The following is a 144179-nucleotide window of genomic DNA, read 5'->3' as shown; positions in this document are numbered from 1 at the left end:
AGCCTCACCAGCACCCATCAATTCAGCCTACTGGCGCCCATCAATGCAGCTTCCCCAGTGCTCATCAAATGTAGCCTCACCAGCACCCATCAAATGCAGCCTCACCAACACCAATCAAATGCAGCCTCACCAGCACCCATCAAATGCAGCCTCACCAGCACCAATCAAATGCAGCCTCACCAGCACCCATCAAATTCAGCCTCACCAGCACCCATCAAATGCAGCCTCACCAACACCAATCAAATGCAGCCTCACCAGTGCCCATCAATGCAGCCTCACCAACACACATCAAATGCAGCCTCACCAACACCAATCAAATGCAGCCTCACCAGCACCCATCAAATGCAGCCTCACCAGCACCCATCAAATGCAGCCTCACCAGCACCCATCAAATGCAGCCTCACCAGCACCCATCAAATGCAGCCTCACCAACACCAATCAAATGCAGCCTCACCAGTGCCCATCAATGCAGCCTACCAGCGCCCATCAATGCAGCCTACCAGCGCCCATCAATGCAGCCTCACCAGTGCCCATCAATGCAGCCTCACCAGCGCCCATCAATACAACCTCACCAGCGCCCATCAATGTAGCCTCTGAATTTTTCATTGCCGGCATTCTTTGGTTTACAATACAACTGTTAGAGGGGAAGCCTGCTGACAGCTGAAGAGTCATTGGTTATTAAGAACCTAACTAGCTCAATTGCAACCCGCTTACAAGCAGTGCCTTTTATAATGGGGTTGCCATGATGGCACATAGGCCGACAGAAGAGGGACGTGGGCATAATGAAGCTTGGGAGAGCTTAAAGGCAGCATGGTGCAACCACTCGGTAAACATAAGAAACTCTTGATGTGGCATTGATATTGATATGACATTGATCGACCAATTGTTGCAGATATGGTCTGATGACTAAAAGGGACAAATCTGATGTTAACCTGGATTCACTCAATTCAGCTCTCTATGAGAAAGTCCATTGTGATGAAATGTGTCAGTGGTTGAGCCTAGGCATGTTCGCTGAGGATCAACTCTAATAAAGAGCGGTGCCATACTGAGGCTAAGACCGTGAGAACTGGCGCAACATCTAAAGTAAAACTCCAGTGCTGTGGTTGCCCTCCAAAGTGAGGGAAACCTTGGCTGTCACGAGAACTAGTGACCCTAATAGACAATTTTTCCCATATTCCTTTTCTGGTAACAACCCAAAATTTAGCATTTTCTGACACTTTCACTCTTGGTTATAAGGGTCACCAGGACACATAGAGAGGGGGAATCTCCCCCAACTGGGGACACAGAGAGCAATGAAGACCTGATAGGGGTTCTAATACCTCTATCCAAAACTACAAAAAATGTTTTATATACAGCAGCTTTATTAGTACCAGGATGGACCCCCTTTTGCCTTCATTCTTGGTGGCATAGATACAACAAGGTGTTGGAAACACTCCTCTGAGATTTTGGTCCATAGTGATGTAGCCAAGGGTTTGCTACTATAGTTATTATAGTTTAACAGTTTGTTGTTGTTTCAAATGAGTTTGGCTCCCTCTAGTGGCTGCTGGAATCTGGTAGGATTTTTCCTTACCCTTTGAGAAGGAATGCAGCAAAGTATTGTGGGAGATATAGTTTGCAGCAGGAAGTAACTCTGTTAGCTGGATTAGCTGGATCAGCCCGCCTCTGAGCCCACCCGCCTCTGAGGGATCTGGGAGTACAGCCCTGCTATCCTAGCAAGCGGACCGGCCTGCACTTCATAGTTGCAGCACGGCGTGGCGGCACAATCTTCACGGAGACACCAGTAGGGGATTCAGAATGGAGCCTCACAGCCATTGAGGTCTATTGTGGTGAGAGGGCACCTGCCCATTCCAGTAGAGGATACAGTATTGCTGAGTGAGTTCTTTCTACAGACTGCTGGTGAGACTTGTAGTTTCGCGGAGGTGAATCTACTTCTTCACAGGCATCCTACAGCTTGACTTTGGGGCCTTGTCTTTCTCCCCTGGGCTGTAAGGTCAGTACTGTATTGCACCCACATGTAAAGAGGAATCTACAAGTGGTGCTATTTCTGCAGTTAAAGTGGTTTGGTACCTAAAAATGAAAGTTCATGTTATTAAAATCAACAGATAGCATACTTACCTAAACGAACCCTGAAAAAAAAAATATTATTTACTTACCTTTTATTTCTGATGTTTCAGCTGACTTCCTGGTTGTCCTCCCGTGGGAGTAGGCGTGGCTATCGTCCTCGCAATGGTCCCTGGGAAATTTCCCAAGAATCCATGGGGGACAATGAAAGTTTTTCTTTCCTTGTCACTGCTCTCACTGAGCATGTGCAAGATGGAGCGGAGCATGCTGGGAGCCAGATGTCATCATATACCAGGAAGTAAATGCCTGTGGGCTTCAGACGCCCACAGTTAAAATGGAAAATGCCAGAGCAGGTTTTTATAAGTCATCCTGAGGAAAAGATTCGTCGCGCCGGGGGTCAAATAAACGCCGGACGTGGATGCCAATCGAAGGTAGCACTCGCCCACCAGTGAGACAGGTAAGAAAAAAATAAAAAAAGAGCGGAATCCCGCTTTAAGCCATCATCAGCATATCTTTTGTCCTACAGTCATTTCTTTCCCTTTGTCTCTGTGGATTACAAATACTGCAGTTTAAACATTAGGCTAGCTGAAGATATCCGGAGTTGAAAGAACTTTCACCATCTTCCTCTTTTACCAAGCATTGCTGCTCTACTTATAAGTTGAACTCTGATTTATAGCCTAGGGGGAGCCATTTGTGTATATGTTAGATTTTACACTGTGTTCTTGAATGTAACGATTATATACTGCATTTTGGTCTGTGTGTTGAGGCCTCAGTGGGAAGGTATTTAATATATGTCTTGAAGACATTGAGTACCTATCCCTCTGTGCACCTGTTCACATATACTCCTTAAAGCCTCCTATTGAAATGTATTGTAATTGTACTGTCCCCCTTCATATTGTAAAGTGCTGGGAAAACTGTTGGTGCTATATAAATCCTGTATAATAATATTGATTAACCACCTTCAGACCGGACCATTTTGCTGGTAAATGACCAGAGGTCTTTTTACAACTTGGCACTGCGCTGCTTTAACTGGTAATTGCGCGGTCATGCAATGTTGTACCCAAACAAAATTTGCGTCCTTTTCTTCTCACAAATAGAGCTTTCTTTTGATGGTATTTGATTGCCTCTGCGATTTTTATTTTTTGCGATATAAACGTAAAAAGACCGCAAATTTTGAAAAAAAATGATATTTTCTACTTTTTGTTATTAGAAAAATCCAATAAACTCAATTTTAGTCATACATTTAGGCCAAAATGTATTCAGCCACATGTCTTTGGTAAAAAAAAAGTCAATAACTGTATATTTATTGGTTTGCGCAAAAGTTGTCACATCTACAAACTAAGGTACGTTTTCTGGAATTTACGCAGCTTTTAGTTTACGACTGCCTATCTCATTTCTTGAGGTGCTAAAATGGCAGGGCAGTACAAAACCCCCCCAAATGACCCCATTTTGGAAAGTAGACCCCCTAAGGAAATTGATAAGTGGCATGTTGAGCCCATTGAATATTTTATTTTTTTGCCTCAAGCGATTGAATAATGACAAAAAAAATTATTATTTTTTTTTTTACACAAAGTTGTCACTAAATGATATATTGCTCACACATGCTATGGGCATATGTGAAATGACACCCCAAAATAAATTCTGCTGCTTCTCCTGAGTATGGGGATACCACATATGTGGGACTTTTTGGGAGCCTAGCCGCGTACGGGGCCCCGAAAACCAAGCACCGCCTTCAGGCTTTCTAAGGGCGTAAATTTTTGATTTCACGCCTCACTACCTATTACAGTTTTGAAGGCCATAAAATGCCAAGATGGCACAAAACCCCCACAAATGACCCCATTTTAGAAAGTAGACACCCCAAGCTATTTGCTGAGAGGAATTTTGAGTCCATGGAATATTTTATATTTTGCCACAAGTTGCGGGAAAATTACAAACTTTAATTTTTTTTAATTTTTTTTTCACAAAGTTGTCACTAAATGATATATTGCTCACACATGCTATGGGCATATGTGAAATGACACCCCAAAATAAATTCTGCTGCTTCTCCTGAGTACGGGGATACCACATATGTGGGACTTTTTGGGAGACTAGCCGCGTACGGGGCCCCGAAAGCCAAGCACCGCCTTCAGGTTTTCTAAGGGCGTAAATATTTGACTTCACTCCTCACTACCTATTACAGTTTTGAAGGCCATAAAATGCCAAGATGGCACAAAACCCCCACAAATGACCCCATTTTAGAAAGTAGACACCCCAAGCTATTTGCTGAGAGGCATGTTGAGTCCATGGAATATTTTATATTTTGCCACAAGTTGCGGGAAAATTACAAACTTTTTTTTTTTTTTTTTTTTTCACAAAGTTGTCACTAAATGATATATTGCTCACGCATGCCATGGGCATATGTTAAATGACACCCCAAAATAAATTCTGCTGCTTCTCCTGAGTACGGGGATACCACATATGTGGGACTTTTTGGGAGCCTAGCCGCGTACGGGGCCCCGAAAACCAAGCACCGCCTTCAGGCTTTCTAAGGGCGTTACAGTTTTGAAGGCCATAAAATGCCAAGATGGCACAAACCCCCCCCAAATGACCCCATTTTGGAAAGTAGACACCCCTAAATTTAGGGGTACACTAGTGAGACTAGGTAATAAATGGCAGGGGCCCTGAAACTATAAAAAAATAACTAACCAACCAGCGTCACCTGTAACAGTTATATGGTGATCACTGGTGAAAGGGTTAACTAGGGGGCAATCAGGGGGCTTTATGCGGTAGTATATGGGGGTCCCTGGCGCTATAAAAAGCTGCGGCGAACCTAAATACCTACCTGCCTAACTAGCGTCACCTGTGACACTAATACAGCGATCAGAAAAATGATCGCTTATTAGGCTGGGTTCACACTGGAGCGATGCGGGAACGCCACGAATCCGCGGCGGGTTCCCGCATCGCATGCCTCCCGGCGGCAGTTCACACTGCCCTATGCGAACTGCTGGGAGTGTCAGTGAAATGTTACTGACACCCCCAGATCAGTTTGCATATCGCAGTGCGATCTGCAAACTCGGATCGCATGGTGTGAACACCCATGCGATCCGATTCTGCTGCGGGCCAAAAAAAGGGTCCCGTGCGAATTTGCGGCGGGTGCGGCGGGTGTGGCGGGTGCGGCGAATGGCTGAACTCGAATCGCACAGAGATCGGATGTGATTTGCACTGCAGTGCGGTGCGAATCACATTCGTTCTCATAAACCGCTGCAATGAGAACCCAGCCTTAGTGACACTGGCGACGGGGGGTGATCACGGGGTTAAACCTTTATTGGGGGGGTTAGGGGGCACATTAGAACTAAAGGGGGCTAACCCTAACTGCCCTAACAGTTATTACAGTCACAAATGACACCAATGCAAAAAAAAAAAAAAAAAAGCAATTGGTGTCACTGTGACTGGGGGGGCAGGGGTAATTGGGGGGTGATCGAGGGGTAAAGGGGGGGTGTGAGTGTGCCTGGCATGTTCTACTGTGTGTGTGGTGTGTTGGTGCAACTCACCGATGCTCTCTCCTCGGTGCCGGAACGAAAACTACCGACACGGAGGAGAGAATACATCACTTCCTCTCCTGTGTTTACATTACAGGAGAGGAAGTGATGTCACCGGACAATTTCATTCGCCGGGAGCGATCGCGAGGGGGTGGCCATGAATGAATGGCCGTCCCCTCGTCCGGGATCGCTCCCGAACGAATACCGACCGCCGCAGGCAATGGGCGGGGGCCCGATCGGGCCCCCGACCCGCGGGAGGCAAGGGACGTACATGTAAGCCCTTATGCCTGCCCGTGCCATTCTGCCGACGTACATCGGCGTGCGGCGGTCGGCAAGTGGTTAAACAGAAAATACATAGGCCAGCCAGTCTGCGTGTTGGCAGGTGCAGTTGGCTACTTTGTCACTAGGTGGCTCTGTACCAGAATAGCATCTAGTTACAGCAGGCAGTGTCATCAGGTGCTGGGCCCCTTTAAGGTAGAGCCCCCCTGCAGGGTCAGGGCTGACTCAACACCCATATATACAGTATGTCAGATACAGAGGAACACAGACTTTCTTGGGCAGTGCTGGGTCATCTAGAGCCCAAGGCAAACATGCCAAACTGTACCCCCCCCCTTCCCAAGACCCATGAGCATTATGTGTCAGCAAAATCACCCCCTCCCCCCAAGAAAAATGAGCATAAATTTCCCCTCCCCCCAGTACAAATCCACTGCCTGTTGGAATCCCCCTTCCCAGAACAGATCTTTGCCCCCCCCCCATCACCCAAATTCCCCCAAGAAAATTAGCCCCCCCCCTCACGAAAAAAAAAACACCATTCCTAGCAAAATTCCTCTACTCTAAAATGTCCCCTCCAAGTACACATCCTCTCCCCCCACTCCAAATCCCCCCTTCTAGCACAAATTCAGAAGGCCATTTAGGCCAGGCTGGAGATCTGTGTCTAAGGCTGCTTCCCTGGAGGGTTACCAGGAGAGATCTACCTAGCAAAAAAGATGACTACAAAGGACACAGTCAAGTGAGTATTAAAGCGGAAGTCCACCGGGACTCCGCGTTTTTTTTTTTTTTTTTAAAAGCCAGCAGCTACAAATACTGCAGCTGCTGACTTTTAAAATAGTGACACTTACCTGTCCAGCGCACCCGCGATGTCGGCACCCGAAGCCGATCGCTAGGTCGTCTGTCGGGTCCTGCCGCAGCCATCTTGGGTATGGGAATCAGGAAATGGAGCCTTTCGGCTTCATTTCCCGGTTCCCTACTGCGCATGCGCGAGCCGCGCGGCGCAATCCGGACGGTCCCCGCTGCCTCTAGGAACTGTGTGTTTCCCAGCAGGCAGCGGGGCACTTGCGCAAAGGGGCGGGCAGTTGCGGAAAGGGGCGTAATCTACGCCCCTTTCCGCAGACAGCTATCCCGGAAGTGGGTGCAGTTACCTGGATTATCCAGGTAACTGCACCCCCCTCCCCCCTGAAAGGTGCCAATTTTGGCGCCGGAGGGGGGGGGGGATTCCGGTGAGCGGAGGTCCATTTTAGGGTGGACCTCCGCTTTAATTACCCCGAGTGGAGGAGAGACTGTAAGGGAGATGGCTGCTGAAGTGCGCTGCACATGCTTTCACTTGTGACTCCTGCGGACAATCCACTGAATGTGATTGACTGTGCAGTGTCGTGTCACTCCAGAATGTATGTCCTTGTGATGTGACTGGAATGCCGTTTCCTGAATATCACCAGTGAAGGGCAGTTATGCCGCGTACACACAATCAAATTGTCTGGCGTACTTAGTCCGATGAAACCCATTTCACCGGACAATCCGATCGTGTGTGGGTTTCAGCTGACTTTTCCAGCGTGAAGTCCGGCGGACTACGAAAGTATTTTTGCACTCCAATCTTCCCGTCGGACTTGGGTTTCAGCGGACAATACGTTCGTGAGTATGCTAGTCCGGCGGACTAAGAATGACGCATGCTCAGAAGCAAGTACGAAAAAGGAAGCTATTGGCTACTGGCTATTGAACTTAATTTTTCTAGTCCCGTCGTACGTGCTGTACGTCATCGCGCTAGCAAACCCTGGACTTTCTGTGTGTCCGTGTGTGGCCAAGTCCGTTCGGTAGAAAGTCCGCTGGATTGTTTGCTGGACTTAGTACGCCGGACAATTCGCTCGTGTGTAAGCAGCATAAGACTACTTCTTGTGTGGACATTCCTTCCTTGGGTATACAAAGGCCTATGGCCGGGAATGTCGTGTTGCTCTAGGAATCCCTAGGAACCTCAGGAGGAACTTGGTGGAGAAACACTGATTGCGAAATGTATGGCCAGTTTAAATGACACTAACTTTAGGGGAACTTTGGGCAGGCAGCCATGTAGGTAACGCCAACTACAGAAAATAAGGATTAACACACATATGGAAAGTCAACCTGATGGACCTAAATATCACATTTATTGTATGTTGTTATAACAGAAGCCATGATTGTGGTATCCTCTAACATTAGTGGTCATTGTAGAAGTGCTCTGTTACATTATTGATTCATGGAAAGTTGCCCTCATTTGCGTTGGTGGTCAGTGTAGGTGGTAGTAGATCAATCCACTAATACCCAGTTCTCAACCTCTGGAAGAGCCCTGGTACAGAAACACTGATTGCAAAATATATGGCCAATTTGAATGCCACAAATTTTAGGGCAACTCTGGGCAGGCAGCCATCCATAGAAAAAAAAGAATTCTCATGCACTAGAGAAATGTCAACTCATTTAACCTAAGTGGCACATTTATTATGTGTTGTTATAACAAAAGCCACGATTGTGGTGTTCTCTAACATCAATGTTCATTGTAGAAGTGCGCCTTACATTGGCGATTAATGGAAAGTTGAACCCTTTCATCGGTGGTCAGTGTAGATGATAGATCCATCTACTATTGCTTAGACATGTGTGATTCGTTTTGTACGCATTTCTGGAAATTCGTACATTCGTATGAATCTGAAATATGAATTTTTATGCATGCGAATTCCGTACGAAATACGAAATCTCGTTTACGAATTTCGGATCCAAATTCATAACAAAAATTCATAATTGTTCCGAAAAAATTAACAAACCTAAAAGTTAAAATCCCAGGAAGTCAGCACAGGGATGGTGGGAACCCTATGGGGAATTTCTATGCTCACGAATTTTATACAAAATACGAAATTTCGTTAACGAATTTTGGATACAAATTGGAAGAATTGTGACTGGTATTTTGTTCACCAATAAGAGGAAGTCAGTACAGCACAGGGATGGTGAGAACCCCTCATAATGGGCACAGCGGGTGTACACTCAGACCCGGGAACTCGGCACAGGGATGGTGGGAACCCCTCATAATGGGCACAGCGGGTGTACAGACCCGGGAACTCGGCACAGGGATGGTGGGAACCTCTCATAATGGGCACAGCGGGTGTACAGACCCGGGAACTCAGCACAGGGATGGTGGGAACCCCTCATAATGGGCACAGCGGGTGTACACTCAGACCTGGGAACTCAGCACAGGGATGGTGGGAGCCCCTCATAATGATAAATTCATCGTAACAAACTTTCGTTATTTTAACGAAAAGTTTACGAATCTAGCGAAAATTTGTATTTCGTACGAATCTGAATTGAATTTCGTACACGAATTACGAAATACTATTTTTTTTTCCTACAAAACGAAACGAAATTAAACAAACACATTTTTTGACGGCACCCATGTCTACTATTACTTATTGCCCAAGGAATCCCTAGGAACATCAGGAGGAACTCTGTTGGAGAAACGCTGATTGCAAAATTCATGACCAGTTTGAATGGCACTAACTTTAGGTGAATTCTGGGCAAGTGGCCGTGTACTGTAGGTAAATCCAGCTATGGAAAATGAGGATTAACACATATTTGAGAACAATCAACCTGATGGACATAATATCACATTTATTGTATGTTGTTATAATAGAAGCCATGATTGCGGTATCCTTTAACATTAGTGGTCATTGCAGAAGTGCCCCTTACATTGCCGAGGCGATTAATTGAAAGTTGCTCCTTGTATTGGTGGATAATGTAGGTGGTCGATCAATCCAGCATTTCTCTTTGCTCAAGGAACCCCTGGAAACTTTAGGAGGAACCCTGGTGGAGAAACGCTGATTGCAAAATCTATGACCACTTTAACCACTTCCCGACCAGCGCACGACAATGTACGTCGACAGAATGGCACGGGCAGGCATATTGGCGTTCAGGTACGTCCAATATTCAATGCCGCCCTGCCAGCAGCGCGCTCCCGCGCTGGTCGGGACCCCCGTGAGTCCGGTCGCGGGACCCGCGGACTCGATCGCCGCGGGCATCCCCGCGATCGTCTCACGGAGCGGCCGAATGGAGGAAATGCCGTGTAAACAGCATTTCCTGACAGACTCCATGGCAGCCTACGTGTGGGTTTAGTCCCACCTCCATTACCCTATAGGACGACACTCCCATAAATCTTTGCTCCCTGCCACAGGCCGTGTTCTTTTTTTGTCCTCCTCCATAGGACTTAACATGTGTCTTTTTACCCTGAAGACTTACTTTTTTCTGCGTTACGGACCGGCCGTGCGACTTGGAAGTCGCAAATTTCCAATAAGCTCTAGCTACTAGCGGAGTATGGAAAAGGGGCATATGGAAGAGGCGCTGAAGAGGTGTATGCCTGGTCACTGGCAGGTGAAACCGCGTTTTAAGTCGTGAACCTTGCTACTAGCAGGTGACTGTTCGCCCCCAACCTCCCCCCCTCTCAGAAGTCCGGCATGTGTGGGGTCCTACCTCGGCTGGTGTCCGTCTACTGGAGTGGTGAGCCGTTTTCTTTCCATGGCAGCCTTTATTTGTCTGTTGTCTGCTTTCTTTTTTGTGCAGTGTCCCTCCGTTTTTCATCTCCCCATACAGCGCCGTGCGGTGTATCTGGCTTGATTGGGCAGCTGGTTTCCGTGCGCCCAGTTACTTCCTCGTTCGCCGCTCGGTCGTTCTGCGCATGCGCGAGACCGGAGCGAGGATGAGGCTTGGTTCGCGCATGCGCGATGCGGGCTTCGCGCATGCGCACTAGCGTTTTAGTGACGAAAATCGTGACGTCATTATGGCGGCGAATTTAAAAACGGAAAACAGCTGGTAGTATCCCTGGGATGTTTGTGAAGCCTGCAGCATCATTCCTGAGCTTTGATTCTTCTGTTTTAAGGTATGTGTCTTTATGGGATCAGTTTTTTCTCTGCCGCCTTAGCTGTTTTCTGTATTTAAATTAGGCTGTTTTTTCTCCAGCCCTGATGGATCCTGTGGATGCCTCACCGCCTGCTAGTGGCCAGCCCCCTCGGAGAAGGTACTTCTTTTGGGGTTACCTGCCGGGGGGGGGGGGGAAGCAGTGGAACATTAGGGAATGTTCCACTAACACTGCTGGTTTGTTCTACAGCCCTTCTAGGTCTACTCAACGACGAAGCTCTCACCGAGGAAGTGACTCGTCTAAGTCCCACCGCCGGCATTCCTCTTCCAGGTCCAGACGACATGATTCTCCTGCGAGAACCAGTCTCCGTAGCCGGGAATCTTCCCGCCCTTCAACAGCTCGCCCAAGTCACGGAGCTGAAGGTGTATGCTGGGGGTGCAAGACGCAGGTTCCTGCTGACAAGTCCCTTTGTGATGACTGTTATATCAAAGCGACGGGTGAAAGGAGTGACTCTGACCAACAGCTAAGGTCTATGGTGGAAAGATTGGTTAAGGACAGTCTTAAGAAGTTTGAAGCCCCCCAGTTGTCTCCCATAGAGTCTCCAAGGTCTCCGGGGAGGGATGCTCAGGTCCAGGACACTTGGGATTCCTCGCTGCCTAGCCATCCATCTGCTGTCCTTTCAGAGAGTGAATCTGAGGAGGAAGAGTCTGGTTCAGGTTTTGACTTTGCCCTGCTCCCTCCCTTGGTCAAAGCCATTAAGGAAACACTGAACTGGGAAGAGCCGGTAGTTGCCCCGGCAAAACAAAGAAAATGTTTCAAACAATTGAGGAATGAGCGTATTAGCTTCCCCTTCCTCTCAGAACTGGGAGAAGTGATTTCAGATGAGTGGAGTAAGGTAGAGAAAAAGAATTCTCTTCTATCTAAGATTCAGAGACTTTATCCTTTCAAGGAAGAAGAGGTTAAGAATTTGGAGTCTCCCCCTCTAGTGGACGCAGCGGTAATGCGATTGGGCAGGCATGTGACCCTTCCCCTGGAAGACACAGTCTCTTTTAAGGACGCTTTGGATAGGAGAATTGATTCTGACCTAAAGCGGATCTACCTTACGGCTGGCATGGCCTGTAAGCCGGCTTTGGCCTTAGTGGCTCTGTCTAGAGCATTGGAGGTTTGGTCCAATAATGTTGATGATTCACTCAGGAATGTTTCTGAAGATCTGGCCAGGAGTTCTCCCATTCAGGAAATGAGACTGGCTTCAGCTTTCCTGGGAGAAGCCTCGATCGACATTATCCGTCTGGTGGCTCGAATTATGCTCTCATCTGTAACTGCCAAGCGTGCCCTTTGGCTCCGTCCTTGGTTGGCCGATCCTGCTTCTAAGCAGGTTTGGTGTCGTATTCCTTTTGACGGTTCTTCCCTTTTCGCCAATAAGCTGGATAGTGCCATAACTCGAGCCACTGGGGGAAAGTCGGGGTTTCTTCCCCAGGATAGACGCCTGCAGAGTCAAAGAGGATCGTTCCCTAGGAAGCAGGTTTAAGATCGTGCTAGGGAGGCACGCACTTATAGGCCTGGACGAGAATTTTCCAGATCTTGGAGGTCCAGACAGACATCTCTCAAGAAGTCTGCGAAAAGCAGTTCAATGGGGGAGAAGGAGCCGACTAAGTCCTTTTGAGATCAAGCCCGTCCAGGCGGTCTGGGTAGGAGCACGTTTGTTCCACTTTCGACACGTTTGGGCGGCCTTGATCCAGGATTTTTGGACCGTCAAGACGGTTTCCTCTGGACACACGTGGACGTTCAGCAGTGTACCCAAACTCAAGTGTGTTCCCACATCCATTCCAAAATCGGAAGAAAAAAGACAAATTCTTCTAGCTTACATAAAATCTTTATTGGATCAAGGCACCGCTATTCCTGTTCCAGATGTCCAGCGCGGCAGGGGAATGAATTCACCTCTTTTCCTGGTCCAGAAGAAGAACGGTACATGGAGACCCGTAATAGACCTGACGCATCTAAATCGCTACATAAAAAAGGAAAAGTTCAAAATGGAAACGCTGTCCACGATTCAACAATCAGTGCAGCCAGGGGACTGGCTTGTCTCAATAGACCTCAAAGACGCCTATTTTCACGTCCCAGTGGCCACAGAGTTCCAACAGTTTCTTTGTTTTTCCATTGGCCAGTTCCATTTACAGTTTACTTGCCTTCCTTTCGGTCTGTCAACCTCCCCTCGCACTTTCTCGAAAGTCCTTCTGGCAGTCGTAGCCTTGTTGAGAGTCAGAAAGATCCGGATTCATCATTATCTAGACGATCTGCTTCTTCTCGCTCAGGACAAGGATTGTCTCTTGAGCCACAGGGATCAAGTCATTGCAACCCTCAAAGAATTCGGTTGGCTCCTGAATTTAGAGAAGAGCCAGTTGGTTCCTACACAGTCTCTCGTGTTCCTCGGCGCCCTGTTCAACACGGCAAGAGGTACCATCTCTCTGCCCGAGGAGAAGATTGCAGTAATACGAGACAGGATCCACCTACCTCTCTCCTCATCTCGTCTCAGTGCTCTTCATTGCCTAAAGATCATAGGCACCATGGTGTCTACTATACCGATGGTGAAGTGGGCACAATGGAGGATGCGCCCCTTTCAGGTGGGGTTTCTCCGTCAATGGTCGGGAGAGAAGGCCCAGTCCATCGAAGTTACTCAGACCATGAGAGGTTCCCTCCTTTGGTGGCTTCGTCGGGAGAATCTACTGAATTGTCATTCTCTTCTGCCAATCAAATGGATCTCAGTGATGTCAGATGCCAGCAACAAAGGCTGGGGGGCACATTGTCTTTCGGAAGTGGCTCAGGGCATTTGGGACTTTCCCTCTCGGGGAATAGTGTCGAATGTGTTGGAACTACGAGCAGCCTTCCTAGCGCTGTTGGCGTTTCCACATCTGATAGTGGGTGCATCCGTAGTCCTCAGGCTGGACAATACGACTGCGGTCGCATACGTGAGGAAGCAAGGGGGCACCAGAAGTCGGTCTTTGCTGAAGGAAGTGGATCCAATAATGCGTTGGGCCCAGAGGAACCTGTCCAACATAACAGCAGCCTATGTACCCGGAGTCCTCAATGTCCAGGCGGACTTTCTATCACGAGTCCACTTGGACAACAACGAATGGACCCTTCACGAAGAATTGTTCCAGTGGGTTCTATCCCTGGGGATGTCTCCAGAAGTGGACCTATTCACCTCTCGTTTCAACAAGAAGCTAACAAGGTTCTATTCAAGGTTCAAGGATCAGCAGGCCTACGGGATTGATGCCCTAACAGAGCAATGGCGATTCCACAAGGCATATGCCTTCCCTCCAATGCCAATCATCTTCCAATTCCTGAAGAGACTCAGATGGGAAGGAGTAGAAGTATTGGCAATAATCCCGTACTGGCCCAACAGGCCCTGGTTTCCTCTCCTATCCCTCCTCAGCTTTCGGGACCCGGTTAATCTTCCGTCCAGGCGGGACCTTCTCTCCCAAGGGTCGGTTCTCCATCCATGTCCGGCTCAACTCCGGTTGAAGGTCTGGTTCTTGAGAGGGGAAGGCTGGAAGCTCTAGGGTGTCCTAAGGAAGCCATCCCCACTCTCCTAAGTGCAAGGAGAAGAAGCACTAATAAAGTATATGAACGAATCTGGGCCAAGTTCGTTTATTATGTGTCCTCCAGAACCAGTTCCTATGTTTCACCCACATTTCAAGATGTGTTGGGGTTCCTGCAATCAGGTTTGGACTTACCTCTATCAGTTAGCTCCCTTCGGGTTCAAGTTTCAGCTATTTCTGCTTTTACAGGGGTTCAGTGGGCCAAGCATGCCCTTATTCAGCAGTTTTTTAAGGGTGCAGTAAGATTGAGACCCCAAAGAAAACCCAGATTCCCTAAATGGGATCTACCTCTAGTCCTGGACTTCTTTTCTCTGCTCAGTAAGGATCTCTCCATCCGAGAACTTACCTTGAAAACTGCGTTCCTGGTGGCGGTCACCTCAGCGAAACGAGTTTCGGAAATTCAAGCTCTGGGAGTCAAGGAGCCTTTTCTAACCTTTTTTCCGGACAGAGTGGTCCTAGTTCCAATGTTGGGGTCAAACCCTAAGGTCACTTCGGTCTTCCATGATAATCAGGAAATCTCTCTACCCTTATTCAGATCCTCGGATTCCTCAGAAATTCATCCTCTTGACGTTAGACGCTCTTTAAAGCTCTACTTGGAAGCTACAGCTCCGTTCCGGCAGTCGGACTTCCTGTTCGTTCTGTTCTGTGGAAAGAACAAGGGCACTAGAGCATCAGTCAGGGCAATTGCGGCATGGATAGTTCAAGCGATCCAGTGGGCATACAGAGAAAAGGGCTTGGCTCCGCCTCAGGCGGTGACGGCACATTCGACCAGAAGTCTTTCTACCTCGTGGGCAGCTTCTCGCCATGTGGCTCCAGACGTGATATGCAGGGCAGCCTCGTGGTCTTCCATTCACACCTTTATGTCTCATTATTGTGTTGAGCCGGCGGCTTTATCCTCAGTTGATTTTGGAGTTAAAGTTTTGTCAGTTGACGGTGTCAAATAAATCTTTGTTAAGCAGCATTTTTTGCCCACCCGGGTGTGTCTTGGCGAGTTATTTCCCACACGTAGGCTGCCATGGAGTCTGTCAGGAAAACGGAAAATTTATGTCAAATGCTTACCGTAATTTTCCTTTCCTGATGGACTCCATGGCAGCAGGAGTTCCCTCCCAAATGTCTGGAGTAGGATAGTTACCGAACACGGCCTGTGGCAGGGAGCAAAGATTTATGGGAGTGTCGTCCTATAGGGTAATGGAGGCGGGACTAAACCCACACGTAGGCTGCCATGGAGTCCATCAGGAAAGGAAAATTACGGTAAGTATTTGACATAAATTTTCCGTTTTCTCCATTCTGCCTAGCAACTAGTGACGCTGATCTCTGCTCCATGTGATTGGAGCAGAGATCAGTGTTCACTAAATGAAAGCCCAACCCCCCCACAGTTAGTAACACACCCCTAGGAACACTTAACCCCTACACTGCCACCCACTGGTTAACCCCTTCACTGCCAGTGTCATTTACACAGGAATCACTGCATTTATATAGCAGTGATTACTGTATAAATGACAATTGTCCCAAAAATGTGTCAAAAATGTCCGATGGGTCCCCCACAATGTCGCAGTCATAATTAAAATCGCTGATCGCCGCCATTACTAGTAAAAAAAAAAAAAATAATAAAAAATTATTAATAAAAATGCTATAAAACTATCCCTATTTTGTAAACGCTATAACTTTTGCGCAAACCAATCAATAATCGCTTATTGCGATTTTTTTACCAAAAATATGTAGAAGAATACGTATCGGCCTAAACTGAGGGAAAAAAATGTTTTTTTATATATTTTTGGGGGATATTTATTATAACAAAAAGTAAAAAATAATGCGTTTTTTTCAAAATTGTCGCTCTATTTTTGTTTATAGCGCAAAAAATAAAAACCGCAGGGGTGATCAAATACCACCAAAAGAAAGCTCTATTTATGGGAAAAAAAGGACGTCAATTTTGTTTGGAAGCCACGTCACACGACCGCGCAATTGTCGGTTAAAGCGACGCAGTGCCGAATTGCAAAAAGTGGTCTGGTCTTAAGCCAGCAAAATGGTCCGGTCTGCAAATGGTTAAATACCACTAACTTTAGGGGGATGCTGGGCAAGCAGCAATGTTGGTAACTCCAACTACATAAAATGAGGTTTAATGCACATTTGAGAAGTCAACCTGATGGACTCAGATGTCACATTTATTATGTGTTATTACAGAAGCCATGATTGTGGTATCCTCTAACATTAGCGGTGACAGACCTAGGCGGGACAGGGGCTTTTGGAGGGGACTGAATGCTAGCCTCTTGCTAACGATCATGGGTCCTGGCATTTGGGGGGAACGGTGCTCTTTGTGAGCCATATGCCTGAGGACCCTTGAGGTGGTGTTACTTTGGATTCAGGTCCATATCCCCCCCCAAGACACACAGACTCTAGGAACCCTGTATATGACATATTAGAAATAGTGACTGATTCATACTCCAGCCACCTGTCTGTTGTCTTCTATAATGTAAATGGGTCTAGTCCGGCTTGCCACAGCTTCTAAGAATCTTTCACCCATTGTTGTTTGTGCTAATTAACCCTGCAATTGTATGAAGGAGTTCTGTGTTGAGATGTATGATAATGTGTAGTGTAGTTAGGGAGTCACATCGGCTGTTTTAAGGGATTAGTTAATTAGCTCATGTTAATTAGGTTTCTGGTTACAGGTGTATTGTTAGAGTAATATCAGCAGGAGGGGGGGGGACCTCCTCCTCTTCTACTGTATATAAGAATTGTAGTCTGGTTCTAATAAAGAGTCCATGTTCAGCAACTAAACAAGTATCGTCTTTTTTTGTGCTTGTGAGCGGTTGGAATATCTGATATCTATATGCAGACTGGGAGGAAGTGGTATATGATGAAAGCACTCAAGCGGAGTGTGGGACGTTTCGTTACAGCCCCTTTCATTGGTGATTAATGGAAAGTTGCTCCTTGTATTGGTGAATGATGTAGGTGGTGGGTCAATCCAGCATTTCTCTATAAGAAAAACAGAACTGGAAGGCGCACCTTCCAGTTCTGTTTTTCTTGTAGTTCCTTTCGGATTACCCCTTCTGAGGAAGGCAGCATCCACTCAGTTTTGCATACCATTATATACCTTTCACACCAACATTTTATCTGATATCTGTTACTCCACACCTTGGAAGACCTATTAGCGCTGGAAGTGACTGTGTTTGCAGCATTTCTCTATGCTCAAGAAACCCTTGGGAACTTTCTAGAGGAACCCTGGTGGAGAAACGCTGATTGCTGAATGTATGTCCACTTTGAATACCCCTAACTTTAGAGGAACGATTGGCAAGCAGCAATGTAGGTAACTCCAACTACAGAAAATGAAGATTAACACACATTTGAGAAGTCAACCTGACGAACTCAGTGTCACATTTATTATGTGTTGTTGTCCCTTTGCGTTGGTGGTTATTTTATGTGGTAGATCAATCCACTAATACTCATTGCTCAGTAGGGTTGCCACCTGTTTGGGATTCACCCGGACAGTTTGGGTTTTGAATCATGTGCACCTGAAACCCGGACACAATATTCAGACAGGAATGTGGCTTAGAACAGGGCCCCATAGGAGGGTGAGGGGGGCACTATGCATGCCACATTACTATTCTCTTTGGAGTGCCAAAAGGTGTCCCAGGCCTGTTACAATCCTATAGATCAGGGGTCTCCAAACATTCTAAAGAAAGGGCCAGTTTAATGTCCTTCAGACTTTAGGGTGTCCGGACTGTGCCCAGTGGGAGTAAACAATGCCCGATCTTTGGTATTATGGGCAGAAACAGTTGGTGTCCATGGGAGGAAATGTGCCCAATTTTTGTTGCAGTTAGAAGAAATGAGGCCCAATCGTTGATGTCAGTGGAAGGAATACTGTCCATTGTTGGTGTCAATGGTAGGAATAATGACTCAAGGACCCGATAAAGGCAAGCAAAGGGCCGCAGTTTGGAGACCACTGTTATAGTGTATAAAATATATATTTTTGCTAAAGTGTTCGGGTTTGGCTTGAAGAAAAAGTGGTAACTCTACTGCTCAGCCTCTGGAGGAACCCTGGTAGAGAAACACTGATTGCAAAATGTATGGAGGATTTGAATGCCACAAATTTTAGGGGAACACTGGGCAGGCATCCATGTAAGTAACGCCATCCGCCTAAAAAAATAATTACTATACACTAGAGAAAAGTCAACTCATTTGACCTAAATGTCACATTTATTATGTAATGTTATAACAGAAGCTGTGATCTGTGGTCATTGTAGAAGTGCCCCTTACATTGGCAATTAATGGAAAGTTGCCCCCTTTCATTGGTGGTCAGTGTAGGTGGTAGATCAATCTACCATTGATCATTGCTTTAGGAATCCCTAGGAACCTCAGGAGGAACCCTGGTGGAGAAACGCTGATTGCAACATTTATGACCTCTTTGAATACCACTTACTTTAGAGGAACTCTGGGAAAACGGCCATGTAACCTCCATCCACAGAAAAAAAGAATTTCCATACATTAGAGTAGGGGTCTCCAAACTGCGGCCCTCCATTTGTTAAGGAACTACAATTCCCATCATGCTTAGTCATGTCTGTGAATGTCAGAATCTTACAATGCCTCATGGGATGTGTAGTTCCGTAACAGCTGGAGAACCTTAGTTTGGAGATCCCTGCACTAGAGAAATGTCAACCCAACTGACCTAAATGTCACATTTATTATGTGTTGTTATAATAGAAGTCATGATTGTGGTGTCCTTTAACAGTCGTGGTCATTATAGAAGTGCCCCTTACATTGATGATTAATAGAAAGTTGCCCCCTTGCATTGGTGGTTAGTGTAGGTGGTAGGTGGTAATACTCATTGCTCAAGGAACCCTTAGGAACGTTGATGGAGAAACACTGACTGCATATTTTATGGCCAATTTGAATGCCACTAAACTTAGTGGAACTCTGGGCAAATGGCCATGTAGGTAACTCCAACGACAGAAAAAAAAAAGATCAACAAACACTTCAGAAAAGTCAACCAGACGGACCTAAACATATTACACTTTCTTGATAAAGTGCAGATAAGAACCACATTTATTTATTATAGGAAGTATTGAACAAACATAGGTTGTGCCATTCTAGATAGGAGATTGCCTCAAACTGTTTTCATTTACGGGCAACATTGAAATTGAGGAATCGGTATTCAGTTAATCTCTACCAAAGTGAAAATGTTTATAAGAAACGCTTTAAAAATGATTACATTCAAAGTACTCGTAGCCACGTTGTCCATTAGGAAGACACGAGGAAAACTGCTTTCCAGGAAGACTTGGAAAAGTATTTATAGATCTGTACACTTCAGGCTACTAAGTGTCCTTTTCTTTTCCCGGAGTGCATCATACACCAAGCAAACACACTTGTCAATATCACACTGCAAAAAAAGAACATACAGTATAATTAATGACTAATCCAAAATTGTATATAAATTCTGAGCTCTGAGTCAGGAATTTCATATTTTAATATCTACAGATGAAGGTTTATATAGAAAGTGCCCCCCTAAAATTCTGAGCTCTAAGTCAGGAATTTTGTACTTTAATATCTACAGATGAAGGTTCATATAGAAAGTCCTCCCCTAAAATTCTGAGCTCTAAGTCAGGAATTTTGTACTTTAATATCTACAGATGAAGGTTCATATAGAAAGTCCTCCCCTAAAATTCTGAGCTCTAAGTCAGGAATTTTGTACTTTAATATCTACAGATGAAGGTTTATATACAGTAGAAAGTGTCCCCCTAAAATTCTGAGCTCTAAGTCAGGAATTTTGTATTTTAACATCTACAGATGAAGCTTCATATAGAAAGTGCCCCCCTAAAATTCTGAGCTCTAAGTCAGGAATTTTGTACTTTAATATCTACAGATGAAGGTTCATATAGAAAGTCCTCCCCTAAAATTCTGAGCTCTAAGTCAGGAATTTTGTACTTTAATATCTACAGATGAAGGTTCATATAGAAAGTCCTCCCCTAAAATTCTGAGCTCTAAGTCAGGAATTTTGTACTTTAATATCTACAGATGAAGGTTCATATAGAAAGTCCTCCCCTAAAATTCTGAGCTCTAAGTCAGGAATTTTGTACTTTAATATCTACAGATGAAGGTTTATATAGAAAGTGCCCCCCTAAAATTCTGAGCTCTAAGTCAGGAATTTTGTATTTTAACATCTACAGATGAAGCTTCATATAGAAAGTGCCCCCCTAAAATTCTGAGCTCTAAGTCAGGAATTTTGTATTTTAACATCTACAGATGAAGCTTCATATAGAAAGTGCCCCCCTAAAATTCTGAGCTCTAAGTCAGGAATTTTGTACTTTAATATCTACAGATGAAGGTTCATATTGAAAGTCCTCCCCTAAAATTCTGAGCTCTAAGTCAGGAATTTTGTACTTTAATATCTACAGATGAAGGTTCATATAGAAAGTCCTCCCCTAAAATTCTGAGCTCTAAGTCAGGAATTTTGTACTTTAATATCTACAGATGAAGGTTTATATAGAAAGTGCCCCCCTAAAATTCTGAGCTCTAAGTCAGGAATTTTGTATTTTAACATCTACAGATGAAGCTTCATATAGAAAGTGCCCCCCTAAAATTCTGAGCTCTAAGTCAGGAATTTTGTATTTTAACATCTACAGATGAAGCTTCATATAGAAAGTGCCCCCCTAAAATTCTGAGCTCTAAGTCAGGAATTTTGTACTTTAATATCTACAGATGAAGGTTCATATTGAAAGTGCACCCCCCCCCCCAAATTTGAGCTCTTAATCAGGAATTTCATATTTTAATATCTATAGATGAAGATTTATATACAGTAGAAAGTGTCCCCCTAAAATTCTGAGCTCTAAGTCAGGAATTTTGTATTTTAACATCTACAGATGAAGCTTCATATAGAAAGTGCCCCCTAAAATTCTGAGCTCTAAGTCAGGAATTTTGTACTTTAATATCTACAGATGAAGGTTTATATAGAAAGTCCTCCCCTAAAATTCTGAGCTCTAAGTCAGGAATTTTGTACTTTAATATCTACAGATGAAGGTTTATATACAGTAGAAAGTGTCCCCCTAAAATTCTGAGCTCTAAGTCAGGAATTTTGTATTTTAACATCTACAGATGAAGCTTCATATAGAAAGTGCCCCCCTAAAATTCTGAGCTCTAAGTCAGGAATTTTGTACTTTAATATCTACAGATGAAGGTTCATATTGAAAGTGCACCCCCCCCCCCATATTTTGAGCTCTAAATCAGGAATTTCATATTTTAATATCTATAGATGAAGATTTATATAGAAAATGCGCCCCTAAAATTCTGAGCTCTGAGTCAGGGAATTTCATATTTTAATACCAACAGATGGAGGTTCGTATAGAAAGTGCCCTCCAACAATTCTGAGCCCTAAGTCAGGAAGTTTCTAATTTAATATCTACAGATGAAGTTCATATAGAAAGCGCCCCCCCCCCCCCCAAACATTCGGAGCTCTTACGTCAGGAAGTTTAAACTTCAATATCTACAAATGAAGGTTCAAAGTGCCCCCCCAAAAAAAAAAAAATTCTGAGCCCTAAATTGGGAAGTTCATGCACATCCTTGCCATCAATGGCATTGTGTACATCAAAATGATTTAGTGTATGGTTATTGAAGCAGATTGGAATGGAAATGCCTGACCTCACCGACCCAGGGTTTCAATTAAAGTCCCTAGGGGTGGAAATACATGACCTACCGGCCATGGCTTCCTCAAAGTCCCTAATAACCCCCCCTTTTTTATGATTATACCCTACAGGAGAGGTAAGTACTCCCCAACTATTTTTGACTCAAGCATTTATCAAATGATGCAGAATTATCAGTGGTATAATTGTATATATTAGATTTACATGTGGAGAGAAGATGATGAAGCGAGTACCTTGGACGTCGATGGCTTATTACAAGATGTAGTAATTTTACCGTCCTTGATGCAATTTGTTTGTACCAGCACTAGGGTCAGGTTATAGTTCATCCCAGCAACTACCTATAGAAGTATAAAAATAACATGCAAATTATGTATTACCGTGTTCTAAGGCAGAAGTCTCCACATTTTTCCGTATGAGGGCCGCATAGTATATTTTACAAATATTCCTGGGCCGAAAAAAAAATCCCCTTCAGAGTCACCCTTGTCGAATCCTTCCTTACATCAGTGTCCCCATCAGAGTCCACCCCCCCCCCCCCATCATACATCAGTGTCCCCATCAGAGTCCCTTCTTACATCAGGCCCCTATTAAAGCACCCCTTACATCAGGGTCCCTCCCTTACATCAGGTCCTCATCGGGGTCCCTCCTTACATCGGGTCTTCATTGGAGTCCTCCCTTACATCAGGTCCTCATCAGTGTCCCTCCTTACATCGGGTCTCCATTGGAGTCCTCCCTTACATCAGGTCCTCATCAGTGTCCCTCCTTACATCGGGTCTCCATTGGAGTCCTCCCTTACATCAGGTTCTCATCAGGGTCCCTCCTTACATCAGGTCTCCACTGGAGTCCTCCCTTACATCAGGTCCGCATCATAATCCCTCCTTACATCAGGTCTCCATTGGAGTCCTCCCTTACATCAGGTCCTCATCAGGGTCCCTCCTTACATCGGGTCTCCATTGGAGTCCTCCCTTACATCAGGCCTCCCACCCTTGACTTGAGGCCCACCCTTCGGCGTCCCCGTGGCTCGCCAACTTGACCCCCAGACCTTAAGCAAGCGTGGCGAGGGGAAGATGGTGGGCCTTAGTTTCCCTCCTTACAAAAGGTCTTCATTAGAGTTCCCCTTACATCAGGTCCCCATCACAGTCCCTCCTTACATCGGGTATCCATTGGAGTCCTCCCTTACATCAGGTCCTCATCAGGGTCCCTCCTTACATCGGGTCTCCATTGGAGTCCTCCATTACATCAGGCGGGCCACCCTCGACTTGAGGCCCACCCTCTGGCCTCCCCGTGGCTCGGCAAGTTGACCCATGGACCTTAAGCACGCGTGGCGAGGGGAAGGTGGCGGTCCTTAGTTTCCCTTCTTACAAAAGGTCTTCATTAGAGTTCATCTTACATCAGGTCCCCATTAGTGTCCCTCCTTATATCAGGTCCCCATTAGTGTCCCTCCTTATATCAGGTCCCCATCACAGTCCCTCCTTACATCAGGTCTCCATCACAGTCCCTCCTTACATCAGGTCTCCATTAGAGTTCCCCTTACATCAGGTCCGTATCATAGTCCCTCCTTACCTCAGGTCTCCATTAGAGTCCTCCCTTTCATCAGATCCCCATCAGTGATCCTTCTTATATCAGGTCTCCATTAGAGCACCCTTTACATCAGGTACCCCATTGTAGTCCCTCCTTACATCAGGTCCCTGTTAGAGCCCCCCCTGTGAGGAGGTCTCTTATTATCAGTATCTGTCCACTGCCAGCCTGTGTTTCTCCTGTGTGATTTCGTCCACTCCCACTATGTTACCTGCAGCATAGTGAATGCACTTCCCCACTATGCAAGGGTCTCATACATTTCCTGTGTGCTTCCAGTGTGTTCTCTGTGTCCTACCAGTACTTCTATGAGTCTCTGAGTGCTTCGCCCAGCTACATGTTGCTAGACCTGTGCTCTCCTTGTCCACAAGGTTTAGGAGAGTGTCTATGGGAACGTCTGACCATTCTTCCAGAAGCCCATTTGTGAGGTCAGGCACTGATGTTGGATGAGAAGGCCCGACTCGCAGTCTCCACTCTAATTCATAACAAAGGTGTTCTATCAGGACTCACCCTTTGCAGCTATAACAGCTTCAACTCTTCTGGGAAGGCCGTCCACAAGGTATGGAGGGTGTCTACGGGAATGTCTGACCATACTTCCAGAAGAGCATTTGTGAGGTCAGGCACTAATTCATCCCAAAGGTGTTCTATCGGGTTGAGGTCAGGACTCTGTGCAGGCCAGTCAAGTTCCTCCACCCCAAACTCACTCATCCATGCCTTTATGGACCTTCCTTTGTGCTCTGGTCCAAATCATTTGGTGGAGAGGGGATTATGGTGTGAGGGGTTGTTTTTCAGGGGTTGGGCTTGGCCCCTTAGTTCCAGTGAAGGGAACTCTTAAGGCGTCGGCATACCAAGACATTTTGGACAATTTCATGTTCCCAACTTTGTGGGAACAGTTTGGGGACGGCCCCTTCCTGTTCCGACATGACTGCACACCAGTGCACAAAGCAAGGTCCATAAAGACATGGATGAGCGAGTTTGGGACGGAGGAACTTGACTGGCCTGCACAGAGTCCTGATCTCAACCTGATAGAACACCTTTGGGATGAATTAGTGCCTGACCTCACAAATGCTCTTCTGGAAGAATGGAGAAACATCCCCATAGACACATCTCCTAAACCTTGTGGACGGCCTTCCCAGAAGAGTTGAAGCCGTTATAGCTGCAAAGGGCGGAGCCAACTCAATATTGAACCCTACGGGCTAAGACCGGGATGTCATTGCGCCCATGTGTGTGTAAAGGCAGGGCGTCCCAATACTTTCGGAAATATAGTGTACATATATATATATATATATATATATATATATATATATATATATATATATATATATATATATATATATAATTTAAAGTATTTTATAAAACAGTAGCACTCTATAAAGCTTTGTATTGCTTGTTATCATAAAAAAAAGTTACAAAGTTATTGTTCTATTGTACTTTATATTTATATATGATATATTTATTATATATCTAACTGGATCACGTTTACTATTTTAAAGGGGTTGTAAAGGTTCATTTTTTACATAGGTTCCTTTAAGCTAGTGCATTGTTGGTTCACTTACCTTTTCCTTCAATTTCCCTTCTAAAAATTTTTTTTCTTTGTCTGAATATCTCACTTCCTGTTTCTCCTCAGTAAACTTCACACCATCATCCGAGCCGTGTTTAGTCAGCCAGAACAGTTTACTGAGGAGGAACAGGAAGTGAGAAATTCAGACAAAGAAAAAAAACATTTAGAAGGGAAATCGAAGGAAAAGATAAGTGAACCAACAATGCACTAGCTTAAAGGAACCTATTTAGAAAATAAAAAACGAACCTTTACAACCCCTTTAATGCAGCCCTTTAAAATAAACTTTAAAAAAATTGGATCATTTGACAGAAAACAAACACAAAATATAACAAAATGTAACAATGTATCGCAGGCCTTGATGTCTGTGACCCTTTAGTGGGAAGGACAGTGTACAAGTCTAATTAAAAACTGATAGCGAGATCTGCCAGCGCGGTACAGGCAAGGTACACTTGGTGACCCCCCAAGGGGGAGAGTTGAGTTGCAATATTGACATTTTCAGAAAAGAACAAGTCAAATTTTTTTTTTTTTTTTTTTTAAGTAAAACCTGTTGATTTGTTACAGTTGATACTTGGTATATTTAACAAGTATTGGGAGAGAATGTTTGACTTGTTCTTTTCTGAAAATGTCAATATTGCAACTCAACTCTCCCCCTTGGGGGGGTCACCAAGTGTACCTTGCCTGTACCGTGCTGGCAGATCTCGTTATCAGTTTTTACAGGGCCTCTTAACCTTGAGTACTGCCCCCCCCCCCCATCCCCCAATAATACACTACACAGATATAAAGACCACCGTAGGACAGGATATATTATCACCCATGCCCCACGCACAAGACTGAATGCATACAGTGAGTACAGTTCCCCCCTCCCCCGCTGTTACAAACAGATTACCTGCTGAGAAGCGTCTTCCAGGGAAATCATCTTGGCTAGGTAGTTACCATTGCTCTGCTTGTTGTACTCAGAGACACAGAATTTCGCTATGGCTTGCACATCCTGGCTGTTTTTGTCGGCAGGTCCCCATCCCCCTACTATAACCTGACCGAGAGACAGGGGGGCCCACAGCAAGAAAATGGTAAGAGCTCCAAGACCAGCCATGATGGTTTCCCAGGATCACCACCACTCTCTCCGACAGAGGAGCGGAGGGGAGGAACACGCCCGTATATAAGCCCTGGTCTCCTTCCATTGTCTCTGACCCGGAGCCACTCACGTGCAGTGACACACACGTCACCTTGGCAGGCACTGGAGATCAGGAAGGGAGGTCACTGGAGCTGGCAATCTGAACACAGACACAGTATCTCACAAAAGTAAGTGCACCCCTCACATTCGTGTAAATCTTTTCTTCTATCTTTTCACGTGACAACACCGAAGAAATAAAGAAAAAGTGGCAAACATCTTCCTTGTGACTTCTGAAGCAGTTCCCAGCTGGTTGTCGGTGCAGCGCCCAAACCCTCGAGAGCTTTTCCAGGAACACGTGTGGTGGGAATATAGAGCAACACTGAAGAGATGACACTTGTCTACAATGTAAAGTAGTGAGTGTACAGCTTGTATAACAGTGTAAATTTCCTGTCCCCTCAAAATAACTCAACACACAGCCATTCATGTCTAAACCGCTGGCAACAAAAGTCGGTACACCCCCTAAGTGAAAATGTCCAAATTGGGCCCAAGGTGTCAATATTTTGTGTGGCCGCCATTATTTTCCAGCACTGCCTTAACCCTCTTGGGCATGGAGGTCACCAGAGCTTCACAGGTTGTCACTGGAGTCCTCTTCCCCTCCCCCATGATGACATCACAGAGCTGGTGGATGTTGGAGACCTTGAGCTCCTCCACCTTCCGTCTGAGGATGCCCCACAGATGATCAATAGGGTTTAGGTCTGGAGACATGCTTGGCCAGTCCATCACCTTTACCCTCAGCTTCTTTAGCAAGGCAGTAGTCATCTTGGAGGTGTGTTTGGGGTGGTTATCATGTTGGAATACTGCCCTGCGGCCCAGTCTCTGAAGGGAGGGGATCATGCTCTGCTTCAGTATGTCACAGTACATGTTGGCATTCATGGTTCCCTCAATGATCTGTAGCCCCCCAGTGCCGGCAGCACTCATGCAGCCCCAGACCATGACACCCCCACCACCATGCTTGACTGTAGACAAGACACACTTGTCTTTGTCCTCCTCTCCTGGTTGCCCCCACACACGCTTGTCACCATCTGACACCAAATACGTTTATCTTGGTCTCATCAGACCACAGGACATGGTTCCAGTAATCCATGTCCTTAGTCTGCTTGTCTTCAGCAAACTGTTTCTTGTGCAATATATTTAGAAGAGGCTTCCTTCTGGGATGACAGCCATGCAGACCAATTTGATGCAGTGTGCGGCGTATGGTCTGAGCACTGACAGGCTGACCCCCCACCCCCCCTACAACCTCTACAGCAATACTGGCAGCACTCATACGTCTATTTCCCAAAGACAACCTCTGGATATGACGCTGAGCACGTGACCTCAACTTCTTTGGTGGACCATGGCGAGGCCTGTTCTGAGTGGAACCGGTCCTGTTAAACCGCCATATGGTCTTGGCCACCGTGCTGCAGTTTCAGGGTCTTGGCAATCTTCTTATAGCCTAGGCCAGTGATGGAGAACCTTGGCACCCCTGATGTTTTGGAACTACATTTCCCATGATCCTCCTGCACTCTGCAGTGCAGTTGAGCATCATGGGAAATGTAGTTCCAAAACATCTGGAGTGCCGAGGTTCGCCATCACTGGCCTAGGCCATCTTTATGTAGACCAACAATTCTTTTTTTTTTAATCCTCAGAGAGTTCTTTGCCATGAGGCGCCATGTTGAACTTCCAGTGACCAGTATGAGAGAGTGAGAGCGATAACACCAAATTTAACACACCCGCTCCCCATTCACAGCTGAGACCTTGTAACACTAACGAGTCACATGACACCGGGGAGGGAAAATTGCTAATTGTGCCCAATTTAGAACTGTACACGCTCTACTTTGTAGATTGTAGCAGTGTACATTTCATCAGTGTCGTTCATGAAAAGATATAATAAAATATTTACAAAAATGTGTGTACTTACTTTTGTGAGATGCTTTATGTGTCCCTTAAAGTGAACTGGTATTTTCCCTTTCAGGTGCTGCAGATTTCAAGGTGACATACAGGATTTTATAGACTCCTTGAACTCCTGACTGGCACTCAGAAACGTGGCTTTTCTCAAAGAGCTGGCTACGTTTTGGCGCGGGGTGCCATAAGAGAACACGGCACCAGCTCCATGTGTCCAGGAACACAGACATATGAAGACAAAAAAACTTCATAAAGTCAGATTATTTTAGGCTAAAAGGAACCAAAAAGCCACCACTAAAGTACTGTGGATCTATCATCATGATCAGATTCTATATACTGGCCTGCTGCTTCCTGTTTCCGGCTACATACCAACGATGGTTTCCATAACTTGCATGGATCCTGATAGCTGACATCCAGATACAGTTGTATGGAAGCTGGACATCTGACCATTCCTGGTAATATCTGTGCTATAAATCAGAAGTTGTAGATGAATAAGGTCAGAGAAAACAAAAGAAGCAAAGAACAAAAGGCATAACGACCTTCATTGGTTTGAAAACCATATTATTTATTTCAAGAAGCGACAATATTATATGTATTATAAAACGAAATGCTATTGTTTTGCTGTACAAACAATGAGTCACATTTTCGTAGGCCCACAGGGCGGCGCTACGTGTAAATCTACAGATCCATTTTTAAAGAAATGATAAATAATATTAACAGTGAACTCAAAAACGAATATGCAGTGCCTTGAAAAAGTATTCATACCCCCTGAAATTTTCCCAATTTTGTCATGTTACAGCCAAAAAGGTTAATGTATTTTATTGGGATTTTATGTGATGGCACATAATTGTGAAGTGGAAGGAAAATGATAAATGATACAAATAAATATGTGAAAAGTGTGGGGGGAGGGGCATTTGTATGGCGCCCCCCGGAGTCAATACTTTGTAGAACCCCCTTTCTCTACAAGTCTTTTTGGGGGTGTGAAATGGCTATTTTGATGATAGGCAACTCCTATCCTCATTATGATTAGTGGTTCCAAATTAATAATAACTACTGCAGTAGGGAACAGACACAAAAGATACGCTCAACATCTTTCCAAATAACCGTTCTCCTTTATTATGACGCATTTGAAGGTTTTTATACACATGATAACGTAGGTATCACATTAATATTACAATTGTACGTTTATGGTAACAAGGGGCGTAACATAGGCAGGCTAATTCTAATCAGGACTCGAAAGAATGCAAAACATGTACTGAAAACATTATTAGTGCCGTGTGCACAGTGAGGGCATTGTGCAATACGTATAAAATAGAATACAATTATATACAGAACCTACAAATTTCCATTACAGGGTGTCTCTACCAGCTTTGCACATCTAGAGAGGACATTTCTGCCCATTCTTCTTCTTTGTAAAATATCTCAAGCTCTGTCAGATTGGATGGAGAGCGTCTGTGATCAGCAATTTTCAGGTCTTGCCACAGATTCTCAATGTGATTTAGGTCTGGACTGTGACTGGGCCATTCTAACACATGAATATGCTTTGATCTAAAGCATTCCATTGTAGCTCTGGCTGGATGTTTCGGGTCGTTGTCCTGCTGGAAGGGGAACCTCCGCCCCGGTCTCAAGTCTTTTGCAGACCCTAACAGGTTTTCTTCTAAGATTGCCCTGTATTTGTCTCCATCCATCTTCCCATCATCTCTGACCAGCTTCCCTGTTGCTGCTGAAGAAAACCATCCCCACCACATGATGCTGCCACCACCATGTCTCACGGTGGGGATGGTGTGTTCAGATTGATGTGCAGTGTTAGTTTCCCCCACACATAGCATTTTGTTTTTAGGCCATAAAGTAGAGTTTTGGTCTCCTCTGACCAGATCACCTTCTTCCACATGTTTGCTGCCCCCTCCCCCACATGGCTTCTCACAAACTACAAACAGGACTTCTTATGACTTTCTCTCTCCAATGTCTTTCTTCTTGTCACTCTTCCATAAAGGGCAGATTTGTGGAGAGACGACTAATAGTTGTCCTGTGGACAGATTCTCCCCCCTGAGCTGTGGATCTCTGCAGCTCCTCCAGAGTTACCATGGACCTCTTGGTTCTTCTCTGATGAATGTTCTCCTTGCCCGGCCCGGTCAGTTTATAAGTTTGACATAAGTTTGATTTCTTTTTTTGTTGCAATGTGGGTCTACATAATGAATGAATGAAATATTTGTATAGCGCACAACGCAAACCAACCTCAAGGCGCTGTGAAGAGCTTGATTGTCCATCATCTAGAAGAGGAAGGTCTTGAGTTTTTTCCTAAAAGCCAGGTGATTTTCTTCCAGGCGGATGTTGATTGGTAGAGCATTCCATAGCCGAGGCCCTTGGACAGCGAATCTCCGATCCCCCTTGGATTTATACCGGGCTTCGGGCACGAGGAGGAGGTTTTTGTTGGCTGATGGAAGACTGCGGTTTGGTGTGTAATGATTTATTTTCTCCATTAGGTATTGCGGAGCTTCTCTATGCACGCATTTGTGGGTGAGGCAAAGGGTCTTGAACGTGATCCGATTTTTTACGGTTAGCCAATGTAAGCTCCTCAGTGAAGGAGAGATGGATTCCCAGGGTTTTTTTCCTGTTATCAGCCTTGCCGCCGTGTTTTGGATCAGTTGTAATCGCGCAAGTTGATATTGTGGTAATCCTATGTAAAGCGAGTTTGCGTAGTCCAGTCGTGAATTAATGATTGTTCCAACTACCACTGCTTTGTCATTCTTTGGGATAAAAGGGATGAGTCTGCGAAGCATGCACAGCAGATGGTGAGATCCACTGACTACAGATCCTATTTATGCATCCATTGACATTTGTGCGTCTAAAATGACCCCGAGACTCTTGGCTTTGGTCTTTGGGAGATAGTCTGCCCAAAGTTGGCGGTTGGTGCCCAGGAGGTCTTGGTTAAGGTATTATGGTTTTGGTGTAGGATAAGAAGCTCTGTCTTTGATTCGTTGAGTTTGAGGGAGTTGGTGGTCATCCAGTCTTCTATTAAATGGAGGCAATTTTCTAGTTGTTGGTGGCGATCTCTTTGTCCAGTGATATGGAAATAAAGTTGCGTGTCGTCAGCGTAAGAGTGGAAGCAGAGATCTGAGCATCTGATGATTTGGAGGAGTGGGCGAATGTAAATGTTGAAGAGGACGGGTGACAACGGAGAGCCTTGAGGGACTCCGCAAGCGACTGCCCGGGGTTCAGATTTTTTCAATAAGTCAGATCTTTTTTTTATATACATTTATTATTCTAAATGCAGCAGCAGTGTGGTATAGTCTATTAAATAATTGTTTTTTTAATGATTTTTAGGGGATTATTTTCAGCGCAATAATAATATTCATACTATTGTTTTAGTGTACGAAGGCGCCTTGTTATTTATTTTCTTAAATGTATTTCATGGACCATCCCAGTCCCAATATAGAACTGTTCAGTCAGTGCTTAGGGGAGGACAATAGCAGCTAGCACCAGAGGTCAATGCACCCAATCACACTCAGTGAAATCTATGAATATGGGTACAACGCTCAGAAAACATATGTACACAAAGACCTAAAAATCATGCAATATATGTTCCTAAAGCCTCATACACACGATCGGACTTTGTACAAACTTTCCCGTGGATTTTTGTACAAAGGGCGTCGGCCGTGAACTTGTATTGCATACACACGGCAGGACTTTTTCAGCCAACTTTCACCAAATCACGTGTTTTTTTTCGGCTCTTTACCGCCACCTTTGGTCAACTTCTGTATTGTTGTCTGATCTTTTGCATTGGTTTCTGAGCATGTGTGTTTGTACTTTGTACAAAAGTCCTATGGTTTTCTGTACACACGATCGGACTTTGCTCCATCGGACTTTTGTTGCCGGAAAGTTTGTCCGTTCGCACAGCCAACAAAAGTCAGATGAAACCCGAAAAAGTTTTGTCCGATGGAGCGTACACACAGTCGGATGTTGCTCCAAAACAGCTAATTTGCATGTTTGTTGTCAAAAAGTCCTATCATGTGTATGGGCCTTAAGCGTGTTTAACCTTATCATCTTGGTTTTAGACCAATGTTCTTAACACTCAATATATGTTCCTAAAGCCTCATACACACGATCGGACTTTGTACAAACTTTCCCGTGGATTTTTGTACAAAGGGTGTCAGCCGTGAACTTGTATTGCATACACACGGCAGGACTTTTTCAGCCAACTTTCACCAAATCACGTGTTTTTTTTCGGCTCTTTACCGCCACCTTTGGTTAACTTCTGTATTGTTGTCTGATCTTTTGCATTGGTTTTGCAAATCCTATCACCCCTGCAGGGGTAGCGTGTATGTAGTCCCACTCTGTTTAACTATTTCAGCCAGGTGTCCGCTTTATAGGCTCTAGAGGCATCCCTCGGGCTCCAGGTTAGATGGACGTAAGCATTAGTGTATTCCACATGGAAGAAAGAGATCAGCTCCCATAGTGTAGTATAAAATGTAAAATGTATAAAGAAAATGTATATAAAAAGTCAAACTACATAAAACCAAGCAGCGTATATCTCTTCACAACGCTTCCATATAGCTGTCAGCTAGGCAAAGCACAGACAGGCTGCTGGGGGGGGGATTGCGCTCCACCCTCTGGAGTTCCCGGAAATGACGTAGTGTGCGGGGCTCCTACGTACGCGTTTCGTCACAGATGTCTTCAGTGGCGGTGCCACATTGATACACGCTACGTCGTATATAGGAGAGCATCCATGCCTGTCCAACCCCCAGCGCTGGAACCGACCGATCCAACCTAAGGGGCACGTCAATTACCCAGAGTGTGTATGCAAATACACGACAGCGATCGTTGTCAGCGAGGATATGTCAGATCTGACATATAAAGTGTGTAGCCAATAAAAATGACAGTATTAAAAAGAAAATAGATTGGACGCCATGGCTGCGCTTTCCTACTAAGAGGGACTTTATAAGCATATGCATGTCGAAACCCAGCGCATGGATAGTATATGATTGGGATCTATATGGCATTACTCATGGACTCCCCCTAGGGGCAGAGGGTAAACCTCTGGGTGACCCCAGCTTCCTGTTCTTGGGACGGGGGACACGCACCACATACTAATAACTAGTAGTTTTCCAGTTAGTATCCTCAGTATATATAATTTAACATCACCTCTATTATTGTTTTTCTTTTTATATCAGTATAAATGAGAATGTAGCCCGGTATGTGGATAGATAAAAAAATTGGGATACAAGATTATAGGTGACGCTATCAATATGCGGTGGGTCCCCGGACTAGTTTTACCAGGTAATATCTGGTTCGGTTCATGGAGTGGTTACGCTCCAGGGTTTTTGCCCTCTGCCTCTAGGGGGAGTCCATGAGTAATGCCATATAGATCCCAATCTTATCTTATCCACGCGCTGGGTTTCGACATGCATATGCTTATAAATTCCCTCTTAGTGTAGTTATATATGCGGTATGGGAGAGCGCAGCCATGGTGTCCAATCTATTTTCTTTTCAATACTGTAATTTTTATTGGCGACATACTTTATGTGTCGGATCTGACGTATTCTAGCTGACAACGATCGCTGTAGTGTATTTGCCTACACACTCTGGGTAATTTGACCTGCTCCTTAGGTTGGTTCCAGTGCTGGGGGTTGGACAGGCATGGATGCTCTCCTATATATACGACGTAGCGTGTATCAATGTGGCACCGACCATGAAGACGTCTTTGACGAAACGCGTACGACGGAGCCACGCACACGACGTCTTTTTCTGGGAACTCAAGAGGGTGGAGCGCACGCCCTGCCGCTGTCATCCCCCAGCTCGGGGTTTACACCAGCAGCCTGTCTGTGCTTTGCCTAGCTGACAGCTATATGGAAGCATTTTGAAGATATATATGCTGCTTGGTTTTATGTAGTTTATTTTATATGAAATTTGAATTTTTGGGAGATGGTTATATTCTTTCTATTTTACTCTGTTCTATCTATTCTATTGTTTTTTCTGTTCTATTTTATTCCCCTCTGTTCTATTTGAACTAATTCTATCTGAATTTTGGGAAATGGTTATATATTCTTTCCATTCTATTCTATTGTTTTTTTCTATTCCAATCCTTTTATTTTCTATTCCATTCTATTCTTTTCTAATATATTATTTTCTATTTTATTCCTTTGTTTTCAATTCTATTGTATTCTAGACATGTGCGATTAGTTTCGTACGAATTTCCCAAAATTCGTACGTTCGGGAGGATCCGAAATACAAATTGCCGTGCGTCCGAATTCTGTACGCAATACGAACTTTTGTTTACGAATTTCGGATCAGTTGTCGTCGAATCGACGATGACTCAGTCATTATGCTTATTATGAGGGGCTCCCACCATCCCTGTGCTATGCTGACTTCCTCCTGGGGCTGTACCTCTGCTGTGCTCATTATGAGGGGCTCCCACCATCCCTGTGCTGACTTCCTCCTGGGGCTGCTTATTATGAGGGGCTCCCACCATCCCTGTGCTATGCTGACTTCCTCCTGGGGCTGTACCTCTGCTGTGCATATTATGAGGGGCTCCCACCATCCCTGTGCTGACTTCCTCCTGGGGCTGCTTATTATGAGGGGCTCCCACCATCCCTATGCTATGCTGACTTCCTCCTGGGGCTGTACCTCTGCTGTGCATATTATGAGGGGCTCCCACCATCCCTGTGCTGACTTCCTCCTGGGGCTGCTTATTATGAGGGGCTCCCACCATCCCTGTGCTGTGCTGACTTCCTCCTGGGGCTGTACCTCTGCTGTGCATATTATGAGGGGCTCCCACCATCCCTGTGCTGACTTCCTCCTGGGGCTGCTTATTATGAGGGGCTCCCACCATCCCTGTGCTATGCTGACTTCCTCCTGGGACTGCTTATTATGAGGGACTCCCACCATCCCTGTGCTGTGCTGACTTCCTCCTGGGGCTTCTTATTATGAGGGGCTCCCACCATCCCTGTGCTGTGCTGGCTTCCTCCTGGGGCTGCTTATTATGAGGGGCTCCCACCATCCCTGTGCTGTGCTGACTTCCTCCTGGGGCTGTACCTCTGCTGTGCTTAGTATGTCAGTACAGCACAGGAATGGTGGAAACCCCTCATACTGAGCACAGCAGAGGTACAGCCCCAGGAGGAAGTCAGCACAGCACAGGGATGGTGGGAGCCCCTCAAAATAAGCAGCCCCAGGAGGAAGTCATCACAGCACAGGGAAGGACCATGAACTCTGAAATGCAACATGTATAGTTCCCCATTATTGATATCAATGAGAAGAATAGTGCCCCATCATTTGTGTCAGTGGGAGGAATGGTGCCCCATCATTTGTGTCAGTGGGAGGAATGGTGCCCCATCATTGGTATCAATGGGAGAAATAGTGCCCCATCATTGGTGCCAGTGGGAGGAATAGTGCCCCATCAATGGTGTCAGTGGGAGAAATAGTGTCCCATCATTTGTGTCAGTGGGAGGAATGGCGCCCCATCATTGGTATCAGTGGGAGGAATAGTGCCCCATCATTGGTGTCCATGGAAGGAATAGTGCCCCATCATTGGTGTCAGTGGGGGGGGGGGAATAGTGCCCCATCATTGGTGTCAGTGGGGGGGGAATAGTGCCCCATCATTGGTGTCAGTGGGAAGAATAGTATCTCATCATTGGTGTTAGTGGGAGGAATAGTGCCGCATCACTGGTGTCAGTGGAAGGAATAGTGCCCCATCATTGGTGTCAGTGAGAGGAATAGTGCCCCATCATTGGTATCAGTGGGAGAAATAGTGCCCCATCATTGGTGTCAGTGGGAGGAATGGTGCCCTATCATTGGTATCAGTGGAAGCAATAGTGCCCCATCATTGGTGTCAGTGGGAGGAATAGTGCCCCATCATTCGTATCAGTGGGAGGAATAGTGCCCCATCATTGGTGTCAGTGGGGGGGGGGAATAGTGCCCCATCATTGGTGTCAGTGGGGGGGGGGAATAGTGCCCCATCATTGGTGTCAGTGGGAAGAATAGTATCTCATCATTGGTGTTAGTGGGAGGAATAGTGCCGCATCACTGGTGTCAGTGGAAGGAATAGTGCCCCATCATTGGTGTCAGTGAGAGGAATAGTGCCCCATCATTGGTATCAGTGGGAGAAATAGTGCCCCATCATTGGTGTCAGTGGGAGGAATGGTGCCCTATCATTGGTATTAGTGGAAGCAATAGTGCCCCATCATTGGTGTCAGTGGGAGGAATAGTGCCGCATCACTGGTGTCAGTGGAAGGAATAGTGCCCCATCATTGGTGTCAGTGAGAGGAATAGTGCCCCATCATTGGTATCAGTGGGAGAAATAGTGCCCCATCATTGGTGTCAGTGGGAGGAATGGTGCCCTATCATTGGTATCAGTGGAAGCAATAGTGCCCCATCATTGGTGTCAGTGGGAGGAATAGTGCCCCATCATTCGTATCAGTGGGAGGAATAGTGCCCCATCATTCGTATCAGTGGGAGGAATAGTGCCCTCATCATTGGTATCAGTGGGAGGAATAGTGCCCCATCATTCGTATCAGTGGGAGGAATAGTGCCCTCATCATTGGTATTAGTGGGAGGAATAGTGCTCCATCATTTATATTAGTGGGAGGAATAGTGCCCCATCATTGGTATCAGTGGGAGGAATAGTGCCCCATCATTGATGTCTGTTGGAGGAATAGTGCTCCATCATTGGTATCAGTGGGAGGAATAGTGTCCCATTATTGGTATCAGTGGGAGGAATAGTGCCCCATCATTGGTATAAGTGGGAGGAATAGTGTCCCATCATTGGTATTCGTGGGAGGAATAATGCCCCATCATTGGTATCAGTGGGAGGAATAGTCCCCCATCATTCGTATCAGTGGGAGGAATAGTGCCCTCATCATTGGTATTAGTGGGAGGAATAGTGCCCCATCATTCGTATCAGTGGGAGGGATAGTGCCCCATCATTGGTATAAGTGGGAGGAATAGTGTCCCATCATTGGTATTAGTGGGAGGAATAGTGCCCCATCATTCGAATCAGTGGGAGGAATAGTGCCCCATCATTCGTATCAGTGGGAGGAATAGTGCCCCATCATTCGTATCAGTGGGAGGAATAGTGCCCCATCATTCGTATCAGTGGGAGGAATAGTGCCCCATCATTGGTATTAGTGGGAGGAATAGTGCCCCATCATTCGAATCAGTGGGAGGAATAGTGCCCCATCATTCGTATCAGTGGGAGGAATAGTGCCCCATCATTGGTATCAGTGGGAGGAATAGTGTCCCATCATTGGTAATAGTGGGAGGAATAGTGCCCCATCATTGGTGTCAGTGGGAGGAATAGCGCCCCATCATTGGTGTCAGTGGGAGGAATAGTGCCCCATCATTGGTGTCAGTGGGAGGAATAGTGCCCCATCATTCGTATCAGTGGTAGGAATAGTGCCCCATCATTGGTGTCTGTTGGAGGAATAGTGCCCCATCATTGGTGTCAGTGGGAGGAATAGTGCCCCATCATTGGTGTCAGTGGGAGGAATAGTGCCCCATCATTGGTGTCAGTGGGAGGAATAGTGCCCCATCATTGGTGTCAGTGGGAGGAATAGTGCCCCATCATTGGTGTCAGTGGGAGGAATAGTGCCCCATCTTTGGTGTCTGTTGGAGGAATAGTGCCCCATCATTGGTGTCAGTGGGAGGAATAGTGCCCCATCTTTGGTGTCTGTTGGAGGAATAGTGCCCCATCATTGGTGTCAGTGGGAGGAATAGTGCCCCATCATTGGTGTCAGTGGGAGGAATAGTGCCCCATCATTGGTGTCTGTTGGAGGAATAGTGCCCCATCTTTGGTGTCTGTTGGAGGAATAGTGCCCCATCATTGGTGTCTGTTGGAGGAATAGTGTCCCAAGGGCCAGATAAAGGCAGGCAAGCAGAGGGCCACATCCAGCCCCTGGGCCATAGGTTGAAGTGGGGGGGTTTGAAACCATTTCCAGATAAAAGTTCTGATTTTAAAATGAGCACGAATAATAAAAACCTTTCCCCGGTAGACGAGTGGTTAGGGAATAGGGAATAGTGTTATATGAATGGATATGGATGGTCGGAGGATTGTCTTTTTATTTATTTTGTTACAACTAAATTTGTGATTGAGTTGCAGTCAAAGCTAAAAAATAAAACGTTCTCTAGAACCTTTTTATTCGATTTTAACCACTTGCTTACCGGGCACTTAAACCCCCCTCAGTCCCAGACCAATTTTCAATTTTCAGCGCTGATGCACTTTGAATGACAATTGCGCGATCATACAACACTGTACCCAAATGAAATTTTTATCATTTTTTTTCCCACAAATAGAGCTTTCTTTTGGTGGTATTTGGTTACAGCTCGGAGTTTTATTTTTTGCTAAACAAACAAAAAAAGATGCAAAAAAAAAAATCATGTTTAATAGTTTGTTATAAAATTTTGCAAACAGGTCATTTTTCTCCTTCATTGAAGTGCGCTGATGAGGCTGCACTGATAGGCTGCACTGGTGGGCACTGATAGGCTGCACTGGTGGGCACTGATAGGCTGCACTGGTGGGCACTGATAGGCTGCATTGGTGGGCACTGATAGGCTGCACTGGTGGGCACTGATAGGCTGCACTGGTGGGCACTGATAGGCATAGTTAAGGCGGCACCGATGGGCACAGATAAGGCGGCACTGATGGGCACAGATAAGATGGCACGGATGGGTGGCACTAAGGGGCACTGATGGGTACCACTGATAGATGGGACTGATAGGTGGCACTGCTGGGCACTGATGGGCGGCACTGCTGGGCACTGGTAGATGACACTGATGGGCACGGATATGTGGCACTGGGGTGCAGCACCTTTGTTGAGGCAGATTGTGGGCACTGCTGGGTGGCACTGTGGGCACTGCTGGGTGGCACTATGGGCACTGCTGGGTGGCACTGACGCGGGGCACTTATTTTTTTAATGCTGTTTAGTGATGAGGGGGCAGGTGGGCACTGGCAGGGCTGTCCGTGATCGGGACTGATGTCCCGATCACGGCCGCCGGTGATCGGCTCTTTTTTTTTCTCCTCGCGCTGTCAGCACGAGGAGGAATAATAGCCGATTACCGGCTCCGTTATATCACATGATCAGCTGTCATTGGCTGACAGCTGATCACGTGATAAGGGGTCGGGATCGACCCCTTGCTCGGATCGGTGATCAGGCAAGTCTCATAGACTCGCCGATCACAGAGCGCGCCGCGCTCGCCCCTCAGGGGGCACGCAGGCCGCTCGTGCACGGGACGACGTCAATAGACGTAGTCCCGGCAAAGGAGATCCGCGCTGTAGCCGTCATTCGGCTATAGCGCGGGTCTCAAGTTGGTAATGCCTGTCCCATGGAAATGTACTTTGGTAGAAGAGAATCCTTTTGAGCCGCTGTCGAATTAGCTTTGTCTTCATGCCGTAGATGAGCGGGTTCCAGAAGGGCAGGAATAAGATATAGAAATTGGAGGAGAGGATGTGGACGTTATGAGGGACGGCGTCCTGTCCAAAGCGGTATGTGACGAATGAGAAAATCGCACAGAAATAAGCCACCACGATAATACTGATGTGGGAGCTGCATGTTCCGACTGCTTTCTGCCGGGCGTCCTTGGTGGGCATCCTGAAGATGGCTTGTAGGACCATAGAGTAGGACAGTCCAATGACGAGCAAGTCGCACCCGGTGACACAAAGAGACATCGCCAACCCATAAACACTGTTAACATATTTGCTGCCACACGCTACATTGACCACGGCCATGTGATCGCAGTACGAGTGCAGCACAATGTTCCCACCGCAGTACTGGAGCCGCCCGACCAGAATAGGAATGGGGGCGATGACCGCGATGGCTCTGAGCAGAATGACGAGGGCAATCTTCTGCAGAAGGCTGTAGGTGAGGACGGAACTGTATCTGAGCGGGGAACAGACGGCCACACAGCGGTCGTATGCCATAGCAGCCAGGATCCCCGACTCGATGACCGAAAGGCAATGGACGAAGAACATTTGGGCGAGGCAGCCGGGGGAATCGATAAGACCGCCATTCGCCCAGAAGATCCCCAGAGTCTTTGGCACGGTGGAGCTGCAGAAGGCCAAGTCGTTGAGGGCAAGCATGGAGAGGAAGAAATACATGGGGGTATGGAGGCTCTCCTCGGTTTTGATGATGTACAGAAGGGAGCCGTTGCCCAGGATGGCCAGGATATAGAGGGCACAGAAGACGACTGATATCCACGCCACTCCATTTTCGAAGCCAGGGATTCCGATGAGGAGGAACGTAGATGGCATGTGGAGACTAGTGTTCGGAACAGGGAGCATGGCCAGTTACTGCCAGGAATAAAGGAGCCAATCACTGATAAAAAACAAAACACTTATAATGAGAAAGGAACAAAATAATTACATTAACCTGTCAACACATAGATTTTGCCTATGGAAAAGGCTTGAAAGAAATGTACAGTAAATTTCTTGGCCACTTTTCAGAGAACATGAATGACAACGCAAAAACTTTTCTTTCCCTCATGGTTAGTGTTTGGCTGAAGCCATTTATTATTAATCACCTGTGTTTACTCTTTTTATATCATAATGACAACAGAAACAACTCAAATGACCCTGATCAAAAGTTTTCACACCCCGGTGATTTTGGCCTAATAACATGCACACAAGTTGACACAAAGGAGTTTAAATGGCTATTAAAGGTCACCATCCTCACCTGTGATCTGTTTGCTTGTAATTAGTGTGTGTGTATGAAAGGTCAATGAGTTTCTGGACTCCTTAAAGACCCTTGCATCTTTCATCCAGTGCTGCACTGACCTCTCTGCATTCTGAGTCATGGGGGAAAGCAAAAGAATTGTCAAAGGATCTGCCGGAAAATGTAGTTGAACTGTATAAAACAGGAAAGGGATATAAAAAGATCCAAGGAGTTGAGAATGCCAATCAGCAGTGTTCAAACTCTAATCAACAAGTGGAAAATTAGTTGTTCTGTTGAAACCAAACCACGGTCAGGTAGACCAACTAAAATTTCAGCCACAACTGGCAGGCCACAATTGTTCGGGATGCAAAGAAAAAACCCACAAATAACTTCAGATGAAATACAGGACTCTCTGAAAACATGTGGTGTGGCTGTTTCAAGATGCACAATAAGGAGGCACTTGGAGAAAGATGGGCTGCATGGTCGAGTCGCCAGAAGAAAGTCATTACTACGCAAATGCCACAAAGTATCCTGCTTAAAATACGCCAAACAGCACAGAGACAAGCCTCAGACCTTCTGCCACAAAGTCATTTGGAGTGATGAGACCAAAATATAGCTTTTTGGTCACAACCATAAACACTACATTTGGAGAGAAGTCAACAAGGCCTATGATGAAAAGTCCACCATTCCTACTGTGAAACACGGAGGTGGGTCGCTGATGTTTTGGGGATGTGTGAGCTAAAAAGGCACAGGAAATTTGGTCACAATTGATGGCAAGATGAATGCAGTATGTTATCAAAAAATACCGGAGGAACATTTGCATTCACCAGCCAGGAAGCTGCGCTTGGGACGTACTTGGACATTCCAACATGACAATGACCCAAAACACAAGGCCAAGTCCACCTCTCATTGGCTACAGCAGAATAAAGTGAAGGTTCTGGAGTGGCCATCTCAGTCTCCTGACCTCAATATCAATGAGCAACTCTGGGGAGATCCCAAAACCTGCCGTTCATGCAAGACAGCCCAAGAATTTACAGGCACTGGAGGCTTTTTGCCAAGAGAAATGGGCAGCTTTACCATCTGAGAAGATAAAGAGCCTCGTCCACAAATACCACAAAAGACTACATGCCCTCATTGATGTTAAAGGGGGCAATACACGGTATTAGGAACTCGGGTATGTAAACTTTTGATCAGGGTCATTTGGGTAGTTTCTGTTGCCGTTATGATTTAAAAAGAATAAACATGGTTGATTGATAATAAATGGCTCCAGCCAAACACTGACCATGAGTGAAAGAAAAGTTTTTGTGTTTATCATTCATATCCTCTGAACAAATGGCCAAGAAATCATAAATTCTGCCAGGGTATGTAAACTTATGTGCACAACTCTAACAATAACATGAATGCATTGCATGCTTATACCGAGTGAAGCTAATACAATACGAGTTGAATTGATAGTACATCAATATAATAAAGTGACAATAGATTAAAGTGCATATAGTGATATTTGGTGCAAAACAGTCTTTTCTTCGTGCAGAAAGTTGCTGTAGTGCTCCGTGTCCCCTCTGTGGTAATCCGTCCACCTCCCATTGGTAGTGTAAAGATCCACACTCACCAGAAAGATCCGCACTCACCAGAAAGATCCGCACTCACCAGAAAGATCCGCACTCACCAGATGAATTGGACTCCTCTGCTTTATAGCAAAAAGAGTCTACAGTTCCTATAGGTCATTTAATGGAGACCAATCCCAATGTGATATCCTCTAGTCTCCTCTGGTGACTCCTCTATAATGGATGTCCTCCAAAGCTGACTACGGGGCTCCAGGGATAGACAGTGTGCAGCAGGCAGTGTACAGAAAAGACACATCGATATAATAAAGTGACAATAGTTTAAAGTGCATATAGTGATATTTGGTGCAAAACAGTCTTTTCTTAGTGCAGAAAGTTCTGTAGTGCTCCGTGTCCCCTCGGTGCCATTGCCTCCACCTCCCGTTTGGTAGTGTAAAGATCCACACTCACCAGAAAGATCTGCACTCACAAGAAGGATCTACACTCACCAGAAAGATCCACACTCACGAGAAGGATACACACTCACCAGAAAGATCCACACTCACCAGAAAGATCCGCACTCACCAGAAAGATCCGCACTCACCAGAAAGGTCCGCACTCACCGGAAAGATCCACACTCACCAGAAAGATCCACACTCACCAGAAAGATCCGCACTCACCAGAAGGATCTACACTCACCAGAAAGATCCACACTCACGAGAAGGATACACACTCACCAGAAAGATCCACACTCACCAGAAAGATCCGCACTCACCAGAAAGGTCCGCACTCACCGGAAAGATCCACACTCACCAGAAAGATCCACACTCACCAGAAAGATCCACACTCACCAGAAAGATCCGCACTCACCAGAAAGATCCACACTCACCAGAAAGATCTGCACTCACCAGATAAGTTGGACTCCTCTGCCTTATAGCAAAAAGAGTCTGCCATGCCTGTAGGTCATTTAATGGGGACCAATCCCAATGTGATATCCTCTAGTCTCCTCTGGTGACTCCTCTATAATGGATGTCCTCCAAAGCTGACTCCGGGGCTCCAGGGATAGACAGTGTGCAGCAGGCAGTGTACAGAAAAGACACATCGATATAATAAAGTGACAATAATTTAAAGTTCATATAGTGATATTTGGTGCGAAACAGTCTTTTCTTAGTGCAGAAAGTTCTGTAGTGCTCCGTGTCCCCTCGGTGCCATTGCCTCCACCTCCCGTTTGGTAGTGTAAAGATCCACACTGACCAGAAAGATCCACACTCACCAGAAGGATTCACACTCACCAGAAAGATTCACACTCACCAGAAAGATCCACACTCACCAGAAGGATCCACACTCACCAGAAAGATTCACACTCACCAGAAGGATCCACACTCACCAGAAGGATACACACTCACCAGAAAGATCCACACTCACCAGAAAGATCTGCACTTACCAGATGAGTTGGACTCCTCTGCTTTATAGCAAAAAGAGTCTACAGTTCCTAGAGGTCATTTAATGGGGACCAATCCCAATGTGATATCCTCTAGTCTCCTCTGGTGACTCCTCTATAATGGATGTCCTCCAAAGCTGACTCCGGGGCTCCAGGGATAGACAGTGTGCAGCAGGCAGTGTACAGAAAAGACACATCGATATAATAAAGTGACAATAGTTTAAAGTGCATATAGTGATATTTGGTGCAAAACAGTCTTTTCTTAGTGCAGAAAATTCTGTAGTGCTCCGTGTCCCCTCGGTGCCATTGCCTCCACCTCCCGTTTGGTAGTGTAAAGATCCACACTCACCAGAAAGATCCGCACTCACCAGAAGGATCTACACTCACCAGAAAGATCCACACTCACGAGAAGGATACACACTCACCAGAAAGATCCGCACTCACCAGAAAGGTCCGCACTCACCGGAAAGATCCACACTCACCAGAAAGATCCACACTCACCAGAAAGATCCGCACTCACCAGAAGGATCTACACTCACCAGAAAGATCCACACTCACGAGAAGTATACACACTCACCAGAAAGATCCACACTCACCAGAAAGATCCGCACTCACCAGAAAGGTCCGCACTCACCAGAAAGATCCACACTCACCAGAAAGATCCACACTCACCAGAAAGATCCGCACTCACCAGAAAGATCCACACTCACCAGAAAGATCTGCACTCACCAGATAAGTTGGACTCCTCTGCCTTATAGCAAAAAGAGTCTGCCATGCCTGTAGGTCATTTAATGGGGACCAATCCCAATGTGATATCCTCTAGTCTCCTCTATAATGGATGTCCTCCAAAGCTGACCATGGGGCTCCAGGGATAGACAGTGTGCAGTGGGAAGTGTACAGAAAAGACACATCGATATAATAAAGTGACGATAGTTTAAAGTGCATATAGTGATATTTGGTGCAAAACAGTCTTTTCTTAGTGCAGAAAGTTCTGTAGTGCTCCGTGTCCCCTCGGTGCCATTGCCTCCACCTCCCGTTTGGTAGTGTAAAGATCCACACTGACCAGAAAGATCCACACTCACCAGAAGGATTCACACTCACCAGAAGGATTCACACTCACCAGAAAGATCCACACTCACCAGAAGGATCCACACTCACCAGAAAGATTCACACTCACCAGAAGGATCCACACTCACCAGAAGGATACACACTCACCAGAAAGATCCACACTCACCAGAAAGATTCACACTCACCAGAAAGATCCACACTCACCAGAAGGATCCACACTCACCAGAAAGATTCACACTCACCAGAAGGATCCACACTCACCAGAAGGATACACACTCACCAGAAAGATCCACACTCACCAGAAAGATCCACACTCACCAGAAAGATCTGCACTTACCAGATGAGTTGGACTCCTCTGCTTTATAGCAAAAAGAGTCTACAGTTCCTATAGGTCATTTAATGGGGACCAATCCCAATGTGATATCCTCTAGTCTCCTCTGGTGACTCCTCTATAATGGATGTCCTCCAAAGCTGACTCCGGGGCTCCAGGGATAGACAGTGTGCAGCAGGCAGTGTACAGAAAAGACACATCGATATAATAAAGTGACAATAGTTTAAAGTGCATATAGTGATATTTGGTGCAAAACAGTCTTTTCTTAGTGCAGAAAGTTCTGTAGTGCTCCGTGTCCCCTCGGTGCCATTGCCTCCACCTCCCGTTTGGTAGTGTAAAGATCCACACTCACCAGAAAGATCCGCACTCACCAGAAGGATCTACACTCACCAGAAAGATCCACACTCACGAGAAGGATACACACTCACCAGAAAGATCCACACTCACCAGAAAGATCCGCACTCACCAGAAAGGTCCGCACTCACCGGAAAGATCCACACTCACCAGAAAGATCCACACTCACCAGAAAGATCCGCACTCACCAGAAGGATCTACACTCACCAGAAAGATCCACACTCACGAGAAGGATACACACTCACCAGAAAGATCCACACTCACCAGAAAGATCCTCACTCACCAGAAAGGTCCGCACTCACCAGAAAGATCCACACTCACCAGAAAGATCCACACTCACCAGAAAGATCCGCACTCACCAGAAAGATCCACACTCACCAGAAAGATCTGCACTCACCAGATAAGTTGGACTCCTCTGCCTTATAGCAAAAAGAGTCTGCCATGCCTGTAGGTCATTTAATGGGGACCAATCCCAATGTGATATCCTCTAGTCTCCTCTATAATGGATGTCCTCCAAAGCTGACCATGGGGCTCCAGGGATAGACAGTGTGCAGTGGGAAGTGTACAGAAAAGACACATCGATATAATAAAGTGACGATAGTTTAAAGTGCATATAGTCATATTTGGTGCAAAACAGTCTTTTCTTAGTGCAGAAAGTTCTGTAGTGCTCCGTGTCCCCTCGGTGCCATTGCCTCCACCTCCCGTTTGGTAGTGTAAAGATCCACACTGACCAGAAAGATCCACACTCACCAGAAGGATCCACACTCACCAGAAAGATTCACACTCACCAGAAAGATCCACACTCACCAGAAGGATCCACACTCACCAGAAAGATTCACACTCACCAGAAGGATCCACACTCACCAGAAGGATACACACTCACCAGAAAGATCCACACTCACCAGAAAGATCCACACTCACCAGAAAGATCTGCACTTACCAGATGAGTTGGACTCCTCTGCCTTATAGCAAAAAGAGTCTGCCATGCCTGTAGGTCATTTAATGGGGACCAATCCCAATGTGATATCCTCTAGTCTCCTCTGGTGACTCCTGTATAATAGATGTCCTCCAAAGCTGACTCCGGGGCTCCAGGGATAGACAGTGTGCAGCAGGCAGTGTATGGAAAGAAAAGAACTCCTCATAGAGTAATATCCTCAGGTTTATTTAAAACAGCTTACAAAAGAATTAAAAACTGTCAGTATGACAGAACTGGTGTCATCGTAAGACCATCAGCCCAGCTTGTGTGGAGACATGGTTACTGTTCAGCACATAGCGTGTGTTCCACTCTCCTGGCTGGAAGTGACGTTTGAGAGAGTGAGCTTGACGCGTTTCGTCATAGAGCTGTAACGTTCTCAAAATCAGGAAGCTCTCTTGCGTTCCATTCCCTTTAATAGGCTTGTCACGTCATGTTACACTCCTCCCCCTCCCATCCATCCCTTTCACTGGATACAGGGTAGAGCACCAGGGAGTACACCCCAATTAATGATTGTGCCTTTTATTTCGTGTTACCTCAGCCCAGGGGGAGGCAACCCCCCATTCGTCACTGGTGGAGGATTTTGTGGTGTAATATTCAAAAAAATTTGATTTATGGACATTTACATATTTTGGACATCATTTGATATTGGATTTTTGAATTTGGTTTAATTATATTGAGCGCTACTGTGGAAATATTATTAAATGGGTGATAATTGTGAAAATAAATGAAAATACTTAAAAACTATCTGTGAGAATTACATTTGAGTTTAAAAATAATATAAAAAAAAAAGAAATACAAATAAAAAATAAAACATTAAAATAATAACATTAAAAATTAAATAAATAAACATTATATATATATATATATATATATATATAAATATATTGCTGGGACGATGGTCTTACAGTGATGCCAGTTCTGTCATACTGACCCTTTTTTCATTTTAATCATTTTGTAAGCTGTTTTAAATTAGCGCATGAACGGATCACCGCCTTGTGCTTCACATGAACGGATTACTGCCTTGGAGAACATCCATTATAGAGGAGTCACCAGAGGAGACTAGAGGATATCACATTGGGGTTGGTCCCCATTAAATGACCTACAGGCACGGCAGACCCTTTTTGCTATAAAGCAGAGGAGTCCAACTCATCTGGTGAGTGTGGATCTTTCTGGTGAGTGTGGATCTTTCTGGTGAGTGTGGATCTTTCTGGTGAGTGCGGATCTTTCTGGTGAGTGTGGATCCTTCTGGTGAGTGTGGATCTTTCTGGTGAGTGTGGATCTTTCTGGTGAGTGCGGATCTTTCTGGTGAGTGTGGATCCTTCTGGTGAGTGTGAATCTTTCTGGTGAGTGTGGATCTTTACACTACCAAACGGGAGGTGGAGGCAATGGCACCGAGGGGACACGGAGCACTACAGAACTTTCTGCACTAAGAAAAGACTGTTTCGCACCAAATATCACTATATGAACTTTAAATTATTGTCACTTTATTATATCGATGTGTCTTTTCTGTACACTGCCTGCTGCACACTGTCTATCCCTGGAGCCCCGGAGTCAGCTTTGGAGGACATCCATTATAGAGGAGTCACCAGAGGAGACTAGAGGATATCACATTGGGATTGGTCCCCATTAAATGACCTACAGGCACGGCAGACCCTTTTTGCTATAAAGCAGAGGAGTCCAACTCATCTGGTGAGTGCGGACCTTTCTGGTGAGTGCGGACCTTTCTGGTGAGGGTAGATCTTTCTGGTAAGTGTGGACCTTTCTGGTGAGGGTAGATCTTTCTGGTGAGTGTGGACCTTTCTGGTGAGTGTGGACCTTTCTGGTGAGTGTGGACCTTTCTGGTGAGTGTAGATCTTTCTGGTGAGTGCGGATCTTTCTGGTGAGGGTAGATCTTTCTGGTGAGTGTGGACCTTTCTGGTGAGGGTAGATCTTTCTGGTGAGTGTGGACCTTTCTGGTGAGTGTAGATCTTTCTGGTGAGTGTAGATCTTTCTGGTGAGTGCGGATCTTTCTGGTGAGTGAGGATCTTTCTGGTGAGTGCGGATCTTTACACTACCAAACGGGAGGTGGAGGCAATGGCACCGAGGGGACACGGAGCACTACAGAACTTTCTGCACTAAGAAAAGACTGTTTTGCACCAAATATCACTATATGCACTTTAAACTATTGTCACTTTATTATATCGGTGTACTATCAATTCAACTCGTATTGTATTTGCTTTGCACGGTATAAGCATGCAATGCATTCATGTTATATAGTCACATTCATCATCCAAGGTTATAGAATTCAAAAGAGTGTAGCCATAGAACATATTAACAACTAGGAGGAGCAGGCGCTCTCTATACCCTATTTTATTATTCCTTTATATTGGCTTGTGAAGTTTACAAATGCGGAAACTTAGAAATTGAACGAAAGGTTTAGCATCGGGAAACACGTTTTAAAAGATAAAAAGTGTATTTTATATACAAGCGTATAACCAAGACCAACATGAGGGACAAACGAGGAGGAAAGAGGGACGGGGGGACTTTGTTCCAAACCAGGGAGAGTCCCTCGAAATCCGGGACATTTGTATGGGCACACTGCTGGAGTCCTGGAAATGTTATATGTGACTGGCTCAGTGATCTCAGTACAGCACTGCAGTATATGTCAGAGCTATATAGATGTATAATAATAACAGTGTGTGACTGTGGAGGGGATATTAGAGCGTAAGCTCCTCTGGTACAGAGACTGATGTGACTGGCTCACTGTTCTCTGTACAGCACTGCGGTATATGTCAGAGCTACACTGTATTGTCAAAAGTATTGGGACACATGCCTTTACACGCACATGAACTTTGATGGCATCCCAGTCTTAGTCCGTAGGGTACAGTATTGAGTTGGCCCACCCTTTGCACCTATAACAGCTTCAACTCTTCTGGGAAGGCCGTCCACAAGGTTTAGGAGGGTGTCTATGGGAATGTTCGACCATTCTTCCAGAAAAGCATTTGTGAGGTCAGATACTGATGTTGGATGAGAAGGCCTGGCTCGCAGTTGCTACTTCATCCCAAAGGTGTTCTATCAGGTTGAGATCAGGACTCTGTGCAGGCCAGTCAATTTCCTCCACCCCAAACTCACTCATCCATGTCTTTTATGGATCTTGATTTGTGCACTGGTGCGCAGTCATGTTGGAACAGGAAGGGGCCGTCCCCAAACTGTTCCCATAATGTTGGGAGCATGAAATTGTCCAAAATGTCTTGGTATACTGACACCTTAAAAGTTCCCTTCACTGGAACTAAGGGGCCAAACCCAACCCCTGAAAAACAACCCCCACATCATAATCCCCCTTCCCCCGACACCATAACCCCCTCCCTGCACACCATAATCCCCCCTCCCCCTACACCATAATCCCCTCCTCCACCAAATTATTTGGACCAGTGCACAAAGCAAGGTCCATAAAGACACAGATGAGCGAGTTTGGGGTGGAGAAACTTGACTGGCCTGCACAGCGTCCTGATCCTCAACCCGATAGAACACCTTTGCGATGAATTAGAGTGCAGACTGCGAGCCAGGCCTTCTCGTCCAACATCAGTGTCTGACCTCACAAATGTGTTTGTAGAAGAATGGCCAAACATTCCCATAGACGCCCTCCTAAACCTTGTGGACGGCCTTCCCAGAAGAGTTGAAGCTGTTATAGCGGCAAAGGGGGGGGCAACTCAATACTGAACCCTACGGGCTAAGACTCGGATGCCATTAAAGATCATGTGCGTGTAAAGGCAGGCGTCCCAATACTTTTGGTAATATAGTGTATGTTTTATTAGTAAAAATACCATTGCTATAGTACCTGTATATCCTCACTGTGCACAAGAAGTCTTGTGGAATATGATGGAAATTTAGATCATAATAGTAATATTGATGTGTTTCCCATAGATGCCCCTAACCTATACAAAGATATTGGCACTAACTATTCCAATATATATATATATATATATAAAATAATAATAATAATAATTTATTAGGAAGGAGGTCCAGCCTGGGTGTCGTTATATCGGGTCCGGTACTCACCGCCTCTTTCCTCTGCACACCGGGGATAGGAGATCCAGGAACCCGGCAGACGTATATAAAGATGTCCGCTCACCCAGGTGACCCCCCCCTCCCCCCCCCCCCCCCGATTAATTATGTTTCAGAAGAAATCACAGCACACTCCCGGGAATTTAACAGTCCCATAAGATTAAACCGTCCGGCTGAAATAATACTCTACAATGGGAGAGCTAACTATCCCAATGGGGAAGGCAATTAAAATGAATTAACACAAAATAAAAAGGAAGTGCGAAACCACAATAAATAAAAATAAAAAAGGCAGTGTAAAACCACAATAAATAAAAATAAAAAGGCACTGTAAAACCACAATAATAAAAATAAAAAAGCAGTATAAAACCACAACAATAAAAATAAAAAGGCAGTGTAAACCCACAATAAATAAAAAAAAAAAAGACAGTATAAAACCACAATAAATAAAAATAAAAAGGCAGTATAAAACCACAATAAATAAAAAGGCAGTGTAAAACCACAATAATAAAAATAAAAAGGCAGTATAAAACCACAATAAATAAAAATAAAAAGTCAGCATAAAAACACAATAAATAAAAATAAAAAGTCAGCATAAAACCACAAAAAATAAAAAGACAGTATAAAACCACAATAAATAAAAATAAAAAGACAGTATAAAAACACAATAAATAAAAATAAAAAGGCAGCGTAAAACCACAATAATAAAAATAAAAAAGCAGTGTAAAACCACAATAAATAAAAATAAAAAGGCAGTATAAAACCACAATAAATAAAAAGGCAGTGTAAAACCACAATAATAAAAATAAAAAGGCAGTATAAAACCACAATAAATAAAAATAAAAAAGCAGCTTAAAACCAAAATAAATAAAAATAAAAAAGGCAGTATAAAACCACAATAAATAAAAAGGCAGTATAAAACCATAACAATAAAAATAAAAAGGCAGTGTAAAACACATGAATTGGGTGATGGTAGCTAGCTTCTGCCATAACAATGTCATTCCTCGTCAAAGTGCCGACGTATAACGGCGGAGGGCGGTCCGGAAGTGGTAAAGATAACTAACATATGAACTGCATTTTTTTATCTGATAATGTTTTGCAAAAATGATTCTATTTTTTTATGCAATGCATAGACAAAGAATGTACTAAAACCAAACCAAACAAGAAAACTTTTATCAATGATCATCATTTTAACTGTAAAAAAATTAATTTTGCAAGACAATATCACAAAAAATTATCACATGAACGGATTACTGCCTTGTGCTTCACATGAACAGATTGGCGTGTTGTGATTCACATGAACGGATCGACGTCTTGTGCTTCACATGAACAGATTGGAGTCTTGTGCTTCACATGAACGGATTGGCGTCTTGTGCTTCACATGAACAGATTGGCGTCTTGTGCTTCACATGAACGGATTGGCATCTTGTGCTTCACATGAACAGATCGGCGTCTTGTGCTTCACATGAACGGATCGGCGTCTTGTGCTTCACATGAACGGATCGGCGTCTTGTGCTTCACATGAACGGATCGGCGTCTTGTGCTTCACATGAACGGATCGGCGTCTTGTGCTTCACATGAACGGATCGGCGGCCTGGTGCTTCACATGAACGGATTGCGGCCTGGTGCTTCCCATGAACAGATTGGCGTCTTGTGCTTCACATGAACAGATTGGAGTCTTGTGCTTCATATGAACGGATTGGCGTCTTGTGCTTCACATGAACAGATTGGAGTCTTGTGCTTCACATGAACAGATTGGCGTCTTGTGCTTCACATGAACGGATTGGCGTCTTGTGCTTCACATGAACGGATTGGCATCTTGTGCTTCACATGAACAGATCGGCGTCTTGTGCTTCACATGAACGGATCGGCGTCTTGTGCTTCACATGAACGGATCGGCGTCTTGTGCTTTACATGAACGGATCGGTGTCTTGTGCTTCACATGAACGGATTGGCGTCTTGTGCTTCACATGAACGGATCACCGCCTTGTGCTTCACATGAACAGATTGGTGTCTTGTGCTTCACATGAACAGATTGGTGTCTTGTGCTTCACATGAACGGGTCATCATTTTAACTGTAAAATATAAGTTTTGCAAGACAATATCACAAAAAATTAGCGCATGAACGGATCACCGCCTTGTGCTTCACATGAAGGGATTACTGCCTTGTGCTTCACATGAAGGGATTACTGCCTTGTGCTTCACATGAAGGGATTACTGCCTTGTGCTTCACATGAAGGGATTACTGCCTTGTGCTTCACATGAACGGATTGGCGTCTTGTGCTTCACATGAACGGATTGGCGTCTTGTGCTTCACAGGAACGGATTGGCGTCTTGTGCTTCACAGGAACGGATTGGCGTCTTGTGCTTCACAAGAATGGATTGGCGTCTTGAGCTTCACATGAACGGATTGGCGTCTTGAGCTTCACATGAACGGATTACTGCCTTGTGCTTCACATGAACAGATTGGCGTCTTGAGCTTCACATGAACGGATTACTGCCTTGTGCTTCACATGAACAGATTGGCGTCTTGTGCTTCACATGAACAGATTGGCGTCTTGTGCTTCACATGAACAGATTGGAGTCTTGTGCTTCACATGAACAGATTGGAGTCTTGTGCTTCACATGAACGGATTGGCGTCTTGTGCTTCACATGAACAGATTGGCGTCTTGTGCTTCACATGAACGGATTGGTGTCTTGTGCTTCACATGAACAGATTGGCGTCTTGTGCTTCACATGAACAGATTGGCGTCTTGTGCTTCATATGAACGGATTGGCGTTTTGTGCTTCACATGAACGGATTGCCGCCTTGTGCTTCACATGAACAGATTGGCGTCTTGTGCTTCACATGAACGGATTGGCGTCTTGTGCTTCACATGAACGGATTGGCATCTTGTGCTTCACATGAACAGATCGGCGTCTTGTGCTTCACATGAACGGATCGGCGTCTTGTGCTTCACATGAACGGATCGGCGTCTTGTGCTTTACATGAACGGATCGGTGTCTTGTGCTTCACATGAACGGATTGGCGTCTTGTGCTTCACATGAACGGATCACCGCCTTGTGCTTCACATGAACAGATTGGTGTCTTGTGCTTCACATGAACAAATTGGTGTCTTGTGCTTCACATGAACGGGTCATCATTTTAACTGTAAAATATAAGTTTTGCAAGACAATATCACAAAAAATTAGCGCATGAACGGATCACCGCCTTGTGCTTCACATGAAGGGATTACTGCCTTGTGCTTCACATGAAGGGATTACTGCCTTGTGCTTCACATGAAGGGATTACTGCCTTGTGCTTCACATGAAGGGATTACTGCCTTGTGCTTCACATGAAGGGATTACTGCCTTGTGCTTCACATGAACGGATTGGCGTCTTGTGCTTCACATGAACGGATTACTGCCTTGTGCTTCACATGAACGGATTGGCGTCTTGTGCTTCACATGAACGGATTGGCGTCTTGTGCTTCACAGGAACGGATTGGCGTCTTGTGCTTCACAAGAATGGATTGGCGTCTTGAGCTTCACATGAACGGATTGGCGTCTTGAGCTTCACATGAACGGATTACTGCCTTGTGCTTCACATGAACAGATTGGCGTCTTGTGCTTCACATGAACGGATTGGCGTTTTGTGCTTCACATGAACGGATTGCCGCCTTGTGCTTCACATGAACGGATTGGCGTCTTGTGCTTCACATGAACGGATTGGCGTCTTGTGCTTCACATGAACAGATTGCCGCCTTGTGCTTCACATGAACCAATTTTTTTTTGTACTGTTTTGCCCTGCCCAGGTCAGAGCTCTGCTGTAAAGGGGATGGCAAGAGGCTGATAACAATTTAATGTACAACATGTATCACACATGTATTACACCGCTCACATTATAAAAATGCCAGGCTGCACGTAGAATCTGCCATTATGAGGATGCTGCTGGAAATTGGATTGTTGAGAGCAGATAACATTTTTTCCCCCTAAAGACATTTCCCAGTCCCATAGACTTCGGTTAGACAGTCTCCTGTCCTCTCCGACCTCGGGACAAAGCTTTATAGAAGTCTAGAGGGCTGTAATGTGTGGGAGTGGCCAGGGCAGCGGAGATTTGTGGTGCTAAATATAAACAAACATTGGAACCACGGCAAGCATGGCATTGAGGTGTTTCCATTGGAAGGGAGAGAGTGGGGTGGTTTCGGTCAGGAGAAAGAGGCCAAAAGGGTAATTGCACATAGTGCTGTATGTATACAATACCTGTGGGGCTGCTGCGAAAACAGAACATCACTGTAGTAGTCACTGCTACTACAGTGATCACCGTGATCTTCTAGGTCCCGTGCCAAGCAGCTGTCCTCCTGCGTATATCTATAGGACCACTTCCTTAGCGCTCCTATAGGTATACTTACATTGGTCCAAGGGTGGTCAATTGGTGCGCTTAGAGAACATGACAACAGGCAATGGAGACACACAGAGGAACCTTCTTCATTTATTGAAGACAATTAGAAAATATAAAAAATGCTCAGAACATTCCTGACTTCAGCATCAGAGGCAAGAAAGGGAAATCAGACATATATATACTTCCATATATACTTCCTATAGAGACTTCCATACTGAACTGGAAAACGGAGCCCATATATACTTCCTATAGAGACTTCCATACTGAACTGGAAAACGGAGCCCATATATACTTCCTATAGAGACTTCCATACTGAACTGGAAAAACAGAGCCCATATATACTTCCTATAGAGACTTCCATACTGAACTGGAAAACAGAGCCCATATATACTTCCTATAGAGACTTCCATACTGAACTGGAAAACAGAGCCCATATATACTTCCTATAGAGACTTCCATACTGAACTGGAAAAACAGAGCCCATATATACTTCCTATAGAGACTTCCATACTGAACTGGAAAAACAGAGCCCATATATACTTCCTATAGAGACTTCCATACTGAACTGGAAAAACAGGACCGTATATGCTTCCTATAGAGACTTCCATACTGGGCTGGAAAACAGAGCCCATATATACTTCCTATAGAGACTTCCATACTGAACTGGAAAAACAGGACCCATATATATACTTCCTATAAAGACTTCCATACTGGGCTGGAAAACCAGAGCTCATATATACTTCCTATAGAGACTTCCATACTGAGCTGGAAAACCAAAGCTCATATATACTAAAGAAACTTCCATACTGGACTGGAAAAACAGGACTCCTATATACTATAGTCTTCCTTACTGGACTGGAAAAACAGAGCTCATATATATACTTCCTATGGAGACTTCCATACTGAACTGGAAAAACAGGAGCCATATATATACTTCTTATTGAGATTTCCATACTGAACTGGAAAAATGGCTCATATATACTTCCTATAGAGACTTCCTTACTGGACTGGAAAAACAGAGCCCATAAAAAGTATCTCACAAAAGTAAGTACACCCCTCACATTTTTGTAAATCTTTTCATGTGACAACACTGAAGAAATGACACTTGTCTACAATGTTAAGTAGTGAGTGTACAGCTTGTATAACAGTGTAAATTTCTTGTTCCCTCAAAATAACTCAACACACAGCCATTAATGTCTAAACCGCTGGCAGCAAAAGTGAGTACACCCCTAAGTAAAAATGTCCAAATTGGGCCCAAAGTGTCATTATTTTGTGTGGCCGCCATTATTTTCCAGCACTGCCTTAACCCTCTTGGGCATGGAGGTCACCAGAGCTTCACAGGTTGTCACTGGAGTCCTCTTCCCCTCCTCCATGATGACATCGCAGAGCTGGTGGATGTTGGAGACCTTCCCCTCCTCCACCTTCTGTTTGAGGATGTCCCACAGATGATCAATAGGGTTTAGGTCTGGAGACATGCTTGGCCAGTCCATCACCTTCACCCTCCGCTTTTTTAGCAAGGCAGTGGTGGTGTTGGAGGTGTGTTTGGGGTGGTTATCATGTTGGAATACTGCCCTGCGGTCCAGTCTCTGAAGGGAGGGGCTCATGCTCTGCTTCAGTATGTCACAGTACATGTTGGCATTCATGGTCCCCTCAATGATCTGTAGCCCCCCAGTGCCGGCAGCACTCATGCAGCCCCAGACCATGACACTCCCACCACCATGCCTGACTGTAGACAAGACACACTTGTCTTTGTCCTCCTCACCTGGTTGCCCCCACACACGCTTCTCACCATCTGACACCAAATACCTTTATCTTGGTCTCATCAGAGCACAGGACATGGTTCCAGTAATCCGTGTCCTTAGTCTGCTTGTCTTCAGAAAACTGTTTGTGGGTCTTTCTTGTGCATCATCAGTAGAAGAGGCTTCCTTCTGGGATGACAGCCATGCAGACCAATTTGATGCAGTGTGCGGCGTATGGTCTGAGCACTGACAGGCTGACCCCCCACCCCCCCTACAACCTCTGCAGCAATGCTGGCAGCACTCATACATCTATTTCCCAAAGACAACCTCTGGATATGACGCTGAGCACGTGACCTCAACTTCTTTGGTGGACCATGGTGAGGCCTGTTCTGAGGGGAACCCGTCCTGTTATACCCCTGTATGGTCTTGGCCACCGTGCTGCAACTCAGTTTCAGGGTCTTTGCAATCTTCTTATAGCCTAGGCCATCTTTATGTAGAGCAACAATTCTTTTTTTTTTCAGATCCTCAGAGAGTTCTTTGCCATGAGGTGCCATGTTGTACTTCCAGTGACCAGTATGAGAGAGTGAGAGCGATAAAACCAAATTTAACACACCTGCTCCCCATTCATACCTGAAAAATGGCTAATTGGGCCCAATTTGGACATTTTCACTTAGGGGTGTACTCACTTTTGTTGTCAGCGGTTTAGACATTAATGGCTGTGTGTTGAGTTATTCTGAGGGGACAGGAAATTTACACTGTTATACAAGCTGTACACTCACTACTTTACATTGTAGACAAGTGTCATTTCTTCAGTGTTGTCACATGAAAAGAGAGAAGAAACGATTTACAAAAATGTGAGGGGTGTACTTACTTTTGTGAGATACCGTATACTTCCTTACTGGACTGGAGAAACAGAGCCCATGTATACCTCCTATACAGACCTCCATATTGGACTGGAAAACCGAGCAGGGGTCAGCAGTCTGCGGCACACGGGCCATGGCGGGCATGAGAAGCCATTTTGAGTGGCACTTGGAAGATTGATAGTCATCTGTCTACAAATTTTTTTATTAGGATTTAATTAAAAATGAGTTGTCTAGTTCATAGTATGGTGAGTTTACCAGATGTAAGAATGAAAAGTAACCATACGGCACGCTATGGTACACTTGGCATGCCGGCTGTCTAGTGCCAGTACAGTAAACTGCCACTTGTCATCTATTTATGAAAAAAAATTGCTGGAGGAATATCACAAACATTTGGCCAGTCGCAGAGGCGTAACTAGAACCGTCAGGGCCCCCCGATAAAAGAAAACATGAAGGATCTGAGCCGGGGGCCCTTCCCACTGACCCTGGGGCCCTTTACAGAGTCCCCCCTTACATCAGAGTTCCCAGCACTCTCAGAGACCCCTGAATGAGGGCTTCCACTTTAAGGTGCAGGGGAGGAACTCTGCGGACCCTGATGTAAAGGGGCACTTTGCAGACCCTGAAAGAAAGGGGAATGCTGTGGACTCCGGTGTAAAGGGAAACTCTGATGTAAGAGGACTCCAAAACCCCCGTGATACAAAAAGACGCCACCTGCTGGTGGTAAGTAAGGCTTGTTTTTTTTTTCTCGGTTTATCCTTGGGTTTGTTTGTGACTCCAGAACCCCCCTTTACATGAGAGTTTGCAGAGTTCCTCTTTACCAAAAGATTACTCCTGCACTGTGATATAAGGGGGGAACGCTGGGAACTCTGATGTGGGGGGGAGCTCAGGTTACCAGAGTACCCATTTATATCAGATTTCCCCTTTACACCAGAGTCTGCAGAGTGAATACACTAAAGTAAAGTGGTTCACTGATGTAAGAGGGGACTCTCATTTTGGGGGCCCCCCCACTTACCTTAGGTTCTTCACCCTGCCTTACATCAGGGACCCCCCCCCCCCCACAGAGTGACTGACTGCCCCACAGACTTTGCTCCATCCTGTGTATGGCGCTTGCAGATTTTCTCATAACTTTTAAAGCGAATGCAAGGGGAGGGGAGAGAGGAGGCCTGGGGCCCACTACAGTGGCAAAGCACCAGGGCCCGGTGCCAAGTGAGACCTTTGCAATGCTGGTAGTTCCGCCACTGGCCAGTCATAATGAATTCTGTCTGTATTTTGCTTAATACAGTGATTTCCTGTGATCGCCATCCTCATCTAACAGGCCATAATGGCGCTATTTTTCCTCAATCAGAAAAACATCTCACTGGGGGCCCCTAGATGGAGCTGGCGATCATAGGAAATCACCGCGATAAGCAAAATATGGTCAGAATTTGTGACGACTGAGCAAATTTTTTTACAAGTAGACCCATTCCGCCTCTTTCACATAGGCTTCAAGACCCTTATACCGTGGATGTGTTTTTTTTTCCAGCATCTGTTGACTCCATTCAATTCCATTAGGACACAGGGCTCCATGGACACAGCCATTCCACCTAATGTGATACCCTTTATGGCAATAACAAATAGCTACACTTAGGTGGTGGCGCCCTCTCTCTTTTGATTGATTTGTGGATGAGTGAACCCAAACGCACACTGTGTGTGTCCTAATGACTGGGTTGTCTGCACGTAGCACCTGTAGTCTAGGGGCAGTGATGGCACACCCAGATGTTTTTGGAACTACATTTCCCACGATGCTCAACTACACTGCAGAGTGCATGGTCATTCACTTGGGCGCTGAGGTCCATGTACCATGAAGGCCCTAGACCAGTGATGGCAAACCTTGGCACCCCAGATGATACCCATCACTAAGCCATGGAGGGAAACACATTGGGGGCATGGCCTGGTTGGTGTCCAGCGCTGAGGATGACCACTCCATTCATTGCAATAGGACACCATAGATGTATAACTTCCAGGAGTCACCCTTCCTTCCTTAAGCTCTTGGAACCCCAGATGTTTTGGGGAATGTAGGTCCAAAAAATCTGGGGTGCCAAGAGGTTTGAAGGCTTCCATGCTGGACCCAGGGAAGTGATGGGGAACCTTGGCACCCCAGATGTTTTGGAACTACATTTCCCATGATGGTCAACTACACTGCAGAGTGCATGAGCACCATGGGAAATGTAGTTCCAAAACATCTGGGGTGCCAAGGTTCACCATCACTTCGTTGGGTTTAAGGAAGGAAGGGTGACCCCTGGAAGTCGGACATCTATGGTGTCCTACTGCGATGAATGGAGTGGTCATCCTCAGCGCTGGACACCAACCAGGCCACGCCCCCAATGTGTTTCTCTCCATGGCTTAGTGATGGGTTTCATCTGGGGTGCCAAGGTTTGCCATCACTGGTCTAGGGCCTTCATGGTACATGGGTCTCAGCTGAAGTGAATGAGGTCTTATTGTGAAAAGGGTTGCTGACTCTTGGTCTGAAGGCTTCCATGCTGGACCCAGGGAAGTGATGGTGAACCTCGGCACCCCAGATGTTTTGGAACTACATTTCCCATGATGGTCAACTATACTGCAGAGTGCGTGAGCATCATGGGAAATGTAGTTCCAAAACATCTGGGGTGCCAAGAGTTTAAGGAAGGAAGGGTGACTCCTGTAAGTTATACATCTATGGTGTCCTACTGCGATGAATGGAGTGGTCATCCTCAGCGCTGGACACCAACCAGGCCATGCCCCCAATGTGTTTCCCTCCATGGCTTAGTGATGGGTATCATCTGGGGTGCCAAGGTTTGCCATCACTGGTCTAGGGCCTTCATGGTACATGGGCTTCAGCGCCCAAGTGAATGAGGTCTTATTGTGAAAAGGGTTGCTGATTCTTGGTCTGAAGACTTCCATACTGGACCCAGGGAAGTGATGGCGAACCTTGGCACCCCAGATGTTTTGGAACTACATTTCCCATGATGGGCAGCACAGTGGTGTAGTGGTTAGCACTTTCACCCAGCAGCAATAGGGTTGCTGGTTCAAATCCCGACCACGACACTATCTTCCTGGAGTTTGCATGTTCTCCCTGTGCCTGCGTGGGTTTCCTCCGGGTACTCCGGTTTCCTCCCACACTCCAAAGACATGCTGGTAGGTTAATTAGACCCTGTCCAAAAAAATTGGCCGTATGTGTATGTCAATGTTGTAAGTGTGTCGGGACCCTACAGGTTAAAGGACCGCATAAAAGCTGCAGATGGACACCGTTGGCAAGAAAGCGCCCTGAGGCGATTCAGTTCGCATAGGTAGCGCTATACAAGTCATTCATTCATACCCTGCAGAGTGCATGAGCACCATGGGAAATGCAGTACCAAAACATCTGGGGTGCCAAGAGTTTAAGGAAGGAAGGGTGACCTCTGGAAGTTGGTCATCTATGGTGTCCTACTGCAATGAATGGAGTGGTCATCCTCAGTGCTGGGCACCGACCAGACCATGCCCCCAATGTGTTTCCCTCCGCCCCCTCCAGAGCTTAGTGATGGGTATCATCTGAGGTGCCAAGGTTTGCCATCACTGGTCTAGGGCCTTCATAGTACACGGGCCTCAGTGCCCCAGTGAATGAGGTCTTATTGTGAAAAGGGTTGCTGACTCTTGGTCTGAAGACTTCCATGCTGGACCCAGAGAAGACAGTGGATTTATGCACAGGAGGATGTGGGGGCTCATTCAACACCAGAACACATGGAGAAATACGTTGACCTCTGCTACAGACATTTTTAGAGTCTCCATCCTGATTGGCAAAATGCTGTTTGGCACACCCAGAATGCAGCATGCAGGAGCAGGAACACGCTATATGGAAGAACTATGGATTTTCCCCTGTCCGTTCATTCTTTCTCAGCTGGAAAATACAGGACAACGTGTCCAGAGCGATGGGGCCCCAGGCACCCTCTCAGTCAGGGGTCCTGCAGTGCTATGAGAAGTATGGCAGCTCCTTCCAGTAACCAGAGGGGTGCGCCGTCTCTTAGGTGGACCTCCATATAGTATAAGGGGGAGATGTGACTGGTGGAACCTCCTACCTGCACAGCCAGTATCATATATAGGAAAACATTCCACCTGTATATTATCAGTATTTTCTCATCCGTCTGTAACTGAAAACTGTCAATATGGAATATGAAATAAATCTTTATCTGCTATTCAAGTTACAGTTGAGAACGCCTCTGCTGGGAGGCAGCTCCGGGAAGCACTGATATCTCCAACAACGGGATTGGTTAATGCTTCAAAGCACGCACAGAAGGCTTCTCATGCGGTTTCGTGTCATTAAGGGTGGAGGGGGATAAGTGCTTGCAATGCTCACACCTCCACTTAGATTGTAGAAGCGCAGGGGGAGGGACTTTGCAGTTTTCAGCGGCAGTTTTTGATCTAATACGGCACCACTGGCTGGTAGAGCGATGGCGGAAGCTTGTCGCTCTTGCGTCTGGTGCGCAGCTGTTCGTTCAGCCTGTTGCGCACCTCGCTGTGATCACATTTGCGCAGACTGAAGTGGCGCTCCACGATCGCCATCACGCGCTGCTTGACGTTCAGCGGGATCCCCTTCCTGCCCCGCAAGCCGTCCAGGTTGACGCGGTTCACCCAGCTCTTATAGATGTCGAAGGGGATGAGGGCGCGGAAGACGAGAGCCGCGAACCTGCCCGGCTTCCCGGCGCTGCGGGCCAACAGCGTCCACTCCTTCTCCGTGCTGAGCGGATGCACTGCGATGTTGGGTAGGCGCTCTCCGGTCTGCAGGGAAGCGTACTGGGGGAGTCTGTAAAAGGGAAACTCGGGGGAGGGGCTTGGCTCCGGCTCCTCCTCCTCTCGTTTGATGGTGGTCGTGGGTAACATATCGTCTTCCAGGTCAGGAGAATTCCTGTACAACCAGGAAAGGCGATCGTGTCTCTGATCGGAGACTGTGTCTAGAGGGGATCTGTAGGCACAATGTAAACTGCTCTCCGGGGAGGCCCGGCCCGGTTCTGTACACTGCCGCTCCTCGGGGGTCTGGTTCCACAACGAACAGCGATCCTGGGCCAGAGCAGCGGAGGGCTGCGGAGGGCCGACACTGGACGAAGCATTGGCGGCGCCCATCATTTCCTTCAGCTCCTTCATTTCTTGCATCAGGTGGTCCATCGCGGCTCTCATGCAGTCCCTCTCGTTCTGAGCGCGGGCCGCGCTTTTGCGGCACCGCCTCAACTCCCGCAGTACCTGCTGCTGGATCCGACCCGGCCTTGTGTTCTGCCACCATAAAGAAGAAAAAAAAACAGCAAGAATTAGACTTGAAGGGGCAACATTCAAATGACAACAAGAGAAACTGAAATATAAATATGGTTCAAAAGGAACAAAATTGTTTGGGATTCATTTTTTTCTCTTTAAATGGCCATATTTGCCAGCCATGTTTCTTCAGAACCTATGTAGGATTATCTTCCTTTTAGACTTGCTGATTGGGGGGGCGGGGGGTCTAAAAGAAAACCAATAGATTCCAAACCCGAGCAAATCAATGACCAAAAAACAAATAAACTACAATAAAGATCTTCAATTAATGCTACTGTATAGTAAGAAAAAACAAAAAAACTTTAAAGTACCCTCGTCTTATATATTTGAAGAAAAAAAAATGGATGGCAGAGACTCTAAGGCAACTATGGACTTTCGTGGTACGGCAAGAACTTACATAAACTCTCATATAAAAATATATAAATTTATTAGAAAAATACAAAAACACAATTAATAGAACAACCCTTCAGAACAAGGTATGGACAATACACATAGACAAATCTCCATAAAGGAACTGGAACAGTAAGGCGTATATTTAATCATCCACAATAGGGGAGGACAAAATGACGATCGAACTGATTCAAACTCAACATGTTTCGCGCAGTAACCGCTTCTTCAGGAGTAAAGTTCACAGGAGATTATATGTAGTTGTCTCTATAAAGAATAAACATTCAAATAATTAAGTATACAAATCAAAAAAAAAATTATATAATTTAAATAGAGGTGCTACAAAAGACTGAATACATAATCTAACCCCCTCTTATTCCTCTGCCACAGAGGGGAATATAATAGACAATCTCTATGATGCACACATAATTACATAAGATGGAATTATGAGTCTTCTGCCACTCACAGACAAAGGCCCATGAAGGATAGTAAAAAATAAATAAATCGAGCTTACCATAACAAATCGAACAAAATGTCAATATAGATATATGATAACTTATCAATAATACAGACCTATAATCATTTCATAAAAAAAAAAAAAAATGTATTCAAAAATATGGTGGCGTGGCGGTGGGTGGGTGGCAGATCTCCAAAAGACGATAAAAGGAGCCACAAAGCTGGCTGGCTTTTGTTAATGAAAGTATTATATGTCTGTATTATTGATAATGGGATTTTTATATACAGCTTACCTGTAAAATCCTTTTCTTGAGAGTACATCACGGGACACAGGAGCTTCATTACATAGTGGGTTATATAGGCACCTCTGGTGATTGGACACTGGTTGACCCTAATTAAGGAGAATTCCTCCCCTATATAACCCCTCCCATCTGGGAGGCACCTCAGTTTTGTAGCAAAGCAATAAGAAACCACGTAAAACCCAAGAGGGGCGGGAGCTCTGTGTCCCGTGATGTACTCTCAAGAAAAGGATTTTACAGGTAAGCTGTATATAAAAATCCCATTTTCTTGATCATACATCACGGGACACAGGAGCTTCATTACATAGTGGGATGTCCCATAGCAATGCTCAGATTGAGGGGAGGGAGACACAGATCATAAACATAGACCGCCAGGGACCTGAGGACCTAAACTGCAGCCTGCAGTACACTGCGCCCGAAGGCGATATCCTCTTGCCCTCTGACATTCACCTGATAGAATCTGGTGAATGTGTGGACTGATGACCAAGTCGCAGCCTTACAGATCTGAGCCAGGGAGGCCTGGTGATGCACTGCCCAAGAAGCACTGACAGCCCTAGTAGAGTGCGCTTTCACCTGAAAAGGAGGAATCTTCCCCTTTAAGCCATAGGCCTGAGAAATAACCTGTCTGATCCACCTTGAGAGAGTGGACCCTGACCTGCCTGACCCTTTCTGGGGCCTTCCGGCAGAATAAATAAACAATCAGTTTTCCTTATCTCCGAAGTTGCTTGAAGATAAATACTGATTGCTCTAACCACATCCAAAGTGTGTAAAGACTCTTCCTCTGTGGACTGAGGGTCCGGAAAAAAGGATAGTAGGATTACATCCCGATTCAAATGGAAACCCGAAACCACCTTAGGTAGAAAGGACCTGTTGGGACGCATGACCACCTGGTCCTTATGGATAATTAAATACGGCTCCTTACTGGAAAGAGCTGCCAACTCTGATACTCTTCTAGCCGTGGATATGGCTACTAAGAAGACCAGCTTTTTAGTCAGGAGAGCTAAAGAAGCCAGCTGCAAAGGTTCAAATGGTTGCCCCTGTAAGGCCGAGAGAACCAAATTCAGATCCCATGGGCATACCGGAGGTTTAACTGGCGGTTTTGTCCACATAGCCCCCTGGATAAAAGCCCGTACCAGGGAATGTGATGCAAGCGGTTTTTGAAAAAATACCGACAGGGCCGAAATCTGCACTTTGATAGTGCTTATGGCCAAATTCATTTCTAGGCCTGACTGGAGAAAGGCCAAGATTCTGCTAATGACATACCTTCTAGGATGCCATCTCCTGGGTTCACACCAGGAAACATATGTCCTCCAGATCTTGTAATAAATACGCCTGGAGGCCGGCTTTCTGGCATTGACCAGAGTAGAAAGGACTGGCCCCGAAAGGCCACGGTCTCTCATAATGTGGGTCTCAGCAGCCAAACCGTCAAATTCAGACTGCGTAAAGCAGGATGGTAGATTGGACCCTGTGAGAGCAGATCTGGCCGGAGAGGAAGGATCCATGGCCTGCCTACTGCCAACTTCATGATTTCTGCATACCATGGTCGCCTGGGCCAAGCCGAGGCCACCAAAAGGACCGACTTCGTCTCCCTCTTGACCCTTCCCAGGAACCGCGACAGTAGCGGGCTCGGGGGGAAGGCATAGATCAGATTGTACTGATCCCAGGGAACCGTCAGAGCATCTGACCCCTGAGCAAGTGCATCTCTTGTCCTTGATACAAACTCGTCCAGTTTCCTGTTGAACCTGGATGCAAACAGATCTACGTCTGGAGTGCCCCACTTGTGACATATGTTCTGAAACACGTCGGGGTGCAGAGCCCACTCTCCTGGGCACAATTGCTGGCGGCTGAGAAAATCCGTCTGCCAATTCTCCACTCCTGGGATAAAGACTGCAGAAAGACACGGAACATGCTTTTCTGCCCAGACAAGTATGCGATTCACCTCCTTTTGGGCCACCAGACTTCTGGTACCGCCCTGGTGATTGATATAAGCCACTGCGGTGGCATTGTCGGACTGAACCCGAACCGGGAAACCTCGCAGTCTGTAAGACCACTCTATGAGTGCCATGTAAACTGCCCGAATCTCCAAGATATTTATGGGCAGTAGACTTTCGGTCGCAGACCATTTCCCCTGCGAGCACGTTCCCTCCAATACAGCTCCCCAGCCTGTCAGGCTGGCATCTGTTGTGATAATCTTCCATGAGAGAGGAAGAAAAGTTTTGCCTTTCAGCAAATTCCTGGTTTGTAACCACCAGACAAGACTTTTGCGTGTCCCGGGGGATAAACGCATAGGAAGATCCAGGGATTGGGGCTTCCTGTTCCAAGCCGCAAGGATGCATCTTCGCAGAGGCCTCGAGTGGAACTGGGCGAATGGGACGGCCTCGAAGGAGGCGACCATCTTTCCCAATAGTCTCATGCACAACCGAATGGAGGAAGATCTTCTGCCCAGAATCAGGCGCACCAGATCTCCGATGGCCAAGGCCTTTAGCCTTGGAAGAAACACCCTGCCCTGAGCGGTGTCGATAATCATACCTAGGTATTCCAACCTGGTAGTCGGTTGTAGGGACGACTCTTCTAGGTTTATAATCCAACCTAGGCGTTCTAGATGTTCTAGCGTTTTGGTGACGCTGCGACTTAGGAACGCTGCAGTTCTCTCCATGAGAAGCAAGTCGTCTAGATAAGCCATGACGGCTATACCCTGAACTCTTAAGATTGCTAAGAGAGGGTCCAGAATCTTTGTGAAGACTCGAGGGGCTGTAGCAAGCCCGAACGGCAAGGCCACAAATTAAAAATGGCGCCGCTCTACCGCGAACCTTAGAAATTTCTGGTGTGCGGGAAAAATTGGCACATGGAGATATGCATCCTTGATATCTATTGATGCCATGAATTCTCCCCCATGCAGGGAGGAGACCACAGTGCGGATTGACTGCATTCGGAAGGTCTGGATGTGTAAAAACCGGTTCAGATCCTTCAGATCCAGGATAGGTCTGACACTTCCATTTGGTTTTGGAACGGTGAAGAGATTTGAATAAAACCCTGAACCCTGATCTTTCGGGCTCACTTCTACTATCACACCCTGGGATAGTAACTGATCTAAGGCCAGAAATAGCGGTTTCTGCTTTACTGGATCCTTGGGGATCCTTGACCTTAGGAAACGAGAAGGTGGAATCTCCTGAAACTCTAGCCTGTAGCCCCGAGATACTGAAGAGATCACCCACTTGTCCTGAATCTCTTCCCGCCAGGCGCCTGCAACTGCAGGAGCCTTCCCCCCACTCTGCCGAGCAGGGGCGCCCCTTCACAAGGAGGTTTTGGGGGTCTGCTTGGCAGGCTTTCGCCCCCAAGTCTTTTTCTGTCCCTGGGCTCGGCCTTGAACCTTTCTAGCAGAGGAGGACTGAGAAGGCCGTCGCCACTGTTTAGAGCTTGATGCTCTTAAGAGAGAGAGAGAGAGCACGCCTGAATGAAGGACGTTTGCTCTTTATGACTGGAAGGAGAGTAGACTTACCTCCTGAAATATTTTGGACGAATTTATCTAATTCTTCCCCAAACAAACGCTCCCCTTTAAACGGGAACCCAGTCAAATGCTTTTTGCATGACAGCTCAGCAGCCCAATTCTTTAGCCATAGAGCCCTTCGCATGTGAACCAACATGAGGGATAAACGTGATGCTTGTTGAACAGAATCCAAAATCGCATCAGTTATGAAACACAGGATGTGAGGCAATTCTGCATAATTTTCTACTTCCTCACTGGGAAGGAGTTCAAACATCTGTTTAACTTGTTCCGTGAGAAACTGACACAACCCCACGGCTGCGACTGTAGGTTGCACCACAGCGCCAGCCATGGAAAAGGAGGCTTTTTAATAAGGTTTCCAGCCTTTTATCAGTTGGATCCTTGAATACCTGCGCATTATCCAAAGGACAAGTTAGGTTTTTATTCACACAAGAAACAGCCGCATCGACAGATGGGACCCCCCATTTCTTGGTGAAACTTTCCTCCACAGGATAATGCATAGAAAACCTTTTGGGAGGAGTAAACAGTTTATCGGGATGTCCCCAATCCTCATGCATCAATTTATCCATTAAAGGATGAATTGGGAAGGAACAAGCAGTCTGTGGGGCTTTCCTGACTCCCAGGGAAGAGACAGAGGATGTAGCGACTTCAGAAGCCGGCATTCTGAATGTGGTACGCACCAATTCAGTATAATACTGCACCTGCTTTCTGAGTGCCTGGGAGGAGGGGACTATCTCCTCTTCCTCTGACTCATCCGACTGCTCATGATCCCTTATCCAAAGATAGGGATCCCTCCTCATTTTCAGAACAACTATCTGAGAGAGGGATTTCAGCAGAGGGAGGGGATCTACCCCTTTTCCTGCTATCTTTTAGGGAAGCAGAAATAAAATTCATGATTCTCCCTTCAAAACCCTCCAATGTAGCCCTCAGGGAGTCCTCAGTGACATATACCGGGGCTGCGACATTAGGAGAGGCTGCAAAACCTGAAAGGGGCACCGACTCGTCTTGAGAGGCTGGCTCCAGTCTTGCAGAGGGGGATGGTAATTTACAGGCACTTTTGGAACCCCTGGACCTAGGCGGTGACTTGCCAGTGCTCTTATTACCTCCCCCTGAGACCCTCTTACGAGGAGACATAGTACTAGGCTACAAAGCAGAGGTACTAGTACAAGTGCGATCACTGTTGCGCTAAAAGTCTCACAATAAATCAATATATGCTTAAACTGCACAACCTGATGCTGAGTAGGTGTCTTAAGGTTTGCCTGGATCCAATCCCCACGGATGCTTACAGCCCACAGCTCCTGTGTGTCCAGTTACAGTCCCCTGACGCTCTGGGCTTTTTAAAAACTGCCGCCTGGCGCCTGCGCAGTACAGCGCCGTGCACACTGACATGAACGGCTCGCAACCACACCCCCCCTCCTCCATAAGGCCGGGAGCGCGCCCGGCGCGCGTGCATGCGTCCGCGCGCGTGCACGAGGACCGCGGAATCCAGGGGGGGATGAGAACCCAAAACGGAGCAGCGTGGGACCCCTGAACTGCGTGGGACCCCTGTTTACCTTCATCTGTGGCAGGGACTGTAATGGAGACGTGAGTAGCTGGAGAAACCAGGCTTTCACTGAGCGTGTTTGTATTGAAAGGCATGTAAGTATGCATCAGGCTGCTCTTACTCCCTCTAGTGGTGGAAACCAGGTAAGACATACAACTACTCACAATGAAGAAATCCATTCATATATTTAAATATACAGGATGACTTCCCTTACCTGTCCCCGCCGCAGGAATTGCTGAATCAGACCAATTCCAGCCTTCACCCATCACGGCGGGTATTGTTAGCCAACCTTCAGGTATATCTGGGGTTCTTACGAAAAGATCCTCCCACCTGGGCCATGTAGAAAGCTCTGCCAGAAACTTTCGGGCGCTCTGAGTAAACAGTACCCCAAGTCTGGTTTTCCCAGAGCCCAGTCTTCCAATGGAGAGGACTTACAGGCAAAACCTCGCTTCTTCGGCAGACGAGGCCCGGGTACCATACCATCTTGGGAGTCAAATATCGGCCCGGGGTATGGATCCGGTTTGTTGTAGCCCTTCGGCCCTCGCAGGGACCTGCATAGAGCTAAGTTTTACGTGACCATCACCCAGACACTGGTGAAAAAACTGAGGTGCCTCCCAGGTGGGAGGGGTTATATAGGGGAGGAATTCTCTTTAATTAGGGTCAACCAGTGTCCAATCACCAGAGGTGCCTATATAACCCACTATGTAATGAAGCTCCTGTGTCCCGTGATGTATGATCAAGAAAAGTTATTATCATATCTATTTATATATCTATATTGACATTTTAGTAAATGTTGATTGACATAGATATCAATTTTGTTTCTTTCTGACAGCGAGTATACTTATTTTCCGTTTGTGTATCTTGTCCTGGCACCCACACTCGCCCCGGGAATTTGCACCTTGGGGCTTTTAGACGTCCCCTTGATTTGTTGGATTTGGTTATGGTAAGCTAGATTTTTTTTTTTTTACTATCCTTCATGGGCCTTTGTCTGTGAGTGGTAGAAGACTCATAATTCCATCTTATGTAATTATGTGTGCATCATAGAGATTGTCTATTATATTCCCCTCTGTGGAGTAAGAGGGGGTTAGATTATGTATTCAGTCTTTTCTAGCACCTCTATTTAAATTATATTCACATAATTATTATTTGTTATTTTTTTTGATTTGTATACTTCATTATTTGAATGTTTATTCTTTATAGAGACAACTACATATAATCTCCTGTGAAAATGTACTCCTGAAGAAGCGGTTACTGCGCGAAACATGTTGAGTTTGAATCAGTTCGATCGTCATTTTGTCCTCCCCTATTGTGGATGATTAAATATACACCTTAATGTTCAGTTCCTTTATGGAGATTTGTCTATGTGTATTGTCCATAATTTATACCGTTACATGACCATATCCACTGTCACTACCGAATAAATCCAAATAGTGGCAGTGGGCCCCTCTGAAAGAAATAAGTCCTTATGTCACTCCTCAGAGTCTACAAGGCCGAAGCCGTAGCTAACATATAGTCAGAAAAAAAAGAAAGAAAAGAGACTTTTCCCCTGCTGTTGTGTCCCGCTTTTAACTTGCGTACCAACAGCAGGAAAAAAGAAAAGTAGCTACCTTAGGTTTTGGTGAACACATAGGACATTTGATTAATATCAAAAATATTTTTATTTCTTTCTATACATAAAACAATAAACCTTGATTGAATTGCATCAATCGATCCTAGATGTTTATAGAGACAACTACATATAATCTCCTGTGAACTTTACTCCTGAAGAAGCGGGAACTGCGCGAAACATGTTCAGTTTGAATCAGTTCGATCGTCATTTTGTCCAGTATGGCCTTACTGTTCAGTTCCTTTATGGAGATTTGTCTATGTGTATTGTCCATACCTTGTTCCGAAGGTTGTTCTATTAACCACTTTCAGACCGGACCATTTTGCTGGTAAATGACCAGAGGTCTTTTTACAATTTGGCACTGCGCTGCTTTAACTGGTAATTGCGCGGTCATGCAATGTTGTACCCAAACAAAATTTGCGTCCTTTTCTTCCCACAAATAGAGCTTTCTTTTGATGGTATTTGATTGCCTCTGCGATTTTTATTTTTTGCGATATAAACGTAAAAAGACCGCAAATTTTGAAAAAAAATGATATTTTCTACTTTTTGTTATTAGAAAAATCCAATAAACTCAATTTTAGTCATACATTTAGGACAAAATGTATTCAGCCACATGTCTTTGGTAAAAAAAAAGTCAATAACTGTATATTTATTGGTTTGCGCAAAAGTTGTCACATCTACAAACTAAGGTACGTTTTCTGGAATTTACGCAGCTTTTAGTTTATGACTGCCTATCTCATTTCTTGAGGTGCTAAAATGGCAGGGCAGTACAAAACTCCCCCAAATGACCCCATTTTGGAAAGTAGACACCCTAAGGAAATTGATAAGAGGCATGTTGAGCCCATTGAATACTTTGCTTCTCCTGAGTACGGGGATACCACATATGTGGGACTTTTTGGGAGCCTAGCCGCGTACGGGGCCCCGAAAACCAAGCACCGCCTTCAGGCTTTCTAAGGGCGTAAATTTTTGATTTCACTTCTCACTACCTATTACAGTTTTGAAGGCCATAAAATGCCAAGATGGCACAAAACCCCCACAAATGACCCCATTTTAGAAAGTAGACACCCCAAGCTATTTGCTGAGAGGCATTTTGAGTCCATGGAATATTTTATATTTTGCCACAAGTTGCGGGAAAATTACAAACTTTAATTTTTTTTTTTATTTTTTTTTCACAAAGTTGTCACTAAATGATATATTGCTCACACATGCTATGGGCATATGTGAAATGACACCCCAAAATAAATTCTGCTGCTTCTCCTGAGTACGGGGATACCACATATGTGGGACTTTTTGGGAGCCTAGCCGCGTACGGGGCCCCGAAAATCAAGCACCGCCTTCAGGCTTTCTAAGGGCGTTACAGTTTTGAAGGCCATAAAATGCCAAGATGGCACAAACCCCCCCCCCAAATGACCCCCTTTTGGAAAGTAGACACCCCTAAATTTAGGGGTACACTAGTGAGACTAGGTAATAAATGGCGGGTGCCCTGAAACTATAAAAAAAATAACTAACCAACCAGCGTCACCTGTAACAGTTATATGGTGATCACTGGTGAAAGGGTTAACTAGGGGGCAATCAGGGGGCTTTATGCGGTAGTATATGGGGGTCCCTGGCGCTATAAAAAGCTGCGGCGAACCTAAATACCTACCTGCCTAACTAGCATCACCTGTGACACTAATACAGCGATCAGAAAAACGATCGCTTATTAGGCTGGGTTCACACTGGAGCGATGTGGGAACGCCACGAATCCGCGGCGGGTTCCCGCATCGCATGCCTCCCGGCGGCAGTTCACACTGCCCTATGCGAACTGCTGGGAGTGTCAGTGAAATGTTAATGAATGAATGAATGAATGAAATACTTATATAGCGCACAATGCGAACTGAATCGCCTCTAGGCGCTGTGGCGAGCTTTGATCATCTGCTAAAAGAGGAAGGTCTTGAGTTTTTTCCTAAAAGCCAGGTGATTTTCTTCCAGGCGGATGTTGATTGGTAGAGCATGAATGACACCCCCAGATCAGTTCGCATATCGCAGTGCGATCTGCAAACTCGGATCGCATGGTGTGAACACCCATGCGATCCGATTCTGCTGCGGTCCAAAAAAAGGGTCCCGTGCGAGTTTGCGGCGGGTGCGGCGGGTGCGACGCGAATTCAGCCATACTATCTGTATAGCTGAACTCGAATCGCACAGAGATCGGATGCGATTTGCATTGCAGTGCGGTGTGAATCACATCCGTTCTCATAAACCGCTGCAATGTGAACCCAGCCTTAGTGACACTGGCGACGGGGGGTGATCACGGGGTTAAACCTTTATTGGGGGGGTTAGGGGGGTACCTTAGAACTAAAGGGGGCTAACCCTAACTGCCCTAACAGTTATTACAGTCACAAATGACACCCGCCGGGTGATCAGGGGGTTAAACCTTTATTAGGTAATAAATGGCGGGTGTCCTGAAACTATAAAAAAATAACTAACCAACCAGCGTCACCTGTAACAGTTATATGGTGATCACTGGTGAAAGGGTTAACTAGGGGGCAATCAGGGGGCTTTATGCGGTAGTATATGGGGGTCCCTGGCGCTATAAAAAGCTGCGGCGAACCTAAATACCTACCTGCCTAACTAGCGTCACCTGTGACACTAATACAGCGATCAGAAAAACGATCGCTTATTAGGCTGGGTTCACACTGGAGCGATGCGGGAACGCCAGGAATCCGCGGCGGGTTCCCGCATCGCATGCCTCCCGGCGGCAGTTCACACTGCCCTATGCGAACTGCTGGGAGTGTCAGTGAAATGTTAATGACACCCCCAGATCAGTTCGCATATCGCAGTGCGATCTGCAAACTCGGATCGCATGGTGTGAACACCCATGCGATCCGATTCTGCTGCGGGCCAAAAAAAGGGTCCCGTGCGAATTTGCGGCGGGTGCGACACGAATTCAGCCATACTATCTGTATAGCTGAACTCGAATCGCACAGAGATCGGATGTGATTTGCACTGCAGTGCGGTGCGAATCACATTCGTTCTCATAAACCGCTGCAATGTGAACCCAGCCTTAATGCAAAAAAAAAAAAGCAATTGGTGTCACTGTGACTGGGGGGGCAGGGGTAATTGGGGGGTGATCGGGGGGTAAAGGGGGGGTGTGAGTGTGCCTGGCATGTTCTACTGTATGTGGGGTGTGTTGGTGCAACTCACCGAACCCCTCTCCTCGGTGCCGGAACGAAAAATACCGACACGGAGGAGAGATTACATCACTTCCTCTCCTGTGTTTACATTACAGGAGAGGAAATGATGTCACGGGACATTTTCATTCGTCGGGAGCGATCGCGAGGGGGTGGCCATGAATGAATGGCCGTCCCCTCGTCCGGGATCGCTCCCGAACGAACACCGACCGCCGCAGGCACCGGGCGGGGGCCCGATCGGGCCCCCGACCGGCGGGCAGGCAAGGACGTACATGTAAGCCCTTATGCCTGCCCGTGCCATTCTGTCGATGTACATCGTCGTGCGCCGGTCGGCAAGTGGTTAATTGTGTTTTTGTAGTTTTCTAATAAATTTATATATTTTTATATGAGAGTTTATGTAAGCACTTGCCGTACCACGAAAGCCCATAGTTGCCTTAGATTCTCTGCCATCCATTTTTTTTTCTACAATAAAGAGCTGCGTGTTGTAAAAGTGTAAGAAAACACCTCTGATGTGAAAAAAAAAAGGAACCACACTCTTATATTATAAATTGCATATCATAAATCACTATAGTAAACAAACAAATAAATAAATACATCTTCATTTGAATTATGAAAAATACATAAAAATTGTGAAGTCCATGTATAGATTCCAATAACGTCCTCAGTGAGTATAGGAAAGATTCCTCTCCACCCGCATGCAGACACACTGTGCACTCACCAGACTTCATCGACCCCCTATTACAGGGAGTCAAATTACGCATATGGGAAAATCCAAGACGTCATACATGAGGTCACAGGAATTAATCCAAACCGCTGCCATCATCCATTCAATATATACCCCGTTTCCCCTAAAATAAGACCTAGCGTGATTGTCGGTGTTGGCTGCAATATAAGCCCTACCCCCTCAAATAAGCCCTACCCTGTTTCCCCCGAAAATAAGCCTTACCCTGAAATAAGACCTACTAGGGCTTATTTGGGGGGGTAGGGCTTATATTGCAGCCATCACCGACAATCACGCTAGGTCTTATTTTAGGGGAAACAGGATATATATAAAAAATGACAAAAATTACGTATCTCAAACACCACCCAACGCCGTTTCGTCAGCCTACGTCTGACGTCTTTGGGGTTTACCCCCCCCCCATTCCTATACAATACATGCTGATCCCGGTCTTCTTTGATGTAAGTGCAATACAACCTTCTTTTTTAAATAAATGAATTGAATTACTGCATCATGCGAGTGTTCTTTCCTCTCCCTCTCTATATGGCAAAACTGGAGCCTTCAATTACGCTATCTATATATATATATATAGAATGGATGATGGCAGCGGTTCGGATTCATTCCGGTAACCTCATGTATGACATCTTGGATTTTCCCATATGCGGAATCTGACTCCCTGTAATAAGGGTCAACTGAGTCTGGTGAGTGCATAGTGTGTCTGCATGCGGATGGAGAGGAGCCTTTCCTATACTCACTGAGGGCGTTGTTCACGTTCCGCTGATGGGGGTCTGCCTGATTAAAAACAACAGGCCCTCTGATGATTGGTCGCAAGAAATCATGTGATCTAGGCTGCCTAGGCTAGGTGCTATTTTCCAGCTTGCAATTAATAAATGGACATCCCTTAGCATGATGCTCCATAACATCCCCCTCTGAGAGCTGGCAAGGGATGCTCTGCCATGGTGGCCTTTCAATCCCCACAGCTCTGATCCCCTCTCACAGTTGATCATGTGATCCCTACTGCAGGTAAAATAAGTATTGAACACGTCACCATTTTTCTAGCTAAATCTATTGGTAAAGGTGCTACTGACATGAAATCCCCCCCCCCCCATGTCGGTAACAACCCGTGCAATCCATACATACAAAGACACCAAAACAAATACGTTCAGAAATGAAGTTCTGTGTAATAAAATGGAATGACGCGGGGAATAAGCATTGAACACATGAAGAAAGGGAAGTGTAAAAAGGCATGGAAAGCCAAGACACCGGCTGAAATCTATCAGTAATTAGAAAAATTATCCTGGTTCAGTCTCAACTGATGGCCTATAAAAAGGTGTCTTATTACCAAGGTGTCACAGAACAAACATCTCATGATGGGTAAAAGCAAAGAGCTCTCTCAAGACCTTCGCAACCCTATTGTTGCAAAACATACGGATGGCATTGGTTACAGAAGGATTTCTAAACTTCTGAATCTTCCAGTGAGCACTGTTGGGGCCATAACCTGGAAGTGGAAAGAACATCATTTAACTATAAACCGGCCATGACCAGGTGCTCCTCACAAGGTTCCTAAAGGCCCTGTACACACGATCTGACTTTTTGACAACATGCAAACGAGATGTTTTAAGGCAACATCCAACCGCGTGTACGCTCCACCGGACACACTTTTTCGGGTTTTCATCTGACTTTTGTTGGCTGTGCAAACGGACAAACTTTTTCGACAACATAAGTCCGATGGAGCAAAGTCCGATCGTGTGTATAGAAAACCATCGGACTTTACAAACAGGAATGATCAGAACCAATGCAAAAGATCAGACAACAATACAGAAGTTGACCAAAGGTGGCGGTAAAGAGCAAAAAAAAACAGGTGATTTGGTGACAGTTGGCTGAAAAAGTCCGATCGTGTGTATGCAATACAAGTTCACGGCCAACGCCCTTTGTACAAAAGTCCACGGGAAAGTTTGTATAAAGTCCGATTGTGTGTATGAGGCTTTACAGAGGAATGAAAAGAATCAGAAGAGTTGTCCAAGAGCCAAGGACCACTTGTCGAGAGCTTCATAAAGACCTGGAATTAGCGGGTACACAATAAGTACTGCACTCACCCGCCATGGCCTGTATGCACGCTCACCACCATGCAAGACTCCATTGCTGAAGAAAAATCATTTTGAAGCTCGATTAAAGTTTGCTGCACATCATTTAGACAAGCCTGTGAAATACCGGGAGAATATAGTCTGGTCAGAGGAGACCAAAATGGAACTCTTATGGATGCCATAATACACACCCAGGGGCCACTCGGACAATGCCCGAGGGCCCCCGGGCCACTAGGGGGCGCCATCAGGGTTGCCAGCCTCAGTAAAACCAGGGACAGTATGTAAAAATCTGTGGTGTTTTTTTTACATCTGTCTCTGAAATGTCCCTTACCGACATCATTTTGGTCTAAAAATCCTGAGATTATAGCTGCCCCACCTCTCCAGTACCTTCTCAGCCAATGAAAACATGTCTGTGTATACTGTGTGTACATGTACGTGTATACTGTGTGATTGTATACTGTGTGGCCTGGGGGCCCCATGAGTTGTCAGTCCGACCCTGTACACGCCATGTTTGGAGGTCACATGGCACATCACCCCAAAAACACCCCCCATACCAACAGTGAGGTTTGGAGGTGGGAACATTGTGGTGTGGGCGGGGCTGTTTTTCAGCAGACGGTACCGGCAAACTTCATATCATTGAAGGAAGGATGAATGGAAAAATCGGACCAAGACATTCCTGATATAAAATCTGCTGCCATCAACCAGGATGGTGAAGATGAAACGAGGGGGTGGACATCCCAGGAGGACATCCTAGGAGGACATCCCAGGAGGACATCCCAAGAGGACATCCCAGGTGGACATCCCAGGGGGACATCCCAGGGGGACATCCCAGGAGCACATCCCAGGTGGACATCCCAAGAGGACATCCCAAGAGGACATCCCAGGAGCACATCCCAGGAGCACATCCCAGGAGGACATCCCAGGAGCACATACCAGGAGCACATCCCAGGTGGACATCCCAGGAGGACATCCCAGGGGGACATCCCAGGGGGACATCCCAGGAGCACATCCCAGGTGGACATCCCAGGAGGACATCCCAAGAGGACATCGCAGGAGCACATCCCAGGAGCACATCCCAGGAGGACATCCCAGGAGGACATCCCAGGAGCACATCCCAGGAGCACATCCCAGGAGCACATCCCAGGTAGACATCCCAGGGGGACATCCCAGGTGGACATCCCAGGAGGACATCCCAGGAGGACAATCATCCCAACACACAAAGCCAAGGAAACTCTCAATTGGTTTCAAAGAAAGAAAATAAAGCTGCTAGAATGGCCCAGTCAATCGCCTGACTTGAATCCAATAGACATCCCAGGAGGACATCCCAGGAAGACGTCCCCCATGACATCCCAGGGGGACATCCCAGGGGGACATCCCAGGAGGACATCCCAGGAGGACAATCATCCCAACACACAAAGCCAAGGAAACTCTCAATTGGTTTCAAAGAAAGAAAATAAAGCTGCTAGAATGGCCCAGTCAATCGCCTGACTTGAATCCAATAGACATCCCAGGAGGACATCCCAGGTGGACATCCCAGGAGGACATCCCAGGAAGACATCCCAGGAAGACATCCCAGGGGGACATCCCAGGAGGACATCCCAGGGGGACATCCCAGGGGGACATCCCAGGGGGACATCCCAGGTGGACATCTCCCAGGGGGACATCCCAGGAGCACATCCCAGGAGGACATCCCAGGGGGACATCCCAGGGGGACATCCCAGGAGGACATCCCAGGTGGACATTCCAGGTGGACATTCCAGGTGGACATCCCAGGAGGACATCCCAGGAGCACATCCCAGGAGCACATCCCAGGGGGACATCCCAAGAAGACATCCCAGGAAGACATCCCAGGAGGACATCCCAGGAGGACATCCCAGGTGGACATTCCAAGTGGACATCCCAGGAGGACATCCAAGGAGGACAATCATGCCAACACACAAAGCCAAGGAAACTCTCAATTGGTTTCAAAGAAAGAAAATAAAGCTGCTCGAATGGCCCAGCCAATCGCCTTGAATCCAATAGAAAATCGATGGAAAGAACTAAAGATCAGAGTTCATAGAAGAGGATCACGGGACCTTCAAGATCTGTAGACTGTGTGGAAGAATTGGGCCAAAATCACACCTGGGCAACGCATGCGACTCGTTCCTCCATACAGGAGACGGCGCCTTGAATCCGTCATCACCAACAAAGGATTTCGTACCAAGTATTAAATACATTTCAGTTAGCGGGTTTAATACTTTTTTCTCCCCCGCGTCCTTCCATTTTATTACACAGAACTTCATTTCTGAACGTATTTGTTTTTGGTGTCTTCGTATGTATAGATTGCACTGGTTGTTACCAACATGTGGGGGAAAACTTCATGACAATAGCACCTTTCCCAATAGATTTACCTAGATTTTACCCGCTGTACGTCCGCTGCGACACGCGTAGGGCGGAGGCTTCATTGACAAAACTGAACAATGCCCAACACAAAAAAAAAAAAAAGAGAGAAAATTTCCCCAGGGACTATACAGGTGGGGATCTGAATATATGTACAACGGTAGTACAAAAGTAATACATTTTATTAGAATAGTATACAAATAAACACATTAAAAAAAACAATATATTGCACAATTCATACAGATAAATCTATAGATCATGATATGGAGGGCTCTAGAATATGAGACCATGTACACCGGAGGTGGCCTCACATTCATATTCTCCTTCTCCAGTAAGAAATGAAAGGCTGGGGTCACCTTTTGTAAAAAACAAAAACAAAAACAAATGCACGTTAAAAATGTGCATTTATTACAGTGCCTTGAAAAAGTATTCATACCCCTTGAAATTTTCCACATTTTGTCACGATACAACCAAAAACGTAAATGTATTTTATTGGGATTTTATGTGTTGGACCAACACAAAGTGTCACATAATTGTGACGTGGAAAGAAAATTATAAATGGTTTTCACATTTTTTTTTACTAATAAATATGTGAAAAGTGTGGGGGAGGGGGGCATTTGTATTCAGCCCCCTTTACTCTGATACCCCCTAACTAAAATCTAGCGGGAACCAATTGCCTTCAGAAGTCACCTAATTAGTAAATAGAGTCCACCTGTGTGCAACTAAATCTCAGTATAAATACAGCTGCATCTGTGAAGCCCTCAGAGGTTTGTTAGAGAACCTTAGTGAATAAACAGCATCATGAAGGCCAAGGAACACACCAGGCAGGTCAGGGATGAAGTTGTGGAGAAGTATAAAGCAGGGTTGGGTTATAAAAAAAATATCCCAAGCTTTGAACGTCTCACGGAGCTCTGTTCAATCCATCATCGGAAAATGGAAAGAATATGGAACAACTGCAAACCTACCAAGACATGGCCGTCCACCTAAACTGACCGGGCCGGGCAAGGAGAGCATTCATCAGAGAAGAGCCAAGAGGTCCATGGTAACTCTGGAGGAGCTGCAGAGATCCACAGCTCAGGGGGGAGAATCTGTCCACAGGACAACTATTAGTCGTCTCTCCACAAATCTGCCCTTAAGACCCCTTTCACACTAGAGCCTATCCCCTATTTTGTAGACGCTATAAATTTTGCGCAAACCAATCGATATACGCTTATTGCGGGTTTTTTTTGTTTGTTTTTTTACCAAAAATATGTAAAATAATATGTATCGGCCTAAACTGAGGAAAAAAATATTTTTTTTTTTTAAATGGGGATATTTATTATAGCAAAAAGTAAAAAATATTTTTATTTAAATTGTCGCTCTTCTTTTGTTTATAGCGCAAAAAAATAAAAACCGCAGAGAGGATCAAATACCACCAGAAGAAAGCTCTATTTGTGGGGGGAGGTTAATTTTGTTTGGGTGCCACGTCCTACAACCGAGCAAATTGAAATCAGTTAAAGGGACGCAGTGCCGAATCGCCAAAAAAGTGCTCTGGTCAGGAAAGGGGGGTAAAATCCCCCGGGGCTGCTGAAGTGGTTAAAGGGAACCATCCTCACCTGTGATCTGTTTGCTTGTAATTAGTGTGTGTGTAATAAAAGGTCAATGAGTTTCTGGACTCCTGACAGACCCTTGCATCTTTCATCCAGTGCTGCACTGACGTTTCTGGATTCTGAGTCATGGGGGGAAAGCAAAAGAATTGTCAAAGGATCTGCAGGAAAAGGTAGTTGGACTGTATAAAACAGGAAAAGGGATATAAAAAGATATCCAAGGAATTGAGAATGCCAATCAGCAGTGTTCAAACTCTAATCAAGAAGAGGAAAATGAGGGGTCCTGTTGAAAACCAAAACCACGGTCAGGTAGACCAACTAAAATTCCAGCCGCAACTGCCAGGAAAACGTATGAGCACAACTGTACTGCTAACAACAGAGGAATCAGCACAAGGGACCTATCCTGCTGTCTGGGAGCATACCTCGGTCTGTGTGGCTCGATCGGTAGAGGTAGAAACAGGGGAGTGCAGCTTCTCCACCTTCACCACCTCGCCGGATGCACTGCCCGTACATTCCTGACCTTCCAGCAGGGGGCGATCTTCGTTTTGGGCATCTGCTTTCTGCTCAGCGTCACATCTGAAAGAAAACTATAAAAAAGGAATTGTCATAAACTCTGTGTGTGTTTTTTTTTCTTTTTGACACTTTTTTTGGTGAATGAGTAGGGGTAGAATTTATGTACCCCTACTCATTCACATAGGAGGGGGGGGCAGGATCTGGGGGGGGGGGGGGCTCCTTGTTAAAGAGGAACTGCAGTCGGCTCACATAATTTGTAATAAAAACATCTTTGCCAATCTGAAGCTTCCCTCCAACCACTTTGCATATTATTTTATACAGGGCTCGGCAAACCCCAGGTGCCAGGTCGCCATGGCGACCTAGAAATCGCACCCTGATAAGCGATAAGCAGCCCAATCATTGGCTGGTGTTTGATAGCTGCTGGGTCCCACCCAACCCAGCCGGGTCCCGCCCACCCCGACCGGGTCCCGCCCACCCCCGACATTAAGCTCAATTCTGACAGCTCCCCTCTGTTACTTTTCAGTTTCACACTGAGTGTCCAGTGTGAAACCTGCCACTGCTAATCAGTGCCATCTGCCACCGCCAACCAGGGCCACCTGCCGGTGCCAACCAGTGCCTGCCAGTGCCACCTGCCATCACCAACCAGTGCCACCTACCTGTGCCATCTGCCAGTGACAACCAGTGCCACCTGCCACCGCCAATCAGTGCCACCTGCCACCGCCAATCAGTGCCACGTATCACCGCCAATCAGCGCCACCTGCCATCGCCAACCAGTGCCACCTACCTGTGCCATCTGCCAGTGACAACCAGTGCCACCTGCCACCGCCAATCAGTGCCACCTGCCACCGCCAATCAGTGCCACCAAACAGTGCCACGTGCCTCCGCCAATCAGTGCCACTGCCAATCAGTGCCACCTGCCAGTGCCAATCAGTGCCACCTGCCAGTGCCAACCAATGCCACCTGCCAGTGCCATCTGTCAGCTCCATGTGCCAACCAGTGCCATCTGTCAGTCCCAAACCAGTGCCACCTGCAACTGCTACCTGCCAGTGCCATCTGCCCGTTCCAACCAGTGCCGTCTGCCAGTTTCAACCAGTGCCACCTGCCTAAACCAACCAGTTCCATCTGTTGTCAGCCTTACTCTTTCTGGTCAGCCCATAACCCTGATGTAACAGCTTCACATTGAAGTTATTGACTGGGTGCTCCATTGTGAGTTAGGCGGCGTACACACGCGGGGACTGTCTGCCGAAACTAAGTTCGTCAAACAGTCCGCTCAAACTTTTGAATGAACGAACACGCCCACACACGGCACTTTTTGAGCGGACAAATACGGCAAACTTTGTTCGTCGTACTAAGTCCGCGCAACTTTTGAAATGAACGGACTCGCCCACACACGAGGCAACAGTCCGCTCATTTCGAGCGCGTGTGCAGGTAGGCGGGGCCCGCGACGGAGACGTTGCGGGCTCCGCCGCCTGGAATGTACTTAAAGGGGAACCCCAACGCCGAAAAAAAATCGGCGTGGGGGTCCCCCCAAAGTCCACAACAGACCCTTGTCCGAGCACGCTACCCGGCCGGCCAGGAAAGGGGGGCGAGCGAGCGCGCCCCCCCTCCCGAGCCGTACCAGGCCGCGTGCCCTCAACATGGGGGGTGCCTTGGGGAAGGGGGGGCCGCGCGGCCCCCCCACCCCAAAGCACCTTGTCCCCATGTTGATGAGGACAAGGGCCTCTTCCCGACAACCCTGGCCGTTGGTTGTCGGGGTCTGCAGGCGGGGGGCTTATCGGAATCCGGGAGCCCCCTTTAATAAGGGGGCCCCCGGATACCGGCCCCCCACCCTATGTGAATGAGTATGGGGTACAATGTACCCCTACCCATTCACCTGTAAAATAAAAGTACCCAAAAAAAAAAACACAACACACGAGATAAAATATTTTATTGCACAGCTCCGGGGGTCTTCCGTCTTCGGGGGTCTTCTCGCCGGACTCCTCCGCTATCTTCTTGTAGCTCTTTTGCTAGCGGAGGAGTCCGGCTTTCTTCCTCCCCGCCGCCGGCCTCTTCTCCCGACTTCGGGGGTCTTGTCCCCCTCTTCGGTTCTTCTGCCGGGCCACCGCGCCTTCTTATAGCTCTTTTGCAGGCGGTGGCCCGGTCTTCTGTCGCCGCCGCCTTCCGTTCTTCTTCTTCTTCTTCTTCTTCTCCAGGAGATGTTGACACGTCGCTCTCTCCGGCCGGAATGCCAGAGCCGCGCTGTGCGGCCACTTATATAGTGACAATGGGGCGGTGTCACATGGTATATGTCACATGGGTTGGTCACATGGTGACCCCGCCCCCTTACGATGTCATAGTCCCCATGTGACATCAACCCATGTGACCAACCCATGTGACATATACCATGTGACACCGCCCCATTGTCACTATATAAGTGGCCGCACAGTGCGGCTCGGGCATTCCGGCCGGAGAGAGCGACGTGTCAACATCTCCTGGAGAAGAAGAAGAAGAAGAAGAAGAACGGAAGGCGACAGCCTTCCGTTCTTCTGCCGGGCCACCGCGCCTTCTTATAGCTCTTTTGCAGGCGGTGGCCCGGCAGAAGAACGGAAGGCGGCGGCGACAGAAGACCGGGCCACCGCCTGCAAAAGAGCTATAAGAAGGCGCGGTGGCCCGGCAGAAGAACCGAAGAGGGGGACAAGACCCCCGAAGTCGGGAGAAGAGGCCGGCGGCGGGGAGGAAGAAAGCCGGACTCCTCCGCTAGCAAAAGAGCTACAAGAAGATAGCGGAGGAGTCCGGCGAGAAGACCCCCGAAGACGGAAGACCCCCGGAGCTGTGCAATAAAATATTTTATCTCGTGTGTTGTGTTTTTTTTTTTTGGGTACTCTTATTTTACAGGTGAATGGGTAGGGGTACATTGTACCCCATACTCATTCACATAGGGTGGGGGGCCGGTATCCGGGGGCCCCCTTATTAAAGGGGGCTCCCGGATTCCGATAAGCCCCCCGCCCGCAGACCCCGACAACCAACGGCCAGGGTTGTCGGGAAGAGGCCCTTGTCCTCATCAACATGGGGACAAGGTGCTTTGGGGTGGGGGGGCCGCGCGGCCCCCCCTTCCCCAAGGCACCCCCCATGTTGAGGGCACGCGGCCTGGTACGGCTCGGGAGGGGGGGCGCGCTCGCTCGCCCCCCTTTCCTGGCCGGCCGGGTAGCGTGCTCGGACAAGGGTCTGTTGTGGACTTTGGGGGGACCCCCACGCCGATTTTTTTCGGCGTTGGGGTTCCCCTTTAAGTCCATACCAGGCGGCGGGGCCCGCGACGTCTCCTTCGCGGGCCCCGCCTACCTAGAGACGCGCTCGAAATGAGCAGACTTTCCTCCGAGCGGGAACAGTTTGCTCATTTTGAAAGTGGCCTACACACGGGCGGACTGTCCGCTCAAACCAAGTTTCAGCGGACAGTTTTTCGGAATTTCCGAAAAACTTTGTTCGTCAAACTGTCTGCTGAAACTGTCCGCTGAAGCCCCACACACGAGCGGACTGTCCGCTGAAACACTGTTCAGCGGACAAAGTTGAGCGAACAGTCCGCCCGTGTGTACGCGGCCTTAGGGGGCGAAAATTACTGGCCTTACCCCAGGAGCTGACAATCCATACCACTCTAAAAAAAAATGGCTCCTAACTTTTTTAACTGGCTCCTAGATTCAAAGCAAATTTGTCAAGACCTGATTTTATATATACTGTGATTCTGTACTTGCCAAATATGCTGCAGAAATCTCCCTCCGCTGAGTCTGGCTGCAGCCATTTTGACTGTGGGCAGCTGAAGCTGCTGCCTGTTCACTTCCTGGATTTACACAGAGGCACACCTCCAGCTCTGCAACTTTCATTTGGCCCTCTTATGACTCATCCCCCCTCCCTCCCTGGCAAACTCTCCAGTGAGTGAGAGAGAGCGCTGTGTATGATGTCATAAGCCTAGGATAATGACCAGACAAGAAACAGGAAGTGGGCTGTATAAGGGACTTACTGGCAGAAAAAGATATGTTTTTTTTTTTACATACAGCTGTCAGCGCCAAACCTGCTGACAGCTGATGAGTCGTCCGTTGTTAAGGACGCAGCGCCTGGCTTCCCGGCCTGTTCCTTAGCAACCGGCTCAATGCGATAAATTACCGCATGAATGCGGTAATTACCGCTCAAACACTGCATTTGTTATTTAAACTATAAAGTAAACCCCTCCCCCCCATCGTTTTCAGCCAAGGAAGCCGCCATTGTTTCCTCTGTTTAATCTACAACTGCAATGACGCTGCACATGTGATCAGTTATGACACCGGCCATTGGATGGTTTGACAGTTTTGTTGAGCGCACAACCAATGGGAGTGTCACATTGCCGACACGTGCCGCAAATTAAACTGCTTTATGGATGGCTTTACTTCTGCTTTAAGGCAAAATTCTTAGTGAACGGCACATTCAAAACGGATTTACCGCAAGCGCTATTCTACCACGTTTTATCTGCCGTTAGTGAACTCTTAGGCTCCGTGCACACTGGAGCTCATAAACAACCGTTTTTTGGAATGTGGGTGTTTTTTTTTAACAGCCCATGAACTCCACTCTATGTTATCCTATGTGTCCATGCACATACTCTATGTTATCCTATGTGTCCATGCACGCACTCTATATTATCCTATGTGTCCATGCACATACTCTATGTTATCCTATGTGTCCGTGCACGCACTCTATATTATCCTATGTGTCCATGCACACACACTCTATGTTATCCTGTGTCCATGCACGCACTCTATGTTATCCTATGTGTCCATGCACGCACTCTATATTATCCTATGTGTCCATGCACGCACTCTATATTATCCTATGTGTCCATGCACGTACTCTATGTTATCCTATGTGTCCATGCACGTACTCTAAATTATCCTATGTGTCCATGCACGCACTCTATATTATCCTATGTGTCCATGCACATACTCTATGTTATCCTATGTGTCCATGCACGCACTCTATGTTATCCTATGTGTCCATGCACGCACTCTATGTTATCCTATGTGTCCATGCACGCACTCTATGTTATCCTATGTGTCCATGCACGCACTCTATGTTATCCTATGTGTCCATGCACGCACTCTATATTATCCTATGTGTCCATGCACGTACTCTATGTTATCCTATGTGTCCATGCACGTACTCTATGTTATCCTATGTGTCCACGCACGCACTCTATGTTATCCTATGTGTCCATGCACGCACTCTATATTATCCTATGTGTCCATACACGCACTCTATATTATCCTATGTGTCTATGCACGCACTCTATGTTATCCTATGTGTCCACGCACGCACTCTATATTATCCTATGTGTCCATGCACGCACTCTATGTTATCCTATGTGTCCATGCACGCACTCTATGTTATCCTATGAGTCCATGCACGCACTCTATGTTATCCTATGTGTCCATGCACGCACTCTATATTATCCTATGTGTCCATGCACGCACTCTATATTATCCTATGTGTCCATACACACACACTCTATATTATCCTATGTGTCCATGCACGCACTCTATATTATCCTATGTGTCCCTGCACGCACTCTATGTTATCCTATGTGTCCATGCACGCACTCTATGTTATCCTATGTGTCCACGCACGCACTCTATATTATCCTATGTGTCCACGCGCGGACTCTATATTATCCTATGTGTCCACGCACGCACTCTATGTTATCCTATGTGTCCATGCACGCACTCTATGTTTCCATACACGCACTCTATTTTATCCTATGTGTCCATGCACGTACTCTATATTATCCTATGTGTCCATGCACGTACTCTATATTATCCTATGTGTCCATGCACGCACTCTATGTTTTCCTATGTGTCCATACACACACACTCTATGTTATCCTATGTGTCCATGCACGCACTCTATATTATCCTATGTGTCCATGCACGTACTCTATATTATCCTATGTGTCCATGCACGCACTCTATGTTATCCTATGTGTCCATGCACGCACTCTATGTTATCCTGTGTCCATGCACGCACTCTATATTATCCTATGTGTCCATGCACGCACTCTATATTATCCTATGTGTCCATGCACGCACTCTATATTATCCTATGTGTCCATGCACGCACTCTATATTATCCTATGTGTCCATGCACGCACTCTATGTTTCCATACACGCACTCTATTTTATCCTATGTGTCCATGCACGTACTCTATGTTATCCTATGTGTCTATGCACGCACTCTATATTATCCTATGTGTCCATGCACGCACTCTATATTATCCTATGTGTCCATGCACGCACTCTATATTATCCTATGTGTCCATGCACGCACTCTATATTATCCTATGTGTCCATGCACGCACTCTATGTTTCCATACACGCACTCTATTTTATCCTATGTGTCCATGCACGTACTCTATATTATCCTATGTGTCCATGCACGTACTCTATATTATCCTATGTGTCCATGCACGCACTCTATGTTATCCTATGTGTCCATACACACACACTCTATGTTATCCTATGTGTCCATGCACGCACTCTATATTATCCTATGTGTCCATGCATGTACTCTATATTATCCTATGTGTCCATGCACGTACTCTATGTTATCCTATGTGTCCATGCACGCACTCTATGTTATCCTATGTGTCCATGCACGCACTCTATATTATCCTATGTGTCCATGCACGTACTCTATGTTATCCTATGTGTCCATGCACGTACTCTATGTTATCCTATGTGTCCACGCACGCACTCTATATTATCCTATGTGTCCATGCACGCACTCTATGTTATCCTATGTGTCCATGCACGCACTCTATGTTATCCTATGAGTCCATGCACGCACTCTATGTTATCCTATGTGTCCATGCACGCACTCTATATTATCCTATGTGTCCATGCACGCACTCTATATTATCCTATGTGTCCATACACACACACTCTATATTATCCTATGTGTCCATGCACGCACTCTATATTATCCTATGTGTCCCTGCACGCACTCTATGTTATCCTATGTGTCCATGCACGCACTCTATGTTATCCTATGTGTCCACGCACGCACTCTATATTATCCTATGTGTCCACGCACGGACTCTATATTATCCTATGTGTCCACGCACGCACTCTATGTTATCCTATGTGTCCATGCACGCACTCTATGTTTCCATACACGCACTCTATTTTATCCTATGTGTCAATGCACGTACTCTATATTATCCTATGTGTCCATGCACGTACTCTATATTATCCTATGTGTCCATGCACGCACTCTATGTTTTCCTATGTGTCCATACACACACACTCTATGTTATCCTATGTGTCCATGCACGCACTCTATATTATCCTATGTGTCCATGCACGTACTCTATATTATCCTATGTGTCCATGCACGCACTCTATGTTATCCTATGTGTCCATGCACGCACTCTATGTTATCCTGTGTCCATGCACGCACTCTATATTATCCTATGTGTCCATGCACGCACTCTATGTTTCCATACACGCACTCTATTTTATCCTATGTGTCCATGCACGTACTCTATGTTATCCTATGTGTCCATGCACGCACTCTATATTATCCTATGTGTCCATGCACGCACTCTATATTATCCTATGTGTCCATGCACGCACTCTATATTATCCTATGTGTCCATGCACGCACTCTATATTATCCTATGTGTCCATGCACGCACTCTATGTTTCCATACACGCACTCTATTTTATCCTATGTGTCCATGCACGTACTCTATATTATCCTATGTGTCCATGCACGTACTCTATATTATCCTATGTGTCCATGCACGCACTCTATGTTATCCTATGTGTCCATACACACACACTCTATGTTATCCTATGTGTCCATGCACGCACTCTATATTATCCTATGTGTCCATGCATGTACTCTATATTATCCTATGTGTCCATGCACGTACTCTATGTTATCCTATGTGTCCATGCACGCACTCTATGTTATCCTATGTGTCCATGCACGCACTCTATATTATCCTATGTGTCCATGCACGTACTCTATGTTATCCTATGTGTCCATGCACGTACTCTATGTTATCCTATGTGTCCACGCACGCACTCTATGTTATCCTATGTGTCCATGCACGCACTCTATATTATCCTATGTGTCCATACACGCACTCTATATTATCCTATGTGTCTATGCACGCACTCTATGTTATCCTATGTGTCCACGCACGCACTCTATATTATCCTATGTGTCCATGCACGCACTCTATGTTATCCTATGTGTCCATGCACGCACTCTATGTTATCCTATGAGTCCATGCACGCACTCTATGTTATCCTATGTGTCCATGCACGCACTCTATATTATCCTATGTGTCCATGCACGCACTCTATATTATCCTATGTGTCCATACACACACACTCTATATTATCCTATGTGTCCATGCACGCACTCTATATTATCCTATGTGTCCCTGCACGCACTCTATGTTATCCTATGTGTCCATGCACGCACTCTATGTTATCCTATGTGTCCACGCACGCACTCTATATTATCCTATGTGTCCACGCACGGACTCTATATTATCCTATGTGTCCACGCACGCACTCTATGTTATCCTATGTGTCCATGCACGCACTCTATGTTTCCATACACGCACTCTATTTTATCCTATGTGTCCATGCACGTACTCTATATTATCCTATGTGTCCATGCACGCACTCTATGTTTTCCTATGTGTCCATACACACACACTCTATGTTATCCTATGTGTCCATGCACGCACTCTATATTATCCTATGTGTCCATGCACGTACTCTATATTATCCTATGTGTCCATGCACGCACTCTATGTTATCCTATGTGTCCATGCACGCACTCTATGTTATCCTGTGTCCATGCACGCACTCTATATTATCCTATGTGTCCATGCACGCACTCTATATTATCCTATGTGTCCATGCACGCACTCTATATTATCCTATGTGTCCATGCACGCACTCTATATTATCCTATGTGTCCATGCACGCACTCTATGTTTCCATACACGCACTCTATTTTATCCTATGTGTCCATGCACGTACTCTATGTTATCCTATGTGTCTATGCACGCACTCTATATTATCCTATGTGTCCATGCACGCACTCTATATTATCCTATGTGTCCATGCACGCACTCTATATTATCCTATGTGTCCATGCACGCACTCTATATTATCCTATGTGTCCATGCACGCACTCTATGATTCCATACACGCACTCTATTTTATCCTATGTGTCCATGCACGTACTCTATATTATCCTATGTGTCCATGCACGTACTCTATATTATCCTATGTGTCCATGCACGCACTCTATGTTATCCTATGTGTCCATACACACACACTCTATGTTATCCTATGTGTCCATGCACGCACTCTATATTATCCTATGTGTCCATGCACGTACTCTATATTATCCTATGTGTCCATGCACGTACTCTATGTTATCCTATGTGTCCATGCACGCACTCTATGTTATCCTATGTGTCCATGCACGCACTCTATATTATCCTATGTGTCCATGCACGTACTCTATGTTATCCTATGTGTCCATGCACACACTCTATGTTATCCTGTGTCCATGCACGTACTCTATATTATCCTATGTGTCCATGCACACACTCTATGTTATCCTGTGTCCATGCACGTACTCTATATTATCCTATGTGTCCATGCACGCACTCTATATTATCCTATGTGTCCATGCACGCACTCTATATTATCCTATGTGTCCATGCACACACACTCTATGTTATCCTGTGTCCATACACGCACTCTATATTATCCTATGTGTCCATGCACGTACTCTATGTTATCCTATGTGTCCATGCACACACTCTATATTATCCTATGTGTCCATGCACACACACTCTATGTTATCCTGTGTCCATGCACGCACTCTATATTATCCTATGTGTCCATGCACGTACTCTATGTTATCCTATGTGTCCATGCACGTACTCTATATTATCCTATGTGTCCATGCACGCACTCTATATTATCCTATGTGTCCATGCACGTACACTATGTTATCCTATGTGTCCATGCACGTACTCTATGTTATCCTATGTGTCCATGCACGCACTCTATGTTATCCTATGTGTCCATGCACGCACTCTATGTTATCCTATGTGTCCATGCACGTACTCTATATTATCCTATGTGTCCATGCACGCACTCTATGTTATCCTATGTGTCCATGCACGCACTCAATATTATCCTATGTGTCCATGCACACACACTCTATGTTATCCTGTGTCCATGCACGTACTCTATATTATCCTATGTGTCCATGCACACACACTCTATGTTATCCTGTGTCCATGCACGCACTCTATATTATCCTATGTGTCCATGCACGTACTCTATGTTATCCTATGTGTCCATGCACGTACTCTATATTATCCTATGTGTCCATGCACACACACTCTATGTTATCCTGTGTCCATACACGCACTCTATATTATCCTATGTGTCCATGCACGTACTCTATGTTATCCTATGTGTCCATGCACACACTCTATATTATCCTATGTGTCCATGCACACACACTCTATGTTATCCTGTGTCCATGCACGCACTCTATATTATCCTATGTGTCCATGCACGTACTCTATGTTATCCTATGTGTCCATGCACGTACTCTATATTATCCTATGTGTCCATGCACGCACTCTATATTATCCTATGTGTCCATGCACGTACACTATGTTATCCTATGTGTCCATGCACGTACTCTATGTTATCCTATGTGTCCATGCACGCACTCTATGTTATCCTATGTGTCCATGCACGCACTCTATGTTATCCTATGTGTCCATGCACGTACTCTATATTATCCTATGTGTCCATGCACGCACTCTATGTTATCCTATGTGTCCATGCACGCACTCAATATTATCCTATGTGTCCATGCACACACACTCTATGTTATCCTGTGTCCATGCACGTACTCTATATTATCCTATGTGTCCATGCACACACACTCTATGTTATCCTGTGTCCATGCACGCACTCTATATTATCCTATGTGTCCATGCACGTACTCTATGTTATCCTATGTGTCCATGCACGTACTCTATATTATCCTATGTGTCCATGCACGCACTCTATATTATCCTATGTGTCCATGCACGCACTCTATGTTATCCTATGTGTCCATGCACGTACTCTATGTTATCCTATGTGTCCACGCACGCACTCTATATTATCCTATGTGTCCATGCACGCACTCTATGTTATCCTATGTGTCCATGCACGCACTCTATGTTATCCTATGAGTCCATGCACGCACTCTATGTTATCCTATGTGTCCCTGCACGCACTCTATGTTATCCTATGTGTCCATGCACGCACTCTATGTTATCCTATGTGTCCACGCACGCACTCTATATTATCCTATGTGTCCACGCACGGACTCTATATTATCCTATGTGTCCACGCACGCACTCTATGTTATCCTATGTGTCCATGCACGCACTCTGTGTTATCCTATGTGTCCATGCACGCACTCTATGTTATCCTATGAGTCCATGCACGCACTCTATGTTATCCTATGTGTCCATGCACGCAATCTATATTATCCTATGTGTCCATGCACGCACTCTATGTTATCCTATGTGTCCCTGCACGCACTCTATATTATCCTGTGTGTCCATGCACGCACTCTATGTTATCCTATGTGTCCATGCACGCACTCTATATTATCCTGTGTGTCCATGCACGCACTCTATATTATCCTGTGTGTCCATGCACGCACTCTATATTATCCTGTGTGTCCATGCACGCACTCTATGTTATCCTGTGTGTCCATGCACGCACTCTATGTTATCCTATGTGTCCATGCACGCACTCTATGTTATCCTATGTGTCCATGCACACACTCTATGTTATCCTATGTGTCCCTGCACGCACTCTATATTATCCTGTGTGTCCATGCACGCACTCTATATTATCCTGTGTGTCCATGCACGCACTCTATGTTATCCTGTGTGTCCATGCACGCACTCTATGTTATCCTATTTGTCCATGCACGCACTCTATGTTATCCTAGGTGTCCATGCACGCACTCTATATTATCCTATGTGTCCACGCACACACTCTATGTTATCCTATGTGTCCATGTACACACTCTATATTATCCTATGTGTCCATGTACGCACTCTATATTATCCTATGTGTCCATGCACGCACTCTATATTATCCTATGTGTCCATGCACGCACTCTATGTTATCCTATGTGTCCATGCACGCACTCTATATTATCCTATGTGTCCATGCACGCACTCTATATTATCCTATGTGTCCATGCACGCACTCTATGTTATCCTATGTGTCCATGCACGTACTCCATGTTATCCTATGTGTCCATGCACGCACTCTATGTTATCCTATGTGTCCATGCACGCACTCTATATTATCCTATGTGTCCATGCACGCACTCTATATTATCCTATGTGTCCATGCACGCACTCTATATTATCCTATGTGTCCATGCACGCACTCTATGTTATCCTGTGTCCATGCACGCACTCTATGTTATCCTATGTGTCCATGCACGCACTCTATGTTATCCTATGTGTCCATGCACGCACTCTATATTATCCTATGTATCCATGCACGCACTCTATATTATCCTATGTGTCCATGCACGCACTCTATGTTATCCTATGTGTCCCTGCACGCACGCTATGTTATCCTATGTGTCCATGCACGCACTCTATATTATCCTATGTGTCCATGCACGCACTCTATATTATCCTATGTATCCATGCACGCACTCTATATTATCCTATGTGTCCATGCACGCACTCTATGTTATCCTATGTGTCCCTGCACGCACGCTATGTTATCCTATGTGTCCATGCACGCACTCTATATTATCCTATGTGTCCATGCACGCACTCTATGTTTCCATACACGCACTCTATTTTATCCTGTGTCCATGCACGCACTCTATATTATCCTATGTGTCCATGCACGCACTCTATGTTATCCTATGTGTCCATGCACGCACTCTATATTATCCTATGTGTCCATACACACACACTCTATGTTATCCTATGTGTCCATGCACGCACTCTATGTTATCTTATGTGTCCATGCACGCACTCTATGTTATCCTATGTGTCCATGCACGTACTCTATGTTAGCCTATGTGTCCATGCACGTACTCTATGTTAGCCTATGTGTCCATGCACGCACTCTATATTATCCTATGTGTCCATGCACGCACTCTATATTATCCTATGTGTCCATGCACGTACTCTATGTTAGCCTATGTGTCCATGCACGCACTCTATATTATCCTATGTGTCCATGCACGCACTCTATATTATCCTATGTGTCCATGCACGCACTCTATGTTATCCTATGTGTCCATGCACGCACTCTATATTATCCTATGTGTCCATACACACACACTCTATGTTATCCTATGTGTCCATGCACGCACTCTATTTTATCCTATGTGTCCATGCACGCACTCTATGTTATTCTATGTGTCCATGCACGCACTCTATGTTATCCTGTGTCCATGCACGCACTCTATATTATCCTATGTGTCCATGCACGCACTCTATATTATCCTATGTGTCCATGCACGCACTCTATGTTATCCTATGTGTCCATGCACGCACTCTATGTTTCCATACACGCACTCTATTTTATCCTATGTGTCCATGCACGTACTCTATGTTATCCTATGTGTCTATGCACGCACTCTATATTATCCTATGTGTCCATGCACGCACTCTATATTATCCTATGTGTCCATGCACGCACTCTATATTATCCTATGTGTCCATGCACGCACTCTATATTATCCTATGTGTCCATGCACGTACTCTATGTTAGCTTATGTGTCCATGCACGCACTCTATATTATCCTATGTGTCCATGCACGCACTCTATATTATCCTATGTGTCCATGCACGTACTCTATGTTAGCCTATGTGTCCATGCACGCACTCTATATTATCCTATGTGTCCATGCACGCACTCTATATTATCCTATGTGTCCATGCACGCACTCTATGTTTCCATACACGCACTCTATTTTATCCTATGTGTCCATGCACGCACTCTATATTATCCTATGTGTCCATGCACACACTCTATGTTATCCTATGTGTCCATGCACGCACTCTATGTTTCCATACACGCACTCTATTTTATCCTATGTGTCCATGCACGCACTCTATATTATCCTATGTGTCCATGCACACACTCTATGTTATCCTATGTGTCCATGCACGCACTCTATATTATCCTATGTGTCCATACACACACACTCTATGTTATCCTATGTGTCCATGCACGCACTCTATGTTATCCTATGTGTCCATGCACGCACTCTATGTTATCCTGTGTCCATGCACGCACTCTATATTATCCTATGTGTCCATGCACGCACTCTATATTATCCTATGTGTCCATGCACGCACTCTATATTATCCTATGTGTCCATGCACGCACTCTATGTTTCCATACACGCACTCTATTTTATCCTATGTGTCCATGCACGTACTCTATATTATCCTATGTGTCCATGCACGTACTCTATATTATCCTATGTGTCCATGCACGCACTCTATGTTATCCTATGTGTCCATACACACACACTCTATGTTATCCTGTGTCCATGCACGCACTCTATATTATCCTATGTGTCCATGCACGCACTCTATATTATCCTATGTGTCCATGCACGCACTCTATATTATCCTATGTGTCCATGCACGCACTCTATATTATCCTATGTGTCCATGCACGCACTCTATGTTTCCATACACGCACTCTATTTTATCCTATGTGTCCATGCACGTACTCTATGTTATCCTATGTGTCTATGCACGCACTCTATATTATCCTATGTGTCCATGCACGCACTCTATATTATCCTATGTGTCCATGCACGCACTCTATATTATCCTATGTGTCCATGCACGCACTCTATGTTTCCATACACGCACTCTATTTTATCCTATGTGTCCATGCACGCACTCTATATTATCCTATGTGTCCATGCACACACTCTATGTTATCCTATGTGTCCATGCACGCACTCTATGTTTCCATACACGCACTCTATTTTATCCTATGTGTCCATGCACGCACTCTATATTATCCTATGTGTCCATGCACACACTCTATGTTATCCTATGTGTCCATGCACGCACTCTATATTATCCTATGTGTCCATACACACACACTCTATGTTATCCTATGTGTCCATGCACGCACTCTATGTTATCCTATGTGTCCATGCACGCACTCTATGTTATCCTGTGTCCATGCACGCACTCTATATTATCCTATGTGTCCATGCACGCACTCTATATTATCCTATGTGTCCATGCACGCACTCTATATTATCCTATGTGTCCATGCACGCACTCTATGTTTCCATACACGCACTCTATTTTATCCTATGTGTCCATGCACGTACTCTATATTATCCTATGTGTCCATGCACGTACTCTATATTATCCTATGTGTCCATGCACGCACTCTATGTTATCCTATGTGTCCATACACACACACTCTATGTTATCCTGTGTCCATGCACGCACTCTATATTATCCTATGTGTCCATGCACGTACTCTATATTATCCTATGTGTCCATGCACGCACTCTATGTTATCCTATGTGTCCATGCACGCACTCTATGTTATCCTGTGTCCATGCACGCACTCTATATTATCCTATGTGTCCATGCACGCACTCTATATTATCCTATGTGTCCATGCACGCACTCTATATTATCCTATGTGTCCATGCACGCACTCTATGTTTCCATACACGCACTCTATTTTATCCTATGTGTCCATGCACGTACTCTATGTTATCCTATGTGTCTATGCACGCACTCTATATTATCCTATGTGTCCATGCACGCACTCTATATTATCCTATGTGTCCATGCACGCACTCTATATTATCCTATGTGTCCATGCACGCACTCTATGTTTCCATACACGCACTCTATTTTATCCTATGTGTCCATGCACGTACTCTATATTATCCTATGTGTCCATGCACGTACTCTATATTATCCTATGTGTCCATGCACGCACTCTATGTTATCCTATGTGTCCATACACACACACTCTATGTTATCCTATGTGTCCATGCACGCACTCTATATTATCCTATGTGTCCATGCACGCACTCTATATTATCCTATGTGTCCATACACACACACTCTATATTATCCTATGTGTCCATGCACGCACTCTATATTATCCTATGTGTCCATGCACGCACTCTATGTTTCCATACACGCACTCTATATTATCCTATGTGTCCATGCACGTACTCTATATTATCCTATGTGTCCATGCACACACTCTATGTTATCCTATGTGTCCATGCACGCACTCTTTGTCTCCATGCACACACTCTATGTTATTCTATGTGTCCATACACACATTTTAGCTTTTATCACCAGTGGAGGCTGTTCTCTGAACGCCATAAGATCGCATTCAAAGTGCCGTTTTTCTAACCACCAAAAAAAAAAAAGCTAAAAAAATGCTAAACGCTTATAAACGCGCGTTAACTAGCGTTCGGCGTTCTATTTTTTTTTTCAAAGCATTGCGGGAGTTTGGGAATGCATTGTGGCAGGGGTTGACAAATTTGTTTGGAATCTAGGAGCCAGCTAAAAAAAGTTAGGAGCCAGGTTTTTTTTTTGTTTTTTATTTTCAATATAAAAATGTATTATATAAAAATTATATAAAAATTAGCTTTATTTTCAACATAAAAATGAACCAATGTTTAATTTAACACAGAAAGACAACTAGAACCAAACATTATATATATATAGGCATTTAACTTGTGTAGGTAATGAATATATTCTGATGTGACACCAAGTGTTTAACCACTTGCCGACCGCCGCACGACGATATACGTCGGCAGAATGGCACGGGCAGGCATATGGGCGTATATATAAGTCCCTGCCTGCCCGCGGGTGGGGGGCCCGATCGGGCCCCCCCCCCCGGTGCCTGCGGCGGTCGGCATTCCTTCGAGAGCGATCCGGGATGAGGGGGCGGCCATTCATTCATGGCCACCCCCTCGCGATCGCTCCCGACGAATAGGAATCCCCCGTGACATCACTTCCTCTCCTGTAATGTAAACACAGGAGAGGAAGTGATGTATTCTCTCCTCCGTGTCGGTATTTTTCGTTCCGGCACCGAGGAGAGAGGATCGGTGAGTTGCACCAACACTCTACACACACAGTAGAACATGCCAGGCACACTCACACCCCCCCTTTACCCCCCGATCACCCCCCCAATTACCCCTGCCCCCCAGTCACAGTGACACCAATGTCATTTTTTTTTGCATTGGTGTCATTTGTGACTGTAATAACTGTTAGGGCAGTTAGAGTTAGCCCCCTTTAGTTCTAATGTGCCCCCCTAACCCCCCCAATAAAGGTTTAACCCCGTGATCACCCCCCGTCGCCAGAGTCACTAAGGCTGGGTTCACATTGCAGCGGTTTATGAGAACGAATGTGATTCGCACCGCACTGCAGTGCAAATCACATCCGATCTCTGTGCGATTCGAGTTCAGCCATTCGCCGCACCCGCCACACCCGCCGCAAATTCGCATGGGACCCTTTTTTTGGCCCGCAGCAGAATCGGATCGCATGGGTGTTCACACCATGCGATCCGAGTTTGCAGATCGCACTGCGATATGCGAACTGATCTGGGGGTGTCAGTAACATTTCACTGACACTCCCAGCAGTTCGCATAGGGCAGTGTGAACTGCCGCCGGGAGGCATGCAATGCGGGAACCCGCCGCAGATTCGTGGCGTTCCCGCATCGCTCCAGTGTGAACCCAGCCTAATAAGCGATCGTTTTTCTGATCGCCGTATTAGTGTCACAGGTGACGCTAGTTAGGCAGGTAGGTATTTAGGTTCGCCGCAGCTTTTTATAGCGCCAGGGACCCCCATATACTACCGCATAAAGCCCCCTGATTGCCCCCTAGTTAACCCTTTCACCAGTGATCACCATATAACTGTTACAGGTGACGCTGGTTGGTTAGTTATTTTTTTATAGTTTCAGGGCACCCGCCATTTATTACCTAGTCTCACTAGTGTACCCCTAAATTTAGGGGTGTCTACTTTCCAAAATGGGGTCATTTGGGGGGGGGGTTTGTGCCATCTTGGCATTTTATGGCCTTCAAAACTGTAACGCCCTTAGAAAGCCTGAAGGCGGTGCTTGGTTTTCGGGGCCCCGTACGCGGCTAGGCTCCCAAAAAGTCCCACATATGTGGTATCCCCGTACTCAGGAGAAGCAGCAGAATTTATTTTGGGGTGTCATTTCACATATGCCCATGGCATGCGTGAGCAATATATCATTTAGTGACAACTTTGTGAAAAAAAAAAAAAAAGTTTGTAATTTTCCCGCAACTTGTGGCAAAATATAAAATATTCCATGGACTCAACATGCCTCTCAGCAAATAGCTTGGGGTGTCTACTTTCTAAAATGGGGTCATTTGTGGGGGTTTTGTGCCATCTTGGCATTTTATGGCCTTCAAAACTGTAATAGGTAGTGAGAAGTGAACTCAAAAATTTACGCCCTTAGAAAGCCTGAAGGCAGTGCTTGGTTTTCGGGGCCCCGTACGCGGCTAGGCTCCCAAAAAGTCCCACATATGTGGTATCCCCGTACTCAGGAGAAGCAGCAGGATTTATTTTGGGGTGTCATTTCACATACGCCCATAGCATGTGTGAGCAATATATCATTTAGTGACAACTTTGTGTAAAAAAAAAAAAATATTTTTTTTTTTGTCATTATTCAATCGCTTGAGGCAAAAAAATAAAATATTCAATGGGCTCAACATGCCACTTATCAATTTCCTTAGGGGGTCTACTTTCCAAAATGGGGTCATTTGGGGGGGTTTTGTACTGCCCTGCCATTTTAGCACCTCAAGAAATGAGATAGGCAGTCGTAAACTAAAAGCTGCGTAAATTCCAGAAAACGTACCTTAGTTTGTAGATGTGACAACTTTTGCGCAAACCAATAAATATACAATTATTGACTTTTTTTTTTACCAAAGACATGTGGCTGAATACATTTTGGCCTAAATGTATGACTAAAATTGAGTTTATTGGATTTTTCTAATAACAAAAAGTAGAAAATATCATTTTTTTTCAAAATTTGCGGTCTTTTTACGTTTATATCGCAAAAAATAAAAATCGCAGAGGCAATCAAATACCATCAAAAGAAAGCTCTATTTGTGGGAAGAAAAGGACGCAAATTTTGTTTGGGTACAACATTGCATGACCGCGCAATTACCAGTTAAAGCAGCGCAGTGCCAAAGTGTAAAAAGACCTCTGGTCATTTACCAGCAAAATGGTCCGGTCTGAAAGTGGTTAATGCTGGTTAACTAAAGAATGTGACTGCTTTTATTTCCGCCATATTCCCGCTTATTTACCGCCATACCCCCCACTAAGGGTCCGAACAGGTCCGCCTGAAAAACTGACAGGCGAACCTGATCAGACAGCCAGTGTGAAAGGGGCCAAGCAGGGAGATTACAAATAATACTTTTTTTTTTTTCCTTAATTAAAATTAAAAGTTTTTTTACTTTTAAAAAACAAATAAAAATAAAAGCTATTATGAAAAAAATAAAATAAAATAAAGCTATATGAAGCTATTTAAACCGTACCACACTCACCAGATGATGCCCGCAATCACTTCACTTTCTCCACTTTGGGAAGGAGATGGACGGGCAGTGAAAACAGGCAGGGCTTTGAAGCCCCATTAGCATTGCATTAGCATTTGTTGGATGTGTTTTAATATCAACATCCACCACAAGATGGCGCCAGATTACAGAAGGACTTCAGAAGCTGCGGCCTCAATTACTGGCCTGCGCGGCCCGATGCGATCGCACGGCGGGGGGGTCGGGGTCCACACGGAGGCAGGATACCCCAGCTGCGTCGCCCCAGGACGCAAATTATAGTCGCAAATGCGACCTGGCGCCCGGGGGGTTTATCGAGCCCTGCATTGTGGGATTTTTGGAGTGTATTTTTAGTAAAAACGCTCATAAACGCATTTAAACGCTAGTACAATACGCTGTTAAAAGCACGTTTTTCAGCCAGCGTTTTCTGCCAGCAATCTGGAGTCCAGAAAAAGCTTTTTTGAGCTCCAGTGTGCATGGAGCCTTGGTGAATTGACAATCATTGTCATGTGAATTATGGTGGAGGGTAGAGGTAGTTTTTTATGACCATGAGAGATATATATATATATATATATATATATATATTTATTATTTTTTTTGCATTTTTTTTTTTAGCATTTTTGTATACTGATTTTTTTTTTGTATTAAGCAAAATAAAACTAAGCCATACTGCAAAAGTCCCATTAAAAAAAAACTCTTATGCCGCGTACACACGAGCGGACTTTTCAAGGGACTAGGTCCGACGGTCTCTCTGACGGAGTTCCGACTGACTTTCCGAATGAACGGACTCGGCCACACACAATCACACCAAAGTCTGACGGATTTGAACGTGACGACGTACGACCGGACTAGAATAAGGAAGTTCATAGCCAGTAGCCAATAGCTGCGCTAGCGTCGGTTTTTGTCCGTCGGACTAGCCTACAGACGAACGGATTTCTCGGTCCGGCGGAGTTCCGGTGGAGTTCCGGTGGGAAAATTTAAAACATGCTCTATTTCTAAAGTCCGCCGGATTTTTGGCAAGCAAAGGTCCGAATGGAGCCCACACACGATCGAATTGTCCGGCGGACCAGTTCCATCGGACCTTTGCTGTCAAAAAGTCCGGTCGTGTGTACGCAGCATAAGTCTGGTGCTGGTCCTCTTTTTTTGCTGAGCTTAGTGTCCTCCTGTAGGTGGAATTACACCCACAAGTTAGGAATTCACAATACTGTGCCCCCCTCATTGAACAATGGCTGATGATATATGTGTGGCCAGCATAGTATCCTCCATAGACACTGCTGTAACCTCATGATATAAATACCGTATTTATCAGCGTTTATAACACGCACCCCAAGTTTAGGAGGGAATTTTAAGGAAATAAACTTTTAGGAGGGAAGTTTAAGGAAAAAAAACTTACATTTAAATGCCCATCAATGCAGCCTTATCAGTGTCATTGCAGCCTTGTCATTGTAGCCTTGTGGGTGTCATTCTAGCCTTGTCATTGCAGCCTTGTTATTGTAGCCTTGTCAGTGTCATTGCAGCCTTGTCAGTGTCATTGTAGCCTTGTCATTGCAGCCTTGTTATTGCAGCCTTGTCAGTGTCATTGTAGCCTTGTCAGTGTCATTGTAGCCTTGTGGGTGTCAGTGTAGCCTTGTCATTGCAGCCTTGTTATTGCAGCCTTGTCAGTGTCATTGTAGCCTTGTCATTGTAGTCTTGTGGGTGTCAGTGTAGCCTTGTCATTGCAGCCTTGTCATTGTAGCCTTGTCAGTGTCATTGTAGCCTTGTCATTGCAGCCTTGTTATTGTAGCCTTGTCAGTGTCATTGTAGCCTTGTAATCGCAGCCTTGTTATTGTAGCCTTGTCAGTTTCATTGTAGCCTTGTCAGTGTCATTGTAGCCTTGTCATTGCAGCCTCGTTATTGTAGCCTTGTCAGTGTCATTGTAGCCTTGTCAGTGTCATTGTAGCCTTGTCATTGCAGCCTTGTTATTGTAGCCTTGTCAGTGTCATTGTAGCCTTGTCAGTGTCATTGTAGCCTTTGTCATTGCAGCCGTGTCATTGCAGCCTTGTTATTGTAGCCTTGTCAGTGTCATTGTAGCCTTGTCAGTATCATTGCAGCCTTGTCATTGTAGCCTTGTCAGTGTCATTGTAGCCTTGTCAGTGTCATTGCAGCCTTGTCAGTGTCGCTGTAGCCTTGTCACTGTCATTGCAGTCTTGTCAGTGTCATAGCAGGCTTGTCATTGTAGCCTTGTCATTGCAGCCTGGTCAGTGTCATTGCAGCCTTGTCAGTGTAGCCTTGTCAGTGTCGTTGTAGCCTTGTCAGTGTCACTGTAGCCTTGTCAGTGTCATTGCAGCCTTGTCATTGTAGCCTTGTCATTGCAGCCTTGTCAGTGTCATTGCAGCCTTGTCATTGTAGCCTTGTCATTGCAGCCTTGTCAGTGTCATTGTAGCCTTGTCATTGTAGCCTTGTCAGTGTCATTGTAGCCTTGTCAGTGTCATTGTAGCCGTGTCATTGTAGCCTTGTCAGTGTCATTGCAGCCTTGTCATTGTAGCCTTGTCATTGCAGCCTTGTCAGTGTCATTGTAGCCTTGTCAGTGTCATTGTAGCCTTGTCATTGTCACTGTAGCCTTGTTAGTGTCATTGCAGCCTTGTCAGTGTCATTACAGCCTTGTCAGTTTCACTGTAGCCTTGTCAGTGTCATTGTAGCCTTGTCACTGTCATTGTAGCCTTGCCCCAGTGTCATTTGTAGACTTGTCATTGTAGCCTTGTCATTGCAGCCTTGCCCCAGTGTGATTTGTAGACTTTTCAGTGTAGCCTTGTTCCAGTGTCATTGCCGCTTTCCAGTTTAAAAATGGCACTGCCGAGATACAGAGCCGGATGTCCTGTGTATCTTGGCGTCGCTCTGTGGCTCTCGGCCACTCTCCGCTGATTGTGAGCCACCGAGATCATAGCTGAGTGTACTCGGCTAGACTCGGCTCCGCTCACAGTCACGCCCAGTCCCTGTGTCCATCATAGGGCAGGACTGAGCATGACTGTGAGCGGAGCTGAGTCTAGCCGAGTACACTCGACTATGATCTCAACGGCTCGCTCCTCCGCTCACAATCAGCGGGGATCGGGGTATAACACGCACCCACGATTTTCCCCTGATTTTAAGGGGAAAAAAGTGTGTGTTATACACCAGTAAATACGGTACGTTAAACAAATAATGTTAATAAGAATGCTGACTATAAAGGGGTAATCTCACCTCAATGGCAGGTTCAGGGTGAGGAGGAGTTGGTGGTGTCTCTGTTGGGCACTCTTCAACTTTAGGGTCTCTCTCCATGCAGCTGGTGGTCTCCCTCCACCTGGGGAAGCTCTGCTCCCACCCTGTTCTTAGATTCTCCCCGGAATGTTTCTGCAGGTGGCGCTGCAGCGATTTCTTGCGGATGAAGCGATCCCAGCAGTAGGGACACTGATAGGGGCGCTCCCCGGTGTGACGCCTCACATGGGCCACCAGGTCGGTCTTGCGGCTGAAGCTCTTGGGGCAGCAGGTACAGTGGAAAGGCTTGTGCCCGGCGTGACTCCAGAGGTGAGTGGTCAGGGTGGAGTTCTGCCGGAAACTCTGCCCACACTGGTTGCAGGTGTACGGCCGATCCTCCGTGTGCGTCTTCCTGTGGGCCGCCAGGTGCTGCTTCTTCACAAAGGTCTTGCCACAGATGCTGCAGCGGTGGGGCCGGTCCTGACAGTTTCCCATCTGGTGGGATACGAAGTCGATGAGGTGACTCCAGCTCTCCCCACAATGGGCACAAGCGTGCGTCTTTTCTGCGTTGCCGGACAACTCCTGCCTTTCCTGCTCGACGCGATCCGTCACAGCACGTGTTTTAAGGCTTTCACTACCAGGGCTGAGTCCAGCTCCACCCAGGTCACTTCTCTCCTCGGAGCTGCCATTATGCAAAGTGGCTTCCAGAGTGACCCCGTTATGGGAGGGACTTTCAGGTGATTTCTTTGTAGACGCTTCCTCTTCTCCCGACCTGCTGGCTCTCCTTACCAACCGCAGGGACCTCCTACTGACCCCCCTCGCTGCCGGCCGCTGACTGGCACGCTTCCAATGAGTCCATCTGGTCTGACCTTCTTTAGTGCGTCCATTCACGGCCACGTTATCTGCAGATGACAGGACTGTAAATGATAACAGAACTGCAATGAGCAACACAAGTAAGCATACTGTATACAGTAACGTACAGTGCTTTGAAAAAGTATTCATACCCCTTGAAATGGTCCACATTTTGTCATGTGACAACCAAAAACGTAAATGTATTTTATTGGGATTTTATGTGATGGACCAACACAAAGTGTCACAGACAAAAAACAAGCCCTGGACTGCAGCACTCTTCAGAAGACCACTTTCTTTTATTGGAAAATCACATCACAGCTCAACAAACACAGCGAACAAGGAAAAATTGCTGACGTTTCGCACTAGCTGTAGTGCTTAATCATGCTATGATTAAGCACTACAGCTAGTCGCTTCTATGAGGAGGTGAGTTGCCAGCTAGATAAAGGAAGGCCCGTAGACGTGGTGCATCTAGATAAAGGAAGGCCCGTAGACGTGGTGCATCTAGATAAAGGAAGGCCCGTAGACGTGGTGTATCTGGATAAAGGAAGGCCCGTAGACGTGGTGTATCTGGATAAAGGAAGGCCCGTAGACTTGGTGTATCGAGATAAAGGAAGGCCCGTAGACGTGGTGCATCTAGATAAAGGAAGGCCCGTAGAGGTGGTGCATCTAGATAAAGGAAGGCCTGTAGAGGTGGTGTATCTAGATAAAGGAAGGCCCGTAGAGGTGGTGCATCTAGATAAAGGAAGGCCTGTAGAGGTGGTGCATCTAGATAAAGGAAGGCCCGTAGAGGTGGTGCATCTAGATAAAGGAAGGCCCGTAGACGTGATGTATCTAGATAAAGGAAGGTCCGTAGACATGGTGTATCTAGATAAAGGAAGGCCCGTAGACGTGGTGTATCTAGATAAAGGAAGGCCTGTAGACGTGGTGTATCTAGATAAAGGAAGGCCCATAGACGTGGTGTATCCGGATTTTGCAAAAGCATTTGACACAGTTGCCCATAAACGTTTACTGTACAAAATAAGGTGACCCCACAATATATAAATACCAGACTGGTGACTCCACAATATATAAATACCAGACTGGTGACCCCACAATAGGGAGAAAACGTTTTCACAAAAAAAGGAAAAATTGCTGACGTTTTGCACTAGCTGTAGTGCTTAATCATGCTATGATTAAGCACTACAGCTAGTCGCTTCTATGAGGAGGTGAGTTGCCAGCTAGATAAAGGAAGGCCCGTAGACGTGGTGCATCTAGATAAAGGAAGGCCCGTAGACGTGGTGCATCTAGATAAAGGAAGGCCCGTAGACGTGGTGTATCTGGATAAAGGAAGGCCCGTAGATGTGGTGTATCTGGATAAAGGAAGGCCCGTAGACTTGGTGTATCGAGATAAAGGAAGGCCCGTAGACGTGGTGTATATAGATAAAGGAAGGCCCGTAGAGGTGGTGCATCTAGATAAAGGAAGGCCCGTAGACGTGATGTATCTAGATAAAGGAAGGCCCGTAGACGTGGTGTATCTGGATAAAGGAAGGTCCGTAGACGTGGTGTATCTAGATAAAGGAAGGCCTGTAGACGTGGTGTATCTGGATAAAGGAAGGCCCGTAGACGTGGTGTATCTAGATAAAGGAAGACCCGTAGATGTGGTGTATCTGGATAAAGGAAGGCCCGTAGACGTGGTGTATCTAGATAAAGGAAGGCCCGTAGACATGGTGTATCTAGATAAAGGAAGGCCTGTAGACGTGGTGTATCTAGATAAAGGAAGGCCCGTAGACGTGGTGTATCTGGATAAAGGAAGGCCCGTAGATGTGGTGTATCTAGATAAAGGAAGGCCCGTAGACATGGTGTATCTGGATAAAGGAAGGCCCGTAGACGTGGTGTATCCGGATTTTGCAAAAGCATTTGACATAGTTGCCCATAAACGTTTACTGTACAAAATAAGGTGACCCCACAATATATAAATACCAGACTGGTGACTCCACAATATATAAATACCAGACTAGTGACCCCACAATAGGGAGAAAACTTTTTCACAAAACAGAGTTTAACAAGACACGTGGCCACTCATTCAAATTAGAAGAAAACCTTAAACTTTGTAGAGGGTTCTTTACTGTAAGGGCAGCAAGGATGTGGAATTCCCTCCCACAGGCGGTGGTCTCAGCGGGGGGCATCGATAGTTTCAAAAACTATTAGATAATCACTTGAATGACCGCAACATACAGGGATATACAATGTAATAGTGACATAATCAAACACATAGGTTGGACTTGATGGACTTGTGTCTTTTCTTAACCTCACCTATTATGTAACTATAACATTTTCCTTCCACTTCACAATTATGTGGCACTTTGTTTTGCTCTATCACATAAAATCCCAATAAAATATATTTACGTTTTTGGTTGTAACATAACAACATGTGAAAATTTTTCAAGGGGTATGAATACTTTTTTAAGGCACTGTATATACGTACATATACACACAGTATATGGATATAAATATACAGTATATATCCACTGATCGTTAGGAATACTCTGTCTGGTATCCCGTATACTTCAGAAGAAGTGTCATGGTGGACTCCCAATTATCCACCAATATCCAATAAAGACAAACGAAGGGACACGATCTCCACTGCAAAAATATTTTTCTTTACTGAATGTAATCCAAACAATATGTATATTTAGCAGCTGCTCTATACATGTATTGTATGGATTACATTCAGTAAAGGAAAATATTTTTTCATTGGAGATCGTGTCCCTTCATTTGTCTTTATAAATCTATCTATCTATCTATCTATCTGTCTATCTATCGTCTATCTATCTATCTATCTATCTATCTATCTATCTATCTATCTATCTATCGTCTATCTATCTATCTATCTATCTATCGTCTATCTATCTGTCTGTCTGTCTGTCTGTCTATCTGTCTGTCTTTATCTCTATCTATCTATCTATATATCTCTATCTATCTATCTATCTATCTATCTATATCTCTCTCTATCTATCTATCTATCTATCTATCTATCTATCTATCTATCTATCTATCTATTTATCTATCTATCTATCTATCTATCGTCTATCTATATATATCTCTATCTATCTATCTATCTATCGTCTATCTATCTATCTATCTATCTATCTATCTATCTATCTGTCTGTCTGTCTGTCTGTCTATCTGTCTGTCTATATCTCTATCTATCTATCTATATATCTCTCTCTATCTATCTATCTATCTATCTATCTATCTATCTATCTATCTATATCTCTCTCTATCTATCTATCTATCTATCTATCTATCTATCTATCTATCTATCTATCTATCTATATCTCTCTCTATCTATCTATCTATCTATCTATCTATCTATCTATCTATCTATCGTCTATCTATCTATCTATCTATATATATCTCTATCTATCTATCTATCTATCTATATATCTATCTATCTATCTCTCTATCTATCTATCGTCTATCTATCTATCTATCTATCTATCTATCTATCTATCTATCTATCTATCTATCTATCTATCTGTCTGTCTGTCTGTCTGTCTATCTGTCTGTCTATATCTCTATCTATCTATCTATATATCTCTCTCTATCTATCTATCTATCTATCTATCTATCTATCTATCTATCTATCTATAGCTCTCTCTATCTATCTATCTATCTATCTATCTATCTATCTATCTATCTATCTATCTATATCTCTCTCTATCTATCTATCTATCTATCTATCTATCTATCTATCTATCTATCTATCGTCTATCTATCTATCTATCTATATATATCTCTATCTATCTATCTATCTATCTATATATCTATCTATCTATCTCTCTATCTATATATATCTATCTATAGCCATTTATCTATGTATCTATCTATGTATCTATCTATCTATGTATCTATCTATGTATCTATCTATCCATCTCTCTCTCTATCCATCTATCTATCTATACATACACACAGTGTATGAGGATAGAGATGATACTGTCTCTTTGTCACATGAATAGCATATATATATATTCTGTATATATATATATATATTTATGGCCCAGAGCCCTCTGACCGATACGGATAAGGATGACAAACAAGGTTAACATAAACTCGCTTACTTGAAATGGACCTGAAAGTGTGCCCTGGTCTAACGTACGGTATACCAAAATAAGGGGGCATACCCTAGATAGAGAAATGAGTAATAAATGAAATGAAAATGAAATGGAGTGAAATGAGTACTCACCCGAGGAGTATAATGCTTGAGAAATGCCCTGACAGGGGATGGGTGGGTGGGTATCGCGCACCGGAACCGACGAGGGAGCTAGGCGAACGGGCTGGTTATATACTCCACCGTGCTCCACCCATAATTCCAGGCCACCATACTGGCCTTTCTATTTATGGCCCAGAGCCCTCTGACCGATACGGATAAGGATGACAAACAAGGTTAACATAAACTCGCTTACTTGAAATGGACCTGAAAGTGTGCCCTGGCCTAACGTAGGGTATACCAAAATAAGGGGGCAAAAACATACAGGTAGGGAATGCATTTATTGATTCGAGTTTGTTACTGGGTGAGCTTGACAAAGGCCTGGGCCATCTCTACTTGCGGATTGGGTATGTAACGGGCAAAACAGGTGGACTTCCATCTACCCAACTTTTTGATAACGTGGACTGGGACCCCTTGGCGGGAGGCAGTTGAAGCAGCTCCGATACGAAATGAATGTCCGGAGTAGTGAGCCGGATTGAGGTGAAGGATGCCCAGGAGTATCCTGACATGCTCCATGAACTGGGCTGCATTCAGTGGCTTACCGTGGAATGGCAGAAGCGGGCCAGTTCCTGGTTGATCGGCCAGAAGGGTCAACAAGCGGGTGAGAATGGCGACCGGGCACCAGAGGTTGTTGGTTTTATAAAAATGTATGTCCGTACCTGGGCCAAGCTGCTGCGTCTTGGATACTGCTATATGTAGGATAAAATGGTCTCCGTGCCTGACCAGGTGGTGCTTGCACAGCATGCGAGCTGAGGGGCTACTGGAGGTAAACTCGCCTGGCCGTAAGAAGCCGTAGAAGGCCAGGTGTATGGCTGCTTGTATAATGATACTAGTGTGGAGCCCGAAAGGTGCAGTGGCCAGAATATCAGACATGTTTCTGAAAACGTCTCCTGTGATAGGCAGGCGTTTGGCGGAGGCCGTAGGCTGGCGTTTCTGGATGCCGCGCATGACAGCCCGAATGGCGTGGAAAGTGAACAAGGAGGGTTCGGCAGGGTCCTGGAGGGACGTAAAATGTTGTACCCCGGCCAGGTATAGCCGGATCGTGTTAAAGGATAACACCAAGTCCGAGTGGCAATGGGCAATGAAGGCCAGGACTTGCTTGACCCGGGAGGTCTCTGTGGAGTGAGATGTTAAGAAACGGTTAAAGGCCCTCCAGGCTGTTTGATAGGCCTTGCGGGTATTGTCTGAGAGGGAGTGATCGATGAGTTGAGTTGCGGCTACTAGGTGAGGGGTTAATCCAGGGTCAGTTGAGACCAGTCCGGGATAGCTGCTGACGTTGGTCCGGCTCCGGGCACCTGATCAAAAAAGGAAACTAAGTTAAAGCGGGAGAGGGCGTCCGCTGCCCGATTACATTTACCAGGGATAAAGGCACAATGAACGTTAAATTGAAATAATAACGAGAGCTGGACCAGTCGCCGCAGGAAGGACATAATCTCCAGAGACTTAGACCTGCCTTTGTTAATGATTTCCGCAGTGGCGAGATTGTCCGTTGAAAAGGTCACTGTTTGACCCGACCAACTGCGGCCCCATGTGTGGGCAGCGGCTACGATGGGGTACAACTCGAATAGGGAGGACGTCTCGGTGAAGCCCGGAATTGCCAGTATCTGAGGAGGCCAGGGGGCTGCGAGCCAGAGGTGGCCAAAAATTGCCGCAAAACCCGTGGAGGCCGCTGCGTCGGTCACGACCTGAGGTGAAGAGGAGGACACGGAGGGAATGAACAGGGACACGCCATTCCAGGACGTTAGGAATTCCTCCCACATGGCAAGATCTGCTATAGCTGCGGGGTCCAGGCTGAGGACGTGCTCCGGGTCTTGTGAATGGGACAGTAGGACTAACAGGCACGATACGAATGCGCGACCTTGAGGGATGATGCGCATGGCAAAATTAAGCATACCGAGAAGGGACTGTAGCTGCCTCTTGGTGCAAGTTCTGGTGCGGGTGAAGTCCCTCATGACCGTCCTGATGCGGCTTAGTTTATCCGGGGGGAGGCTGGCCTGCATAGTGCTGGTGTTTAAGCTGACCCCGAGAAAGGTGATTGCCTGCGCTGGGCCCTCCACCTTGTGCTCAGCAATGGGGACGTTAAGGTTATTGAAGACCACCCTTAGTTTATCCAGATCCCCTGGAAGGGAGCCAGGTGACTCGATCAGCAGGAAGTCATCCAAATAGTGTATGACTCCCTGGCACTGGGCTACGTGCAGCAAGATCCATGCGAGAGCCTGCGCAAACGAGTCGAAGAGCCAGGGGCTACTCTTGGACCCGAAGGTTAGCTTAGTGGCAAAATAGTAGAGCTCCCTCCACTTGATGCCATGCCAGCACCAGAGAGATGGATGGATAGGAAGGAGCTTGAAGGCATCTGAGATGTCAGCCTTGGAGAGCCATGTTCCTGTGCCTGACTTGAGAATGGCCTGGATGGCCGTGTCTACTGATGCGTATTTAAGGGAGAACTCCTCAGAGGGAATAAGGGAATTAAGACTGGGGACAGAGGAAGAATAAGGCGCTGACAAATCGTAGACCAACCTGAGTTTATTGGAGAACTTGCCCTTGACAAGCCCAATAGGGCTGACTCGCCAGGTGTTAAATGGGGGCTTCGTGAAAGGGCCTATGACAAAGTCCCGGTCTAGCTCTGCCTGTAATAGCTGGTCGATGGCTTGTACATCCGTGGCTGCTGACCGCAGGTTCTGGCACTCGTGTGTAAGGTGAGGGAGAGAGACAAGTCCTGTATGAAAGCCCTGAGTGAAGCCCTGAACTAGGTAGGCGGCAAGTGAGGGGGTGGGATGATTGGCGAGGTAGACACTGAGCCACAACACGTTGACCCGGCTTAGTCAAGATCTTTTAGCCTGCTTGACCTCGCACATGAGCCTGGGATGAGCTCTATGACATCGTGTGCATACGTGGAGCAGCCTGCACTGACTGAAATTGCACGACCCGCTGTTGTAGTTGTTGCAGATGGCTGCGCCTCCCATGGTCTTGACCGGGCGTCCCAGTTTATCTGTCTGCGGCAGGCGTACCGGCGCCGGTAGGCCCTGGGCAGTACCTGAGGTCGACGGACCGTCTAAGGGCGGGGCTGCCACTGAGCTGGCACACCAAGTCGCGGTGTGAGTAGCCGACTGGCAAATGGCACAAAGGGGAGACCGCAGCCCCGCGAAGTGTCGGCAGAACAGCTCGGTGTCCATGACACTCCAATCAGTAGGTATCTGAAATTGGGAGAGCCTGGCGGCCGCCTTAGCGGAGAAGGAGCGGTGATAGTCATAAAATGAAAAACCGCCGTATTTATACCCCAGGTCGACTACCACGTGGAGGTAACGATCCAGTTCCTCCCTCCTGCCGGGGGAGGCCGAGCAGATGACGTCCCTCAGCATGCCGAAGGCCAAGGTGAACTCGGTGACAGAAAGCTTCCTGTCCAGCCTGGGGTCTTTGGCTTTGAGGACCACCGACACGTCCCCCCAAGTGTAAGCTTTGTTTTCTGCCAGCTCATGAATGGAGATAAGAAGTGAAGCCAGATTGACGTCCTTGCCCTCTAGGATGTCCTTCCTGATGTTGGCTGATATTAAATGAGAAGGGTACACTACTGGTGTACACCCGGGGGTACCTGCGCTGGTGTTATCCACTGCTTGTGAAGCTGGTATTGGAGGAGAAACGGATGGGCGGGTCTCGAGGAGGGCCACCCGACTCTGAACCTCTGACATTGAGGTCGTCAGAGATGACACCAGAGTGTGGAGCTGCGTGATGGAAGCAGCGATAGAGCCCAGGGAGGCCTGCTGGGCACTATCCTCAACCGCGGCTGGGGGAGGAAAGAGGAGCCCGTAAAGTTCGGCCTTTCTGGCTGTAGCTGGAAAGGGTACACCCCTGCGCCTTAACTCGGCTGTTAGCCTGGGAATGGTCCACGCTCTGAAGGACCTTTGGCTGCCACTCTCTGAGACAAGAGAAGGGGACAACGGAGCCGTGTAGTCCTCGCTGCCAGCCTGGGACATGGTGGCAAAATCCAGGCTTGGTGAGCCTATTAATCCCTGGGTCTGGGTTTTCTCCTGTACGGAACCTATGAGGGTGACATGGATTACAAGACTCGTAGGAGACTCCTGAGAAAACATTTTTAAAGAGAAGGATACTACCGCTCGTAAGCGTTTCCCTCCCAGATGACCCTCTCTTACCTACGGAGGCACCGTTCGACCAGGTGCAGGTTGGACCTACTGAGAACTCGACTGATCTGAGGAGATGAAGGTGAAGTTTTGTTTGAGAATCCTACACCTAAAGAGAGATGTCTAGCTAACTAGTGGAGGTGAGACTGGAAATGTGATAAATGACATAAATGAAATGAACGGACAACCGAAATTTGCTCTTTAGAATAACGTACATACGACAACAGAGACGTGACTTGGTTGCGTCGCCGATGCAAAACAAAATTTTCCTTTAATTCTTTTGAGGCAATTCAACAGTGAAATGAGGCTGATGATCAAGGCCCCCCGATAGAAATCCGGCATTGAAGAGTCAACTGGACTAACCGGGAAGCAGTATGTGACCGTGAAATGAGTGGATCCGCCATGACAGAGATCTGAATCGCCATGCCACAAACTTGCGACCGAGCACGAAACGGACTCTGGAGCATGTACTGAAATGAGGCCATTCCTGGGGCACGCCGATACGAATTTAGTACACGGAAGTGACTATTCGTACCGGAACGTGATAAGTGAAATGAAATGAAAACCCATGACAAAGACATGAATCAAAGGACGAGCCCATGAACCCAACAGAAGAATCCTGTCTTTGGAGCATGTACCGAAATGAGGCGTAATAGCTGGGCGCACCGGAACGAATCGGTACATAACCAAATGCAACAGGATTCGAATCGGAGCGTAATAAGTGACTGAAATGACATCCCATGACAGAGACAAGTTTCAACGACTGGACAGATGGTTACCACAAAGAATCCGTCTCTGGAGCATGTACTGAAATGAGGCGTAGCAGCTGGGCGCACCAGAACGAATCGATGCATAAGGAATGCGATGGGATTCGAATTGGAGCGTAATAAGTGACAGAAATGATAAGCCATGACAGAGACAAGATTCAATGACTGGACTGATGGTTTACAATAAAGAACCCGTCTCTGGAGCATGTACTGAAATGAGGCGTAGCAGCTGGGCACACCAGAACGAATCGGTGCATAACGGAATGCGACAGGATTCGCTTTGGTGCGTAATAAGTGACAGAAATGATATGCCATGACAGAGACAAGTTTCAACGACTAGACTGATGGTTGCAACAGAGAAACCGTCTCTGGAGCATGTACCGAAATGAGGCGTAGCAGCTGGGCACGCCAGGACGAATCGGTGCATAGCAGAATGCGACAGGATTCGAATTGGCGCGTAATAAGTGACAGAAATGATATGCCATGACAGAGACAACATTCAACGACTGGACTGATGGTTACAACAAAAGAATCCGTCTCTGGAGCATGTACTGAAATGAGGCGTAGCAGCTGGGCACGCCAGGACGAATCGGTGCATAGCAGCATGCGACAGGATTCGCATTGGCGTGTAATAAGTGACAGAAATGAAAGCCATGACAAAGACTAGAATCAAGGACCGTACTTGAACCTGCGAGTGACTCAGTCTCTGGAGCATGTACAGAAATGAGGCCGAACCCTGGGGCACTTCGAAGCGAATCGGTGCATTGGAGATGCGACGGGATTCGCATCGGAGCGCGGTAAGTGACAGAAATGATGAAATGACTTTAGAAATGGTAGAAATGAAATGATCCGACATAACAGACTGAAATGATTGAAACGACTCGAAATGATTGAAATGACTGAAATGATTGAAATGAAATGAAACGAAATGACAGACATAGTACAAACAGCATGAAATGATTGAAATGCTTAAACTTGTTCGGATTTGAAACGGTCCGACCGTTTCATGATTTTGAACAACATTAGATTGCCATTGGCCGGAGTGCTCAGTTTAACGTGACAAGCAGACGGCTGTAATTTCGAAACGGTTCGATCGATTCGAACATAGAAATGATCGGGGGAGTCGTTCGGTTTAGCAGCGACGTGCTACGAAACGAAGTGCCTGGTGGCAAGAACGACATGTACCGAAAAGTGATAACGGCTTCTTTCGAAGAAGGGGTAGTGACATGAAGTAACGAATACGAGTGCCACAGTTAAGACGTTCGTGCAATCTAGAGTGAGTGGTTCGTGAGTTCAGGAATCTAGTTTACGTGACTTTGTAACACATGAAATGAAATGGGTGCCGAAGCCCTACCTGCGACAGCCGGCCCAGACGTGTTGTACGACAACGGAAAAATTTTGATTTGAGTATAGCGACTCAGACGGCAATCAGACGGACGCTGACGAACGACAAGGCTTTGTCGACACTAAGGCGGACGGAACAGCGTGGAACTCACGAACCCGGCTCACTGAAAGGTCTCGAGGATAGTCGGCCCTTGATTTCTGACGTATCAGATATCGCGCACCGGAACCGACGAGGGAGCTAGGCGAACGGGCTGGTTATATACTCCACCGGGCTCCACCCATAATTCCAGGCCACCATACTGGCCTTTCTATATATAGTATATAGATGTATATATTTGTATGTGATGGTTGTCTTCACAGAGCTATCTATCTATACATCTAGTATGGTGTAGGGTGTAGGAGAAAATTGTGGAGATTCACCACCCCGGTAGCGTAGTGCCTGTGGGGTGTTGGGGTTTCTGAGGAGCAGAATTAGTACTTGATAACATGGATAAGCGTGGCCCTGAACTGACCTGCGGTCTCCTCACCAATGTCCACACAGGGGTCTTCTCCTCTCTCAATCTTCAGCACAATCTCTGGAGGGGATGCTGAGAGTCCTGCAGAGAGACCGCCACACATTACATGCTACATGCGAACGCTTTGGGATTGATTTACTAAAGGCGAATAGACTGTGCACTCTGCAAGTGCGGTTGCTCCAAAGCTTAGTGTGATGGACTCACCCGGGACAGAGGCTTTCGGAGAGGACTGAATGAACCCCCTGCCTACTGACTATGGGCCCTGGATTTTAAGGGAACAACACTCGTTGTGAGGTGTATGCCTGGGGTCCCTTGAAGTAATGTTACTTTGCAGTCAAGTCCATGTCCCCCCCCAAAAAACACAGACTCTGGGAACCCTGTATATGCCATATTATAAATAGTGAGTGCTTCATAATGTTGGGACTCAAAGAAGATGCTGATGTCTTCAACTCCAGCCACCTGTCTGTCCGTTGTCTGTTATAATGTGTTTATTGTAAATAATGCTAGTGAGGGATCTAAGAGTCTTTCACCCATTGTTGTTTGTGTTAATTAACTCTGCTATTGTGTGAAGGAGTTCTGTGTTGATATTTCTGATAATGTGTATTGTAGAGCTGCCACGACGAGTCGACGTAATCGATTACGTCGACTACAAAAATACGTCGATGTCCGTACAGGACGTTGATGCGTCACACTGCTCCATGTCTCCCGCTCTCCTCCGTGCTGCCGTCCCCCTCTCTTCTCCCCCTCCGTGCATCTGTCCCCCTCCGTGCCACCGCCCCCCTCTCTTCTCCTCCTTATTGCTGCCGCCCCCCTCTCTTCTCCCCCTCCGTGCATCTGTCCCCCTCTCTCTTCTCTGAGTCCCCCTTCGTGCATCTGTCCCCCTCTCTCTTCTCTGTGTCCCCCTCTGTGCATCTGTCCCCCTCTCTCTTCTCTGTGTCCCCTTCCGTGCATCTGTCCCCCTCCATGCTGCCGCCCCTCTCTCTTCTCCCCCTCCGTGCATCTGTCCCCCTCTCTCTTCTCTGTGTCCCCCTCCGTGCATCTGTCCCCCTCACTCTTCTCTGTGTCCCCCTCCGTGCCTCTGTCCCCCTCTCTCTTCTGTGTCCCCCTCCGTGCATCTGTCCCCCTCTCCCTTCTCAGTGTCCGCCTCCGTGCATCTGTCCCCCTCTCCCTTCTCAGTGTCCGCCTCCGTGCATCTGTCCCCCTCTCCCTTCTCAGTGTCCGCCTCCATGCCTCTGTCCCCCTCTCTCTTCTCTGTGTCCCCTTCCGTGCATCTGTCCCCCTCCGTGCTGCCGCCCCTCTCTCTTCTCCCCCTCCGTGCATCTGTCCCCCTCTCTCTTCTCTGTGTCCCCCTCCGTGCATCTGTCCCCCTCACTCTTCTCTGTGTCCCCCCTCCGTGCATCTGTCCCCCTCACTCTTCTCTGTGTCCCCCCTCCGTGCATCTGTCCCCCTCCGTGCTGCCGCCCCTCTCTCTTCTCCCCCTCCGTGCATCTGTCCCCCTCTCTCTTCTCTGTGTCCCCCTCCGTGCATCTGTCCCCCTCACTCTTCTCTGTGTCCGCCTCCGTGCCTCTGTCCCCCTCTCTCTTCTCTGTGTCCGCCTGCGTGCATCTGTCCCCCTCCGTGCTGCCGCCCCTCTCTCTTCTCCCCCTCAGTGCATCTGTCCCCCTCTCTCTTTTGTGCCCCCCTCTGTGCATCTGTCCCCCTTCTTCTCCCCCTCTGTGTTGCTGTCCCCCTCTCTCTTCTGTGTCCCCCTCCGTGCATCTGTCCCCCTCTCTCTTCTCCCCCTCCATGCTGCCGCCACCCCCTCGGTATCTCAGGATGGAGAGCGGAGGTAGAAGCCGGTAAACCCGGCTCCTTCGTTTTCAGAATGGACAGAGTCAGTGACCACCGACTCTGTCCATTCACATAACTGAAACATTGTAACCTCCTGTGATTACCATGTCTCAGTTAATGAATGGAGAGAAGCCGCTGTCTTTTCTACATTCATTATCAGTGCAGCAGAGGCTGCAGAGAAAGGGACTGGGGAATCTGTGTCTCCAGTCCCTTTCCCTGTCTCAAATGGGAGATGTCAGAGGTCTGTTAAGACCCCTGATATCTCACCATAGCCCCCCCAACAGGGCTGATAAAAAAACATTGCAATAAATAATAAAAAAAAATTGTAAAAAATAATTTAAAAAAAAACAAAAAAAAAAGAAAACACACTGACACTGTCCCCACACACCCTCCCCCTAAAAAAAAGAAAGCATTGTAAAAAATAAATTATAAACATACATGGACTTCTGAACAGAAAATAAAAAGCTAAGATAAAATAATATATATATATTCTTTTATCTTAACTTTACAAAAAATAAGTACATAAAAAAAGGTAAGATAAAAGAATATAAGTACATACTTATATATAATATATATATATATATATATATATATATATATATATATATATATATATATATATATATATATATGTATGTACTAGTTATATTCTTTTATCTTACCTTTTTTTTTATGTACTTATCATTTTTTGTAAGGTTATCCAAAGGATTAATTAGCTAATAAAAAAAAAAAACCACTAGATTAATAAAAATAAATAAATAATCATATAGTCGATGACTAATCGAAAAAATAATCTATAGATTAGTCGACAAACGAATCTTTAGTTGCAGCTCTAGTGTATTGTATAGTCAGTGTGCTAGGAGACAACAAGGCTGACCTGAAAGGTCATATCTCTGAGTCACCTAGTCTGGTTAGTTAATTAGCTCATGTTAATTAGGTTTCCGGTTACAGTTTGTATTGCCACCCTGGAGTACACATTTGCGTGGGATAGCAAATAAAACAGTTCATGTCCCAGCTTTGTAACTGAGCTAGTCTCATCTGGTCTTTGGTTACAATATTTGCCCGTAATATCTGAAAGGTCCAGATTGGAGGAAGCAGTGTACTAATGTAACGGTAGGGAGGGAGACGCGCTGACGTCGTCGCCGTCTAGGACGGGTGTTTGCAAGCCGGCCGGCGTTCCTCTTATGAGCTTTTATTGGTTTTACTAATGTAAGTGCAATACTTTTTTGCTACAATAAATTGTTTTTATTGATTCGCACAATGGCGCGTTCTCTTTTTTATCCACTGAGATTATGATCGCTGGGTACTGATCTGCCGATCGAGTTTGCGATCTCTTGGCTTGGTCTCGGTGCGCTCACAGTCAGCTCCTGCCATTGTCGGTCTGATGTCCGGATGCTGATCTTACAATACAAGGCTTTTCACTGCTTGCCTTCTGGTAAGCGCATACGTTGTGCGGCGGAGGATCACAGGCATCGGTGTTTTGTCTGCACAGAAGGATTTTATTAAATGTATCATCTTCACATATTTCACTGGACTGAGATACAATCTTCCATCGTCCTCCTATATTTGGGGACTGGCTATTTATCATGGATTATACACTATTATAATATTCATTTATTACGTATTAATATAGTGATTATTTGGTGTAATATTTTTTGGTTTCTAATATGTTTTAGTTTAATTTCATTGCGCAGATTTTTTTTTTTTTTAATATTTTTATGATCATTTTTACGTGTTTGTATATATCTTAGAAGTTGAGCTGCAGCTATATTTCGATTATATTGAATTTTTAGTTTTTAGCGCGGCATTTCACTCTTTTTTTTTTTTTTCTGGTACTAATGTAAGCACCCAAGCGAACTGCGACGGGGATCCGTTACACTTAGTAAACGAGGGGAAGCTCTGCTGGCTTCTATCATCCAATCACGTGCAAGCAAAAATGCTGTTTTTTTTTTTTGTTTTGTTTTTTCCTTGGACGTGATTGGGTTATTCCTCGCAAAGTAAAACTTGAAGGGCGGCACAGTGGTGTAGTGGGCGGCACAGTGGTGTAGTGGGCGGCACAGTGGTTCGTATCCCAACCATGACACTACCTGCCTGGAGTTTGCATGTTCTCCCTGTGCCTGCATGGGTTTCCTCCCACACTACAAAGACATGCAAGGTAGGTTAATTGGCTTCTGTCCAAAAATTGGCCCCAGTATATGAATGTGAGTCGGGAACCTTGGATTGTGGGCTCCTTGAGGGTAGGGACCGATGTGAGTGTGCAATGTACAGGGATAGGGACAATTGTAGACACTCACACTAGATGGACTGGTGTCTTTATTCAACCTTACTAACTATGCAACTATACTGAGCTCTGGATCAACTGTACTTGCAAAGTGCACGGTCTATCTGCCTTTTAATAAATTGCCCCCCCCCCCCATATCCTCCATACTGCACCATGATCCAGGAGGATAATGCAGCTGTATAGAGGCATCACATATATTCAAGAATGGCTCACCCAGGGCGGTCAGGTTCTTGTAGTTGTCCGTCATCACCTGGCAGTACAGATCCTTCTGCTGGTCCTTTAGCCCCTTCCACTCCTCCTCCGAGAAGCACACCGCCACATCATCAAACGTCACCAAAGCCTGCAATACACAAATGCTGGCTGACCCTAGACAATGGAGTGGTATGGGGGGGGAGGGGCGGGGGGGGGGGGGGTAACAAGGGATCCCCTGCCCTGGGAAGACTTTTTCGCACTCCTAAAACTTTTAACTAAATCCATTTTATTTCTTCCGCACCTTCCGGGTATTTTACCTCAAAGCTTCACCTCGGTGTTTCCGTCACTGCGTCCCTTTGCTGCCGGGTAGGAAAAATATGGAAGAAAAGGGACAGAAGTGGGGTAAGTAGGTTATTGGCCCTTAAAAAAAAATGTGTTCTTAGGGTGGGAGCATCAGCTCAAATGTTTTCAGAAGTGATTATTTTTTGAACTCACAAGGTAGTTGAAAGATGCCTTTGGATCAGAGCACCAGCCTTCAGTTGGAGGACACTACCCTGTTTCCCCCGAAAATAAGACCTAGCGTGATTGTCGGTGATGGCTGCAATATAAGCCCTACCCCTCCCCCATAAGCCCTACCCTGAAAATAAGACCTAGCGTAATTGTCAGCGATGGCTGCAATATAAGCCCTACCCCCCAAATAAGCCCTACCCTGAAAATAAGACCTACACTGACTTTTTCTAGGGCTTATTTGGGGGGGGGGGTAGGGCTTATATTGCAGCCATCGCCGACAATCACACTAGGTCTTATTTTCGGGGGAAACAGGGTAGGTACCAAAACAAAAGCACGGCCCAAGCTTCCCCCAACGGATTACTCCAACCCTAATACTAAATAATTATGCCGGACCCAACAAACTATCCTAATACTGAGCATCTCTACCTAACCCAACTGACTTAACTAACCCTTACTGTATATTATGCAAGCCAGCTTAACTTTACTACAACAAGTAAGAGTAACCAAGCCTAACGCAACCAACTACGAGCCTATAACGCAGCAACCAAGTCTAATCCAACTAGCTCCACAGACACTTCTCCAGTGCTGGGGTAATATGGGGAAGAGAGGGTGAGAACTGCCAGGGTTTATTAAATGTCCACCTGTCCATCTTCCCACCGGATCCATCTTCCCACCGGATCCATCTTCCCACCGGATCCATCTTCCCACCGGATCCATCTTCCCACCGGATCCATCTTCCCACCAGATCCATCTTCCCACCAGATCCATCTTCCCGCCGGACCCAGGGCTGCTGATCAGTGCAAGAGTTGATGGTGGAGGTCCCCACCTCAACGCAGGGACTTCTGCAGCTCACATATATAACACACACACACACACCATAACCTATACAGCTTCTTTCCGTCTTGTCTATAGTCTGTCTGTTATATAAGATGAGGGCTGAGCCTACCCAGAGGCTTATTACTACAGAGCAGACCCCCCCCCATCACCGGGCATCTGAGGGCCATGAACAGCAGTCACGTGGCCCTGGAAGCTCTCGTAGGTCACCTGCATGATGGAGGTTCAGAGCAGCTCCTGGTCACTTAGAGGAGACATCATCATCCCGCTTCATCTGTATACGGAGGGAGGAGGGGGCTCTCTGTGTAAAGCACAGTCTACCGTAATGGGGAATCTCTATATAGAAATGGCAAGGTTATGCAGTAAGAGTCACATAGGGCAAAAGGATCTATATGTTATAAAGAGGAGTGTTAAGTATGCAGAGGGGTTCTATATGGTATATGGGAGAGGGTTACATATAGGAAGAAACTCTAAATACTATCTGGAGGGTGGCTATTAATAGCAAGGAGCTCAGTATAGTATATGGCGGGGGTGTATAGAGGAAGAGGCTCTATATATTATAGAGGTGCTATATAGGTGAAGGGGCTCTATATGGTATATGGAGGAGATTATATAGGGGAAGAGGCTCTATATGATATACGGAGGGTGCTATGTAGGGGAAGGGGCTCTATATGGAGAAGATTATATAGGGAAATGGTTCTATATGATATACGGAGGCGGTTATATAGGGTAAATGGTTTTAAATGGTACATGGAGGAGGTTTTATTTTATATATATATAAATGGGAAGGGGCTCTGCATGTTATATGGAGAAGATTATATAGGGAAAATGGCTCTATATGGTATACGGATGTGGTAATATAGAGGAAGGGGCTCTATATGCTACATGAAGGAAGGTTATATAGGGAAAGGGGATCTATATGGTATATGGAGGAGGTTATATAGGGGAAGGACCTCTATGTAATATATAGAGAGAATTATAAAGGGGAAGTGTCTCTATATGGTGTATGAAGGAGGTTATATAGGGGAGGAGGCTCCGTATGGTATATGTAGGAAGGTTATATAGGGGAAGGGGCTCTATATGGTAGGGGTCTATATAGGGGAAGGGGCTCTATATAACATACTATAGAGAGGTTGTATAGGGGAAGAGGCTCTATACTATAGAGGATGATATATATGGGAAGAGGCTCTATATAATATTCTATAGAGGGGGTTATATAGGAGAAGAGGCTCTATATAACATACTATAGAGGGGGTTATATAGGGGAAGAGGCTCTATATAATATACTATAGAGGGGGTTATATAGGGGGAGAGACTATATATAATATACTATAGAGGGTGTTATATAGAGGAAGAGGCTCTATATAATATGCTATAGAGGGGGTTATATGGGAAGGGGCTCTATAGAATATACTATAGAGGGGGTTATATAGAGGAAGAGGCTCTATATAATATACTATAGAGGGGGTTATACAGGGGAAGAAACTCTATATAATATACTATATAAGGGGTTATATAGGGGAAGGGGCTCTATATAATATACTATAGAGGGGTTATATAGGGGAAGGGGCTCTATATAACATACTATAGAGGGGTTATATAGAGGAAGAGGCTCTGTATAATATACTATAGAGGGGGTTATATAGGGGGAGAGACTATATATAATATACTATAGAGGGTGTTATATAGAGGAAGAGGCTCTATATAATATGCTATAGAGGGGGTTATATGGGAAGGGGCTCTATAGAATATACTATAGAGGGGGTTATATAGAGGAAGAGGCTCTATATAATATACTATAGAGGGGGTTATACAGGGGAAGAAACTCTATATAATATACTATATAGGGGGTTATATAGGGTAAGGGGCTCTATATAATATACTATAGAGGGGTTATATAGGGGAAGGGGCTCTATATAACATACTATAGAGGGGATTGTATAGGGGAGGAGGCTCTACATAATATACTGAAGAGGGGGTTATATAGGGGAAGAGAATCTATAAAATATAATATAGAGGGGGTTATATAGGGGAAGAGAATCTAGAAATATATACTATAGAGGGGGTTATATAGGGGAAGAGGATCTATAGAATATACTATAGGGGAAGAGACTCTACATAATATAACATAGAGGGGGTTATATAGGGGAAGAGGCCATATATAATATACTATAGAGGGGGTTATATAGCGTAAGAGACTATATAATATACTATAGAGGGGGTTATATATACTATAGAGGGGGTTATATAGGAGAAGAGGCTCTATATCAGGGATATGCAATTAGCGGACCTCCTCCTGTTGCAAAACTACAAGTCCCAGCTATATAGGAGAAGAGGCTCTATATGGTATATGAAGGAAGGTTATAGATGGATAAGGGCTCTATATGGTATACAGAGGGAGTTATAAAGAGAAATGGGGTTTATAAGGTACACAGAGGGGGAGGGGGGGTTATATAAGGAAACTGGTTCTATATGGAGGAAGGTTATATACAGGAGTGAACTCTATAGAGGGAGGTGATGGATGAGAAGGGACTCTACATTATACATTGAAGGGGTTCTATATAGAGGAAGGAGGTTCATATATGGAAGGATTGTATAATGCATACAGAAACTGTTATATACAGGTGAATGTGGGCTTTATATGGTATATGGAGAAAGGTTATATACAGGAATAGACTCTATATAGTATACGGAGGAGGCTGTATATAGATGGAAGGGGTTCTGTATGGTATGTGAATGAAGATGATATCAGGCATATGTGATACATGGAAGGGGGTATTATAGAGGGGTGTGTATGGTATATAGAAGAAGACTATATCAGGGAGGGAGGTGTATATGGAGGGGATTGTTATAGAAGATAGGTAAGGTATATAGAGGTCAGGGCTTTATATACTCTATGGGGGGGTGTATAGAGGAAGGTTATCTGTATGAAGAGAAGATGTAGAGGAGATATCTGGGTTATATGAGGAAGGAGGACTCCATAGGGGAACGGGCTGTATACAGAGAGGGGTCTGTTGTATATATAGGGGGATGTTATAGAGAGGGGACAGGGTATACATAGAGGGAGGTTACATACAATGGGGGGGGGGGGGGGTCCTGTGTTATATATATATATATATATGGTTATATACAAATTTGGGGGTGGGGGGTCTGTGTATGAAGATAGTATACAGAGGGAGGTTATATACAGGGGGGGGGGTCTGTGTGTGGTATATATAGAAGGAGGTCATATGTTATATATATAATATAGAGGGAGGGTATATACAGGGGGGGGTCTGTGTGTGGTATATATAGAGGGAGGTTATATACAGAGGGGGGGTATGTGCTATATATAATATAGAAGGGGGGTATATACGGGGGGGGGGGCTGTGAGTGGTATATATAGGAAGGTTATATACAGGGGGGGTCTGTGTGTGGTATACAGAAGACAGGCTGTATACAGATGGAGGTTATATACAAAGGGGGGGTCTGTGTGTGGTATATAGAGGGAGGGTATATACAGGGGGGGTCTGTGTGTGTGTGTGTGTATATATATATATATATATATATATATATATATATATATATATATATATATATATATATATATATATATATATATATATATACATATATATAATACAGAGTGAGGGTATATACAGAGGAGGGGGGTCTGTGTTATATATACATATAATACAGAGGGATGGTATATACGGGGGGGTCTGTGTTATATATACATATAATACAGAGGGAGGGTATATCCGGGGGGGGGGTCTGTGTGTGGTATACAGAAGACAGACTGTATATAGAGGGAGGTTATATACAGAAGAAAGGGTCTGAGTTATATATATAAATGGAGGTCATACACGGCTCTCTATAGGGCACACACAGGCGGGGTACGCCGGACAGGACGGTATATGGAGGTGATATTATTGGGGTTCCCCAGTATTGCAGTGTCTTCTTTCAGCTCCCAGTAATGCATTGCGGCCGGAAGTTCCCGCCCGCACATCCGATGACGTCATGCGTCCGCCGCGTCTCCCACGGCCGTCTGTGGCGCCGCCCACAGTGTCCCTGTTTGCCCTATAGGGGGAGGTAGGGCGGTGTTGTTGTGACTCGAGTCCCCTGTCCTGTGTACAGACCGCGCCCCTCCCCCCACCATACATTCACCAATCACATGGTACAATCTCCTCATATCGGGGGAGGGGTTCCTGAGTATTACAAAGATGGGGGGGTGCAGTCCGCCCCCCCATGTGTGAGACACACAAAGGTTCCATTCCCATAGAAATCTATAATAATAATATAAAACACACTGGAAGGAGGAGAATTGTAGGTCAGGAGGAGGAATAATGGAGGCCAAGAAGAGGTGAGAGCGCGGTCACTAAGTGGTCAGCACTTCCGCCTCGTAGGACCGGGGTCATCGGTTCAAATCCCAACCACAACACCGATTACTGGGAGTCTGCATGTTCTCCCCGTTCCTGTGTGGGTTTCCTCCGGGTACTCCGGTTTCCTCCCACACTACAAAGACATGCTGGGAGGTTAGTTGGCTCCACTCTATATTGGCCCCAGTATGTGAATGAATGTGAGTTAGGGATCTTAGATTGTAAGCTCCTTGGGCACAGGGATGGATGTGAATATACAAAAGATGTGTAAAGCGCTGTGTAAATTCATGGCACGATACAAGTACCTGTAATAAAAAAAAAAAAGGGGGGGCAGAAGGAGGATGACTGCTAGTCAGGAATAGGTCAACTGCACACCGAAAGGAGGTCAACTACGGATCCAAAGCGAAGGAGTGCGTGTCGGAAAAAGGAGGAGGAGTGCGTGTCGGAAAAGGAGGAGGAGTGCGTGTCGGAAAAAGGAGGAGGAGTGCGTGTCGGAAAAAGGAGGAGGAGTGCGGGTCGGAAAAAGGAGGAGGAGTGCGTGTCGGGAGAAGGAGGAGTGCGAGTCAGAAGAAGGAGGAGTGCGAGTCAGAAGAAGGAGGAGTGCGAGTCGGAAGAAGGAGGGAGTGCGAGTCGGAAGAAGGAGGAGTGCGAGTCGGGAGAAGGAGGAGTGCGAGTCGGGAGAAGGAGGAGTGCGAGTCGGGAGAAGGAGGAGTGCGAGTCGGGAGAAGGAGGAGTGCGGGTCGGGAGGAGGCAGGAGTGCGGGTCGGGGAGGAGGCAGAGTGCGGGTCGGGAGGAGGCAGGAGTGCGGGTCGGGAGGAGGCAGAGTGCGGGTCGGAGAAGGAGGAGTGCGAGTCAGAAGAAGGAGGAGTGCGAGTCAGAAGAAGGAGGAGTGCGGGTCGGGAGGAGGCAGAGTGCGGGTCGGGAGGAGGCAGAGTGCGGGTCGGGAGGAGGCAGAGTGCGGGTCGGGAGAAGGAGGAGTGCGGGTCGGGAGAAGGAGGAGTGCGGGTCGGGAGAAGGAGGAGTGCGAGTCAGAAGAAGGAGGAGTGCGGGTCGGGAGAAGGAGGAGTGCGGGTCGGGAGAAGGAGGAGTGCGGGTCGGGAGAAGGAGGAGTGCGGGTCGGGAGAAGGAGGAGTGCGGGTCGGGAGAAGGAGGAGTGCGAGTCGGGAGAAGGAGGAGTGCGAGTCGGGAGAAGGAAGAGTGCGAGTCGGGAGGAGGAGGAGTGCGGGTCGGGAGAAGGAGGAGTGAGGGTCGGGAGGAGGCAGAGTGCGGGTCGGGAGAAGGAGGAGTGCGGGTCGGGACGAGGCGGAGTGCGAGTCGGGAGAAGGAGGAGTGCGAGTCAGAAGAAGGAGGAGTGCGGGTCGGGGAGAAGGAGGAGTGCGGGTCGGGAGAAGGAGGAGTGCGGGTCGGGAGAAGGAGGAGTGCGAGTCGGGAGAAGGAGGAGTGCGAGTCGGGAGAAGGAGGAGTGCGAGTCGGGAGGAGGAGGAGTGCGGGTCGGGAGAAGGAGGAGTGAGGGTCGGGAGGAGGCAGAGTGCGGGTCGGGAGAAGGGAGGAGTGCGGGTCGGGACGAGGCGGAGTGCGAGTGGGAGAAGGAGGAGTGCGGGTCGGGAGGAGGCAGAGTGCGGGTCGGGAGGAGGCAGAGTGCGGGTCGGGAGAAGGCAGAGTGCGGGTCGGGAGGAGGCGGAGTGCGGGTCGGGAGGAGGCAGAGTGCGGGTCGGGAGGAGGCAGAGTGCGGGTCGGGAGAAGGAGGAGTGCGAGTCAGAAGAAGGAGGAGTGCGAGTCGGGAGAAGGCAGAGTGCGGGTCGGGAGGAGGCAGAGTGCGGGTCGGGAGGAGGCAGAGTGCGGGTCGGGAGGAGGCAGAGTGCGGGTCGGGAGAAGGAGGAGTGCTGGTCGGGAGAAGGAGGAGTGCTGGTCGGGAGAAGGAGGAGTGCTGGTCGGGAGAAGGGAGGAGTGCTGGTCGGGAGAAGGAGTGCGGGTCGGGAGGGAGGTGGAGTGCGGGTCGGGAGGAGGCAGAGTGCGGGTCGGGAGGAGGAGGAGTGCGGGTCGGGAGAAGGAGGAGTGCGAGTCAGAAGAAGGAGGAGTGCGAGTCAGAAGAAGGAGGAGTGCGAGTCAGAAGAAGGAGGAGTGCGGGTCGGGAGGAGGCAGAGTGCGGGTCGGGAGGAGGCAGAGTGCGGGTCGGGAGGAGGCAGAGTGCGGGTTTGGGAGGAGGCAGAGTGCGGGTCGGGAGGAGGCAGAGTGCGGGTCGGGAGAAGGAGGAGTGCGGGTCGGGAGAAGGAGGAGTGCGAGTCAGAAGAAGGAGGAGTGCGGGTCGGGAGGAGGCAGAGTGCGGGTCGGGAGGAGGCAGAGTGCGGGTCGGGAGGAGGCAGAGTGCGGGTCGGGAGAAGGAGGAGTGCGGGTCGGGAGAAGGAGGAGTGCGGGTCGGGAGAAGGAGGAGTGCGGGTCGGGAGAAGGAGGAGTGTGGGTCGGGAGAAGGAGGAGTGCGAGTCAGAAGGAGGAGTGCGGGTCGGGAGAAGGAGGACTGTGGGTTGGGATGAGGGGGAGTGTGAGTCGGGAGAAGGAGGAGTGCGGGTTGGGATGAGGCGGAGTGTGAGTCGGGAGAAGGAGGAGTGCTGGTCGGGAGAAGGAGGAGTGCGGGTCGGGAGAAGGAGGAGTGCGGGTCGGGAGAAGGAGGAGTGCGGGTCGGGAGAAGGAGGAGTGTGGGTTGGGAGGAGGCAGAGTGCGGGTTGGGAGGAGGCAGAGTGCGGGTTGGGAGGAGGCAGAGTGCGGGTTGGGAGGAGGCAGAGTGCGGGTCGGGAGGAGGCAGAGTGCGGGTCGGGAGGAGGCAGAGTGCGGGTCGGGAGAAGGAGGAGTGCTGGTCGGGAGAAGGAGGAGTGCTGGTCGGGAGAAGGAGGAGTGCTGGTCGGGAGAAGGAGGAGTGCTGGTCGGGAGAAGGAGTGCGGGTCGGGAGGAGGTGGAGTGCGGGTCGGGAGGAGGCAGAGTGCGGGTCGGGAGGAGGCAGAGTGCGGGTCGGGAGAAGGAGGAGTGCGGGTCGGGAGAAGGAGGAGTGCGAGTCAGAAGAAGGAGGAGTGCGAGTCAGAAGAAGGAGGAGTGCGAGTCAGAAGAAGGAGGAGTGCGGGTCGGGAGGAGGCAGAGTGCGGGTCGGGAGGAGGCAGAGTGCGGGTCGGGAGGAGGTGGAGTGCGGGTTTGGGAGGAGGCAGAGTGCGGGTCGGGAGGAGGCAGAGTGCGGGTCGGGAGAAGGAGGAGTGCGGGTCGGGAGAAGGAGGAGTGCGAGTCAGAAGAAGGAGGAGTGCGGGTCGGGAGGAGGCAGAGTGCGGGTCGGGAGGAGGCAGAGTGCGGGTCGGGAGGAGGCAGAGTGCGGGTCGGGAGAAGGAGGAGTGCGGGTCGGGAGAAGGAGGAGTGCGGGTCGGGAGAAGGAGGAGTGCGGGTCGGGAGAAGGAGGAGTGCGGGTCGGGAGAAGGAGGAGTGCGGGTCGGGAGAAGGAGGAGTGCGGGTCGGGAGAAGGAGGACTGTGGGTCGGGAGAAGGAGGACTGTGGGTTGGGATGAGGGGGAGTGTGAGTCGGGAGAAGGAGGAGTGCGGGTTGGGATGAGGCGGAGTGTGAGTCGGGAGAAGGAGGAGTGCTGGTCGGGAGAAGGAGGAGTGCGGGTCGGGAGAAGGAGGAGTGCGGGTCGGGAGAAGGAGGAGTGCGGGTCGGGAGAAGGAGGAGTGCGGGTTGGGAGGAGGCAGAGTGCGGGTTGGGAGGAGGCAGAGTGCGGGTTGGGAGGAGGCAGAGTGCGGGTTGGGAGGAGGCAGAGTGCGGGTTGGGAGGAGAAGTAGTGCGGGTCGGGAGAAGTAGTGCGGGCCGGGAGAAGTAGTGCGGGCCGGGAGAAGTAGTGCGGGTCGGGAGAAGTAGTGCGGGTCGGGAGAAGTAGTGCGGGCCGGGAGAAGTAGTGCGGGTCGGGAGAAGTAGTGCGGGCCGGGAGGAGGACAACTGCAGTCCAAAAAGAAGACAACTGTGGATCAACAGGAGGACATCTATGGGTCGGAAGAATGCCAGCTTTCAAGTCAGAATGAGGACAACTTTGGGTCAGAAAGGACAACTGGGGGGTCAAAAGGAGGTCAGCTGCAGATCAGAAGGAAGACAAGTGCAGATCAGAAGATTGACAACTGCAGGTCAAAAGGAGGTCAGCTGTAGGTCAGAAGAAAGACAACTATGTGTAAGAAGGTAGGCAACCACACGCTAAAAAGGAGGTCAGTTGTGGGTCAGAAGTACAACTGCATGAAAAAAGGTGGGCAACTGCAGGTAAAAGGAGGTCAGCTATGGGGGCAGGAGGAGGTAAGATAGGAGACAACTGCGGGTAAGAATTAAGACGACTGCACGTTAGAAGTCAGGAGGACAACTGTGGATCAGAAAGAGGACCATTTCAGGTCAGAAAAAGGACAACTTCTGGATAGAAAGAGAAAAACTTTGGGGCTCAAAGAGAGAACTGAAGGCCAATGAAAAGACAACTGCTGGCCAAAAGGAGGGCAGATTTTGCTCAGAAGAGAGAGAACGACAGGTCAGAAGTAGATCAGGTTTGGTCCAAAAGGAGGACAAATACTGATAAGATATGGGACAACTCTGTATCAGAAGGTCAACTGTGGGTCAGAATGAGGCCAGCTGTGTGTCGGAAGTTCAACTACAGGTCAGAAGGAGCACAACTGCGAGTCAAAATGAAGACAACTATATTTCAGAAAAAAAATCAACTGCGAGTCAGAAGAAAGATCGCTGCAGACTAAAGAGTAGACAACTGCAGGTCAGAAGAAGGACAACTGTGGGTCAAAAGGACATCAAGTGCAAGTGAGAAAAAATACAGATCAGAAGTTAAATCGTAAATGAGGACAACAATGGGTCAGAAGAATGTCAAATGTTGGTCAGAATGACACCTGCAGGTGGAAGAGAAGGCAACTGAAGGTCAGGAGCACAACTATGGGACAGAAAGAGGACAACTTGTCAGAAGGAGGATAACTGTGGGTTAAAAGGAGGTAAACTGCAGGTCAGATGGAAGACAACTCCAGGCCAAAGAGAACAACTCCAGACCACCCCCCATCAAATAATTCTCTGCAGCTATTACCTTTTGTACCACCACCCCCTCCCTTTAGAATGTAAGCTCTATGAGCAGGGCCCTCCAGTACCTTCTGTATTGAACTGTACTGTAATTGTGTTGTCCCCCCCCCCCCCCCTATACATTGTAAAGCGCTGCGTAAACTGTTGGCGCTACATAAATCGCATATAATAATAATAATATGGAGGTCAGCTTCAGGTTAAAAGGAAGCCAGTTGCGGGTCAGAATGACAACTACAGGTCAAAAGAGGGTGAGCAGGAAAACTGCAGATCAAAAGGACAACAACTGAGGGTCAAGAAGAGGACAACTGTATGTCCAAGGATGGCTTGAGGTCAAAAAGAGGACAGCTACGTGTCAAAGGAGGTCAGAAGCAAGACAACTGCAGAAGTAGGTCAAGTACAGGTCAGGAGGAGGACAACTGTGGGTTAGAATGAGGACAACTATGGTTCAGAAGAAAGTCAACTGCAGGTCAGATAAAGGACAACTATGAGTCAAAAGGTTTGATTCAGAGCTCGTCAACTGCAGGTCAGAAGGAGAATAACCATAGGTCAAGAAGACAGTTGCACGTCAGAAAGAGGTCAACTTTGGGTTAGATGGACAACTGCAGGACAGAAGGAGGAAAACTGCAGATCAGAAGAAAACTGCAGGCCAGGATGACAACTACCAACCTAAGAGGACAAAATGGTCAAAAGTACCTGTATTTGTCCTATGCATGTTAGACGGCCAACTGCGGGTCCAAAAGAGGATCACTGCAGGTTAAAAAGGAAAAAACTGCAGGTCAGAAGGAAATCAACCACAACTGAGGACAACTGCAGGTCAGATAAAGTTTAACCTGCAGAAAAGAAGGACAATAGCAGCCTAGAAGGAGGACAGATGCAATGATACATAGTCAGTTTATTACATAGGGGCTGCAGTACCGTACTGTGGCCACCAAATGGCACCCTCGAGGCAATAAAACATAGTTCTTGTATTACACAGGAGTTGCAGCATCGCACTGTCGCCGCCAGGTGGCACCCTTGAGGCAATAATACATAGTTCTTGCATTACATAGGGGCTGAATTACCGCACCATGGCCGCCAGGTGGCGCCCTCGAGGCACTAGCACATAGTTCTTGTATTGCACAGGAGATGCAGTACTGCACTGTGGCCACTAGGTGGCGCACTTCGGGCAATATTACATAGTTCTGCAGGCCAAAAGGAGGTCATCTGCTGTAAGGAGGACAACTGCAGTCCAAAAAGAAAACTGTGAATTCAAAGGAGAACATCTATGTGTCAGAAGAATGCCAACTTTTAGTGTTTCTAAACCTATATATAAAAATAACAAAACATACCTATAATTACCTGCTCTGTGCAATCGTTTTGCACAGAGCAGCGCCCCAGCCTCTTCTTCTGGGGTCCCCTGCTGGCACTCCAGGCCCCTCCTTTTCAACGGGTGCCCCCCGAAGAGCTGCTTTCCTTGGCGGGCTCCCAAGTCCCGCTACTACATCCATTGACACAGAGGGACAAAGCCCCGTCACAGGATTTGATTGACAGCAGCGGGAGCCAATGCCTCCTGCTGCTATTGATCTGTGCAATGAAGAGATATCGGCTGGAGCCACATCGCTGGATCGTGCTCAGGTAAGAAAAAGTGGCGGCGGCGGGGGGGGGGGGGGGGGGGGGGGTGGGGGCAAGGGTCCGGAGCACAAAAGGTTTTTCACCTTAATGCATCGAGTGCATTAAAGTGAAAAACCATGAGACTTTACAATCACTTCAAGTCAGATGGAGACCAACTTTGGGTCAGAAGGGACAACTGGGGGGTCAAAAGGAGGTTAGCACTGAGAATCAGGATGACAAGTAGAAGGCAAAAGGTTGAGAACTGCAGGTCAAAAGGAGGTCAGCTGTGGGGCAGGAGGAGGTTAGATAGAGGACAACTGCGGGTCAGAATTAAGACGACTGCAGGTCAGAAGGAGGAAAAATGCTGGTCAGAAGGGGGACAGCTACAGGTCAGGTCAACAACTGTGGGTCAGAAAGAGGACAATTTCAGGTCTCAAGAGGGACAGCAAGAGAAAAACTTAGAGGTTCAGAAAGAGAACTGCAGGCTAATTAAACCACGGGTCAAAAGGAGGTCAGCTTTTGGTCAGAAGGGAGACAACTACAGGTCAGAAGTAGATCACGTTTGGCTCAAAAGGAGGACAAATGCTGGTTAGATATAGGACAACTCTGGATCAAAAGGTCAGCTGCAGGACAGGAGAACTGCAGGTCAGAAGGAGCACAACTCTGAACCAAAAAATGAGGACAACTATGTTTTAGGAGAAAGTCAAGTGCAGGTCAGAAGAAGAAAAACTGCAGGTCAGAAGGTAGTCGACCACAGCTGAGGACAACTGCAGGTCAGATAAAGTTAAACTGCAGGAGAGGACAATAGAGGGTCAAAAGGAGGATAGATGCAAGTCAGAATGAGAACTTCAGATCTGGAGGACAACTGCAGGTCAAAGAAACTGTGCAACAGTAAGAGGACAGCTGAGGACAATTTGGGGTCAGAAGGAAGTTAACTGCATGTCAGAAAGAATACAACTACAGGTCAACAAGAGGCCAGTTGTAGGTCTGAAGGACAACTACAGTTCAAAAAGGAGTCAGCTGTTGGTCAAATGGTGGACAACTGCAGGCCAAAGACAAGACAAATGCAGATGAAAAGGTCAGCTGCGTGTCAAAGGGAGGACAACTGTGGGTCAGAAGAAAATCAACTGAAAAATCAGATGGAGGACAAATGTTGGTGAAAAGGAAGAGGTTAGCTACAGATGAAAAGGTCAACTGCAGGTCAGGAGGACAACTGTGAGTCAGAAGGCCAACTTTGGGTCAGAAGGAAGTCAACTGTGGGTCAGAAAGAGGTCAAGTGCAGGTGAAAAGTACAAAAGGTCAGAATGAATTAAACCGCAGGTGTGTAGAGGACAACTGCAGGTCCAAAAGGAGGTCAGCCCTGGGTTTGCAGGTCAAGTGCAGGTCAGGACAGCTGTGAGTCAGAAGAGTGTGAATCACAGGTGAGAAAGACAACTGCAGGTCAGAAGAGTGTCAACCTCGGGTCACAAGGACAATTCCAGGCTATAAAGAGGTTAGCTGCCGTTCAAAATGAGGTCAGCTGCAGGTCCTAAGAAAGTCAACAGTGAGTTGGAAGAAGGGCAACTATGGGTCAGAAGACGATCAACTGCAGATCAGAAAGAGGACAACTGTGGTTCAGAAGGTCAACTTGATATCAGATCTAGGACAACTGCGGGTCAGACAGCAGTCAACTGCATGAGTACAACCGCTGGTCAGGAGGGAGACAAAAGGAGGTCCGCTGCATGTCAGAAGTTCGACTGCGGGTCAGACTGAAGACAGGTGCAGGCCAGAAGGAGGACTAACGGTGGGTCAGAAGGTGGCCAGTTGCAGGTAAGGAGGACAACTGCGATTAAAAGGGAGGTCAGCTGCAAGTCAAAAGGACAACAATTGCGGGTCAGAAGAAGGTCAATTGCAGGTCAGAAAGAGGACAACAGCAAGCTAAAAGGAGGTCAGCTACAGGGGAGGAGGACGACAGTTGTAGGTCAGGAGGTGATCAACTGTGGGTTAGAGGGACAACGGCAGCTGTGGATCAGAAGGAAATATTTTTTTTTTTTTTTTGTAAGGCGAAATTCCCATAAATCAGATAAAGACCATATTTCTGGTTTTATTAGGACACGACCTAACATGGAGAAACACCTTGAAGTGTACGTACAATACTTGAATCCATGGCCTCCTGGTTCCTCCTGTGATTCCAGTTCTGACAGCCAGTCCCCCCCGTAGCTGCTCTTCTAAAGCCTCATACACACGATCGGACTTTTAAACAAACTTTCCCGTGGATTTCTATCTAAAGGGCGTCGGCCGTGAACTTGTATTGCATACACACGGCAGGACTTTTTTTCAGCCAAACTTTCACCAAAAATCACGTGTTTTTTTTTTTTTCTGCTCTTTACCGCCACCTTTGGTCAACTTCTGTATTGTTGCCTGATCCGTTTGCATTGGTTCTGAGCATGCGTGTTTGTAAAGTGCGATGGTTTTTTTTTTTTTTTTTTTTTTTTTCACTGTACACACGATCGGACTTTGCTCCATCGGACTTACGTTGTCGGAAAAAAAAAGTTCGTCCAACATTTGATGAAAACCGAAAAAGTTTTTCCTGAAGGATCGTACACACCGGTCGGATGTTGCCTTCAAACAGTTCATTTGCATATTTGTTGTAAAAAAAAAAAAAAAAAAAAAAAAGAGTCCGATGGTGTGTACACGGACCTTTACTCATCTCAGATCTTGTTGCTTCTCCTTATTAAACGGCACCTGCCACAAATCCCCAATCTGGAGATTGCCCCCTAGTGCCAATTTACTTTTTTTGTTGTGTGTGGCACCTTAGCGTGTGTTGTATCATAGTTTCATAGTTAGTAAGGTTGAATAAAGACACCAGTCCATCCAGTTCAACCTGAGTGAGTGTCTACAATTGTCCCTATCCCTGTACATTACACACTCACATCAGTCCCTACCCTCAAGGAGCCACAATCCAAGGTCCCCATTCATATACTAGGGCCAATTTTGGACAGAAGCCAATTAACCTACCTGCGTGTCTTTGGAGTGTGGGAGGAAACCGGAGTACCCCGAGGAAACCCACACAGGCACAGGGAGAACATGCAAACTCCAGGCAGGTAGAGTCGTGGTTGGGATTTGAACCAGCGACCCTTCTTACTGCTAGGTGAGAGTGCTAACCACTACACCACTGTGCTGCCCCAGAACAGCCCACTGAATATGAATGGGCTCCCCCACTATGGCGACCTGGAAGCGACGCCATGACCTCACTTCTGGGTTAACTGGATGCAAACGGCACCACTTTTACCATTTTAAAACTCAAAAGCATTTAAAAAAAAAAAAAAACAGCGATCCTGGAGTTGTGAAGGCTTTTATGTGCAGAGGAGGGATTCGGGGGGTCCTACAGATCGCAGATCTCTCCATAAAGAGGACCTGTCGCTGCCTATCGCTTGCACAAGCGGCGTTTACACTCCCTTGCGAAAGCAAAACAAGCGATTCAGAAAAAAATAAAAATATTAACGCTCCGCAAAACTTGACTCATCGCACCGCGCTTGCATTCGTTTTCAATGGCGCCCAAAACGCGGGTACAGCTCCACCATGGTAATAAACGCAGCAAACCGAAATCGCATGAAGCTCGTCGCTCAAAAAAAAAAAGGAGGAGGAGCTTCTTTTTTCGGGTGACAAGCTTCGCCGCGATTATTGAGGCAGCACCACCACACACATCCGCGTTTAGGTGCCACTTAAAAAAAAAACGAACAGCACCTGAATAAGCATGGTGAGATTCATCAGTTTTGCAGCACATTTTGGGATCGTAGGCAGAATCACATTAAACCCAACCCCCCCTCCCCCCACAGGTGTGAATGGGGCCTGAAAGTTGCACAAGAGTTTGCACCCCCCCATGTATGTGTTTACAGTCTGTCAAGATTCCCCAGTCTGAGGAGGGCTGCATGCAGGCATGTACTGGCTATTGGGACTAGCGGGAGTTTCCCGGTGGGCCGATGGCTCAGTGGGCCACTCTGATGTAAGGGGGCTGGTAATGGGACACTCTGATGTAAGGGGGCTGGTAATGGGACACTCTGATGTAAGGGGGCTGGTAATGGGACACTCTGATGTAAGGGGGCTGGTGATGGGACACTCTGATGTAAGGGGGCTGGTGATGGGACACTCTGATGTAAGGGGGCTGGTGATGGGACACTCTGATGTAAGGGGGCTGGTGATGGGACACTCTGATGTAAGGGGGAGCTGATGGGACACTCTGATATAAGGGGGAGCTGATGGGACACTCTGATGTAAGGGGGCTGGTGATGGGACACTCTGATATAAGGGGGAGCTGATGGGACACTCTGATGTAAGGGGGCTGGTGATGGGACACTCTGATGTAAGGGGGAGCTGATGGGACACTCTGATGTAAGGGGGCTGGTGATGGGACACTCGGGTGTAAGGGGGCTGGTGATGGGACACTCTGATGTAAGGGGGAGCTGATGGGACACTCTGATGTAAGGGGGCTGCTGATGGGACACTCTGATGTAAGGGGGTGCTGATGGGACCCTCTGATGTAAGGGGGCTGGTGATGGGACACGCTGATGTAAAGGGGGTGCTGATGGGACCCTCTGATGTAAGGGGGCTGGTGATGGGACACTTTGATGTAAGTGGGCTGGTGATGGGACACTCTGATTTAAGGGGGCTGGTGATGGGACACTCTGATGTAAGGGGTGCTGATGGGACACTCTGATGTAAGGGGGCTGGTGATGGGACACTCTGATGTAAGTGGGCTGGTGATGGGACACTCTGATGTAAGGGGGCTGGTGATGGGACACTCTGATGTAAGGGGTGCTGATGGGACACTCTGATGTAAGGGGGCTGGTGATGGGACACTCTGGTGTAAGGGGGCTGGTGATGGGACACTGATGTAAGGGGGCTGGTGATGGGACACTCTGATGTAAGGGGGTGCTGATGGGACATTCTGATGTAAGGGGGTGCTGATGGGACCCTCTGATGTAAGGGGGTGCTGATGGGACACTCTGATGTAAGGGGGCTGGTGATGGGACACTCTGATGTAAGGGGGGTGGTGATGGGACACTCTGATGTAAGGGGGTTGGTGATGGGACACTCTGATGTAAGGGGTGCTGATGGGACACTCTGATGTAAGGGGGTGGTGATGGGACACTCTGATGTAAGGGGTGCTGATGGGACACTCTGATGTAAGGGGGCTGGTGATGGGACACTCTGATGTAAGGGGGTGCTGATGGGACATTCTGATGTAAGGGGGTGCTGATGGGACCCTCTGATGTAAGGGGGTGCTGATGGGACCCTCTGATGTAAGGGGGCTGGTGATGGGACACTCTGATGTAAGGGGGCGCTGATGGGACACTCTGATGTAAGTGGGCCGGTCTGGATGAAGTCCAGGGCCAAATTTCTGTCCCAGTCCAGCCCTGGCTGCATGGTAGAGCTGCAAGATTCTGGAAAAAAAATGAGAATCCCGATTTTGTTTATTTTTATTTTTTGCTTAGAATAAAGATCACGATTTTCGTGGCGTTATATCATCTTTCACAGTATACCAAAAAAAAATAAAAAATTGGGCTAACCTTATTGTTTAGTTTTTTTTTTTTTAATTCATTAAAGTGTATTTTTCCCCCCCAAAAAACAGCATTTGAAAGACCATTTCACAAATACCGTGTGACATAAAATATTGCAACAACCACCATTTTATTCTCTAGGGTCTCTGCTAAAAAAAACTATATATATATATATATATATATATATATATATATATATATATATATATATATATATATATATATATATATAAAATGTTTGGGGACTCTACATCATTTTGTAGTGAAAATTTTTAACTTGAAACCAACAAGTGTCGGAGAAAGTTTAAGGCCGCGTACACACGCGCGGACTGTTTGCCCAACCTTGTTCGTCAAACAGTTTCGGCAAACAGTCCGCTCAAAATTTGCATGAGCGGACTTGCCCACACACGAGCGGACTGTTTCAGCAAACTGTTTGCCAAACAGTTCGCTCAACTTTTGAAATGAACGGACTCGCCCACGTAAGGAGGCAAATCCGCCCATTTCGAGCGCGTCTCCAGGTAGGCGGGGCCCGCGAAGGAGACGTCGCGGGCTCCGCCGCCTGGAATGGGCTTAAAGGGGAACCCCAACGCCGAAAAAAATCGGCGTGGGGGTTCCCCCAAAGTCCACACCAGACCCTTGTCCGAGCACGCTACCCCGGCCGGCCAGGAAGGGGGCCGAGCGAGCGCGCCCCCCCTCCTGAGCCGTACCAGGCCGCGTGCCCTCAACATGGGGGGTGCCTTGGGGAAGGGGGGGCCGCGCAGCCCCCCCACCCCAAAGCACCTTGTCCCCATGTTGATGAGGACAAGGGCCTCTTCCCGACAACCCTGGCCGTTGGTTGTCGGGGTCTGCGGGCGGGGGGGCTTATCGGAATCCGGGAGCCCCCTTTAAGAAGGGGGCCCCCGGATACCGGCCCCCCACCCTATGTGAATGAGTATGGGGTACAATGTACCCCTACCCATTCACCTGTGAAATAAAGTACAAAAAAAACACAACACAGGGGAAAAAATATTTTATTGCACAGCTCCGGGGGTCTTCCGTCTTCGGGGGTCTTCTCGCCGGACTCCTCCGCTATCTGTGTGTAGCTCTTTTACTAGCGGAGGAGTCCGGCTTTCTTCCTCCCCGCCGCCGGCCTCTTCTCCCGACTTCGGGGGTCTTGTCCCCCTCTTCGGTTCTTCTGCCGGGCCACCGCGCCTTCTTGTAGCTCTTTTACAGGCGGTGGCCCGGTCTTCTGTCGCCGCTGCCTTCCGTTCTTCTGTCGCCGCCTTCGGTTCTTCTGCCGGGCCACCGCGCCTTCTTGTAGCTCTTTTACAGGCGGTGGCCCGGTCTTCTGTCGCCGCTGTCGTCGCCGCCTTCCGTTCTTGTTCTTCTTCTCCTGGAGATGTTGACTCGACGAGCTCTCCGGCCGGAATGCCAGAGCCGCGCTGTGCGGTCACTTATATAGTGACAATGGGGCGGTGTCACATGGTATATGTCACATGGGTTGGTCACATGGTGACCCCGCCCCCTTACGATGTCATAGTTCCCATGTGACCAACCCATGTGACATATACCATGTGACACCGCCCCATTGTCACTATATAAGTGACCGCACAGCGCGGCTCTGGCATTCCGGCCGGAGAGCTCGTCGAGTCAACATCTCCAGGAGAAGAAGAAGAACAACAAGAAGAAGAACAAGAACGGAAGGCGGCGGCGGCGACGACGACAGAAGACCGGGCCACCGCCTGTAAAAGAGCTACAAGAAGGCGCGGTGGCCCGGCAGAAGAACCGAAGGCGGCGACAGAAGAACGGAAGGCAGCGGCGACAGAAGACCGGGCCACCGCCTGTAAAAGAGCTACAAGAAGGCGCGGTGGCCCGGCAGAAGAACCGAAGAGGGGGACAAGACCCCCGAAGTCGGGAGAAGAGGCCGGCGGCGGGGAGGAAGAAAGCCGGACTCCTCCGCTAGTAAAAGAGCTACACACAGATAGCGGAGGAGTCCGGCGAGAAGACCCCCGAAGACGGAAGACCCCCGGAGCTGTGCAATAAAATATTTTTTCCCTGTGTTGTGTTTTTTTTTGTACTTTATTTCACAGGTGAATGGGTAGGGGTACATTGTACCCCATACTCATTCACATAGGGTGGGGGGCCGGTATCCGGGGGCCCCCTTCTTAAAGGGGGCTCCCGGATTCCGATAAGCCCCCCGCCCGCAGACCCCGACAACCAACGGCCAGGGTTGTCGGGAAGAGGCCCTTGTCCTCATCAACATGGGGACAAGGTGCTTTGGGGTGGGGGGGCCGCGCCCCATGTTGAGGGCATGCAGCCTGGTACAGCTCAGGAGGGGGGGCGCGCTCGCTCGCCCCCCTTTCCTGGCCGGCCGGGTAGCGTGCTCGGACAAGGGTCTGGTGTGGACTTTGGGGGAACCCCCACGCCGATTTTTTTCGGCGTTGGGGTTCCCCTTTAAGCCCATTCCAGGCGGCGGAGCCCGCGATGTCTCCTTCGCGGGCCCCGCCTACCTGTACACGCGCTCGAAATGGGCGGACTTTCCGAGCGGGAACAGTCCGCTCATTTCGAAAGTACAACGGACAGGCCCACACACGGGCGGACTGTTCGCTCAAACACAGTTTCAGCGGACAGTTTTTCGGAATTTCCGAAAGACTTTGTCCGTCCAACTGTCCGCTGAAAGCCCACACACGAGCGGACTGTCCGCCCAAACACTGTTCAGCGGACAAGGTTGGGCGAACAGTCCGCCCGTGTGTACGCGGCCTTAGTCTTTAAATGGATAAACTTCCCTCATTTACAGACCGAAGTTCGTTCCTTTGATCTAAAGAACCAAAACGTTACAATGTTTCTAGTTAGCTCAGCGGCTGAGGAATGTTGTGAAACTTGGCAGACTGCCTGTTTTTTTTATTTATTTTTTGACAGCTGGGGGCTTGAGTGGAGAACTCTGCATAGAATCGGGAAAATGCTTTGTTAAGATCGCGAGGAGTAAAGAATCGAGATCTTGATTTTTAATGATTAAGCAGGCAGCTCTACGGCCTGGGTGAAGTGTTACAGTTAGTACCTTTATATGCTTTTATATATATATATATATATATATATATATATATATATATATATATATATATATATATATATATATACACATATGCTTGTATATGCTTTTTGAATGCTGGAGTGATCATGTATACCTGGGACTGCATGGAGTAGCTTGTGAGAGAAAAAAAAAAAAAAAAAAAAAGGAGAAAGGCTGGTGCTATCCTCTACGCTCTTCTCAAAACCTCCTACTCTCAAGATCTCTCATCTCCCCCTCCCATGCTCGTCTCCAGGATTTCTCCAGACTCTCTCACATCCTCTGGAACTCACTACCTCCACCTGTCCGGCTACCTTCAGGCAAATCCCTGAAAACTCATCTCTTCAGGAAAGCCTATCATGTCTCCAAACTAATCTTTTACCACTTCCATCAGCTCATTCCCGTTACAACCTTTTGTACCACGTGCCCCACCCTATTAGATTGTAAGCTCTTCTGAGCAGGGCCCTCTTAATCCTTTTGTATTTCATTGTATTATAACAGTATTGTCTCCCTTTTATATTGTAAAAGCGCTGCGTAAACTGTTGGCGCTATATAAATCCTGTTTAATAACAATAGTTAATGCAGGTGAACAACTGTCAAATAATCCAACAGGTTTCGACCATCAGGCCTTGATCAGGATTACGGCCTAATGGTCGAAACACGTTGGATTTCTTTGGCTGTTGTTCACCTGCAGTAATAAAGCGATTTTTTTGTAGTCGATTTTCATGGCACCAGCCTTTCTCCATTTTTTGAGGATTGTACATGGAGGTTTGCAGAGATTTCCCAGGCTGAGTGCCGTGTTCTTGAGGCTCACCAGGCATTACACAGGAGGTGGTAACTCGGATGCACTTGTTCCTGCATGCTTGTTAACTGCAATAGCAGACGACCCTCCATGTGCCGCTCTGAACCAAGTCTGACTCGTCTAAGTTCTATGCTTTATAGCCCCTGACCAACACAATGCTGCATTGTTGGCAAAGCTTAATCCAAAAATCAGCTAGTTTCAGGGAGGCACACTTATTCCAGTTAACCTCTTGCTGACTATTTAAAGCGGAGGTGCACACAAAAATGGTACCGCCCTTTTTCAGAACCCTCCCCCCCTCCAGTGTCACATTTGTCACCTTTCAGGGGGGAGGGGGGTGCAGATACCTGTATAATACAGGTATCTTCACCCACTTCCGGGTATAGACTCCTGCGGGAGTCTCGCCCCTTCACATCCCCCACCCCCGCTGTGTTCTGGGAAACACGCAGGTCCCAGAACACAGCGGGGACCAGTTAGGACGCGCGGCGAAACTCGCGCATGCGCGCCAGGGAACCGGGAAGTGAAGCTGCAATGCTTCACTTCCTGATTCCATCCCGAGGATGGCGGCGGCAGCAGCAGCCAATAGCCGAGCGACTGATTGGCTTTGGCTGCTGACATCGTGGGCACCCTGGGACAGGTGAGTGTCCATTTATTAAAAGTCAGCAGCTGCAGCATTTGTAGCTGCTGGCTTTTAATATTTTTTGTTTTTGTTTGAGTTGGGCCCCCGCTTTAATGCAGCAATAATGCAAATGGGTCTTAAAAAGGCTTTTCGCTCTGCCGCGCCGCAGTGTGGGGTGCCGCGCAGCGTACTCGTCGGTTTCGCATAGATTTCCATTATGCCCGGTGTTTTTGGGGCATTTTCTAGAAAGGGCAGCAATCCTTGCTGCGCTTTCAGAAAACGCACCAAAAATTGCAGGACGTGTTTACGGGAAACTATGGGTACAATGTGCTGCACCCGAACTGCAATGTGAAAGCAGCACAAGCCTTGGGGGTCACATATATATGTGAAGGGGGGGGGGGGGGTGGGGGGCGCAGTGAATTCTTCACGTTTCCTGCACCACGTTCATGCGATCTGCTACAGGTGCCCATCTTAAATGAACCACACCCCAAAAGGGGTTACAGAAATGCAGTGTGAATGTCGGAATCGGATTGCATGGGTGCGAACACCCATACGCCGGTGTTCTGCCAAAAAGCGCCCCCCCCCCCCCCCCACCCCATCGGATAGTGTCTGCCCCGTACTGCGCAGGCGCAGCGCAGTACAAGGAGACTCCGAAAGTCTCCGAAGATGAATGGCGCCTGCGCAGTTGCTAGTACCTTCTGCACTGAGTCCAGGTTAAAGCCCCACCATGCAAGTAGACATACGGTAGCACTTAGTATCAGGGCCCCTCGCTTCACTCGCCACGCTCCGGGCGCGGGCTCGCTTCACTCGCCACGCTCCGGGCGCGGGCTCGCTTCAGTCGCCACGCTTCGGGCGCGGGCTCGCTTCAGTCGCCACGCTTCGGGCGCGGGCTCGCTTCAGTCGCCATGCTTCGGGCGCGGGCTCGCTTCACTCGCCACGCTCCGGGCGCGGCCTTGCTGCGCGCTGTAATTTTTATTCTAGCTCTGTGTCCGCTTGGATGATGGGGTTTCAACCTGGACTCAGTGCGCAGGCGCCGTTCATCTTCGGAGACCTTCGGCGTCTCCTTGTTCTCCGTACTGCGCAAGCGCAGTACAGGGAGGACACTATCCGACGGGGGACACTATCCGACACAAGACCGGCACCATTTTCGTGTGCGGTGCAGTCTGAGCCTATACAAAATGAATGGGCTGAAATAGCACTGCAAAAGACCCGCATGTGATTTGAACAGGAATGCGGTGCGATTCCTGTCCGAGTCACATGCAGTTTCCCCGCATCGCACCTGTGTGAACCCACACGGGTAACCGACTGCCACATGCGTCCAGGGGGGGGGTTCCGTGTTGAGAGTGAGCTCCCTGCACAGTGACCAACAGCTCCCGCTCACCGTTTATGATAAGGGACCAGCAGGGTGCGCTGTTGATCATGTGACCGCTGCGCCAGTCATTCAACACAATTAGGAGGTCGCCTAAAGGGCAGGTTGGGGTTAACAAAGATAGCAGTCACCATCATGCAGTTCACTCGTCGGGCCTCATTCACACGAAGTTGGCGGAGTAGTAAAAACCCTGAGGTTGAGCTGCACTTTCACCCCCCCGGCTGTAGTGAATGTGGGCGCTCTCTGCACGTAGTTGCAGCATGATAGTGCGGCGGTCAAAAGGGTCACAGCAGGCTGTACAATGCCTCCTCGCCGCCT

At 46.8% G+C, this 144179-nt stretch overlaps 3 protein-coding genes across 5 annotated transcripts; all 3 read right to left on the bottom strand.

The window, feature by feature from the left end:
* Nucleotides 1-19339: 19339 nt before the first annotated feature.
* On the bottom strand, nt 19340-26181 carry LOC143973752 (cystatin-D-like). Its single transcript, XM_077474595.1, has 3 exons — nt 25966-26181; nt 22180-22284; nt 19340-19689 (listed from the first exon to the last, which is right to left on the bottom strand). Exons 1-3 carry the CDS (start codon nt 26167-26169, stop codon nt 19600-19602), a joined length of 399 nt encoding a protein of 132 aa, XP_077330721.1. The 5' UTR covers nt 26170-26181; the 3' UTR covers nt 19340-19599.
* Nucleotides 26182-39182: 13001 nt separating this feature from the next.
* LOC143973754 (olfactory receptor 52D1-like) lies at nt 39183-40399 on the bottom strand. The gene has a single exon (XM_077474598.1). It carries the CDS (start codon nt 40397-40399, stop codon nt 39401-39403), a length of 999 nt encoding a protein of 332 aa, XP_077330724.1. The 3' UTR covers nt 39183-39400.
* A 19073-nt stretch (nt 40400-59472) lies between these two features.
* LOC143973741 (uncharacterized) lies at nt 59473-125448 on the bottom strand. Of its 3 annotated transcripts, XM_077474582.1 has the most exons (8): nt 125304-125448; nt 121669-121794; nt 120432-120473; nt 120136-120262; nt 115809-115892; nt 103955-104865; nt 80956-81120; nt 59473-62764 (listed from the first exon to the last, which is right to left on the bottom strand). In XM_077474582.1, the coding sequence occupies exons 4-8, from the start codon at nt 120167-120169 to the stop codon at nt 61919-61921; spliced, it is 2040 nt and encodes a 679-aa protein (XP_077330708.1). In that variant the 5' UTR covers nt 120170-120262; nt 120432-120473; nt 121669-121794; nt 125304-125448; the 3' UTR covers nt 59473-61918. The 3 variants fall into 3 exon arrangements, with proteins under 3 accessions (XP_077330708.1, XP_077330705.1, XP_077330706.1); XM_077474579.1 differs by lacking the exon at nt 120432-120473; XM_077474580.1 differs by lacking the exon at nt 120432-120473 and having other exon boundaries at nt 103955-104850.
* Nucleotides 125449-144179: the final 18731 nt, after the last annotated feature.

The sequence above is a fragment of the Lithobates pipiens genome, unplaced genomic scaffold (genome assembly GCF_037356315.1).
Source record: "Lithobates pipiens isolate NorthernLeopardFrog02 unplaced genomic scaffold, aLitPip1_a1.2 Scaffold_94, whole genome shotgun sequence".
Taxonomy (NCBI): domain Eukaryota; kingdom Metazoa; phylum Chordata; class Amphibia; order Anura; family Ranidae; genus Lithobates; species Lithobates pipiens.
This window is presented reverse-complemented; position numbering and strand designations above follow the sequence as displayed.

What these genes read in the sequence shown, in the direction of transcription:
- LOC143973752 (XM_077474595.1), bottom strand. Translation starts at nt 26,169, where the DNA reads ATGGCTGGTCTTGGAGCTCTTACCATTTTCTTGCTGTGGGCCCCCCTG. An exon ending in TGGAAGACGCTTCTCAGCAG is followed by an intron (nt 22,285 to 25,965) that starts GTAATCTGTTTG and finishes ATACTTCTATAG; the next exon opens with GTAGTTGCTGGGATGAACTA. An exon ending in ATAAGCCATCGACGTCCAAG is followed by an intron (nt 19,690 to 22,179) that starts GTACTCGCTTCA and finishes CTTTTTTTGCAG; the next exon opens with TGTGATATTGACAAGTGTGT.
- LOC143973754 (XM_077474598.1), bottom strand. Translation starts at nt 40,399, where the DNA reads ATGCTCCCTGTTCCGAACACTAGTCTCCACATGCCATCTACGTTCCTC.
- LOC143973741 (XM_077474579.1), bottom strand. An exon ending in ACCCTGAACCTGCCATTGAG is followed by an intron (nt 81,121 to 103,954) that starts GTGAGATTACCC and finishes CCTTTTTTATAG; the next exon opens with TTTTCTTTCAGATGTGACGC. An exon ending in ATCGAGCCACACAGACCGAG is followed by an intron (nt 62,765 to 80,955) that starts GTATGCTCCCAG and finishes TTATGGTGGCAG; the next exon opens with AACACAAGGCCGGGTCGGAT.